At 42.7% G+C, this 144,179-nt stretch overlaps 4 protein-coding genes and 2 pseudogenes across 4 annotated transcripts; 2 read left to right on the top strand and 4 right to left on the bottom strand.

Moving 5' to 3' along the window:
* On the bottom strand, positions 10,749-11,996 carry LOC102171216 (annotated as a pseudogene).
* On the bottom strand, positions 32,836-39,549 carry LOC102168236 (GTPase IMAP family member 4). The gene is made up of 4 exons (XM_005679581.3): positions 39,296-39,549; positions 38,571-38,670; positions 37,207-37,260; positions 32,836-34,611 (listed from the first exon to the last, which is right to left on the bottom strand). The coding sequence occupies exons 3-4, from the start codon at positions 37,244-37,246 to the stop codon at positions 33,692-33,694; spliced, it is 960 nt and encodes a 319-aa protein (XP_005679638.2). The 5' UTR covers positions 37,247-37,260; positions 38,571-38,670; positions 39,296-39,549; the 3' UTR covers positions 32,836-33,691.
* On the top strand, positions 54,372-74,576 carry LOC106501766. Its single transcript, XM_018047474.1, is given in 4 exon segments — positions 54,372-55,158; positions 55,161-55,261; positions 71,487-71,535; positions 73,679-74,576. Coding segments are annotated over 4 exon segments (1,815 nt in total). The 3' UTR covers positions 74,557-74,576.
* Positions 98,401-108,179, bottom strand: LOC106503864 (annotated as a pseudogene).
* Positions 108,090-114,883, top strand: LOC102186385 (GTPase IMAP family member 6). Its single transcript, XM_018046759.1, has 3 exons — positions 108,090-108,339; positions 110,273-110,357; positions 112,692-114,883. The coding sequence occupies exons 1-3, from the start codon at positions 108,178-108,180 to the stop codon at positions 113,339-113,341; spliced, it is 897 nt and encodes a 298-aa protein (XP_017902248.1). The 5' UTR covers positions 108,090-108,177; the 3' UTR covers positions 113,342-114,883.
* LOC102186105 (GTPase IMAP family member 4-like) lies at positions 137,668-141,892 on the bottom strand. Its single transcript, XM_018046750.1, has 2 exons — positions 141,853-141,892; positions 137,668-138,581 (listed from the first exon to the last, which is right to left on the bottom strand). Exons 1-2 carry the CDS (start codon positions 141,890-141,892, stop codon positions 137,668-137,670), a joined length of 954 nt encoding a protein of 317 aa, XP_017902239.1.

Below are 144,179 nucleotides of genomic sequence, written 5' to 3'. Positions count from 1 at the left end.
TCTCAAACACCACAGTTCAAAATCATCAATTCTAAGGTGCTCAGCTTTCTTTTCTTTTTTTTTTTTTTTACTTTATTTTACTTTACAATACTGTATTGGTTTTGCCATACATTGACATGAATCCACCACGGGTGTATACAAGCTCCCAATCCTGAATCCCCCTCTCACCTCCCACACCATATCATCTCTCTGGATCATCCCCATGCACCAGCCCCAAGCATCCTCTATCCTGTATCGAACATAGACGGGCACTTCGTTTCTTACATGATAGTATACATGTTTCAATGCCATTCTCCCAAATCATCCCACCCTCTCCCTCTCCCTCAGAGCCCAAAAGTCCGTTCTATACATCTGTGTCTCTTTTGCTGTCTCGCATCCAGGGTCATCATTACCATCTTACTAAATTCCATATATATGTGTCAGTATACTGTATTGGTGGTTTTCTTTCTGGCTTACTTCACTCTGTATAATTGGCTCCAGTTTCATCCATCTCATTAGAACTGATTCAAATGTATTCTTTTTAATGGCTGAGTAATACTCCATTGTGTATATGTACCACAGCTTTCTTATCCACTCATCTGCTGATGGACTTCTAGGTTGTTTCCATGTCCTGGCTATTATAAACAGTGTTGCAATGAACATTGGGGTACATGTATCTCTTTCAATTCTGGTTTCCTTGGTGTGTATGCCCATTAGTGGGATTGCTGGGTCATAAGGCAGCTCTATTTGCAATTTTTTAAGGAATCTCCACACTGTTTTCCATAGTGGCTGTACTAGATTGCATTCCCACCAACAGTGTAAGAGGGTTCCCTTTTCTCCACATCCTCCCCAGCATTTATTGCTTGTAGACTTTTGGATTGCAGCCATTCTGACTGGTGTGAAATGGTACCTCGTTGTGGTCTTGATTTGCATTTCTCTGATAATGAGTGATGTTGAGCATCTTTCCGTGTGTTTGTTAGCCATCTGTATGTCTTCTTTGGAGAAATGCCTATTTAGTTCTTTGGCCCACTTTTTGATTGGGTCGTTTATTTTTCTGGAGTTGAGCTGCATAAGTTGCTTGTATATTTTTGAGATTAGTTGTTTGTCAGTTGCTTCATTTGCTATTGTTTTCTCCCCTTCGGAAGGCTGTCTTTTCACCTAACTTATAGTTTCCTTTGTTGTGCAGAAGCTTTTAATTTTAATTAGATCCCATTTGTTTATTTTTGCTTTTATTTCCAGTATTCTGGGAGGTGGGTCATAGAGGATCCTGCTGTGATTTATGTCAGAGAGTGTTTTGCCTATGTTCACCTCTAGGAGTTTTATAGTTTCTGGTCTTATGTTTAGATCTTTAATCCATTTTGAGTTTATTTTTGTGTATGGTGTTAGAAAGTGATCTAGTTTCATTCTTTTACAAGTGGCTGACCAGTTTTCCCAGCACCACTTGTTAAAGAGATTGTCTTTACTCCATTGTACATTCTTGCCTCCTTTGTCAAAGATAAGGTGTCCATAGGTGTGTGGATTTATCTCTGGGCTTCCTATTTTGTTCCATTGATCTATATTTCTGTCTTTGTGCTAGTACCATACTGTCTTGACGACTGTGGCTTTGTAGTAGAGCCTGAAGTCAGGCAGGTTGATTCCTCCAGTTCCATTCTTCTTTCTCAAGATTGCTTTGGCTATTTGAGTTTTTTTGTATTTCCATACAAATCTTGAAATTATTTGTTCAAGTTCTGTGAAAAATACCGCTGGTAGCTTGATAGGGATTGCATTGAATCTGTAGATTGCTTTGGGTAGTATACTCATTTTCACTAAATTGATTCTTCCAATCCATGAACATGGTATATTTCTCCATCTATTAGTGTCCTCTTTGATTTCTTTCATCAATGTTTTGTAGTTTTCGATACATAGGTCTTTAGTTTCTTTAGGTAGGAATATTCCTAAGTATTTTATTCTTTTCGTTGCAATGGTGAATGGAATTGTTTCCTTAATTTCTATTTCTACTTTCTCATTATTAGTGTACAGGGATGCAACGGATTTCTGAGTTGATTTTATATCCTGCAACTTTACTATATTCATTGATTAGCTCTAGTAATTTTCTGGTGGAGGCTTTATTTTCCTGTGTAGAGGATCATGTTATCTGCAAACAGTCAGAGTTTTACTTTTTCTTTTTCAATTTGGATTCCTTTTATTTCTTTTTCTGCTCTGATTGCTATGCCCAAAACTTCCAGAACTATGTTGAATAATAGTGGTGAAAGTGGACACCCTTGTCTTGTTCCTGACTATAGGGGAAATTCAGCTTTCTTTTAGTGCAACTCTCACATCCTTACCTGACCACTGGAAAAACCATAGCCTTTACTAGACAGACATTTGTTGGCAAAGTAATGTCTGTGCTTTTCAATATGCTGCCAAAGTAGTTCATAACTGTCCTTCAAAGAAGTAAGTGTCTTTTAATTTCATGGCTGCAATCACCATCTGCAGTGATTTTGGAGCCCAGAAGAATGACGTCAGTCACTGTTTCCACTGTTTCCCCATTTATTTGCCATGAAGTGATGGGACCAGATGCCATGATCTTAGTTTTCTGAATGGTGAGCTTTAAGCCAACTTTTTCACTCTCCTCTTTCACTTTCATCAAGAGGCTCTTTAGTTCTTCTTCACTTTCTGCTATAAGGGTGGTGTCATCTGCATATCTGAGGTTATTGATATTTCTCCCAGCAATCTTGATTCCAGATTGTGCTTCCTCCAGCCCAGCACTTCTCATGATGTACTCTGCATATAAGTTAAATAAGCAGAGTGACAATATACAGCCTTGACGAACTCCTTTTACTATTTGGAACCAGTCTGTTGTTCCATGTCCAGTTCTAACTGTTGCTTCATGACCTGCATACAGGTTTCTCAAGAGGCAGGTCAGGTGGTCTGGTATTCCCATCTCTTTCAAAATTTTCCACAATTTATTGTGATCCACACAGTCACAGGCTTTGGCATAGTCCAGAAAGCAGAAATAGGTGTTTTACTGGAACTCTCTTCCTTTTTCAATGATCCAGCACATGTTGGCAATTTGATCTTTGGTTCCACTGCATTTTCTAAAACCAGCTTGAACATCAGGAATTTTATGGTTCATGTATTGCTGAAGCCTGGCTTGGAGGATTTTGAGCATTACTTTACTAGCATGTGAGATGAGTGCAATTGTGCGGTAGTCTGAGCATTCTTTGGCATTGTCTTTCTTTGGGATTGGAGTGAAAAGTGACCTTTTCCAGTCCTGTGGCCACTGCTGAGTTTTCCAAATTTGTTGGCATATTGAGTGCAGCACTTTCACAGCATCATCTTTCAGGATTTGAAATAGCTCAACTGGAATTCCATCACCTCCACTAGCTTTGTTCATAGTGATGCTTTCCAAGGCCCACTTGACTCCACATTCCAGGATGTCTGGCTCTAGGTGAATGATGACACCATCATGATTATCTGGGTGGTGAAGACCTTTTTTGTACAGTTTTTTTTCTGTGTATTTTTGCCACTTGTTCTTAATATCTCCTGCTTCTGCTATGTCCTTACCATTTCTGTCCTTTATTCAGCTCATATTTGCATCAAATGTTCCCTTGGTATCTCTAATTTTCTTGAAGAGATCTCTAGTCTTTCCCATTCTTTTGTTTTCCTCTATTTCTTTGCATTGATCACGGAGGAAGGCTTTCTTATCTATCCTTGCTATTCTTTGGAAGTGTGCATTCGAATGGGTATATCTTTCATTTTCCCATTTGTTTTTTGCTTCCCTTCTCTTCACAGCTATTTGTAAGGCCTTCTCAGACAGCCATTTTGCTTTTTTGCATTTCTTTTTCTTGGGGATTTTCTTGATCCCTGTCTCCTGTACAATGTCATGAACCTCATTCCATAGCTCATCAGGCACTCAGTCTGTGAGATCTAGTCCCTTAAATCTATTTCTCAGTTCCACTCTATCCTCATAAAAGATTTGATTTATGTCATACCTGACTGGTCTAGTGGTTTTCTCCACTTTCTTCAATTTCCGTCTGAATTTGGCAATACGGAGTTCATGATCTGTATATTGTCACCCTGCTAATTTGACTTACATGGAGAGTACATCATGAGAAACTCTGTACTGGAAGAAACACAAGCTGGAATCAAGATTGCCAGGAGAAATATCAATAACCTCAGATATGCAGATGACACCACCCTTATGGCAGACAGTGAAGAGGAACTAAAAAGCCTCTTGATGAAAGTGAAAGAAGAGACTGAAAAAGTTGGCTTAAAGCCCAACATTCAGAAAACGAAGATCATGGCATCCGGTCCCATCACTCTATGGGAAATAGATGGGGAAACAGTGGAAACAGTGTCAGACTTTATTTTTTTGGGCTCCAAAATCACTGCAGATAGTGACTGCAGCCATGAAATTAAAAGACGCTTACTCCTTGGAAGAAAAGTTACGACCAAACTAGATAGCATATTCAAAATCAGAGACATTACTTTGCCAACAAAGGTCTGTCTAGTCAAGGCTATGGTTTTTCCAGTGGTCATGTATGGATGTGAGAGTTGGACTGTGAAGAAGGCTGAGTGCTGAAGAATTGATGCTTTTGAACTGTGGTGTTGGAGAAGACTTTTGAGAGTCCCTTGGACTGCAAGGAGATCCAACCAGTCCATTCTGAAGGAGATCAGCCCTGGGATTTCTTTGGAAGGAATGATGCTAAAGCTGAAACTCCAGTATTTGGGCCACCTCATGGGAAGAGTTGACTCATTGGAAAAAACTCTGAAGCTGGGAGGGATTGGGGGCAGAAGGAGAAGTGGACGACAGAAGATGAGATGGCTGGATGGCATCACTGACTCAATGGACGTGAGTCTGAGTGAACTCCGGGAGTTGGTGAGGAACAGGGAGGCCTGACGTGCTGCGATTTGTGGGGTCTCAAAGAGTCAGGCACGACTGAGCAACTGAACTGAACTGAACTGAGCCACAGTCAGCTCCCGATCTCATTTTTGCTGACTGTATAGAGCTTCTCCGTCTTGGCTGCAAAGAATATAATCAATCTGATTTCGGTGTTGACCATCTGGTGATGTCCATGTGTAGAGTCTTCTCTTCTGTTGTTGGAAGAGGGTGTTTGCTAGGACCAGTGCGTTGTCTTAGTAGAACTCTATTAGCCTTTGCCTTGTTTCATTCTGTATTCCAAGGCCAAATTTGCCTGTTACTCCAGGTGTTTCTTGACTTCCTACTTTTGCATTCCAGTCCCCTATAATGAAAAGGACATCTATTTTGGTTGTTAGTTCCAGAAGGTCTTGTAGGCCTTCATAGAACTGTTCATCTTCAGTTTCTCCAGTGTTACTGGTCAGGGCATAGACTTGGATTACTGTGATATTGAATGATTTGCCTTGGAATCGAACAGAGATCTTTCTGTAGTTTTTGAGATTGCATCCAAGTACTGCATTTCGGACTCTCTTGTTGACTATGATGGTTATTCCATTTCTTCTAAGGGATTCCTGCCCACAGTACTAGATATAATGGTTATCTAAGTTAAATTCACCCATTCCAGTCCATTGTAGTTCGCTGATTCCTAGAATGTTGATGTTCACTCTTGTCATCTCCTGTTTGACCACTTCCAGCTTGCCTTGATTCATGAACCTCGCATTCTAGGTTCCTATGCAATATTGCTCTTTACAGCATTGGACATTGCTTCTATCACCTGTCCCACCCACAACTGGGTGTTATTTTGCTTTGGCTCCATCCCTTCATTCTTTCTGGAGTTATTTCTCCACTGATCTCCAGTAGCATATTGGGCACCAGGTTTCCCTCATAGCTCAGTCTGTAAAGAATCTGCCTGCAATGCAAGAGGCCTGGGTTTGATTCCTGGGTCGGGAAGATCCCCTGAAGGAGGAATTGGCAATCCACTTCCGTATTCTTGCCTGGAAAATCTCATGGACAGAGGAGCCTGGTGGGCTACAGTCCAAGGGGCCGCAAGTGTCGGACAGGACTTAGTGACTAAATCAACCAACCAACCTGGGGAGTTCATCTTTCAGTGTCCTATCGTTTTTTCTTTTTCATACTGTTCATGGGGTTCTCAAGGCAAGAATACTGAAGTCGTTTGCCATTCCTTTCTCCAGTGGACCACATTCTGTCCAACTTCTCCAACTTGACCCATACATCTTGGGTGGCCCCACATGGCATAGCTTAGCTTCATTGAGTTAGACAAGGCTGTGGTCCATGTGATCAGATTGGCTAGTTGTCTGTGATCGTGTTTTCAGTCTGTCTGCCCTCTGATGCCCTCTCTCAGTGCCTACCATCTTGCTTGGTTTTCTCTTACCTTGGATGTGGGATATCTCTTCACAGTTGCTCCAGCAAAGCGCAGTTGCTGCTCTTATGTCGGACGTGGGGTAGCTCCTCCTGGCCGCTGCTCGTGAACTTGGGTGTGGGGTAGCTTCTCCTGGCCACCACCCCTTACCTCAGACGTGAGGTAGCTCTTCTCGGCTGCACTTGTGTGCCATCACAGCTGCCCTTGCTTGTTAGACTTCAGTTTTATTGTCTGTAATATAAATTTATATGATATATGAAGAGTCAGGAAAATATGGCTCATAATCAAAAGATTAAACATTAGAAGCAGAACTACAGATGACTCATTCATTGAACTTAGGACTTTAGCTATTATAAAAGTGCTAAAGGATTTATAGAAAAATAAATATAATGGGTTAAGAGTTCATTAGAGAAATAGAAATTCAAAAGTATTAATTCTAGCACTATAATCTCAATGGACCTCATAGAATATTGACATTAAAGAAAGAATCTGTGAACTTGAAGGCAGATCATGAGAAACTAAGACTAAAGCATAAAAGGAAAATATGAAAAATAGACAAGCACAGCACTAATGATCAGTGCAATAATATCAAGCCGTCTAAAGTAATTAGAACCCCAGAAAGAGAAAAACAGACTCAATGGGGAGGAAAAACAATATTTGAAGATATAAAGACCAAAATTTTTAGATTTTGATGAAAAATTTCAAGTCATAAATCCAAAAATCTGAACTTTATGTGGGAAATAGAAAGAAAAACAAAATCCTGGCACTTTGGAGTCAAATTACAGAAAACTAAGAAAAAGAAATAGAGAGACAGGAGAGAATAATTTAAAATCAACTAGAGGAGAGGGAAAGCTACATTACACACAGGGGGAAAATATAGGAAAAATGGCTACTTTCTTTTAAGAGCTCACTTGAACCAGAAAACACTGGAATAAGTTTTAGATGGCGAAGAAACATAAAAGATAGGCCCAGAAAAACTACCCATCACAAATGAAAATTGAAGAAAGACATTTTAAGATAGAAAACCAGAGAGAATTTGCATAGAACTTGAGATATAAGAAATGTTAAAGAAATTCTTCAAGATTAAAGAGAATGATACCAGATAGAACTTTGGGTCAACAGGAAAGAATAAAAGTTTATGGAAATTTTAAACATTTGGGAAACATGGAAGACTACTATTTTGATCATTGCTTAGTTTCTCAAAAAAAATGAAATTGACAAAGGCAAAACAATAATGACCTATTGTGAGTTTCTGACCCACAAAGAAGTAAAAAATGACAGTATCACAAAGTAAGGGTAGGGACTAAATGAAGTACACTTTCATAAGTTTCTTATATCTTCTTTGAAGTGGTCTACTATGAATTCAAGGTAGAGAATAATACATTAAGGATAAATATTTTAGTTTCTAGAGCAGCCACTAGAAAAAAACACCAAAAGAGGAGAGAAAATGGAATACTTTTGAAGAGATCAACACACAAGAATGAAAAAAAGAGTAACAATGAAAATATGGGGCAAACAGAAAGCAGAAGCAAGAGGGTAAAGGTAGACGTAAATCCCGCTCTCAATGCAGGGGCCTGGAGCAGTCTCTGGACAGGGAACTCGATCCCATATGCCACAATTAAGAGTTCACATGCCACAACTAAAGACCCTGGCATGCCACAATTATAGATCCCACTGCAGCCAAATAAAAAAATATTTTTTAGAAAACCTATATCTAAATCCAACCATAATGACAGTTATTTTAAATGTCATTTATCTTTGACAAAAAAGCAAAGATAATCTAATAGAAAAAACATAGTCTTTTGAAAACTTTCATTTATTTTCACTTTTAAATTAAAGTATACTTGATTTACAATATTGTATTAGTTTCAAGTGTACAGCTTAGTGAATCAGTCTTTTTTATAGATTATATTCCATTTAAGGTTATTACAAAATAATAGCTGCAATTCCCTGTGCTGTACAATATATCTTTGTTGCTTATTTATTTGCTTCATAATATTTTGTATCTTTTAATCCCATATGTAAGAGATACCCCTATTTCCTCCTTTTCTCTCTCCCCATGTATCCACTACTTTATATTTTATATCTGTGAGTCTGTCTAAAAGCATAGACTTTTCAATAAATGATGCTTGACATGCACATGCAAAAAAGAAGAAAAAAGAGCATAGTCACAGACCTCATACCTTTCACATGAATCAATTCAAAATAGATCATAGATAATAGCTGTGAAAAGAAGAGAAGCGAAAAGGAAAGGAGAAAAGGAAAGATATTCCCATTTGAATGCAAAGTTCCAAAGAATAGCAAGGAGAGATAAGAAAGCCTTCCTCAGCAATCAGTTCAAAGAAATAGAGGCAAACAAAAGAATGGGAAAGACTAGAGATCTCTTCAAGAAAATTAGAGATACCAAGGGAACATTTCATGCAAAGATGGGCTCGATAAAGGACAGAAATGGTATGGACCTAACAGAAGCAGAAGATTTTAAGAAGATGTGGGAAGAATACACAGAAGTACTGTACAAAAAAGATCTTCATGACCAAGATAATCACGATGGTGTGATCACTACCCTAGAGCCAGACATTCTGGAATGTGAAGTCACGTGGGCCTTAGGAAGCATCACTATGAACAAAGCTAGTGGAGGTGATGGAATTCCAGAGCTATTTCAAATCCTGAAAGATGATGCTGTGAAAGTGCTGCACTCAATATGCCAGCCAATTTGGAAAACTCAGCAGTTGCCACAGGACTGGAAAAGGTCAGTTTTCCTTCCAATCCCAAAGAAAGGCAATGCCAAAGAATGCTCAAACTACCGCACAATTGCACTCATCTCACACGCTAGTAAAGTCATGCTCAAAATTCTTTAAGCCAGGCTTCAGCAACACGTGAACCACGAAATTCCAGAAGTTCAAGCTGGTTTTAGAAAAGGCAGTGGAACCAGAGATCAAATTGCCAACATCTGCTGGATCATCGAAAAAGGAAGAGATTTTCAGTAAAACATCTATTTCTGCTTTTTGACTATGCCAAAGTCTGTGACTGTGTGGATCACAATAAAATGCTGAAAATTCTGAAAGAGATGGGAATACCAGACCACCTGACCTGCCTCTTGAGAAACCTATATGTAGGTCAGGAAGCTACGGTTAGAACTGGACATGGAACAACAGATTGGTTCCAAATAGGAAAAGGAGTTTCGTCAAGGCTGTATATTGTCACCCTGCTTATTTAACTTCTATGCAGAGGACATCATGAGAAACGCTGGGCTGGAAGAAACACAAGTTGGAGTCAAGATTGCCGGGAGAAATATCAATAACCTCAGATATGCAGATGACACCACCCTTATGGCAGAAAGTGAAGAGGAACTAAAAAGTCTCTTGATGAAAGTGAAAGAGGAGAGTGAAAAAATTGGCTTAAAGCTCAGCATTCAGAAAACGAAGATCATGGCATCTGGTCCCATCACTTCATGGCAAATAGATGGGGAAACAGTGGAAACTGTCAGACTTTATTTTTTGGGGCTCCAAAATCATTGCAGATGGTGATTGCAGCCATGAAATTAAAAGACACTTACTCCTTGAAAGGAAAGTTATGACTGACCTAGATAGTGCATTAAAAAGAAGAGACATTACTTTGCCAACAAAGGTCTGTCTAGTCAAGACTATGGTTTTTCCAGTGGTCATGTATGGATGTGAGAGTTGAACTGTGAAGAAAGCTAAGCGCTGAAGAATTGATGCTTTTGAACTGTGGTGTTTGCGAAGACTCTTGCGAGTCCCTTGGACTGCAAGGAGATCCAATCCGTCCATCCTAAAGGAGACTAGTCCTGGGTGTTCATTGGAAGAACTGATGCTAAACCTGAAACTCCAATACTTTGGCCACCTCATGAGAAGAGTTGACTCATTGGAAAAGACCCTGATGCTGGGAGGGATTGGGGGTAAGAGGAGAAGTGGACCACAGAGGATGAGATGGCTGAATGGCATTACCGACTCATTGAACATGAGTTTGTGGGAACTCTGGGAGTTGGTGATAGACAGGGAGGCCTGAGATGCTGCGATTCATGGGGTCACAAAGAGTCTGACAGGACTGAGCGACTAAACTGAACTGAAAGATGTACAACTGTAAAACTCTTATTAGAAGATAATATTGGAGGAAATCTAGGTGACCTTATATGTGGTGATGGCATTTTAGATACAAAACTAAAAGCATGATTTATGAAAGAAACAATTGATAAGTTGAACTCTTTTGAAATTGAAAACTTTTGCTGTGCAAAAGACATTTTAAAAAATGTGCAATAAAACAGAACACAGAAAATATGAAGTAGAAAATCAAAATTAGATTTTTGTAAAATTTGTCAAGTTAAATGTCTAAACAGGTAGATCAAACAAAAAGAAATAATATTAAATTGCCAATGTCAGAGTTCACAGAGAAATTATTACTATAGTTCCTAATCATATCAAAAGGATGATAAACTATTTTGTTTCTGCAAATAAATTCAACTGCTTAAGTCTAGTGGGAAAATTCCTTGAAAAACACAATGTATCAAAATGAGTATAAGAAGAAATAAAAAACAAAATCAGAATAGGCTTTTACATTTGATTTAAAAAGACATTATAATGTTAGTAGAATAATGTGCAAAAATTTTGAATCACTGTGTCCTACACCTGAAACTAATATAATGTTGTAAATCAGGTGTACTTCAAGAAGATCAGTTTGTTCATCTAAAGAAATATGATGGTCAACAAGGGCTGTGATGACCATGGAATCAATCCCTCCAGAAAAGAGAATTGGAACATTTGCTTTCCTATTACTAGTTTTCAAAACTTCCCTTGGTGTCAGGTTTTCATCCCTAGGTAAACACAAGACATATCTCTTGACTGTGATACTCAGAACACCAATGAATTGCTGAACTACTTCTTTCATGTGTTCATCAGTAAGAAAGACCTGATGGGTCTCTTGTCAGTGGACTCCTGGAAATGCTGCTGCAATGGGTCTCAAACGCAGCTTGTGGCAATGCCATATTTAAAGGGACAACAGATTCTTTAAGATATAGTTTGGCTTCATTTGCTGCCACCAAGACAAATGTTGGCAAGCGTGCTGAAATCTCAGTCAGGATATTAACACATTCTCTAATATCGTCTCCCCCTCGCAGAATTGTATTCCCAAGGATATAACTTTAAAACGACAGATTTGGAAATGGAAACAGACTTGAGATCAATTCTGAAAATTCCAGATGCTGGAACTTCCTGCCACTGATCCGGCCACTCCAGATGCTTGGGTGCCAACTAAAGAGAGGCAGAAACTCTTGCCCAAGTTCCTAAAATGCCAAAGCAAGCTACGATGACCAAGAAAGTCCCTACCAAACCATAAAGAATGGCTAGATGCTTGATAATAAATAAAAGGACAAGGACCTTGGACTTTTGAGAAGAGCAACAAAATATCAGATTCATTCTTACAAGATGAAAGATAATGAAACATGATTTGCATATCATTCTCTTCGGCTTGGACCTTGATCCCACTAAAGACTTCTCTATTCCACAGGAGTACATTGCCTCTTTCATCTTCCTAGGCTGGGCAGTCAACACATCTCTTAAGTGAAGGACACGGCCAGAGAATAAACACTGGTAGTTAACATTGGGCCTTGACAACTGTTTACTTCTATTGGGCCCCGTCGTTTAAGATTACACAGTAAATACTCTTTCAAATCTTTGCAAAACGCTCAACAGAAAAACTTATTGCCCAACAGATGCCACACATTGATATGTAAAATCAAGTTGGCTATTTCTTGATTTTGGTCTTCTCTGAGTTTTCTATTTCTTGATATTCTTTCCTTAGCTCATTGAATGTATTTTTGCTTTCAGAAAGCATTTCTGTTCAGTCTGCAGGAAAGAATATGTTGCTGTTCTGTTGCTGCCTATATACTTTCCTGTTCTTCTTCAGGTTAGAAAGTTCATCCACAACGACTTTTTGTTCTTTAATCTTTGTTGAGCTCTTCCTTGTGCAGGGTCGAGCTTTCAGCAAGGACCAGCCCAGCGAGGTCCTCAGGTCACTCACCCCGGCTGGGCATCTCTGGGGAGAACCAAATACTCTCCCAGCAATCTTGATTCAAGCTTGTGCTACATCCAGCCTGGCATTTCACATGATGTACTCTGAAAATAAGTTAAATAAGCAAGGTGACAATATACAGCCTTGACATACTCCTTTCCCAATTCGGAACCAGTTTTCATGTCCGGTTCTAACTGTTGCTTCTTGACCAGAATACTAATTTCTCAGGCAGCAGGTAAGGTGGTCTGGTATTCCCATCTCTTTAAGAATTTTCCACAGTTTGTTGTGATCCACACAACAGTCAAAGGCTTTAGTGTGGTCAATGAAGCAGAAGTAGATGTTTTTCTGGAATTCTCTTGCTTTTCCTGTGATCCAACAGATGTTGGCAATTTGATCACTGGTTCCTCTGCCTTTTCTAAATCCAGTTTGAACACCTGAAAGTTCTCTAATTAATGCATATTTTCACTAAACATGGGAGAGTTCTGTTTGCTTCATAGTCTCAGAAGTTTCTCAGAGTTTTCTGTATTATACTTTCAACACAATTTAAAAATTATTCTTGGGCTTTTTATTTTATTTTGTAGTTTTTAATAGAAATTTATTTATTTTAATTGAAGTCTAATTACTTTACAATATTGTATTCGTTTTTTGCCATACATCAACATGAATCCACCATGGGCGTAGATGTGTTCCCCATCCTGAACCCCCCTCCCCCCTCCCTCCCCATGCTATCCCTCTGGGTCATCACAGTGCACCAGCCCCAAGCATCCTGTAAAATGCATTGAACCTGGACTGGCAATTTGTTTCATATATGATATTATACATGTTTCAATGCCATTTCCCCAAATCATCCCACACTCTCCCTCTCCCACAGAGTCCAAAAGACTGTTCTATACATCTGTGTCTCTTTTGCTGTTTGCATACAGGGTTATCGTTACCATCTTTCTAAATTCTATATATATGCGTTAGTATACCGTATGGGTGTTTTTCTTTCTGACTTACTTCACTCTGTATAATAGGCCCCAGTTTCATCCACCTCATTAGAACTTATTCAAATGTATTCTTTTTAATGGCTGAGTAATACTCCATTGTGTATATGTACCACAGCTTTCTTATCCATTCATCTACTGATGGACTTCTAGGTTGCTTCCATGTCCTGGCTATTACAAACAGTGCTGCAATGAACATTGGGGTACACGTGTCTCTTTCAATTCTGGTTTTCCTCCGTGTATATGCCCAGCAGTGGGATTGCTGGGTCATAAGACAGTTCTATTTCCAGTTTTTAAAGGAATTTCCACACTGTTCTCCATAGTGGCTGTACTAGTTTGCATTCCTACCACCAGTGTAAGAGGGTTCCCTTTTCTCCACACCCTCTCCAGCATTTATTGCTTGTAGACTTTTGGATCGCAGCCATTCTGACTGGCATGAAATGGTACCTCATTGTGGTCTTAATTTGCATTTCTCTGATAATGAGTGATGTTGAGCATCTTTTCAAGTGTTTGTTAGCCATCCGTATGTCTTCCTTGGAGAAATGTCTGTTTAGTTCTTTGGCCCATTTTTTGATTGGGTCATTTATTTTTCTGGAATTGAGCTGCAGGAGTTGCTTGTATAGTTTTGAGATTAGTTGTTTGTCAGTTGCTTCATTTGCTATTGTTTTCTCCCATTCGGAAGGCTGTCTTTTCACCTTGCTTAGAGTTTCCTTTGTTGTGCAGAAGCTTTTAATTTTAATTAGGTTCCATTTGTTTATTTTTACTTTTATTTCCAATATTCTAGGAGGTGGGACATAGAGGATCCTGCTGTGATTTATGTCTGAGAGTGTTTTGCCTATGTTCTCCTCTAGGAGTTTTATAGTTTCTGGTCTTATGTTTAGATCTTTAATCCATTTTGAGTTTATTTTTGCGTATGGTGTTAGAAAGTGTTCTAGTTTCATTCTTTTACAAGTGGTTGACCAGTTTTCCCAGCACCACTTGTTAAAGAGATTGCCTTTTCTCCATCGTATATTCTTGCCTCCTTTGTTAAAGTTAAGGTGTCCATAGGTGTGTGGATTTATCTCTGGGCTCTCTATTTTATTCCATTGATCTATATTTCTGTCTTTGTGCTAGTACCATACTGTCCTGATGACTGTGGCTTTGCAGTAGAGCCTGAAGTCAGTTCAGTTCAGTCGCTCAGTCGTGTCCGACTCTTTGCGACCCCATGAATCGCAGCACGCCAGGCCTGCCTGTCTATCACCATCACCCAGAGTTCACTCAGACTCATGTCCATTGAGTCCGTGATGCCATCCAGCCATCTCATCCTCTGTTGTCCCTTTCTCCTACTGCCGCCAATCCCTCCCAGCATCAGAGTCTTTTCCAATGAGTCAACTCTTCGCATGAGGTGGCCAAAGTACTGGTGTTTCAGCTTCAGCATCATTCCCTCCAAAGAAATCCCAGGGTTGATCTCCTTCAGAATGGACTGGTTGGATCTCCTTGCAGTCCAAGGGACTCTCAAGAGTCATCTCCAACACCACAATTCAAAAGCATCAATTCTTCGGCACTCAGCCTTCTTCACAGTCCAACTCTGACATCCATACATGACCACAGGAAAAACCATAGCCTTGACTAGACGGACCTTAGTCAGCAAAGCAATGTCTCTGCTTTTCAATATGCTATCTAGGTTGGTCATAACTTTTCTTCCAAGGAGTAAGCGTCTTTTAATTTCACGGCTGCAGTCACAATCTATGGTGATTTTGGAGCCCAAAAAATAAAGTCTGACACTGTTTCCACTGTTTCCCCATATATTTCCCATGAAGCGATGGGACCGGATGCCATGATCTTCTTTTTCTGAATGTTGAGCTTTAGGCCAACTTTTTCACTCTCCTCTTTCACTTTCATCAAGAGGTTTTTTAGCTCCTCTTCACTTTCTGCCATAAGGGTGGTGTCATCTGCATATTGAGGTTATTGATATTTCTCCCGGCAATCTTATTTCTAGCTTGTGTTTCTTCCAGTCGAGTGCTTCTCATGATGTACTCTGCATAGAAGTTAAATAAGCAGGTGACAATATACAGCCTTGACGTACACCTTTTCCTATTTGGAACCAGTCTGTTGTTCCATGTCCAGTTCTAACTGTTGCTTCCTGACCTGCATAAGGATTTCTCAAGAGGCAGGTTAGGTGGTCTGGTATTCCCATCTCTTGAAGAATTTTCCACAGTTTATTGTGATCCACACAATCAAAGGCTTTGGCATAGTCAATAAAGCAGAAATAGATGTTTTTCTGGAACTCTCTTGCTTTTTTCCATGATCCAGCGGATGTTGGCAATTTGATCTCTGGTTCCTCTGCCTTTGCTAAAACCAGCTTGAACATCAGGGAGTTCATGGTTCACATATTGCTGAAGCCTGGCTTGGAGAATTTTGAGCATTACTTTACTAGCATGTGAGATGAGTGCAATTGTGCAGTAGTTTGAGCATTCTTTGGCATTGCCTTTCTTTGGGATTGGAATGAAAACTGACCTTTTCCAGTCCTGTGGCCACTGCTGAGTTTTCCAAATTTGTTGGCATATTGAGTGCAGCACTCTCACAGCAGCATCTTTTAGGATTTGAAACAGCTCAACTGGAATTCCATCACCTCCACTAGCTTTGTTTGTAGTGATGCTTTCTAAGGCCCACTTGACTTCGCTTTCCAGGATGTCTGGGTCTAGATGAGTGATCACATCATCATGATTATCTGGGTCGTGAAGATCTGTTTTGTACAGTTCTTCCGTGTATTCTTGCCACCTCTTCTTAATATCTTCTGCTTCTGTTAGGTCCAGACCATTTCTGTCCTTTATCGAGCCCATCTTTGCATGAAATGTTCCCTTGGTATCTCTAATTTTCTTGAAGAGATCTCTAGTCTTTCCCATTCTGTTGTTTTCCTCTATTTCTTTGCATTGATTGCTGAAGAAGGCTTTCTTATCTCTTCTTGCTATTCTTTGGAACCCTGCATTCAGATGCGTATATCTTCCCCTCCTTCACTGTGTGTGTTCTATTCGGCCTGATGTCTCAGTTGTTTTGTTTTATGTAGCCCGAGCCCCTCTGGGCTTACTCCTCCCGGGCAGGTATGAAGCCTTTTCTCCTTTGCTTTTTGCCTCTCTCCTTTCTCAGCTATTTGTAAGGCCTCCCCAGACAGCCATTTTGCTTTCTTGCATTTCTTTTCCATGGGGATGGTCTTGATCCCTGTCTCCTGTACAATGTCACGAACCTCATTCCATAGTTCATCAGGCACTCTATCTATCGGATCTAGGGCCTTAAATCTATTTCTCACTTCCACTGTATAATCATAAGGGATTTGATTTAGGTCATACCTGAATGGCCTAGCGGTTTCCCCTACTTTCTTCAATTTGAGTCTGAATTTGGTAATAAGGAGTTCATGATCTGAGCCACAGTCAGCTCCTGGTCTTGTTTTTGTTGACTGTATAGAGCGTCTCCATCTTTGGCTGCAGAGAATATAATCAATCTGATTTCAGTGTTGACCATCTGGTGATGTCCATGTGTAGAGTCTTCTCTTGTGTTGTTGGAAGAGGGTGTTTGCTATGACCAGTGTGTTTTCTTGGCAAAACTCTTATTAGTCTTTGCCTTGCTTCATTCCGCCTTCCAAGGCCAAATTTGCCTGTTACTCCAGGTGTTTCTTGACTTCCTACTTTTGTATTCCAGTCCCCTATAATGAAAAGGACATCTTTTTGTGGTGTTAGTTCTAAAAGGTCTTGTAGGTCTTCATAAAACCGTTCAACTTCAGCTTCTTCAGCATTACTGTTGGGGCATAGACTTGGATAACTGTGATATTGAACGGTTTGCCTTGGAGACGAGCAGAGTCTCCAACTCTGAAGTCAGGCAGGCTGATTCCTCCAGTTCCATTCTTCTTTCTCAAGATTGCTTTGCCTATTCGAGGTTTTTTGTATTTCCATACAAATGGTGAAATTATTTGTTCTAGCTCTGTGAAAAATACCATTGGTAGCTTGATAGGGATTACATTGAATCTTTAGATTGCTTTGGGTAGTATACTCATTTTCACTATATTGATTCTTCTGATCCATGAACACGATATATTTCTCCATCTATTAGTGTCCTCTTTGATTTCTTTCATCAGTGTTTTATAGTTTTCTATATATAGGTATTTAGTTTCTTTAGGTAGATATATTCCTAAGTATTTTGTTCTTTTTGTTGCAATGGTGAATGGAATTGTTTCCTTAATATCTCTATTTTCTCATTATTAGTGTATAGGAATGCAAGGGATTTCTGTGTGGTGGTTTTATATCCTTCAACTTTACTATATTCATTGATTAGCTCTAGTAGTTTTCTGGTGGAGTCTTTAGGGTTTTCTATGTAGAGGATCATGTCATCTGCAAACAGTGAGAGTTTTACTTCTTCTTGTCCAATTTGGATTCCTTTTATTTCTTTTTCTGCTCTGACTGCTGTGGCCAAAACTTCCAAAACTATGTTGAATAGTAGTGGTGAGAGTGGGCACCCTTGTCTTATTCCTGGCTAGGGGATTTTATTTTGTATTGCTGTTGTTTTAAAAATCACAAGTTATGTGTTCTTGGCTATTGTTTGTAAGACAGTTTTTATGATTTAAAAAAAAAATTGGCATCCATCGGTTTACTAAATTCTATTGTTTGCATAGTTTATTAGTTTATTCTCTTGATTTCTCCCAGATATATAATCAAAGCACCTACAAATAATGATAATTTCACATCCATCTTTATGTTTTTATACATGTGGCTTCTTTGTCTTTTATGGTTTCAGTATATATTTCCTCTAGAAAAAAGTTTAAAATAGTGTTAATAGTGAACATTTTAATCCCCCAAACATCCACTAAAGCTCCAAAATCTTTATTGAAATCTTTTTATTAATAGAATACACTCCCTGAAAAACCTTTTAGTACCAGCTCTTCTTAGCAGTTCCAGAGAATAAAGGTGGGAATGAAGCATTCAAGTACCCAAAGATGTTCTTGAAGGCCAGAGCATCAAAAAAAAAAAAAAAAAAAAAAAAAGAAAGAAAGAAAGAAAGAAAATCTTAGGATAAAATAAAGTGGAAAAGGTCAGAAGTGACCAGACGTGGCCAGTAACACTTAAAGGGGGAAAAGAGGAGAGGAGGAAAAGAAACAAACAAACAAACAAACAGAAAAAAAATCCATTGTGATGACCACAGCCCAGTGAGATTCAATCCCCAAGTAATGCTTCCCTCCTCACTCCTCCCTACAACACAAGACACAAGATGAAAACAGTGAATAAAGAGGCGTGAACAGCAAGATACAAGTTCTATTTAAGAAGGGAAACCCACAGACAATGGGGGCAAACAAATAAGGGCACCAGAGGAGAATGAAGCTCCAGCAAACATTAAACACAGCCCAGCTCCCAGCCAGGTAAACATAAAATCTCACACCGCAGGCCTATTCACCTTAATTCCTCGTATCTGATATTATCATGTCCGACTTTCAGCAACATTACAGGATGTGCTAAAGGCAGGAGAAAACACAGAAAGCAAACCTTAGACCCAGACTCTGATGTGACACAGATCTTGGAATGTTCAGGCACAGAATGTGTGTGGATATACCCAAGTATAGAGAGACACTTATTGTAAAGAATTGGCTGGTGAGGCTTATGGGATTATGGAGGTGACAAGTCTCAAGATCTAGGGTCGGCAAACTGGTGACTCTGGAGCCAATGGAGCAGCTGAAGGAGAAGCTGGGGGAGGAAGAGAGTCAGGGAGTATGCATCATGATGGAGAAGACAGAGGATCTCTGCAGGAAGGGGAATTCTCAAAAAGGGAGGAAATCAGTAAAAAATCACTCTGCTGGCAGCACGTTTTCTGAAAGATCTGCTGCTTTGGTTTATGCCTCTGAATTCTACTAGTCCTAATGCAGGATAAAGTAGTAACAACACTCGTGTTCCTGTTTCCCCTGTTGATGTTACTAGCGAAGTCATTCAGTTGTGTCCCAGTCTCTGCGACCCCATGGATTACAGCCTGCCAGGCTCCTCTGTCCATGGGGTTTTCCAGGTGAGAACACTGCAGGGGGTCACCACCAGGGCTGCAGACAAGTGCAGCCCACAGAACTTTCTGCGTCGGGGGTCTTCTCACAGCTGACGGCTGCACTCTCAAGGGTAGTTTTGAGTTGAGCTTCCGGATCACGTATTACAGAAAAAATATCTGCCATGTCCTCTATGTGTGTGTATATCTGGGGCACTGTCATTGATCTCCTCCATTCAGCCTGCAGTGTGTTAACTCTCAAAGGAGAAACAGAGTTCAGGAGAGCACATGGCCCCAGGAGACACAAGACATGGGCATTCCTCCTGCCCCACAGACAGCGGGGCAGTAAGTCCAAGGCCGTGGTGACTGTGCCTGTGTGTGTGAGTCTGTGTGTCTGTGTGTATTGTGCTTGAGAATGTGTTGCAGGGGTGCTGTGCATACTGTGTTTGTGTGTATATGTGTATGTATATGTGTGTGTGTTATATTTGTGTGTATGTGAATGTTGTGTGTGTCTATTTGTGTATAGATGAATATATGTGTGTTATGTTTGCTTGTATCATATGTACATTTATACGTGTGTTTGTATGTTTGTGAGTACATGCATGAATGGTGTGTGTTGTGTTTCTATGTATGAGTTGTTGTGAATATATCTGTGAGTGGTCTCTGTGTCTTATGTTTGTGTTTGTGTGCTGTGTATGTATGTTCATATGTCTGTGAGTAAATGTGTATTCATGTGTGTTGTATGTGTGTGCTATGTTTGTACTTTAGTACGTGTATGTGTGTAAGTAGTGTATGTGTTGTGTTTGTGTGTATATTTTGTTTGTATGTTTGTGAATGTGTTTCTCCTGAGAAACCTCACAAGGTAACAGATCTGCTCCATGTTGGAGACAAACACTGGCGCGTGGCCCACATGTGGTGATGCCCTGTCAGGCAGGGTCTGGGGTGAGGCGGCCAGGGGCTGGGCAGATAGCTCTCTGGGCTTGAGAGTGGATGACTGGAATTCCTGGTGGGTGACATACCTTCCTTGGCAAAAAGGACTGGGAATTGCTCTAGAAAACATCGTGAAATGTCCTGGAATCTTTCAGGGGGAGAAGATATCAGGAATATGTAGTTTGGACTCAGTATCCACATCTCCAGGGACGTGGCGGCTCTGGCAGCGTGACCACCCAAGTCAGTGGCCTGGAGCTGAGTGCCGAGGACCCGGGGCTCCTGGCAGGACTGGACCTCATGTGGAGAGGGAACCTATGCATGTCTGCCGCCCTGCTCACTGCCCAGCCTACGGCCTCTGTGGCCCTCACTGCCAGGCTCCCCCCACAGATCGTTCAGGCCCCACGAGCCCCTCACCAGCCCCTCCAGCAACGTTCTGCTCATGTCCACCCAGAACCCTGGCCACTGCTCCCAGGACAGTGTCTGTCAGGATGCATCTCTGGTCATTTCTCCCCATCACAGAATCACCACCCCCAAGTCATGAAGGGGAAAGAAGGGGAAAACAGGGTCCCTAAAGGAGGTAGTGGGTGTTTCAGACACCCCCTACCCAGTCCCATGCCAACAAACCAACACAAACAGCTTCCATGGGCAAGAGAAAGGCAAAAGTCAGGAGCCCCTGAAAGCTCGGAGGAAACATAAGTAAGACACATGATGGTTTTTTTCTGGATGGAGGAAGAAGAATTCGAAATCCCTCTCCTGGAGGAACCTGAAGAAGGCTCATTTCAAGATCTTTCTCCAGATGGGTCAGGAGGTAGAACAATTTTCTAGCAGACATGAACTTGAGAGAGGTGGGGCTGGGGCCTGAGGGGCAGGTGGTGTGCTGGGAGGGGCAGCGGGAGTCCCCCCTGTCAGAGATTTGCCCACCGGGGTGGCCATCACCAGGTGTTTGTGTTGGGCCTCCCTTCACCCCAGCCAGACAGAAGGGAAGGGCCCCTGATGGTGCTGTGGGTCACAGGGGGCAACAGACCACAGCCACTGCCCCTTTACTGAGTGTCAGGAAGGATGTGTTCGTGGGTGTGGCAGACGGCTTGCCCTAGGCCCTTGGTGGGTGTCACGCTGGCTCTACTATAAGACTCTGAGGACCACCGGGGCTGAAAAGCACTAGTGAACACATAGGATGCAATCAAGGGCCCACAGGTCTGGGCTCTGTCTTCCCAAGGGGCTCCCTCCCCCCAAAAGCTGTTTCATCAAGGTCAGAGGCTTCACTTTCATGGGCTCAACTTGACATTCCACCTGGGGAGACAGAACTTAGGAATTTAGGAATGCTGGAAATCCATCACTTTCCTGTATAAAGGAATTGATTGGCAACTTATTATGCATTTCAACGCAACTATGTTTTAGTAGACAAACTTCAGTGGCCTGGGCCATTGGGAGAAGCCCTTAATATTAAGCTGCATAGGAGAGCGACAGTCCCAGTGTTCACACCCGATTTATCCTTTTTGCATCAATCGGGGTTAAGTATTACTTTAAAATTCCTCTTCTGTGCTCAATGTATTTGGCTTTTAAGTCCAAAGGCATGGCATGAGTGTCTCCAGGCTTGCCCAGATGGGAGACCACTGTCTTCCTCTAGCTTTGCATCTGAGAGTACAGATGGACATTGCCCTTCCCTGCTTCTGCGGAACTCCCAGTCATTCACTCAGGTCACCTGGGGAAGTTGGAGGGAGCCCATATCTTCCAGTCAGAGTTGGTGGGTGGGTCAGCCCACCAAGGCAGAAAGGCAGGAGAAATATATCCCTGCTGGGCAGAGCTGGAAGAAGATGGTGCCAGTCCTGGCCTCAAGAGGCTGAGGGCTCTGCACTGAGACACAGCAATGTCTTCGCTGGGAACAGACTGGGAATGAGCTAGGGTTTGATGCTTCTCTATGTGCTGTGGGTCCTGGGACCTGCAAGGCCAGAAGGGAATTCCCTTCATGCCCTCCAGCCACAGTCATTTCTAAAATCTGGACATGGAGTCCTCAGTATTAGATGGGCATGAAACATCTACTCGCAGCTGATGGTGCTGATATTCTCCTGGGTGAGGGTGTCCAGCCCAAACTTCACCGGTGGAACTTAGGACTGTGACCCCAATGTGAGTTGTGCTGTGGAGCTGGGGGTCTGGCTGAAAGGCCCCCACCCTCACAACACTCCTTGTTGGGAAAAGTGTAGGTAATGTGACGTGTTCGATCATGGCAGGGAGAGGACAGACACAGAGGCTTGTGCTTCCAACTTCACCCTCTTCCTGGAAAGGGTCTCCAACCAGAGGTGCTCGAGGAAGCTCAGGCTCCCAGTTCATGAGGGGATGACCCCACCTGGTGGGAATAGGTGGCCTGAGAAGAAGTTTCAAAACAGAAGCATAAAAAGTGGCATTCTACCATATGATCCCACAATTCCACTTCTGGGGAATATACCCCATAGAGTTGAAACAGATGGTGAATATATGTTCACTGAGGTGCATAGTAGCATTATTCACAATAGCAAAAAGTGGAAACAACCTCCCAAATCCATATATATCTGAATATGGATTCATATATACACCTACATTCATATATACACCTACACCTACAGTGGAATATTATTCAGCCTTAAAAAGGAAGGCAATCCTGACACTTGCTCCAAAATGGATGAACCTTGCACACATTATGCAAAGTGAATAAGCCAGACACAGTAGGGCCAAAATTGCCTGATCCCAGTAATGTGAGGTCCTTAGAACAAACACATGGAGACAGAAAGAGCAGTGGATGTCTCGTGTTGGGGCAGGCAGGATGGGGAGTGTTTACTGGGGACAGGGTGTCATTCGGGAAGATGGAAAGATCTTGAGATGCCCAAGTGATGACTGCTCAAGTGTGAATATACTGAAGGCTACACCTAAATATGGTTCAAACAGTACATTTTATGTTATGTATTTTCTACCTTAATTTTCCCCAAAAAAATTCAGAAAAGAGAAAAGGAAGGAAAGCATGTGAACCTAGGGCATATCTCGGATGCAGACGCTGGGCTTCCTTTGTCCTGCCCCCACCCAAACTGTGTGCTCCCGGGTAGGCTAAAGCTGGGGACAGGCTCTAACCCCGACCCCTACCTTCTCTTGATGCTTCCAGGACTGTGGGGGTGATGAAGGGACCCTGCAGACGCTGAAGCTCATCCTGGTGGGAAAATCTGGGAGCGGGAAAAGCACCACGGGGAACAGTATCCCCAGGAGGAGAGTGTTAGAGTCCAAGCTCAGCGCTTGCCCGGAGACCCAGGCCTTCCAGCAGGGGCACTGTGCGTGGGAGGGGAGGGAGCTGCAGGTCATGACGCCCCGGACATCCTGTCCTGCTGGGTAGCGCTGTGGGGAACCACTCTGAGTGCACGCCTCTGGGGCTTCCTGCCTGTCTCCCTTGGCCTGGAGTGCACCTCCAGGCCTCTCACTTGCCTGCTGCATCCCAGGGGGTCCCTGTCCCCTCCTGTCTCCAGGGCAGCCTCTGGGAGAATCTGTAAATTCTTCAAGGGTAAGTGAAATAAAGTCATTTTGTTTCTAAGTGAATCGACCCATTACTTCATAGCCACTAAACTAACAGCTAAAGTCATTCACATGTCCTTTAAGATAAGAACATAAATATCTTTCACTTAGGTACTTTCTTTTTAACCCTGTTGGCTTAATTGATCTCATCCTAGAAAATAAAAGTATTGACCAAATGACAGGCACTGTCACTCACAAAACGTCGTCACTAAATGGCAAATGGCAATCACTTAAAACACATCTTTCATTAAAAATTCTAAAGGAATTGCTTAAAATTTTACGGAATATGCGGCTTTCTCTCCTTTATTACTAAAACTCAAGGGAAATTCCTCCTACGACATTTCAGAAGGAAGGGGAATTGTTGCTTCACACCATCACTCCCTGAGCATCAGAGAACAGGGAAGGCATTGTCGGTTTATTCTGGAAATCCCATGAAAGAAAGAGGTCCTGTGGATGAGGTCACGTGTAGGGGGAAGAGAGGGGATTGTCTTGGCCAAAGCTGTGAAAATAGTGACCTTTGGAATTCATTATTTTCAAAAAAAAAAAAACCAAAAAAAAAAAAAAAACAAACAAAAAAAACCCCTACACTGGAGCAAAGCACGGGAGAGATCTGGAGAATCCAAAGTGACCAGTGAGTCCACTGGCTGCTTGCTCCTTGGTGGGTCAAAGCAGTGGCTAAAAATTTCAGGAAAGTTTTCCAGCTCTAAATTCTCCTGTAATAACTTTCATACACTCTGTAGAAAATTAAAAAATAATGAGAGTTTTTAAACAACTGTTGGAAGACGCTGAGAGTGACCAAGTACAGGGAGAGGCTATGGGGAACTTGACACTTCTCTCAGGGGCCACGTGGCCATCACATGTAAGTGGTTCCCTGTGGGGCCCTAAATGGGAAACCTTAAAAAAGATGGGTTAGCTTTGTGGTTGAAAACTAAGATGACGACTGGCGGAAGAGATAGGGGCGTGGTCTATGTTATAGTTTTTGATTGGCTCTCTTGATTTTTGTGTATGTGGACAGTGTGTGATCACCATAGACTCTTGTTATAATGAAGGCACATGACGATTTGACCTTTAACGTGATTGGTGTAACTATGGCATATTATGATTTGACCTTTAACGAGATTGGTGTAATTATGGCACATGATGATTTGACCTTTAACATGACTGGTGTAACTATGGAAAATCTCTCGAAAAACCCCCTTGCTTGTCTATATAAACCAAGAGTTTGTGGCAGTAAAGCGGAACTGCTTAGATGGCACCCCTGTCGAGTCTGATTGTCTCTTGCTCGCAGAGGGACTGGGTTGGCGGGCAGCAGGCTCACCTCTCCTTGGGACCCTTTGGCTTTGTTGAGGGAAGTTCTGCTGCCTCTCTCTTTCTGCGGAGCGCCCCCCACAGTTTCCCCTGAGAGCAGGTCTCCATCCTGCTGATCCAGGGATGTCGCTCAAGCAGAAATTCACAGGATGGAGTTGGCAGCCAGAGAGGGTAGATATTGATGGAGAACTCCCACAGAGGGGCATGGGTGGGAGCATGAGCAATTCTGCATAAAAATTCCCTTCAAATCTTTGGACGACCCAGGAATTGTGGTCTCTAAAGGGTCCAGGGGAAACATTTTAGAAGGATGAATAAGCTGGTCAGAGATTTCAGCAGTTGCCCTCAGCAGCAAAGACAGAATTTTAGATTCTAGTCCACCAAGTATTCCACTGAAATACTAGTGGGAGTAAAGATCACCTCAGGACTAAGGGACTTGCCCTGAAAGAGCGAAACTGGAACAGCTCCTTGGTTTTGACATTAAGCCTTCCCAAGTTAAGTTCAAAGGCATCGACCAGTAATTTAAGTGCCTGCTGGAGCAAACCCAGTACTCTTCAGAAGAGCATAATAATATCCCAAGTCTCTACAACATGCTATGGAGAATATCCTGTAAACTGTTAAAAGTTCTTATTTTTAACATGAAGGTTCAGTTCAGTTCAGTTCATTCACTCAGTTGTGTCTGACTCTTTGTGACCCTATGAATCGCAGCACACCAGGCCTCCCTGTCCATCACCAACTCCCTGAGTTTACTCAAACTCATGTCCATCGAGTTGGTGATTCCATCCAGCATCTCATCCTCTCTCGTTCCCTTCTCCTCCTGCCCCCAATCCTTCCCAACATCAGGGTCTTTTCCAATGAGTCAGCTCTTCGCATGAGGTGGCCAAAGTATTGGAGTTTCAGCTTTAGCATCAGTCCTTCCAATGAACATCCAGGACTGATCTCCTTTAGAATGGACTAGTTGGATCTCCTTGTAGTCCAAGAGACTCTCAAGAGTCTTCTCCGACACCCACAGTTCAAAAGCATCAATTCTTCAGTGCTCAGCTTTCTTCACAGTCCAACTCTCACATCCATACATGACCACTGGAAAAATCATAGCCTTGGCTAGATGGACCTTTGTGGGTAAAGCAATGTCTCTGCTTTTTAATACGCTATCTAAGGTAGAAAGATTGAAAGTTATAAAACTTCCCTCTATACATGTTTATCTGCATCTCATAATGTTTTGTGTGTTCTCTTTTCGTTCTCACTCAGTTTATGATATTTTGCATATTCTTTGTGATATCTTTTATCACTCATGGATTATTAAGGAGAATGTATTTAATTTCAAAATATTTGAGGATTTTCTAGAAATTGCAGTATCCAGCATGGTAGACACTAGCAATATGTGGTTATTGAACATTTGAAATATAGCTATACCTGGGAAACTGAACTTTTATTTCATGATAATTTGTTTTAATTTAAATTTAAACACTGAAGCACTGTAAAATATTTTACTATAGAAACACACTTCACTCAAACGGTTGTATCACATATTATTGTTGTATTGCAATGTAAACCTTGGGAACATTTATCGTTTCTAGTGTCAGAACATAAGGACATCATCACTGATTTAGTCAATGTCCGAAGACATTTGTCCCTTTGAACAATCTTCCTAATGAGTGTTGTGGTACTTTTATGAATACTTTGTGTAGACAGCATGGGTAACAGTGATACAGAGCTACATTTAGTTGTTAATAAATTTAAATCCTGATGATTATTTTACCTATACTAGATTCAGATTAAGTTTTAGTTAAAAGTAAGCATGGAGAAAATTTAAGCTTCAAAATGAAGTTGATGCAGAATGAATGGAGATGACAAAGCAGGTACTAAAACTGGAACAGGAGAGAGAAAAAGCCTGGAAGATATTTTACAACATTCAGGATGAATGGTAAGTGCAGTGGGCTGCAGTGCAATGAAACCAAGAAAAAAGAAACAAAAAAAGGTGTTAGAGATCTTTTCAGTAAATACATACAGGGTTTGATAAAAGGGTTCCTCTTAGCCATCAGAAACAGACTTGACAAAACTAGTAACGGAAGCCAGAACTGAATGGCCAACAAAAAACACTCTGGATGGGTTTTAACAGACTCAGGAGTTAGAACTTGGGCCAGCTATAAAACAGCTTGGGTTACTGGGTGAAAGAAAAAGTTCAAACGGAGAGATGATGAAAAATATTATTACTCTGGTTATGGAAAGTTTTCTTGCAAATTTTAAAAGAAAAAAACTAAAAATTCTAATGTATACAAAACATGAAAGACCTTCCACCAAATAATTGCCCAGAGAGACCTTTAAAATAATATCAAAGAGCAATGGATTTAAAGTTTTAAAAATTGCAAGTCTTTTTCTTTAGAGCTACATGAGAAGTGTGACTTTAGACATGATCGATATAATCCTGTGAGTATGCCTTTATTTTTTTAAGCCTTTCTCCTCTTTATTTTAGCCATGGATGGAAATGTGTGATTTTCTCTTGAGATGAAAATATTTTCAATGCATGGTGATCTTGCCTTATGGGTTTAGTATTTTCTGCATAACTGATACAGGAACTCCTATATGATTCCCCTCCATCCTGTTTTAAAAGTCAGAAAAAAGCAGCAAACTGGGAGGGAAATAGCTTATCCTCAGAGTAGTAATGTTTGAAGGCTTTCAAAGTATGTTGGTTTTTCCCTCCTTCCAACTGCATGTCTCCATTTTCTTCTTCAGTTCAGTTCAGTTGCTCAGTCGTGTTCGACTCTTTGTGACCCTATGAATCATAGCACGCCAGGCCTCCCTGTCCATCACCAACTCCCGGAGTTCACTCAAACTCATGTCCATCCATCCATCCGTCTCATCCTCTGTCGTCCCCTTCTCCTCCTGCCCCCAGTCCCTCCCAGCATCAGGGTGTTTTCCAATGAGTCAACTCTTTGCATCAGGTAGCCAAAGTACTGGAGTTTCAGCTTTAGCATCATTCCTTCCAAAGAAATCCCAGGGATGATCTCCTTTATGATGGACTGGTTGGATTTCCTTGCAACTTTCTTCACAGTCCAATTCTCACATCCATACACGACCACTGGAAAAACCATAGCCTTGACTAGACGGACCTTTGTTGGCAAAGTAATATCTCTTCTTTTCAATATGCTATCTAGGTTGATCATAACTTTCCTTCCAAGGAGTAAGCGTCTTTTAATTTCATGGCTGCAATCACCATCTGCAGTGATTTTCTTCTCACAGCTCACAAAATGTAACGGTCTTGTTGTTGTTAAGAGTTGTTCTTTGTAGGTTTTTTTTTCCTTTCCCCAGATGAAAGTCCTATCTCTCCTTTGTTTGCTTCTCTATGCAGTATTTGACTTGCTCAGTTCTTGCCTGATTGTGTCAATGAGCTCTTTTAGCTGTGCTTAGTCGCCCAGCATTTCACATGATGTTAGCCACCCAGCATTTTGCATGATGTACCCTGCATATCAGTTAAATAAGCAGGGTGACAAGATACAGCCTTGATGTACTCCTTTCCCAATTTGGAACCAGTCTGTTGTTCCATGTCCAGTTCTAACTGTTGCTTCAAGATTGCTGGGAGCAATATCAATAACCTCAGATATGCAGATGACACTACCCTTATGGCAGAAAGTGAAGAGGAACTAAAGAGCCTCTTGATGAAAGTGAAAGAGGAGAGTTAAAAAACTTGTTTAAAACTCAACATTCAAAAAACAAAGATCATGGCATCCAGTCCCATCACTTTACAGCAAACAGATGGCGAAACAATGTGAACAGTGATGGAATTTATTTTTTGGGCTCCCAAATCACTGCAGATGGTGACTGCAGCCATGAAATTAAAAGATGCTTCCTCCTTGGAAGAAAAGCTATAACACTGGGATAACCCAGAGGGATGGTACGTGGAGGGAGGTGGGAGGGGGGTTGAGGAATGGGAACTTATGTACACCAGTGGCAGATTCATGTTAATGTATGGCAAAACCAATACAGTATTGTAAAGTAAAAAAATAAAAAATTAAAAAAACAGAAAAGTGATAACCAACCTAGACAGCATATTAAAAAGCAGATATTACTTTGCTGACAAAGGTCCATCCAGTGAAAGCTTTGGTTTTTCCAGTGGTCATGCATGGATGTGAGAGTTGGATTGTAAAGCAAGCTGAGCACTGAAGAATTGGTGCTTTTGTACTGAGGTGCTGAACAAGACCCTTGAGAGTCCCTTGGACTGCAAGGAGATCCAACCAGTCCATCCTAAAGGAGATCAGTGATAGGTGTTCATTGGAAGGTCTGATGCTGAAGCTGAAACTCCAATACCTGGCCACCTGATGTGAAGAACTGACTCACTGGAAAAGACCCTGTTGCTGGGAAAGATTGAAGGCAGGAGGAGAAGGAGATGACAGAGGATGAGACGGTTGGATGGCATCACTGACTCGATGGACATGAGTTTGAGCAAACGTCAGAGGTTGATGGTGGACAGGGAAGCCTGACAGGCTGCAGTACATGGGATTGCAAAGAGTTGGAGACGACTGAGCAAATGAACTGAAATGACCGGCTGAATGCCTAGTTTATAGTCTGGAAATGACTTACTACACAGCATCAGTAAATTGGTAAAAAAAAAAAAAAAAAAAAAAGAAAAAGTCAGACACCAGAGAGGGAGACTCTTATGCAGCATTAATTATATATATATATATATATATATATATATATATACATATACATATTTATATATGTGTGTTTGTATATATTGGAGAGGGGCATGGTCACCCACTCCAGTATTCTTGCCTGGAGAATCTTCATGGACAGAAGAGCCTGATGGGCTACGGTCTAAGGGGTCCCAAAGAGAAATCGGACATGACTGAGTGACTAAACACACATACAGGTGTGTGTGTGTGTGTGTGTGTGTGTGTGTGTGTGTGTGTGTGTATACATATATAGTTGTTCAGTTGCTCGGTCATGTCCGACTCTTTGCCACCCATGGACTACAGCATGCCAGGCTTCCCTGTCCTTCACCATCTCCTGGAGCTTGCTCAAACTCATGTCCATTGAGTTAATGATGCCATCCAAACATCTCATCCTTTGTTGTTCCTTTCTCCTCCTGCCTTCAGTCTTTCCCAGCACCAGGGTCTTTTGTAATGAGTCAGTTCTTCACAACAGGTAACCAAAGTATTGGACCTTCAGCTTCAGCATCAGTCCTTCCAAAGAATATTCAGGCTGTTTTCCTTTAGGTTTGACTGATGTGATCTCTGTGCAGTCCAAGGGTCTCTCAAGAGTCTTCTCCAACACCACAGCTCAAAAGCATCAGTTCTTCAGCAATCAGCCTTCTTTATAGTCCAACTCTCACATCCATACATGACTACTGAAAAACCCATAGCTTTCAGTATACAGACTTTTGCTGGCAAAGTGATATCTTTGCTGTTTAATACACTGTCTAGATTTGTCATACCTTTCCTTCCATGGAGCAAGCATCTTCTAATTTCATGGCTGCAGTCATCATCCACAGTAATTCTGGAGCCCAAGAAAAGAAAATGTGTCACTGTTTCTACTTTTTCCCTTTCTACTTGTGATGAAGTGATGGGACCAGATACCATGATCTTTGTTTTTTGAATGTTGAGTTTTAGGCCAGGTTTTTCACTCTCCTCTTTTACCCTCATCAAGAGGCTCTTTAGTTCCTCTTCGATTTCTGGCATAAGGGTGGCATCATCTGTGTATCTGAGGTGATTGATATTTCTCCTCGCAATCTTGATTCCAGCTTGTGCTTCATCCAGTCTGGCATTTCTCATGATGTTCTCTGCATATAAGTTAAGTAAACAGGGTGACAATATACAGCCTTGTCATACTCGTTTCCCAATTTTGAATCAGTCTGTTGTTCCATGCAAGGTTCTAACTGCTGCTTCTTGACCTGCAAACAGATTTCTCAGGAGACAGGTGAGGATGTCTGGTATTCCCAACTCTTGAAGATCACAGTTTGTTGTGATCCACACAGTCAAAGGCTTCACCATAGTCAATGAAGCAGAATTAGATGTTTTTCTTGAATTCCCTTGCTTTCTCTATGATCTAATGGATGTTGGCAATTCTATATCTGGTTCCTCTGCTTTTTGTAACCCCAGCATGGAAATTGTAAATGTTATTATATATATATATGTTTTTTAAAAGTCACATTCCTTAAGTATCAGGGAAGGGAGCCAAGTCCTTGGTAATTAGTAAAGCTAGTGGAGGTGATGGAATTTCAGCTGAACTCTTTAAAATCCTGAAAGATGATGCTGTTAAAGTGCTGCACTCAGTGTGCCAGTGTGGAAAACTCAGCAATTGCCACAGGATTGGGAAAGGTCAGTTTTCATTCTAGTCCCAAAGAAAGCCAGTGCCAAAGTATTGTGAATAATTACATTGAATACATGTCAATCCAGTCTTGGTTGTGTCTCAGGGACTTTAAAACTGCACATTCTTATAACAAAACAAGTATTCATATGCCCATGTTCAGATTATTTTGATGAAATGATTAAAGTAATGAGATGGGAAATAAATAGCAGAATGATTTTCTTTGTCTCATTTACAGCATTAACCTGGGATGCAAGAATAAGAATAATTGAAAGTATTTATACTGAAAATTACCACTGCAGCTAGCTTGTTTTTTTTTTTTTTTCATCTTAAGCCTGAATTTAATTTTCTTTGAGGAGTATATGTGCTTCTTTGGTTGAATATTTGCTTGTGGAAAGTTGTAATACAAAGCATATTAAATTCACACATAAGAATTTTGACTGAAATGCTGATGATGAAAACTATAGAGACCAAGTCCTCCCACATTCTGCAGAGTGAAATGGAATTTGTCCTCTCAGAGTGACCACCTCTGCAGGAGTCCTGTGCTTCTTTGCCAGGTGCTTCTCATATCCTTGGGCCTTTGCTAACTTCCCTGGTGGCTCCGTTGGTAAAGTGTCTGCCTACAATGTGGGAGACCTGGGTTCAATCCCTGGGTTGAGAAGATCCTCTGGAGAAGGAAATGCAACCCACTCCAGTACTCTTGCCTGGAAAATCCCATGGACGGAGAAGCGTGGTAGACTACAGTCCTTGGGGTCACAAAGAGTCGGACATGACTGAGCGACTTCACTTCACTTTAGGGACTGAACAACAACAGCAGTAGTTTCTTTCCAATAGTATGTTAGTTTCTACTGTACAGCAAAGTGAGGCAGCTATAGATAGATAGCAGCTATATTAAAGGTCCAGTCCTATATGTTTGGGGGAAATCAGGGCAAGGCACATGTCCCTGTTTTGGACAGAATGGGTTAGGGCATGAAGAAGATGATTTTAAGATGACCAAGGAAGGAGAGTTGGCATAGGTCACATGTGACCTCCAGATCATGTTGGAAGAACATGGAAATGTGCTTGGGGAAAGCCTACACATTACTAGGTGAAGAGGACCCATTGGAAGAGGAGAAAAGGGACAGAGATGTCTCTATTTTATCCATAGATTTAAAAGAATTTTTGCAGCAGGAAAGCCACAAAGGTCTCAGAAACCTTGGTTACACATAATTTCTACCAGTACATAATGATGAATCCAAGGAGAATGTAGACTGACTGACAGAGGGGTTGAAAATGTTGCTCAAACCTTCTGGGGGAAAAAGGGGAGGGGAGATGTCTGGAGGGTGGACCAAGTCTACACCAAAATCATCTTGAACTTTTACAAAAACTGAAATTCATCCCTGTGGTTTTTTTTTTTTTGACATTTTAATCTTCTTTATTTAAAAAATATATATTTTTTTAAAATTTAATTTTATTATTATTATTTTTTTTACTTTACAATATTTATCCCTGTGTTCTTAGAAGGACTAGTGGTGCTTTCCAAGAAGAAAAATAGATTCCAGTTTGGACAAATATGAGAGAACAGAAAAGTTTTATTAAAATAACAATAAGCAAATAATATATCTGCATGGGGCAGTTGTTAGTTTCACAGGAAAAGGAGAAAGAGGACTGATTATTCAGCAAGCTGGTTGTTATTGGTCAAAGCTTTCCTACAGATACATCTGAATACACCAGGCATTATTCTCTGATCTGTTGAATATCTTTTGAACCTTTTGGCATTTCAGGTAGTTGAGTTCTGAAAGATCTATTTGCCAGAGAACTCTTTGTTCATAATGGTCAGTTGATAAGGAACACTTTGAAGCCTTCAGTAAAATTATAAGTGAACAAATTTCCATTCATCTAGAAAGATGTCTATCAGTATCTACTTCTGTAAGCTTAACTAATGGGAAGAATTGATCTTTCTAATAAACTATAAGGGTAAGATGATCAGCGCCGTCTAAAGACAAAATAAGAGAAAAACCTGTAGGGGAAGATCAACCACCAATCTAGAAAGAATCTAGAGGAGAAATCTTTTCTAGGGATAAAGAGAGAAAGCTCGGGGTCATCTTCTTTGGTCTCCTGCATTCCCTGTCTTGGTGTCTCTGAGAAAGAATTCACAAATTAGGGAGCATCTTTCTGCTCCCTAATACTTTCTGCTTCGGAGTTTCACAAGTTGAGAATTTATCCCTTCCCTGTTAAATCAATCAAACATATACCAATTATCAATAGTGAACTTACTCTCTTTAGCCCTGACAGTCTCAGAGAAAAAGGAGAATGCTCTGAGTTACATGAGGAAGGACCACCCGAAAATATGTAGGAAATATAGACAGATTTTCATGAAGTTTAATCCTTAAACAGAGAGAAGACATGGGAAGCAACCTCTAACAACTTAAAGATGAATTCAAATATCTCATTCTGACTCAAAACATCATCTCTGGCTGTTTGCTGCCTTGAATCCCAGTAAGCTTCCCTTTCTGCCAATTCCCTTTCCATTTTCACCTTCCGTTTTTGCTGTTCTAGTTCATCCTTCAGCTTTCTGATTTCCTCTTCGAACTCCTGTTTTATCTGAGCTTTTGCTCTCTCAAGCTCTTCTCTGTAATTTTCTTGTAACACTTGGGTTTGCTTCTGAATCTCCTCCTCGGTCTTCTGATACCGGCTATTCGTGTAGTATCTCCCCTTGCACTTGTTCACCACATCCTGGACCAGGGCCAGCAGCTGCTCCCTCTGGTCCTCCTGCTCAGCTCCTGTGGCCTTGTTGTTGAAAACACAGTAGCGACCTCTGAACTTGCGAATCAGCTCTTGGATGGCTGTAGGAGCTTGCTTTAAGTAATCACGGAAATCCATGCCTTCTAAGTCATCTTTCCGGGTGAATAAGAGAATCATGTGTTCCCTAGCTCTCTCTCCAAACATCGTCAGGATCTTCTCTGTGGCTTTCTGGTCTTCGGGTGTGTAACGGCCCAGTGGGATGACCAGGAGCAGAGCGTGAGGCCCTGGGGAGGTCAGCACCATGCAGCGGGTAATCTCCTTGACAGTCTCAGCATCTGGGGCCTCCGTGTCAAAGAGGCCAGGTGTGTCCACGACAACAACTTCTCTCCCCTTCCAGGTGCCGCTTCCTTTCTTACAGTGCTTGGTGATGGATACAGCAGAAAAGATAGATGGAAACACTTTCTCTCCGAGGATGCTGTTTCCTGTTGCGCTTTTTCCTGCCCCAGTCTTACCCACTAAGATAAGTCTCAGCTGGGAATCTCCAGGGTTTACAAGACCTGGAACATCAGGAAACAAAAGTCTCAGTGTTAGAATCTCCCCTGCAAGGCTCTCACCCACTGAATAAATATTCAACCCTGAATATTCATTGGAAGGACTGATGCTGAAGCTGAAGCTCCAATACTTTGGCCACCTGATGCAAAGAGCAGACTCACTGGAAAAGATTCTGATGCTGGGAAAGGTTGAAGGCAAAAGGAGAAGGGGGTGGCAGAGGATAAAATGGCTAGACAGCATCACCAAACCAATGGACATGAATTTGAGCAAACTCCAGAAGAGAGTGGAGGACAGAGGAACCTGGCAAGCTGCACTCCATGGGCATGACTTAGCAACTGAACAACAATAACAACAGATATTTTTCAGGATCCCTTTCAGCTTCTTACTCTGACCTTGTGGAAGCAAACAGCTCATAGAGGAGGAAACAATGTGATTAAGAAGAGGACTCTGAGTTGCTACCAGTAGCTGTTCTTCATAAGATAGGAGGTAACACAAAATTGACTATGCATATTCGACTTCCTAGGAAAGTTGAAAGTTAATATCAGAGCAGTAGAGCACAGCAATTGAAACCTGAATTTAAACACCAAATCATCTACCAGCTCTTTCTGTGCTGGTATTCAGCAAGTCTCTGCATATCTCTGCAATGTGTCTATAAAGTCAAAGTCCTCTGGATTTGTCAGGCATAGACCCAGGACCAGAGGGAGGGCAATTGACAATCACAAGTGTAAGCCTGTTTTCTGAGAAGGCAGACCTTGCTGGGTGACCCTTGAGCTTAAGGGTCTGATTCCTGCATCAGGAATCCTATGTTATATCTACCCATTTCTGCTTTGAGACAATGCCTACATTATCCCACATACAACATCATAGACAATGTTACCAACTCCAGTTTATTTTCAGAGCTATCACCATTCACCCAGGTCCTCAGACTAGAAAGCTAGGAGTCACCCTTGACTCCCTTCTTTCCCCACTTTCCAGATCCAACCCATCAGCATATTCTCTTGGCCCCAGATCTGTTCGCCTGTCTCTGTTTTGAAGATTATCATTCCAGTCCAGATTCCATCACCACCCCTGCCTCAGCAGTCTCCTAACAGGTGTCTCCACTTCTTCTTTGTCCCTTTCAGTCTATTCTGTGAGGTGGGCTAATCTTTAAAAAATATCAATCAAACAGAACCAGGAACTTGCAGAAACCCCTCCTATGATGTCCATAAAATCTGTGGACACAGATTTATCACCCACACACTTTCTGGTGAAGTGTTTGCTGATCCCTGAATCCCTAAGGCAGAGTTTTCCCCATTTGAGAACTGGAATCCCAGGATAAAAAAAGTAAATTTCCCAGTGCTACAAATACTGGATATGGGATGGCTAAGATTTATCTAAGAAAAAATGTACATAAGAATTCAGAGTATTCTTAATAGTTGGCCTCACAATAGAAGCTCCAACCTAAGGAGGTCCCAGGGCATTGGCTGACTTTAGAGACAGGCTGTAGGAAATTCATGGCCCAGCAGTAAAAGGGCACCAAGGCCAGTGCCAACAAAGCAACTATTGACTAATGCTGATAACGAATGGATGGCTTCCTCTGAAGATGGCAGCCATAGACATGAAGGAGTCCATCTCTGCACTTGTGCCTCTTGGGAAGGTGGATTCTCAGCTCCTCTCATCAGGATGCTGAGTCTGTTTCTCCAACCCTTCAGTCTGACTGGGCCATGTGACTTGTTTTGGATCATAGGATCATGGAAACATGGTTAAGCAGAGAATCCAAAAAGACGGACGTATTATGCTTTGCCTTCTCTTTCTGATTTTTGGAACCCTACACCTGCCCTGGACTAGCCTACTTGATGAGGGACACAAGGCCCTGTCACCCTGTCTGCCTGGTTGACCCAGAGCTTGCTGACCACCAGACGCGTCTGTGAGGCCACCCAAGATTATTGTGTTGCATCCTGAACCACCAGCCGAGCACCCACACATGAGTCAGTCTGGCTGAGATTAGCCAGGTTGGTCCAGACCCAGGCATGGCCCAAATGAGTGACCCTCAAAATTAAGAGCCACGTAAATCGTTGCTGTTTCAAGTTCCTAAATTGTGGGATGATTTGCTAAACCAGCAAAAGCTCAAATGATAGAATCTATTCCTAGGATAAAGAGGTAGAGGGAGGGTTAGATGAGAAATGGAGTGATCAGTCTGTTGACTTTGTTGGTTAGAGTGAGGCCCCTGGGAGCAGGGAAATTAGGGGCCTGAATGAGGCATTGATCACCCCCATGTTCCTCCTTCCCAGTACTCTCGGGCTGAAGAGAGGGGCAGAGAAACCACCTGGGAGTCCACAACCCCTGATCTAGTGTGCCCACATGGTAGGAAGTAACAAAGAAGAAATCTCATCAAGCCCGGGAGCAGTCAGGGTATTGGAACTCTCCTTCTGCTCGCTGTTAAGCTATATCACAAGGAGGATGCAGAGAGGGTGGAGAGAATGAGAGAGCAGAGCAAATGAAGGGAAACTGAGAAATGTGGTTGAAGACGTTTTGCTCTTGTACATGTTGGCTGGATGACAGGGCAGGAGAGTCCCAGCCCTCCCTCGAAGCCTGGCTGCCCTCCTCAAGCAGCCTCTCACCGTGGCTGGTCCTGGGTGCGCTGAGGTACTGGGCTGCCATTGTGGTTTGGATTCCTGGGAATAGACAGGCAGAACTATGTTATGTCAGGGAAATGCAGAACAAACCAGGAACATCGACCTCCTGTAAACAACACTTTCCCTTTCTTCATAAACTTGCTACTTGATCTCTCCTCTCTTTCTCAATACTTCTTAATTCTGATTTCAGTCTCATTTTCAGACTGCCAAACTTCTTTACACAGATGTTAGTGCTTTAAGTGCTTTCTTGGCACTGGTTCTGGGTGCCCTTTTCTCCTCTATTCAGTGAATTATTGCTCTGAATGCCATTTATATGTAGTCTGCAGCCTGGACCCTTCCCACAGTTCCAACCTTTTCTATCCCATTCAAATTCTCCATTTGGCAATTTTATGGGCATCTCAAACTGATTTGGACAAAATGAAACCCTGACCTCCATCTCCAGCCTTGTTCGCATTTCAGTAAATGACATCATGAAATGGCTCATGCAGAATCTTGGGGTCATCTCTAAAACACTTCTTTCCTCACTCACAGTCCATCACCAAATCCTATAGATTTTTGTTCCCCAAATGAAAAATTATCCATTTCTCCCCATCTCCATGTGAATCCAATCCTATCGTTTGATTGCAATGTATTAGGCTCCCAGATGATACTGTATCTTCAATCCCTCCTCAACTCAATAGTCAGATGCCTTTATAAAATTTATAATTGAAGGATAATTGCTTTACAGTATTGTGTTTGTTTCTACCAAACATCAACATGAATCAGTCTTAGGTTTACCCATGCTCGCTCGAACTTGAACATCTCTCCCACCTCCCTCTGCATCCCGTCCCTCTAGGTTGTTACTGAGTCCCGGTTTGAGGTCCCTGAGTCGTACAGCAAAGTCCCACTGGCTTCCTATTTTACATATGGTAATGTATATTTCCATGTTACTCTCTCTGTACGTAGTCATATGCCTTTTTGATATTTGTTTTTTTTCCTCTTGTTTAGATCTTCTAATGAATTGCTTTGTTTTTGATTTTTCAAATAGTTGAAAGCCCTTGGAATTGTCCCAAAGGCCTTGTACAATCAATTTCTCCCTCTCTTTCAAAAAGTTTTCATCATACTGGCCTCCTCAGTGTTTCCCGAATCCTCTAAGCTCCCTCCAGCTCCTAGACCTTTGAGGAGCACTTCCCCCTCTCTGGAGCACTCCCACCCCCACCCAATGGCCAACTGGTTTCTGTTCAGCCCTGAGGCCTCAGTGTTTTGTTATTTCTCCAGAGGGGTCTCTCCACCCACATCACCAACCAAGAAGACAGGTTTGGTGTGGAGTTTGTTCTAACCATACCCAAGAGTTTCTATAGAATACATACCAAGATAGGAAGTTGTTTGATTTTTTTTTTTCACTCTATCCTTGTAGACTGCTAGCTTTGTGATGGTGAACCTTCTGTGTCTTGCATATGCCCTTATTCCCTAGGAAAAAAGCACAGTATCCGACAAAGCATGGATCTCAAAAAATATTTGTTCAATAAATGAATTGATTAAAACCCCCCCACTGTTTCTTGCCTCCTCTGTGACTAAGCTTTATGTCTTGCTTGCTTCTGGCTGTGAAAAAATTTATCTTTTCCTTAGTAACAACACATTGCTCTTGAAACATGGCATTACATTTCAGATGTTTTCTTCCATCACTACATACTAAGGTTGGGCAACGGAGAAAGCCATTTGAAGAATTCTTAGCAGAGCAGATTTTAACTAGAGCAGGCTGAAAATGCTATTTGTTAAAGACAGAGTCGTCTGATAGGAATGCATCAAATACAAAAATTGAAACACTTTCTTTTGAAAGTCGATTAGGAATAAGAGTAGGAAATAGCTTCTTATAAACTGGGAAGTGAAATCACAGAATTCTAAAGAATAAGCTTTGTTCGCAAAGTTGATGTTGGTTGTGAGCATTAGGAGAAGGAGTAAGATACCAGAAAAAGTAGCACACAAGGTTTGGGTTATGTCTTAAAGTCTACAGTCCAGTCTGTGGACTCTGTCTTCAGCATTCTTAAATGCTGTTCTGTTTATCCAAATTCAGATATAAAACCAGAGGACTGACCTTCTCTACACACTGACACTGGATGGCTGAATTCTCCTCCTACTGTAAGGAACAAGCATCAGTTGGTCCCCTGCTTTTCCTGAATGGTAGACAGTAACATGGGTTGGTGTCTTCCTCCTCCTGTCTTCTAAAAGCTTCTTGTCATGATCGGCTCAACAAGCAGTGTTTCAGAAAGTGTGATATGGCGAGAGAATGAGAAACGAGACACAAGAATTCAGAGAAAAGTGAGGATCAAAGGACCAACACGGCTCCAAGGTGAAGGTGCCGAACTGAATCCAAGCCAGCTTAATTATACTTTCAGACGTGAATGAAAGAATATGTGGGGAGTTAAACTGTAACTCATGTGGCCTTCAGGGCCAAAGAACAAAATGATCATTAACCACTGAGTAGTTAGGAAACAGTAAGCAATAACAACTATGGATGGAGGTTCGTGACATTGAACTGGAGACAGGAATCAAGACCATCACCAAGATAAAGAAATTCAGAAGAGCAAAATGGCTGTCTGAGGAGGCCTTACAAATAGCTATGAAAAGAAGCTAAGCAAAAAGCAAAGGTGAAAAGGAAAGATATACCCATTTGAAAGCAGAGTTCCAAAGAATTGCAAGGAGAGATAAGAAAGTCTTCCTCAGTGATCAATGTAAAGAAATAGAGGAAAACAATAGAATGGGAAAGACTAGAGATCTCTTCAAGAAAATTCTAGATACCAAGGGAAGATTTCACGCAAAGATGGCCTCAATAAAGAACAGAAATGGTAGGGACCTAAAAGAATCAGGAGATATTAAGAAGAGGTGGAAAGAATACACAGAAGAACTACAAAAAAGATCTTCACCGCCCAGATAATCATGATGGTGTGATCACTCACCTAGAGCCAGACATCCAGAATGTGAAGTCAAATGGGCCTTAGGAAGCATCACTGAGAACAAAGCTAGTGGAGGTGATGGAATTCCAGTTGAGCTATTTCAAATCCTGGAAAATGATGCTGTTAAAGTGCTGTACTCAATATGCCAGCAAATTTGGAAAACTCAGCAGTGGCCATATGTCAGGGGATGTTTAACTTTAAGGAGTCCAATATGTTACACTTTTCTTCCTTTGTGTGCCAGGATTCTCTTGTTTCTTATCAGTTTCTATTCTGGGAATGAGTAGAGCTGCACACAGTTCTCAGGACTGAGATCATGGGAAAGGGTACCTGCTTGGATTCCTTTCAGTAGCTCCCTTCAGTGACTCTTTTCAGTGTCAGAAACCTTGTATGTATTAGACTATCCATTTTGTTGCAATTGATGGAATTGCATCCTTTGTAATGGCTGAGTAATCACTTTACTAAAGATATATAGTCCTTCATTTCTGCTAATAAAATACTCTTGCTCCACTAGAGACTTGGGTCCCCCATGTCCTTCTTTCTGTCTTCATTCTCTTTGGAGCATGGAAATCTGCCAAGCTCACTCTCTTATCTGGGCTTTCAAGACTTCCTTGAGAGGACTCACTGTGCCTTCGTGAGTGGTACAAATCCTGTGCATAGGCTTTATTGGTTTTCCACGTAACCCTGGAGATACTGCTCTCACTCTCTCTCCTTTTCCCTCTTTCTTTTCATTGACTCTGGTGCACCAGGCTCCAGTCTGTAAACAAGACCACAGCCACAGGACTGGAAAAGGTCACTTTTCATTTCAATCCCAAAGAAACACAATGCCAGAGAATGCTCAAACTACCGCACAGTTGCATTCATCTCACAAACTAGTAAAGTAATGCTCAATTTTCTCCAAGCCAGGCTTCAGCAATACGTGAACCGTGAAATTCCAGATGTTCAAGCTGGTTTTAGAAAAGGGAGAGGAACAAGAGATCAAATTGCCAACATCTGCTGGATCATCAAAAAAGCAAAGGTGTTCCAGAAAAACATCGATTTCTGCTTTATTGACTATGCCAAAGCCTTTGACTGTGAGGATCACAATAAACTGTGGAAAAGTCTGAAAGAGATGGGAATACCAGACCACCTGACCTGGAAAGTGAAGAAAATCCAGCACAGGGGAAGGCCCATCATGCTGGAAACCGGGACTGCTGCTGCTAAGTCACTTCAGTCGTGCCCGACTCTGTGCGACCCCATAGATGGCAGCCCACCAGGCTCCCCCATCCCTGGGATTCTCCAGGCAAGAATACTGGAGTGGGTTGCCATTTCCTTCTCCAATGCATGAAAGTGAAAAGTGAAAGTGAAGGTTTCTCAAGTGCCCCTTGAGAAACCTTTATGCAGTTCAGGAAGCAACAGTCAGAACTGGACATGGAACAACAGACTGGTTTCAAATAGGAAAAGCAGTATTTCAGGGCTGTATATTGTCACCCTACTTATTTAACGTCTATGCAGACTACATCATGAGATATGCTGGGCTGGAGGAAGCACAAGCTGGAATCAAGATTGCTTGGAGAAATATCAATAACCTCAGACATGCAGATGACACCACCCTTATGGCAGAAAGTGAAGAACTAAATAGCCTCTTGATGGAAGTGAAAGACAAGAGTGAAAAAGTTGGGTTAAAGCTCAACATTCAGAAAATGAAGATCATGGCATCTGGTCCCATCACTTCATGGCAAATAGATGGGGAAACAGTGGAAACCATGGCTGACTTTATTTTTCTGGGCTCCAAAATCACTGCAGATGGTGATTACAGCCATGAAATTAAAGATGCTTACTCCTTGGAAGGAAAGTTATGACCAACCTAGACATTATATTCAAAAGCAGAGACATTACTTTTCCACGAAGGTCTGTTTAGTCAAGGCTATGGTTTTTCCAGTGGTCATGTATGGATATGATAGTTGGTCTATAAAGAAAGCTGAGTGCAGAAGAATTGATGCTTTTGAAGAGTGGTGTTGGAGAAGACTCTTGAGAGTCCCTTGGCCTGCAAGGAGACCCAACCAGTCCATCTTAAAGGAGATCAGTCCTGGGTGTTCATTGGTACGACTGATGTTGAAGCTGAAACTCCAATACTTTGGCCACCTGATGGAAATAACTGACTCATTTGAAAATATTCTGATGCTGGGAAAGATTGAGGGCAGGAATAGAAAGGGACGACAGAGGATGAATTGATTGGATAGCATCACCGACTCAATGGACATGGGTTTCGGTGGACTCTGGGAGTTGGTGATGGACAGGGAGGCCTGGCATGGTGTGGTTCATGGGGTTGCAAGGAGTGGGACACTACTGAGTGACAGAACTGAACTAAAGACTAACATTCTTATCTATAGATTTTCCACCAGACACGTAAAAGATGTGACTCTGAGACAGCAGTTGGGAAACAGTCTGGGGTCGATTTTCCAACCCCAGGATCATATCATGTTTTCAAGATTATGAACTATTCCCTCTGGATTGTTCCAAGAGTCATGCCTTATAGCATCCAGTTTATCAATAATTATAAATTTCTCTTATGGCCCTTGCCAGGGCCTGCTTTGCTTTTGTTCTTCCCATCTCCTGCATCTCCCCCTTTATGATTTTGCACGTGGCGAGAAATGGCGAGGGATGCTAGTTGCTGTTGTTGGCTTCGCTGTCTCTTGATCATTCTTCTCCAGACTATACAGAAACACAAACACGTAATTAATAGCACTCCCATAACCAGAGCAATTCTGTATCCAAATGTCTTGATCTGTTTTAAGGGATTAAGAGAAGAAAGATTATCAGCAACAGTATCAAGAAAATCTAATCCAGAAATTACATCAAGATGTTTATTAAAAGCTTTTAGTTTATCTTGTAGATCTTGAATATCTACAGAAATATTACCTTGGTTCAATAGGTGTTGCTTAACTTTATCCCAGTTGAATTGTGTCTTATTATATTTGAAAGCCATTACACAAAAGGAAGTATAGTTCCAATCACATCTTAATCTCACCTGTTTTTGTAAACTGATGAATTGACCTGCTAATAAAATAACAGATTGTTAAAGGTTGGCCACTTGGGAGGCTGACTTTCCATCAATTTTTTCTTGAGTGGTCCAAAGGACATGGGCATCTTTATGCCATTTTTGTACAAAATGAACTGTTTGTACAGATTTATGAAGAGCCATTCTGGCAATGGCTGCCATAGTGGTAATAGCGATAATGCTTAAGATGGCAGCAATGAGCAACCCCAAAACACGTTTAACACATTTAAGATTATTCAATATTACTTCAATAACATATAATGTAGGGCTTTCCTGCCAAGGTCATTGTAAATCAACTGGAACTCATATGCCAGTTCTGGTTTTAAGAATGTAAATACTCTGCCAACTTTCATCAAAAGAAACGGTATTATTTACACATGTATAAAATGAACAGTTAATACATGCTCCGTTCAGTTCAGTTCAGTCGCTCAGTCGTGTCCGACTCTTTGCGACCCCATGAATCGCAGCACGCCAGGCCTCCCTGTCCATCAACAACTCCCAAAGTTCACTCAGACTCACGTCCATAGAGTCAGTGATGCCATCCAGCCACCTCATCCTCTGTCGTCCCCTTCTCCCCCTGCCCCCAATCCCTCCCAGCATCAGAGTCTTTTCCAATGAGTCAACGCTTCGCATGAGGTGGCCAAAGTACTGGAGTTTCAGCTTTAGCATCATTCCTTCCAAAGAAATCCCAGGGCTGATCTCCTTCAGAATGGACTGGTTGGATCTCCTTGCAGTCCAAGGGACTCTCAAGAGTCTTCTCCAACACCACAGTTCAAAAGCATCAATTCTTCGGTGCTCAGCTTTCTTCAGAGTCCAACTCTCACATCCATACATGACCACAGGAAAAACCATAGCCTTGACTAGAAGGACCTTAGTTGGCAAAGCAATGTCTCTGCTTGTGAATATGCTATCTAGTTTGATCATAACTTTTCTTCCAAGGAGTAAGCATCTTTTAATTTCATGGCTGCAGTCACCATCCACAGTGATTCTGGAGCCCCCACAAATAAAGTCTGACACTGTTTCCACTGTTTTCCCATTTATTTGCCATGAAGTGATGGGACCGGATGCCATTATCTTTGTTTTCTGAATGTTGAGCTATACGCCAACTTTTTCACTCTCCTCCACTTTCACTTTCATCAAGAGGCTTTTTAGTTCCTTTTCACTTTCTGCCATAAGGGTGGTGCCATCTGCATATCTGAGGTTATTGATATTTCTCCCGGCAATCTTGATTCCAGCTTGTGTTTCTTCCAGTCCAGCATTTCTCATGATGTACTCTGCATAGAAGTTAAATAAGGAGGGTGACAATATACAGCCTTGACGAACTCCTTTTTTTATTTGGAACCAGTCTGTTGTTCCATGTCCAGTTCCAACTGTTGCTTCCTGACCTGCATACAGATTTCTCAAGAGGCAGGTCAGGTGATCTGGTATTCCCATCTCTTTCAGAATTTTCCACAGTTTATTGTGATCCACACACTAACCCAAAATTGGGATCATATTTTGCTGGTCCAATCATGCAAACAAAAGGAATTCTTACATAAGTCTGAATAGTGTGGGTAGAGCTTTTTGTAAAATTAAAGGTAGCTTTTGGGTCATTTAAAATATATTCAGTATATTGTCCCTTCCAAGTGATTAGTTCTTTTAATGCCATGGGCATTTTCCATATTTCATCATAAATAGGACAATGATCTAAACGAGGCTCAGGGGAAGCTAATCCTATAGCATGCCATATGAGGGGTTGACTACCATAAGTACTAATTGCCTTATCATTATTTACCCACGGGTAAGACACTTTAGATTCTATAAGTTTAGGAGTTCCTTGGGGTCCCCAATCGATAATGGAGCCTTCTGCAACATTTAATAATAAGTGACCTTCTGCAACACATCCAGGAACCTCAGGTGGATTCATCATGCTGGAAGTTTCCCCTTTTTCTGAAAACATAAGAGCAGTTACCAGAGGAGGGAAGTGTTATCCTCATTTGATTCTTTGAGAACTGACAACCATTTTTGATATCCTGTTTTAAGACATATACTTCCAAGACCGATACAAATAGGAGTGGCAATCAGAGCCTATGGTATACATATCAATTGACTACCTTCTTCCTTTACAGTCTATTTTAATCTGTCCTGATTTTCCACATTACTGACATCTTATATCTGTCTTTTTATTAGTTTTAGACAATGCTTGAGATAGAAGTTGCATTTTATATGGTTCTGACCCAATATCCTGGCAAACTTTAAGATATTCTTCTACAGGGTCACCTTGTGCTTTGAGAGGCTGAATCACATTTTTGCATTCTGAGTTAGCATTGTCATAAGCAAGAACTTGCATCAGCAAATCTCTCCAACCAGGTTGTGAAACTGTTTTATGTAAATTTTGACGTAACCTGGCAATAAAATCTACATAAGTTTCCCCATTTGATTGTTTAATTTGGGTAAATGAAATTGAGGCTTGTCCGGGTGGGTTTATTCTCTCCCAGGATTTTAAGCATATCATTCTCACTTGAGTGAGTAATTGATGATCAAATTGTAACTGAGCTTGAATGCCAAAATGTGCCTTGCTACCCATTAATTGATCAAGTGTTGTATCAACTGGCGGGTTGGTTGTCACATTTCTGTGAGCTTGTTGATTTGCTTCATCTTGCCAACAGGTCCTAAATTGTAAAAATTCTGAGGTGGATACCAAGTTCTGGCTATCATTTCCCAATCATAAGGAATTAACTGTTCAGCTTGTGAAAGTCCCTGAATTAGTCCCATGGTATAAGGAGGATTGGTTCCATATTGGGTACATGCCTGTTTCATCTCCTCTATGGTTTTAAAAGGTATGGCATTATAACCACAGCGCATTCCTCCTCGGGAGAATTGAGGATCTGGTGGGATTTGAGTTACAGCCACAGGAAGAAACAGGGTCTTCATCCCCCTGCAACTGTGCCATAGAACTCCGTTTTGTACAGTCATCATTTTATTATGACACACAATTATCTGTGGTTTAAAAGCAAATCCATCATCCCAAGAGCTTTCAGGATTGAAGGCGGGGCGGGGTGGGGGGAGGGTGTCGACCATAGTAGCAGTTGGTTAAGTGAGAAAGATCTGTTCTTGACTTCTATCATCTTTTTGGCTCTTGTTTTCCATTTTTATTGGTTGTTTCTCTTCCTCATCACCTATGTTTTCATATAAATTCATTTCCTCCATTTGTTCTTGTATTGTTCTCCAGAATCCCCTGAATCTGAGGTTTCAGATTGCAGGGGTCCTAAAGCTGTGCTAAGATTCCCTACTGGCCATAGGCATAGGAATCTTTTCGCCACTTCGGTAGGCAAGGCTCAGGCAACACGTAACTTCTTGCCATTCCTCATGCCTCAAAGTCCCTTTATCTGGATCTAGCCAGTAGCAATATTTTTCAATGGCAGAAAACAATTGTTTAAAAGAGGTGTGAGATATCTCAACCCCCAAACCTTTTAACAAAGTTTTTAACACTTGCATATAGTCACTATGCTTAGAAGGATTTTGCTCCACTGTTACCCGTTCAGAGAAAAGCAAGGATCAGGGGACCAACACCACTCCAAGGTGGAGGTGCCGAAACTGAATCCAAGCCAGCTTTATTAGACTTTTAGCCGTGAATGAAAGAATATGAAGGGAGTTAAACTGTAACTCATGTGGCCTTCAGGGCCAAAGAACAAAGTGATCATTAACCATGGAGCAATTAGGAAACCATAATCAATAACAGATCAGTAACTAAGACTAATATTCTTATCTAGATTTTCTTCCAGACATGTAAAACATGCGACTCTGAGACGCCAGTTGGGAAACAGTCTTGGGTCGGTTTTCCAACCCCAGGATCATATCTTGTTTTCAAGATTATGAACCGTTCCCTCTGGACTTGTTCCAAGAGTCTCATGCCTTATAGCACCCAGTTCAGTTCAGTTCAGTTCAGTTCAGTCGCTCAGTCGTGTCTGACTCTTTGCGACTCCATAGACCACAGCACGCCAGGCCTCACCATCCATCAGCAAATCCCAGAGTCCACCAAACCCATGTGCATTGGGTCGGTGATGCCATCCAACCATCTCATCCTCTTTCGTCCTCTTCTCCTCCTGCCCTCAATCTTTCCCGGCATCAGGGTCTTTTCAAATGAATCAGCCCTTCACATCAGGTGGCCAAAGTGTTGGAGTTTCAGCTTCAACATCAGTCCTTCTAGTGAACCTCTACGACTGATCTCCTTTAGGATGGACTTGTTGGATCTCCTTGCAGTCCAAGGGACTCTCAAGAGTCTTCTCCAACACCACTCTTCAAAAGCATCAATTCTTTCATGCTCAGCTTTCTTTATAGTGCAATTCTCACATCCATGCATGACCACTGGAAAAACCATAGCCTTGACTAGACAGACCTTTTCCCAAAGTAATGTCTCTGCTTTTTAATATGCTGTTTAGGTTGGTCATAACTTTCCTTCCAAGGAGTAAGCATCTTTTAACTTCTTGGCTGTAATCACCATCTGCAGTGATTTTGGAGCCCAGAAAAATAAAGTCCGTCATGGTTTCCACTGTTTCCCCATCTATTTGCCCATGAAGTGATGGGACCAGATGCTATGATCTTAGTTTTCTGAATGTTGAGCTTTAAGCCAACCTTTTCAGTCTCCTCTTTCACTTTCATCAAGAGGCTCTTTAGTTCTTCTTCACTTTCTGCCATAAGGGTGGTGCCATCTGCATATCTGAGGTTATTGATATTTCTCCCAGCAATCTTGATTCCAGCTTGTGCTTCCTTCAGCCCAGTGTTTTTCATGATGTAGTGTGCATATAAGTTAAATTAGCAGGGTGACAATATACAGCCTTGACGTACTCCTTTTCCTATTTGGAACCAGTCTGTTGTTGCATGTTCAGTTCTGACTTTTGCTTCCTGACCTGCCTACAGATTTCTCAGGATGCAGATCAGGTGGTCTGATATTGCCATCTCTTTAAGAATTTTCTGCAGTTTATTGTGATCTGCACAGTCAAAGGCTTTGGCATAGTCAATAAAGCAGAAATAGATGTTTTTCTGTAACTCTCTTGGTTTTTCAATGATCCAGCAAGTCAATCCTAAAGGAAATCAATTCTGAATAGTCATGAGGGGAACTGATACTGAGATTGAAGTTCAGATACTTTGGCCACCTAATGCAAAGAGCTAACTCATTGAGAAAGACCCTAATGTTGAGAAAGGTTGAAATCAGGAGGAGAAGGGGAAGAGAGAGGATGAGATGGTCGGATGCCATCACAAACTCAATGGAAATGAGTTTGAGCAAGCTCTGGGAATTGGTGATGGACAGGGAAGCCTGGCATGCTGCAATCCATAGGGTTGCAAAGGGTCAGACACCTTTAACGACTGAACAAGAACAACATTTTAAAAAGTTAAAAGTATTTATGAAAAGCAAAACTCATGAGCAGAGCATCTGTTGGAGTGAGATACATAAAAATTTTTTTTTATATTTTGCATTGTAGTATAGCTGATTAAGGAGTGGGAAAGATTTTAAAATATCTTTCTTGTTGGCTCCATAAATCGCAAGTGTTGCTTTTCTTTTGGGAGAGCTCTGCCCATCATGAAAAATGCCTTTCTTTTATTAAAAGAAAGCTGTTTCTCATGAGCTAGATCTGTTATTGAAGTGATTGACATCATGATTATATGTCATAGTGTCCTGAGTGTTGACATCCTTTTAGAACTTAAGTCTAGAAATTCAGAAATGTTAGGTGCTGTTTGTATTTGTCTTTCGTTCATTGTTTGTGGCCAATATTTGCTCTTTCTTTTCAGTCTTATGAATAGTAAAATTTTAAAAAAGCAAACTAAATCTAATAATATGTTCAGTCAGTTAAGTTTAGTCACTCAGTCATGTCCAACTCTTTGCAACCCCATGAATTGCAGCACACCATGCCTCCCTGTCCATCCCCAACTCCTGGAGTTCACTCAAACTCACGTCCATCGAGTCAGTGATGCCATCCAGCCATCTCATCCTCTGTCGTCCCCTCTCCTCCTGCCCCCAATCCCTCCCAGCATCAGAGTCTTTTCCAATGAGTCAACTCTTCCCATGAGGTGGCCAGAATTCTGGAGTTTCAGCTTTAGCATCATTCCTTCCAAAGAACACTCAGGACTGAACTCCTTCAGAATGGACTGGTTGGATCTCCTTGCAGTCCAAGGGACTCTCAAGAGTCTTCTCCAACACCACAGTTCAAAAACATCAATTCTTCGGCGCTCAGCTTTCTTCACAGTCCAACTCCCACATCCATACATGACCACAGGAAAAACCATAGCCTTGGCTAGACGGACCTTTGTTGGTTAAGTAATGTCTCTGCTTGTGAATATGCTATCTAGGTTGGTCATAATTTTCCTTCCAAGGAGTAAGCGTCTTTTAATTTTGGAGCCCCCCAAAATAAAGTCTGACAGTTTCCACTGTTTCCCCATCTATTTTCCATGAAGTGATGGGACCAGATGCCATGATCTTAGTTTTGTGAATGTTGAGCTTTAAGCCAACTTTATCACTCTCCTATTTCACTTTCATCACGAGGCTTTTTAGTTCCCCTTCACTTTCTGCCATAAGGGTGGTGTCATCTGCATATCTGAGGTTATTGATATTTCTCTAGATATTTCTCAAGCAATCTCTTTTTTGTTTTTAAACCAACAGTGCACTTTTAATTAAGGAACCCTAGCTGTGCAGGGGGTGGCAGGGGGTGGTGGTGAGGGGGTTGAATGGAGGGGGGGCTGTTTCCACACAGGAAAGTGTCTCCATGATGGACATGGGGGTCTCTAAAAATAGCCATGCTGACAGCCTAATGGCCCTCAGCATAATCGCTGATGTCGGGAGGTGGTGTCTTGGCATCTGCTCTCTGGCTGAGTGGGAGGCCCTGGAGCCAGGTCAGGAGGATGATCCTGCTGGCAGGGCCAGGGGCAGGTGAGGGCCAGCAGTGTGGGAGGAAGTGAGGCCAGGAGGTTGGGGAGCAGTTCTTAAGGACTTAGAGAAAAGGTGGCCGAAGGGACCAGAAGCTGGGGCAGAACAGCCTTGCAGACAGCAGGAGTCAAGCAATCTTGATTCCAGCTTGTGCTCCTTCCAGCCCAGCGTTTCTCATGATGTACTCTGCATATAAGTTAAATAAGCAGGGTGACAATATACAGCCTTGACGAACTCCTTTTCCTATTTGGAACCAGTCTGTTGTTCCATGTCCAGTTCTAGCTGTTACTTCCTGCCCTGCATATAGGTTTCTCAGGAGGCAGGTCAGGTGGTCTGGTATTCCCATCTCTTTCAGAATTTTCCCCACGCCCAGGGGCAGGGGCAGCGGCCAAGAGGAGCAACTCCACGTCCATGGAGCCGTGGCTGTGTGGGTGCAGGAGGGTCAAGAGGAGCTACTCCACTTTCAAGGTCAGGAGGGGTGGTGGTGAAGAGATACCCCTCGTCCAAAGTAAGGAGCAGTGGCTGTGCTTTACTGGAGCAGCTGTGAAGAGAAACCTGGCATCCAAGGTAAGAGAAACCCAACTAAGATGGTACATGTTGTGAGAGGGCATCAGAGGGCAGACACACTGAAACCAGAATCACAGAAAACTAGTCAATCTAATCACACAGACCACAGCCTTGTCTAACTCAATGAAACCAAGCCATGCCATGTGGGGCCACCAAGATGGGTGGGTCATGGTGGAGAGGTCTGACAGAATGTGGTCCACTGGAGAAGGGAATGGCAAACCACTCAGTATTCTTGCCTTGAGAACCCCATGAATAGTATGAAAAGGCAAAATGATAGGATACTGAAAGAGGAACTCCCCAGGTTGGTAGGTGCCCAATATGCTACTGGAGATCAGTGGAGAAATAACTCCAGAAAGAATGAAGGGATGGAGCCAAAGCAAAAGCAATACCCAGTTGTGGATGTGACTGGTGATAGAAGGAAGGTCCGATGCTGTAAGAGCAATATTGCATAGGAGCCTGGACTGTCAGGTCCATGAATCAAGGTAAACTGGAAGTGGTCAAACAGGAGATGGCAAGAGTGAACATTGACATTCTGGGAATCAGTGAACTAAAATGGACTGGAATTGGTGAATTTAACTCAGATGACCATTATATCTACTGCTGTGGGCAGGAATCCCTTAGAAGAAATGGAGTAGCCATTATGGTCAACAAAAGAGTCCAAAATGCAGTACTTGGATGCAATCTCAAAGACGACAGAATGATCTCTGTTTGTTTCCAAGGGAAACCATTCAATAACACAGTAATCCAAGGCTATGCCCCAACCAGTAATGCTGAAGAAGCTGAAGTTGATCGGTTCTATGAAGACCTACAAGACCTTTTGGTACTAACACCGAAAAAAATGTGTCCTTTTCATCATAGGGGACTGGAAAGCTAAAGTAGAAAGTCAAGAAACACCTGGATTAACAGGCAAATTTGGCCTTGGAATGCAGAATGAACCAGGACAAAGGCTAATAGAGTTTTGCCAAGAGAACGCACTGGTCCTAGCAAACACCCTCTTCCAACAACACAAGAGAAGACTCTACACATGGACATCATCAGATGGTCAATACCAAAATCAGATTGATTATATTCTTTGTGGCCAAAGATGGAGAAGCTCTATACAGTCGGCAAAAATAAGACCAGGAGCTGACTGTGGCTCAGATCATGAACTCTTTATTGCCAAATTCAGACTTAAATTGAAGAAAGTAGGGAAAACCGCTAGACCATTCAGGTATGACCTAAATCAAATCCCTTATGATTATGCAGTGGAAGTGAGAAATAGATTTAAGGGCCTAGATCTGATAGACAAAGTGCCTGATGAACTATGGACTGAGGTTTGTGACATTGTACAGGAGACAGGGATCAAGATCATTCCTATGGAAAAGAAATGCAAAAAAGCAAAATGGCTGTCTGAGGAGTCCTTACAAATAGCTGTGAAAAGAAGAGAAGTGAAAAGCAAAGGAGAAAAGGAAAGATATAGGCATCTGAATGCAGAGTTCCAAAGAATAGCAAGGAGAGATAAGAAAGGTTTCCTCAGTGATCAATGCAAAGAAATAGAGCAAAACAACAGAATGGGAAAGACTAGGGATCTCTTCAAGAAAATTAGAGATACCAAGGAAACATTTCTTGCAAAGATAGGCTCAATAAAGGACAGAAGTGGTATGGACCTAACAGAAGCAGAAGATATTAAGAAGAGGTGCAAGAATACATGGAAGAACTGTACTAAAAAATCTTTAGGACCAAGATAATCATGATGGTGTGATCACTCACCTAGAGTGATCCTGGAATGTGAAGTCAAGTTGACCTTAGAAAGCATCACTATGAACAAAGCTAGTGGAGGTGATGGAATTCCAGGTGACCTATTTAAAATCCTGGATGATGATGGTGTGAAAGTGCTGCACTCAATATGCCAGCCAATTTGGAAAACTCAGCAGTGGCCACAGGACTGGAAAAAGTCAGTTTTCATTCTAATTCCAAAGAAAGGCAATGCCAAAGAATGCTCAAACTACTGCATAATTGAACTTATCTCACACGATAGTAAAGTAGTGCTTAAAATTCTCCTAGCCAGGCTTCAACAATATGTGAACCATGAACTTCCAGATATTTAAGCTGGTTTTAGAAAAGGCAGTGGAACCAGAGATCAAATTGCCAACATCCGCTGAATCATCGAAAAAGCAACAGAGTTCCAGAAAAACATCTATTTGTGCTTTATTGACTATGCCAAAGCCTTTGACTGTGTGGATCACAAGAAACTGTGGAAAATTCTGAAAGAGATGGGAATACCAGACCACCTGACCTGCCTCCTGAGAAACCTATATGCAGGTCAGGAAGCAACAGCTAGAAGTGGACATGGACCAACAGACAGGTTCCAAATAGGAAATGGAGTACGTCAAGGCTGTATATTGTCACCCTGCTTATTTTACTTCTATGCAGAGTACATCATGAGAAACGCTGGGATGGAGGAAGCACAAGCTGAAATCAAGATTGTTGGGAGAAATATCAATAACCTCAGACATGCAGATGACACCACCCTTATGGCAGAAAGTGAAGAGGAAGTAAAAAGCCTCTTGTTGAAAGTGAAAGAGGAGAGTGAAAAAGTTGGTTTAAAGTTCAATGTTCAGAAAATGAAGATCATGGCATCCGGTTCCATCACTTCATGGGAAATAGATGGGGAAACAGTGGAAACAGTGTCAGACTTTATTTTTTGGGGCTCCAAAATCACTGCAGATGGTGATTGCAGCCATGAAATTAAAAGACGCTTACTCCTTGGAAGAAAAGTTATGACCAACCTAGATAGTGTATTCAAAAGCAGAGATATTACTTTGCCAACAAAGTAATAGTCAAGTCTATGGTTTCGTCTAGTCAAGGCTATGGTTTATTCAGTAGTCATATATGGATGTGAGAGTTGGACTGTGAAGAAAGCTAAGTGCTGAAGAATTGATGGTTTTGAACTGTGGTGTTGGAGAAGACTCTTGAGAGTCCCTTGGATTGCAAGGAGATCCAACCAGTCCATCCTAAAGGAGATCTGTCTTGGGTGTTCTTTGGAAGGACTGACGCTAAAGCTGAAACTCCAAACTTGGCCACCTCATGCGAAGAGTTGACTCATTGGAGAAGACTCTGACTCTGGGAGGGGTTGGGGGCAGGAGGAGAGGGGACGACAGAGGATGAGATGGCTGGATGGCATCACCGACTCGATGGACCTGAGTTTGAGTGAACTCTGGGAGTTGGGGATGAACTGGGAGGCCTGGTGTGCTGCCATTTATGGGATCGCAAAGAGTTGGACACGACTGAGTGACTGAACTGAACTGAATGGCCTGTATTACAAAGGGGCATCTTCTAGAGAAACGTTCAGCAGCTGCTGGTGCACCGGTGCACGTGTGAAGGCAAAGACGGGAGAAATAGACGGGTAGTGACCCCCTTGGAGTGCCCAAATCTCACACCAGGTCTCAATAAAGTTAAAGTGAAAGTCGCTCAGTCATATCAGACTCTGCGACCCCATGGACGATGCACTCCATGGAATTCTCCAGGCCAGAATTTTTGGAGTGGGCAGCCTTTCCCTTTTCCAGGAGATCTTTCCAACCCAGGGATAGAACCCATGTCTCCCACACTGCAGGTAGATTCTTTACCAGCTGAGCCACAAGGGAATCCAGTAATGGTTTGGCCCCAAACACAACTGTGGAAGCGCTCTGTTCTCCTTTGCTCGCAAGGCGTCCAAGAGACCCGAAATCGGGACATGTTGCTCTCAGGTTCCGAAGCTTACAGACCACTCGTGTCCAGAGGTTTCCAGGAGTTCGGGTCCGCCCTGCAGGAGCGCAGGCTGCGCCTCCTCCTGGCCGGGAGGTCAGGGACCGGGAAGAGCGCCACGGGCAACAGCATCCTCCAGCGGAAGCACTTCCTCTCCAGGCTCGCGGCCACGGCGGTGACCAGGGCCTGCGCCACGGGGAGCTGCCGCTGGGCCTCGGGGGACGTGGAAGTCCTCGACACCCCCGACCTCTTCAGCCCCGAGGTCGCCCAGGCAGACCCGGGCTTCGAGGAGAGAGGCCGCTGCTACCTGCTGTCGGCCCCTGGGCCCCACGCCGTGCTCCTGGTGACCCAGCTCGGCCGCTTCACCGCCCAGGACCTGCGGGCCTGGCGCGGGGTGAAGGCGCTCTTCGGGGCGGGCATCGCGGCGCGCACCATCGTGGTCTTCACCCGCAGGGAGGACCTGGCGGGGGGCTCGCTGCAGCAGTACGTGCGCGACACCGACAACCGCGCGCTCCGGGAGCTGGTGGCCGAGTGCGGGGGCCGCTGCTGCGCCTTCGATAACCGAGCGGCCGACGGGGAGCGGGAGGCGCAGGTCCGGGAGCTGATGGGGCTGGTGGAGGAGCTGGTGAGGGACCAGGGCGGCGCCCCCTACACCAACGACGTGTACCGCCTGGCGCAGACCCTGGGCGGGCTGAGCCGCGAGGAGAGGCTGCGCAGGGTGGCGGAGCGACTGGCTGCCCACGCGCTGAGGTAGCGGGAGCTTTGGCCACTGGCCGGTTTCCCAAGGCGGCTCCACGGACCCTGTGTAAGCTGGGCCTGGCCGCCCTGCTGGGCCCTCTGTTGCTGCTGTGCCTTCTCTGCAGGCACCTGCCCGAGGCGGTGACTGTGTGACCTTCAGTCTTGCAGGTCAGTTGGCAAGAAAGGACCTGGACGCTTGGATCTGAAGGGAGATTTCAAAGGAATCAGTTTTCAGAAATGTCATGTTTACTCCAGCACATAGTTTTAAAATAAAGTTGTACCACTTGAAAACGTCCTTAAAATGTGTTATCTTGATGTACTGGTCATCTGTGAGAAATGGTAAAATCACTGGCAGTTTTCAGTAGAAAATGGATTCCTAGCAAAGGGAAAACCCACTCTTTTTATTTTGAGCTTGTGTGTGTCTGTTTGCTGGTTTGTTTGTTTAGACACTGCCTTTCTCTCTTTGGACTGCTATTTTAAACAGAAAGAGAGAGAATCTGGGTGGCTTAAAAACGACATTTATTCCTCACAGTTCTGGAGGCTGGAAGTCCAAGATCATGGTTGGGTTTGGAGGAGAGTCCTCTCTGAGACTGCAGAAGGCCAACTTCTGACTGTGATCTCACACTCAATTAGAACAAGGGACTAATTCCAATCATGAGGAATATACCCTTCTGACCTAAGACCCTCCCAATGACACCACCTCCTAACACCCTCCTCTCCAGACTAGGTTTTCAACCTGTGAATGTTGAGGGGGGGAGGGGGCGGACACAAACATTCAGACCATAACCTATACAGACTCTTCTTGGTATTTTCTAGTTCCTATAGGTAGTTTTCTCCCTTCAGTGTTCTTGCAGATTTTTATTATCATCAAGGAAAGAGAAGTCACAGTCAAACATGCTAATGTTTAATTCCAGGTGACACTGAAAATCGCTCAGTCCTGTCCAACTCTTTCCAACCCCAGGGACTATACAGTCCATGGAATTCTCCAGGCCAGAAGTTTTGGAGTGGGCAGCCTTTCCCTTCTCCAGGGGAACTTCCCAACCTAGGGATCGAAACCCAGATCTCCCGCATAGCAGGCAGATTCTTTACCAGCTGAGCCACAAAAAGAATCCACCTAGCAATGCAGGAGATTCACGAGCTGGGTAATTGATCCCTGGGTCAGGAAGATACCCTGGAGCAGAGAATGGCAACCCACTCCAGTATTGTTGCCATGCACAGAGGAGCCTGGTGGGCTACAGTCCATGGGGTTGCAAGGAGTTGGACAGGACTGAGCACACACACATACATCAGTTTATTTACCAGTGCAATGACTTAGAACCAAGAAGTTAAATGTGACTATACTGAAAATAACACAATTTCAACCCACCTAAGTCCTTGAACCCCATCGTTACATTGTGTAAACAATCGTTATCTCGTTATCATTTCCTTATTTCTGAAACAACATTTTAAAGGGAAGCCTTTCTGTCAGCCACACCCTAGTTAGGAGGTGTGGATGTGGGAGGACACAGATTGCCCAAGACTATCAAGGCTCAAGTGTGCTAAGGGGGAGGCTGATGTGCGGGGGACCTGGAGCAGGCCAGAGGGATAATGGAGGGCAGGGGGAAAGTGAAGTTGTGCTCAGACACCCTAGGGCCATCCCAGTTCCATGGAGCAGGAGCATATGCACATGCGCTTCAATGCCACCTCAGAGTAAAGTTCTGGGGACTTGGGATGGACTCTGGCTTTAAGGCTACCTGCAGTTGGGGGGCCTGAGGGCAGTGACTTAGACTCAGTGAAGTTGAGTTGGAAAAAAAAATTATTATCAATTCCTTCTTTAGCTGCCTGCTGGGCCCATGCAGGGACTCTCAGCCAGAGAGAAAATCCGTCTACAACCTGAGGCACCCAGGAAAGGGCTGATGTAGCGGGGACCGCCAAGTTTGCAACTTTCCCATCCAGGGCCACGTGTGAACGAGCACGGACTGTGGGCCAAAACTGCTTACCACAGGACTGAATTTAACCTGCTGTCCTTTCAGTTTTTCGTTTTCTCACATCCGAATGTACATCTATACCCTCCAATTTCTATCATTACTTATTATTTGTCTTGTTTGTAAATGTTAATATGATTTTTTAAGACAAATATGAGTGTTAGTTGGTCAGTTGTGTGCGACTCTTTGCGACCTGATGGACTGCAGCCTGCCAGCCTCCTCTGTCCATGGAATTCTCCTGGTGAGAATACTGGAGTGGGTTGTAGTCCCTTCTCTAGGGGATCTTCCTGACCCAGGGATTGAACTCGAGTATCCTGCATTGCAGGCAGATTCTTTACCATCTAAGCTATCAGGGAAGCACCAAACATGAGTGTTAGTGTTATCAAATTCTCATGCAAACTGTAGCATCTAGAAATATATAGGATCAGAAGAAGGCTTCACATTGTGGGTAAAATGCCCTGTTTGAAGTATCAGTGGGACCATTGTGGGGTACAACAGAAAGAGCAGGAGATGTGAGGAGGGCTTGTGTACCAAAACTCATCCCTATGAATTTGCTCAGAGACTTTGTGGCCAAGGGGCTTCATCTTTTCTTGAGATGTATATATTAAAATTAATCTTAATATGTATGATGAATTAATGCAAGAGAAAGCACTTTGTAGGTTAAATTCCATAAGAATATGACACAGAAATGAAAAGTATAGCGGAAACATCATCATAATAATCCTCATAAATAAATTTCATACTCATAAATACATAAATTTCACACTCGTGAATACTCCACATTTAGTATTTTTATTTTTATTTATTATTATTATTATTTTTTTTTAAAACAAACAAGTTTAATAACATGTGTCCCTCCTGTGTACAAGGGAGATGCCCAGGAAACCTGAGCAAGTCTTGGAAACAGCCCAAGCCTCCATCTTTTTTTTTTTTTTTTTTAAATTTTAAAATCTTTAATTCTTACATGCGTTCCCAAACATGAACCCCCCTCCCACCTCCCTCCCCATAACATCTCTCTGGGTCATCCCCATGCACCAGCCCCAAGCGTGCTGTATCCTGCATCAGACATAGACTGGCGATTCAATTCTTACATGATAGTATACATGTTAGAATGCCATTCTCCCAAATCATCCCACCCTCTCCCTCTGAGTCCAAAAGTCCGTTATACACATCTGTGTCTTTTTTGCTGTCTTGCATACAGGGTCGTCATTGCCATCTTCCTAAATTCCATATATATGTGTTAGTATACTGTATTGGTGCTTTTCTTTCTGGCTTACTTCACTCTGTATAATTGGCTCCAGTTTCATCCATCTCATCAGAACTGATTCAAATGAATTCTTTTTAACAGCTGAGTAATACTCCATTGTGTATATGTACCACAGCTTTCTTATCCATTCATCTGCTGATGGACATCTAGGTTGTTTCCATGTCCTGGCTATTATAAACAGTGCTGCGATGAACATTGGGGTACATGTATCTCTTTCAATTCTGGTTTCCTCGGTGTGTATGCCCAGCAGTGGGATTGCTGGGTCATAAGGTAGTTCTTTTGCAATTTTTTAAGGAATCTCCACACTGTTCTCCATAGTGGCTGTACTAGTTTGCATTCCCACCAACAGTGTAGGAGGGTTCCCTTTTCTCCACACCCTCTCCAGCATTTATTGCTTGCAGATTTTTGGATCGCAGCCATTCTGACTGGTGTGAAGTGGTACCTCATTGTGGTTTTGATTTGCATTTCTCTAATAATGAGCGATGTTGAGCATCTTTTCATGTGTTTGTTAGCCATCCGTATGTCTTCTTTGGAGAAGTGTCTATTTAGTTCTTTGGCCCATTTTTTGATTGGGTCATTTATTTTTCTGGAATTGAGCTGCATGAGTTGCTTGTATATTTTTGAGATTAGTTGTTTGTTAGTTGCTTTAATTGCTATTATTTTCTCCCATTCAGAAGGCTGTCTTTTCACCTTGCTTATATTTTCCTTTGTTGTGCAGAAGCTTTTAATTTTAATTAGATCCCATTTGTTTATTTTTGCTTTTATTTCCAGAATTCTGGGAGGTGGATCATAGAGGATCCTGCTGTGATTTATGTCTGAGAGTGTTTTGCCTATGTTCTCCTCTAGGAGTTTTATAGTTTCTGATCTTACATTTAGATCTTTAATCCATTTTGAGTTTATTTTTGTGTGCGGTGTTAGAAAGTGATCTAGTTTCATTCTTTTACACGTGGCTGACCAGTTTTCCCAGCACCACTTGTTAAAGAGATTGTCTTTTCTCCATTGTATATTTTTGCCTCCTTTGTCAAAGATAAGGTGTTGATAGGTGCATGGATTTATCTCTGGGCTTTCTATTTTGTTCCATTGATCTATATTTCTGTCTTTGTGCCAGTACCATACTGTCTTGATGACTGTGGCTTTGTAGTAGAGCCTGAAGTCAGGCAAGTTGATTCCTCCAGTTCCATTCTTCTTTCTCAAGATTGCTTTGGCTATTCGAGGTTTTTTGTATTTCCATACAAATCTTGAAATTATTTGTTCTAGTTCTGTGAAAAATGTGGCTGGTAGCTTGATAGGGATTGCATTGAATTTGTAAATTGCTTTGGGTAGTATACTCATTTTCACTATATTGATTCTTCCGATCCATGAGCATGGTATATTTCTCCATCTATTAGTGTCCTCTTTGATTTCTTTCATCAGCGTTTTATAGTTTTCTATATATAGGTCTTTAGTTTCTTTAGGTAGATATATTCCTAAGTATTTTATTCTTTTCGTTGCAATGGTGAATGGAATTGTTTCCTTAATTTCTTTTTCTACTTTCTCATTATTCGTGTATAGGAATGCAAGGGATTTCTGTGTGTTGATTTTATATCCTGCAACTTTACTATATTCATTGATTAGCTCTAGTAATTTTCTGGTGGAGTCTTTAGGGTTTTCCATGTAGAGGATCATGTCATCTGCAAACAGTCAGAGTTTTACTTCTTCTTGTCCAATTTGGATTCCTTTTATTTCTTTTTCTGCTCTGATTGCTGTGGCCAAAACTTCCAGAACTATGTTGAATAGTAGCGGTGAAAGTGGACACCCTTGTCTTGTTCCTGACTTTAGGGGAAATGCTTTCAATTTTTCACCATTGAGGATAATGTTTGCTGTGGGTTTGTCATATATAGCTTTTATTATGTTGAGGTATGTTCCTTCTATTCCTGCTTTCTGGAGAGTTTTTATCATAAACGGATGTTGAATTTTGTCAAAGGCCTTCTCTGCATCTATTGAGATAATCATATGGTTTTTATTTTTCAATTTGTTAATGTGGTGAATTACATTGATTGATTTGCGGATATTGAAGAATCCTTGCATCCCTGGGATAAAGCCCACTTGGTCATGGTGTATGATTTTTTAATGTGTTGTTGGATTCTGATTGCTAGAATTTTGTTGAGGATTTTTGCATCTATGTTCATCAGTGATATTGGCCTGTAGTTTTCTTTTTTTGTGACATCTTTGTCAGGTTTTGGTATTAGGGTGATGGTGGCCTCATAGAATGAGTTTGGAAGTTGACCTTCCTCTGCAATTTTATGGAAGAGTTTGAGTAGGATAGGTGTTAGCTCTTCTCGAAATTTTTGGTAGAATTCAGCTGTGAAGCCGTCTGGACCTGGGCTTTTGTTTGCTGGAAGATTTCTGATTACAGTTTCAATTTCCGTGCTTGTGATGGGTCTGTTAAGATTTTCTATTTCTTCCTGGTTCAGTTTTGGAAAATTGTACTTTTCTAAGAATTTGTCCATTTCTTCCACGTTGTCCATTTTATTGGCATACAACTGCTGATAGTAGTCTCTTATGATCCTTTGTATTTCTGTGTTGTCTGTTGGGATCTCTCCATTTTCATTTCTAATTTTATTGATTTGATTTTTCTCTCTTTGCTTCTTGATGAGTCTGGCTAATGGTTTGTCAATTTTATTTATCCTTTCAAAGAACCAGCTTTTGGCTTTGTTGATTTTTGCTATGGTCTCTTTTGTTTCTTTTGCATTTATTTCCGCCCTAATTTTTAAGATTTCTTTCCTTCTACTAACTCTGGGGTTCTCCAATTCTTCCTTTTCTAGTTGCTTTAGTTGTAGAGTTAGGTTATTTATTTGACTTTTTTCTTGTTTCTTGAGGTATGCCTGTATTGCTATGAACTTTCCTCTTAGCACTGCTTTTATAGTGTCCCACAGGTTTTGGGTTGTTGTGTTTTCATTTTCATTAGTTTCTATGCATATTTTGATTTCTTTTTTGATTTCTTTTGTGATTTATTGGTTATTCAGAAGTGTGTTGTTCAACCTCCATATGTTGGAATTTTCAATAGTTTTTCTCCTGTAATTGAGATCTAATCTTAATGCATTATGGTCAGAAAAGATGCTTGGAATGATTTCGATTTTTTTGAATTTATCAAGCTTAGATTTATGGCCCAGGATGTGATCTATCCTGGAGAAGGTTCCATGAGCACTTGAAAAAAAGGTGAAATTCATTGTTTTGGGGTGAAATGTCCTATAGATATCAATTAGGTCTAACTGATCTAATGTATCATTTAAAGTTTGCGTTTCTTTGTTAATTTTCTGTTTAGTTGATCTATCCACAGGTGTTAGTGGGGTATTAAAGTCTCCCACTATTATTGTGTTATTGTTGATTTCCCCTTTCATACTTGTTAGCATTTGTCTTACATATTGCGGTGCTCCTATATTGGGTGCATATATATTTATAATTGTTATATCTTCTTCTTGGATTGTTCCTTTGATCATTATGTAGTGGCCTTCTTTGTCTCTTTTCACAGCCTTTGTTTTAAAGTCTATTTTATCGGATATGAGTATTGCTACTCCTGCTTTCTTTTGGTCTCTATTTGCGTGGAATATCTTTTTCCAGCCCTTCACTTTTTTTTCCAGCCCTTCACTTTAGTATTTTTAATAATAACCATTCCACATTATTCTATTCCACAGAGTTGGGTGCTAGTAGTAATAAAAGGTCCGTATGATTAGTCATCAAATATATTTACAAAGTACAAAGTTATACTTATTCTTTAAAATATTGCTAGTTTCTAATTCTTAGATTTAAAACTATATAGACTCATAAGCGGGACATCACTGGTGGCTCAGACAGTAAAGAATCTGCCTGAAATGCAGGAGACCTGGGTTCGACCCTTGGGTTGGGAAGATCCCCTGGAGCAGGGCTCACAAACCCACTCCATATTCTTGCCTGGAGAATCCTCATGGACAGAGGAACCTGGCAGGATACAGTCCATGGAGTTGCAGAGTCAGAGAAGACTGAACGACTAAGCATGGCACAGACTCATAAGTAAATGGAAGACACAATTTTTAGTTTTTTAAGTGTAATAATTTAAGAACTTCCCTGGCATCTCAGAGGTTAAGACTCCCTGTTTCCACTGCAGGGGGCATGGGTTCAATCCCTAGTCTGGGAACTAACATCTCACATGCTACACAGCACAGCCAAAAAGCGTTTAAATATATATATATATATAATTTAATAATACGCATGTAAAAGAGGAGAGCGAAAAAGTTGGTTTAAAGCTCAACATTCAGAAAACGAAGATCATGGCATCTGGTCCCATCACTTCATGGGAAATAGATGCGAAACAGTAGAAACAGTGTCAGACTTTATTTTTTTGGGCTCCAAAATAACTGCAGATGGCGACTGCAGCCATGAAATTAAAAGACGCTTACTCCTTGGAAGAAAAGTTATGACCAACTTAGATAGTATATTCAAAAGCAGAGACATTACTTTGCCGACTAAGGTCCATCTAGTCAAGGCTATGGTTTTTCCTGTGGTCATGTATGTATGTGAGAGTTGGACTGTGAAGAAGGCTGAGTGCCGAAGAATTGATGCTTTTGCACTGTGGTGTTGGAGAAGACTCTTGAGAGTCTCTTGGACTGCAAGGGCATCCAACCAGTCCATTCTGAAGGAGATCAACCCTGGGATTTCTTTGGAAGGAATGATGCTAAAGCTGAAACTCCAGTACTTTTGCCACCTCATGTGAAGAGTTGACTCATTGGAAAAGTCTCTGATGCTGGGAGGGACTGGGGGCAGGAGGAGAAGGGGACGACTGAGAATGAGATGGCTGGATGGCATCACTGACTCAATGGACGTGGGTCTGAGTGAACTCTGGGAGATGGTGATGAACAGGGAGGCCTGGTGTGCTGCGATTCATGGGGTGGCAAAGAGTCAGACACGACTGAGCAACTGAACTGAACTGAACTGAATACAAAATAGATAGTAAAGCAAAATAATGCAGGATTGATCATAAAATAGAAAACATAATTGTAGAGAAAATACTATAAAAATTTAATGCTTAATATTGTATGATGAAAACTACCTCATGAAGTATGAAGGATAATTATCATTAAGAACCGTTTATTTGCAGAGGAAAGTAATCTACTGAGAATCAGGTGATTTTCTAAAGGCAAAAAGTGGCAAATCAGAACCTGAAATTATCATTCCTTACTGTCATATAAAAAGAGCTTCCTTAACCAGACACAGGATCAAAACACTATAGCTTCTCAAAAATGCTCTAAGTGAATGTATATTCATATCATTTACATGGATCTCTTCTCACCTTTTATCTCTTCACGCATAAAAATTCCTTGTTCTTGTGTTGATAAGTTTCTTTCCTATTTTCATGCCCTATTGCCTGGATCAGCTGTCATTTTACACAGAGAGGTTCACCTTTGGCTTACTTCTGAGAGTTGTTTTTGGCCATGATGAGGTTTTTGAGGGGATTTCAAACAATGCATACCCTCTTACCTAGTCTTGTACCATATTCAGTGTTGTACAATATTCAACAATTATGCACAATAACCAGTATTCATCAGCCTGGCTGGACAGATGCTACTACTCCTTCAGAGAATACCATGTGGACTGAATTCCCTAGAAGAGGAGTTCTTATAAGTCCTTAGGGAAGCCAGAGCTAGAGTATGACCCAAGACTTTTTTTTTCCTGCCCTGGAGCCTTCATCTGATAGTGATATACCTTTTCTTATGGAACTGGATTTTGCTTGCTTATTTCAGCAACAAATATTTTGATTTTTTTTTCTAAATTTGTCTTTTAGTTTTTCTTTTAAAGTAGTTATCTTCCAAAATAATGTAGTGTTTTGTTGTATTTTTATATCTTATGAAAGTGAAAGTCGCTCAGTTGTGTCCTGTGATTTGTGATCCCATGGACTAGTCCATGAGATCCTCCAGGCCAAAATACTAGAATGGGTAACTTTTCCCTTCTCCAGGGGATCTTTCCGACCCAGGGATCTGTTGGGAGTGTGTAATTTCCTCTGTTCTGTCTCATCACAACAAAAATTTGAAGTACTAGATGTTAAAGTCCTTTAACAGACCGCGTCTCAGCTCTCAGAGAGACTGTGTTACAGCTCTCGGACAGATCAGTGTCACAGCTCCGTGTTACAGCTCAGTTTTATTTAGAAAATAAAGGAAAATACATCCTCATGAGGGCATGCCAACCCAAAAAACAATAAAGAGGAGAGAGCACGAGCGAGAGAGCAAGAGAGAGAGAGAGAGGAAGGGAGAGACAATCCCCCCCCACCCCCACACCCCCCACCGCACTGTGGCTCCTCTTATGTTTTTCCCTCCCCTGGGCCTGCTATGTAAACTGGGCTAGCCAGGGGTGCTGTTTGTTCTGCCTGAGGTCCTCACTCCAGTCCTCAGACCTTCCTTTGTTCTTTTTTTCTCAGGCTTTTCCCTTCCTGGTCTTTTAGCCACCACCATTCTGGACTCCTTTTTCCTATTCCAACTACCTAACAGATCGAACCCAGGTCTTGCACATTGCAGGCAGATTCTTTACCAGCTGAGCCACAAGAGAAGCCCCAGTATAGTCCATGTGGTACCCACTAGAGTGGGTAGCCTATCCCTTCTCCAGTGTATCTTCTCAACCCAGGAATCCAACCAGGGGTCTCCTGCATTGAGGGTGGATTCTTTACCAACTGACCTATGTGGGAATATCTTATATTCAACCTCATTCTTGGCCCAATTCTTATTTTGTGTTTCCTTCCACTCTTTATCCCCATTAAGTTTCAGTTCAATTCAGTTCAGTTGCTCAGTCGTGTCAATTCTTTGTGACCCCATGAACTGCAGCATGGCAGGCCTCCCTGTCCATCACCAACTCCCGGAGCTTGCTCAAACTCATGCCTATTGAGTTGGTGATGCCATCCAATCATCTCATCCTCTGTTGTCCCCTTCTCCTCCTGCCCCCAATCCCTCCCAGCATCAGAGTATTTTCCAATGACTGAACTCTTAACATCAAATGGCCAAAGTATAGGAGCTTCAGCTTTAGCATCAGTCCTTCCAACGAATATTTAGGGTTGATTTCCTTTAGGATTAACTGGTTTGATCTCCTTGGTGTCCAAGGGACTCTCAAGAGTCTTCTGCAGCACCACAATTTAAAAGCATCAGTTCTTTAGTGCTCAGCCTTCTTTACAGTCAAACTCTCACATCCATACATGACTACGGGAAAAACCATGGCTTTGACTATATGAACCTTTAATGACAAAGTGATGTCTCTGCTTTTTAATATGCTGTCTGGGTTTGTCATGGCTTTCCTTCCAAGGAGGAAGCATCCTTTAATTTTGTGGCTGAAGTGATATTTTGTGCCCCCCCAAAATAATATCTATCACTGCTTCTACTTTTTCCCATTATATTTGCCATGAAGTGATGGGACCAGATGCCATGATCTTAGTTTTTTGAATGCTGAGTTTTAGGCCAGACTTTTGACTCTCCTCTTTCATCCTCATCAAGAGGCTCTTTAGTTCCTCTTGGCTTTGTGCCATTAGAGTGGTATCATCTGCATATCTAAGGCTGTTGATATTCCTCTTGGCAATCTTGATTCCAGCTTGTGATTCATCCAACCCAGCATTTCACATGATGTATTCTGCTTATTGGAGAAGGCAATGGCAACCCACTCCAGTACTCTTGCCTGGAAAATCCCATGGATGGAGGAGTCTGGTAGACTGCAGTCCATGGGGTCGCTAAGAGTCAGATACGACTGAGCGTCTTCACTTTCACTTTTCACTTTCATGCATTGGAGAAGGAAATGGCAATCCACTCCAGTGTTCTTGCCTGGAGAATCCCAGGGACGGGGGAGCCTGGTGGGCTGCCGTCTCTGGGGTCGCACAGAGTCGGACACGACTGAAGCGACTTAGCAGCAGCAGCAGCATTCTGCTTATAGAACTTCCCAGGTAGCTCAGCTAGTAAAGAATCTGCCAGCAATGCAGGAGAAAGTGAAAGTGAAGTTGCTCAGTCATGTCTGACTTTTTTCGATGCTGTGGACTGTAGTCTGCCAGGCTCCTCTATCCATGGGATTTTCCAGGCAAGAACACTGGAGTGGATTGCCATTCCTTTCTTCTGGGGATCTTTCCAACCCAGGGATTGAACTCAGGTCTCCCACATTGCAGGCACACTCTTTACCATGGCAACCCAGGAGACACCAGTTCAATTCCTGGCTGAGGAAGTTCCCCTGGAGAAGGGATAGGTTGCCCATGCCAGTATCCTTGGGCTTCCCTGGTGGTTCAGATGGTAAAGAATCCACCTGCAATGAGGGAGAACTGGGCTCAGTCCCTGGGTTGGGACAATCCCCTGGAGGAGGGCTTGACAACCCACTCCAGTATTCCTGCCTGGAAATCCCCATGGGCAGAAGGGCCTGGTGGGCTTCAGTCCATGGGGTTGCAAAGAGTCAGACAGGACAGAGCAACTAAGCAAAGTGCAGCACATTCTGCATATAAGTTAAATAAGCAGGGTGACAATATGCAGCCTTGAGGTACTCCTTTCCCGATTTTGAACCAGTCAGTTGTTTCATGTCCAGTTTTAACTGTTGACCCACATACCAGCACTACAGTTCAAAAACATCAGTTTTCAGGAGACAAATAAGTTGGTCTGATATTCTCATCTCTTGAAAAATTTTCCAGAGTTTGTTGTGACCCACATAGTCAAAAAGAACTGCCTACCACTCCTCAAAAATTACATACACTCTCTCTCTCTAAGAACAGACAGACTCTAACCCAAAAAACAAAAGACAAGGACAGTGGCTCTCTGCCTCCCAGTTCTGCGGAGTTTCTGGAAAGGAAGAGGGTTCCATTCCATCCTGTTCTGCACCTTGCTCCAGCTTTGCAGAGAAGGTAAAGAAGTTCTCCGCGAAAACCCAACACTCCCACAGAGGCAACCAGTGGGCTTTAGCAACGAGGGGGTGAGGGACGGGGACTTGGGGGGGGTCCATATTTTTCTCTCTCACAATCCAAACATCACTTCTTTTCTTCTCTCACGTCTTAAAGAGGAAATGAGAGGGGGGCGAGGCGCTCGGGGTCTTCGACAGGAAGCATCCCTGAGTGCGGCGGGGGTTGGGGGTGGAGGTTCGGGGCCGGGGTTGGCGCGCGCACGCCTAGAACCCAGTGCTCTCGGTTTCGGCCGCAGCAGTTTCTCGGCGCCCGGAGGGGACAAGGGGCGCCCTCCGTCAGCCCCACCTTCCTCTACAGTCGTGCCCTGCAACCTTCGGCCGCGCGCTCCCGCTGACCTGCCCGCATCCAGCCCGCAGCGCCGTGCCTGGTAAGGGGACCCTGGCGGGGATCCCGGGGTTCTGGGGAGGCGGCGGTGGCTGGTGGGGGGGGGGGCGGAGGGCGGCGGCGAGAAGAAAGCAGGAGGGGAGCTGGGGCTGGGGAGGGCGTTTGGAGCCAGCAGTTGAGTCAGGGCTACTGACTTGTGGTGCGACCTCACACCGGTTCCATGCCTCTGGGCTTCCCCGTCAATGAAACCCGGTGCCGATGGAGAGCGTTATGGACAACAGCGGGTTCCCAGTGCGACTGAAGCGGGTTTGGGAACCGCTCACTCCGCGTTCACAGCCCATCGCTTTCCACAGGGCTGCGATCTTTTCCGTGTTGTGGCTTACTTCTTAGCTCCTTTGATTTTCATAAGCTTCACAGGGTTTCATTGAGCTTCACTAATAGTCACTAACAGCACCACATCCCAGAGACGGCAGGGTGCAGGAATCCATTCCTAGGGCTCCACAGGATGAGTACCCTCACTGAGTCACGTGTTCCCAATGAAACCTTTAAGTGGATATTGTTCCAAGACCTTGATCTTCTGAAAGCCACCCCATTCTCCCCCAGAGACACCACACATTTCCTGCGACATGATGTAGAACTCGATTCTATGGCAGAGAGACCCCAGAGTGTACAGGAACCATCCCTTGGTCTGCTGTCAACCCCCTTTGAGCGCCGTGTTATGAAATTATGATGCTTAACTGTGAAACCAGCGATGCTGGGAAACAGAGGGACAGGGGCACACCGGGAAGGAGAGACTCATAAATGAGGAAAATGAAAAATATTTTTACCTTTCCAAAAACAGCATACATGAGAGAGCCTGCTTTCCCATGGTTTGATAGAATAATGTATTGTCAAGATAACATCAGGTGCGTCCAATTTAAAGATCAGAAGGTACACGATGTTCATTTGCTTCGATCCTCCTGCTGTTCCTGTCAGATACCTGTATAATCTCTGCTCACACACCATCTCTCTCATGATTCCTGATCCTGTTTGGGGAGGATTAGGATTTTCTTTGTGGAGAAGAAATCCGCCTTCATTCTTCATTCTCCCACTTTTGTTTACACTGCGATTGACACATTGCTCAGGGTTTACAATGCTTCCAGATCTCTTCCTAGGCTTGATTCAGTCCTTTTAATATCCTGTCATTTTGGCATCGCCGTCAATATCCTTTCTGACTAGTCTCTGGACACTTTGGTGTTTGTTAATATCCACCCCCCAAAATCCGTTCTTCACAGGCTGTGTCTCCCTGGCGGCCTGACCCTCTCAGAAGATGGTTCAGGAGAACGGTGCTGCACCTCTGCTCACCAACTGGAAATTTGATGGCGTTGTGGCAGCCACAGAGCTCCATTTGGGTCACACTGATCATCAAGCCACAGAAAAACACCAGATTGTTTAAAACTGAAATCCTTCCATTCTGAGCAACTTCTGTCCCCTGCAGTTTTATGTTTGAATTAAAAAACAAAAAATGCACCCAAAATTTCGCAATGCACTTCTCTTTGTTGGTTTTAGGGCAAGCTTCCAGCCTGCTGGCTTCAGTTTTGTCTTGACCAGGGATGGCAACATAGTATGTGATGTTCCAAGAGACTGGTTGACTTTATAATCACTTTTCTGCCCTGATGAATCTAGGAGAATATGCAGGCAAAATGTGCCATTTTTCACTCTTAGCCCCATGGCAGTTGTGTGATCATGGGCAGAGCAGTTAAGGTTCAGTTTCCCAATATTTTAATAGAAATTTTAATACCTATCTTGGTCACATCATGGGGAATTTTGAAGAACAATTAAAAGAATGAACATGAAAGAAACTTTAAAATTTAAAATAAATGCACAGAGGATTATTATGATGGTAATGATCAACATTGTCACCACTATCTTCATCATCTTTACCACACTGATATGCTGATTCAAATATATAGAAAATCTCATCTGAGGTAGAAACGATGTCAGAGAATTTGCAGTTTTAGCAAAAGCTGGAGTATAATTTATCAGAGGCAAGGACAGCATGTGGGAAAAGGTGGTGAGGAAAATGCTCTTCTGGGGGTGAAGGAAGGGAAAGGGGTGTGGGAGAAAAAGGAAACAAAAGAAGTTATCTTAATATATTCTGACAGTGTGACAAGGGATGTTTTCCCTAATGGGGACCATTTCTATGCAACCCGACGGAGTGAATAGAAAAATGTAGAAAAGGTAGGAATACCAGAATCAAGCTAAATAAGCAGATCAGTTATGAAAACCATTATGAATTCAATGTTAATCAATAAAATGCAAGTTTAAACCAATTAAGACATAAGACATTTTAATGTATGCTCCAAAGGGTAACCAAAAAATTAAAAATCTAGTATTACTAAGTGTAAGTGAAGATATAAGGGATGCTTACATGTGGCTGCTGCCAGCATGATAGCAGATGTGTCCTGGAGTGGGACTTGGCAACATCTAGTAGGGTGGAAGCTGTCCATGCTAGAGATTGTCATATGCACAAGATGTGTGCAGGACTCTTCTGCAGCACTTTTGGTAGTAGCAAGGATGTATTTGGAACTCCAAATGTTTGTTAAGAAAGAATTAGATAAAATGTTACATAAATAATGTCACTTCCATAAAAGATTAAAATACCAAAAAGTACTATATCTTAACTATAGACCGATGTGTGTACAAGTGTAAATACACAATTGAGAAAGAGACATAAACATCTCAGAATACTGATTACCTCTGAAAGGAAGAGTGAGAATGAGACTGGGAAATGGAGGAGTTAAAAAATAAAGAAATGGAGCTATATGTGTAATGTTCTTTTAATGTTTTCAGTCCAACAGAATAGCAGCAATAACAATGCCAAAATACTGAGATTTGCTCATTGCAAATAGTGGGCATTCATTTCATTCTACTGTGTATTTCTCTCCTTAAAATGTTTGTTTCATGACTGCATAATCTTTAAAATTGACGAAGTAAAATACAGGCTCAAAGTTCATCTTAATTATAGTTGCACATTGCAGGCTTGCCTTTTCTAATGGACGCTTATCTTTTCTAGCACCAAGAAGAATGACACAATAGCATGCCTCAGCTGAATGAAACCTTTATCTCCACAGTTTTGCCAATTTCTGGTGACATTGACTGGGATTTTTTAAAGTGGCTATTGATTTAAAGACATTTGATTTAAAACTGAGCAGGCAATGACTTTATCCTGAATTTGTCCCGAATGTTTCTGCTGTCTCTCAGTCAGGGCACCAGTTTCTCTTCCTCCAGCTGCTCAGAGGGGAGGAGGTGGTGACCATGTTCAGGCCTCTTCCCCTTCTCCCTCTCATGTCCATCCTCAAAGGAGCCCTGGACCCCAATTCCACACTCCCACTGGAAGGTGCATTGTACTTTCCTCTTTGCCACTGGAATATTCATCTGATACAAAGAGTTTCTGGGACTGGAAATGCCTGGTACTTCAACAAAGCACTATTCATTTACAGTAAGGCAACTTTTATTCTCTAGTCTAGCAAGTTTGCCTACTCTGATTCTAATAATAATGATAATAAAATAATAAAAAGCCCGGCTTCTCATTCCTAGAGGAAGGCTTTCTATATTTCACACCTTTTCAGCTTGAAGGGAGATAATCAACTGATGTGTATTCAAACATTTCTTGCTTTCCTGTAGAATGAGAAAAAAGCAAGAGTTCACTGTGTTAACATAACCTAGCATCACCCGCCTTGCTTAAAGTTATATATGGATATTTGAAAGCAAAGTATAAGTTAGAAAGTTAGCAATGGAAATGACTCATGTAAGGATAATTATTTTGGCTGTCTAAATTGGAGGTGTTCTCAGGCCTTACCAACTCCTATAAGGACACTTGCTTTTATTCCTTTCTTCCTTTTATTCCAGAAGCGAATGGAAGGACTTCAGAGGAGCAGATACGGAACCATGGCTGAAGGTAAGAAACCCTCCAAATTCTCAAACTTTCTGGGCACCAGGGGAAAATCACTGTCTTCCCTCCTCCACTCCCTGACCTCAAATATTAAGACAGAAGAGAAACCCAATTATTTTAAACTGCAGAAGAAAAAGGTAGCTATCGTGTTCTTTGGGCTTCCCTGGTGGTTCAGCTGGTAAAGAATCCACCTGCAATGAGGGAGAGCTTGGTTCGATCCCTGGGTTGGGAAGATCCACTGGAGAAAGGAATAGCTAGCCACTCCATTTTTCTGGCCTGGAGAATTCCATGGACTGTATAGTAAACATGTAGAGTAAACATGGAGTTTACTGTAGAGTAAACATGGAGTAAAAGGAGTAAAATAACAGATTTTAGGAGCCTAGAATGAATTTAATTCATTTGAGCTTATAAGAACTCCAGAAATCCTTGCATTCTCACTCTCTTCATCCCTAGAAGACTTAGCTCTTGGTACAGAGTGACCTCACCAACACCACTTTTGTTATAATTTCTTATAATTCTATCAGCCACAGCAATGATCTTTCCAAAATATGTATTTCTAACATTCTTATCATTTCTTCTTCAGCCACCCATCCAGGGTCATCTGTCAGACTCTGTCCCTGACATTAACCACAAGCCTTCCCAATATTCAAATCCCTACCCTAAGAGCAGAAACCCAGGGACATTCAGCTGGTCCTCAGTGGGAGGTCACTGAGACTCTAACATCTGAGACTTCCTTTACTCCCAGGGTTCAGATGACTGTGATGAGCAGTCTGTGTGCCTGGGAACTGGTGGGTGAAAAGCAGATGATAATATTTTCTCGTTTATGATTTATCCTCATCTCCTTGTAATTTCACCTGAGATTAGCATGAAACTGGCCTAAGTAACATCATGGGAAAAGCAAAGGATCACTTTTCTTTCTGAAAACCTGTATTTTCGTTGGTCCTGAAGAAGTCCTTGGAGCATCCTTCATAGTGTAGCCATTCTGGCTCTTGGCTATGGGTCCAAGCTTGGGCTCCCAATGTGGGCTTCCTACCAGTCAAGAGCCACCCAAAATTGTATGCAGACATCTGTACGATTTTCATGTCACTGTTTGGCAGTGAGAGGTCCATAGCTTTCATGAGATACCAGGAAAAGTCAGTGACAGAAAAATCTTATGAATCACTAACTTTACCAACAGAGACCTACTGTATGGCACAGAGAACTCTGCTCAATATTCTAAATAATCTAAATAAGAAAAGAATTTGAAAAAGAAAAGATACACACATAGGAATGACTGACTCACTCTGCTGCACACCTGGAACTGAAACAACAGTGCTCATCATCTTGTTGCTCAGTCGCTCAGTCATGTCCTCCTCTGAGACCCCATGGACTGTAGCACACCAAGCTTCCCTGTCCTTCACCATCTCCCAGACTTTACTCAGACTCACGTCCACTGAGTCCATGATGTCATCCAACCATCTCATCCTTTGTTGTCCTCTTCTCCTCCTGCCTCCAGTCTTTCCCAGCATCAGGGTCTTTTCTACTGAGTCAGCTCTTCTTTGTTTCGGGTGGCCAAAGTATTGGAGTTTCAGCTTCAGTATCAGTCCCTCCAGTGAATATTCAGAGTTGATTTCTTTAAAGATTGACTGGTTTGATTTCCTTGCAGTCCAAAGGACTCTCAAAAGTCTTCTCCAACACAGTTGGAGAGAATAGTTCAAAAACATCAATTCTTTGGTGCTCAAACTTCTTTATGGTCCAACTCTCACATCTATACAGGACTACTGGAAAAACCATAGTTTTGACTAAACAGATCTTTGTTGGCATAGTGATGTCTCTGCTTTTTAATACACAGTCTAGGTTTGCTATAACTTTTCTTCCAAGGAGCAAACATCTTTTAATTTCATGTCTGAAGTCACCATCTGCAGTGCTTTTGGAGCCCAAGAAAATAAACTCTCTCACTGTTTCCATTGTTTCCCCATCAATTTGCCATGAAATGTTGGGACTGGTGCCATGATCTTAGTTTTCTGAATATTGAGTTTTCAGCCAGCTTGTTATCTGCTCCAAGAGTAAGTAAAAATTTAAAATTTAAAAAAAAAAAAAAAGAATCACTAGTATGGTAAAACAAGACAATTTTCTCTCTCTCTCTCTCTCTCTTTTTTTTCTTTTACAGAACATCAGGGCTTTGAACCCTCCTCCTCATTGAGGATCATCCTGGTAGGAAAAACAGGCAGCGGGAGAAGTGCCACTGGGAACAGCATCCTCTGCCAGCCCGTCTTTGAGTCCAAGCTGGGGGCCCAGTCGGTGACCAGGAAGTGTCAGAGGGCAACAGGCAGGTGGAATGGGAGGAGCATCCTGGTGGTGGACACGCCCCCCATCTTTGAGGCCGGGGCCCAGGATCAAGAGGTGTACCAGAACATTGGGTCCTGCTATCTGCTGTCAGTGCCAGGGCCCCACGTGCTGCTGCTGGTGACCCAGCTGGGACGCTTCACCGAGCAGGATGCGGTGGCCGTGACCAGGGTGAAGGAGGTCTTTGGGGCAGGAGCCGAGAGATACATGGTTATCCTCTTCACCCACAAGGAGGACTTGGCGGGGGCATCCTTGGATGAGTACGTGGCAAACACAGATAACCTCAGGCTGAGGAGCCTGGTCCGGGAGGTCGGGCGGAGGTACTGTGCCTTCAACAATCGGGCCTCTGGGGACGAGCAGAGAGAGCAGCTGGCCCAGCTGATGGCCGTGATCGAGGAGCTGGAGCGGGAGCACCAGGGCGCCTTCCTCACCAACGATCTCTTCTTTGATGCACAGATGCTCCAGCAGATGGGGGGTGGCGCCTGTGGGGAAGATCAGAGGCGCTACCTGGACAAGGTACGGCTGCAGGTAGCAAAGCAAAAGCAAGACATGAAAGAGGCTGAGAGAAACTGTGTCTTCAAGGCACTCCTCCGACTCAAAGCCTGGATCGTTTCTCATACCAAAATATTTGTTCTTCTTGTCCTATGCCTTTTGATTTTTCTTGCCATTGTAATTATTTTGTGTAGTATCCATCAAGGCTGAGCACTTTCAGATATCACCTGCCATCAGCTTCCATTTTTTTCAGTCAGTATATCACCGACTCAATGGACATGGGTTTGGGTGGACTCTGGGAGTTGGTGATGGACAGGGAGGCCTGGCATGCTGCGGTTCATGGGGTCACAGAGTCGGACACGACTGAGCGACTGAACTAAACTGATATCTATCTATGTTGATCAGGAACTTTATTTGCTTTTTACATAATTTCACTTTCAATTTCACTTCCTTGCATCAGACACGCCATCCCTTTTCTTCAGTTGCTTTTTAGGTAAATAAAATGCAAAGGAGAAAAAATTCCCATTTCTGTTGTGTTAAAAATGGTGAAGGCAAATAATAAACTAAATGCACACCATCAAGAAATATCAAGGAGTTTGCATAAAGGAAAATGAGTGGACTGACATGCTGTGTGAGCGAGCATCTTACCGGGGACCTACTTTTTACAGTTGAAATTGCTTATTTTATATGAAACATACTCTGACTTCCTTGTAGGTTGTACAAAAAAAAAAAAAAAATTATACACTCCACAGGAGAGAACGACTAGGATGTTCTGGGACATCTCTGGGGTGTGAAGAGGCTGGGGGAGAAAGGAAGAAGGCCCTGGAGACAGGGTGGAGAGGAAGATCTCCCATAGTCAGCCACTGGGAAATTAAAGAACCGGAAATCCTTAGAGCAAGGCTGGATAAGAGCCAGATGGTGAGTGTAGGAATGCAGGCTTACCCGGACATCTGGTCTCCTTCAACACTCAACCATCCTCTTGAGCATGAAAGCCACCCTGGGCAAGAAGGAAGTGACCTGCAAAGCTGCATTCCCTACAAGTTTAGAAATTTGAATTGCATGAACTTTTCCTATGTGGCGATGAAACATTCTGCTTCTTTTTATTTATTTACCCTTTAAAAAAATGTAAAAGCCCTCCTCAGCTCACAGGTTATACAGAACCGGCCTCAGCCTGGATTTGCTCTGCAGGCTGTGGTTTGCCTACTCCCGTCTTAGAGGAGATTTTCCATCATGGGTTGAGCTGGGATGTAGTGGAACATCTTGAACCCCAAAGTCAGCAAAATCGTGTGTGTTACCTGTAGAAATTTGGAGAAAGGGTGGCATTGCACATTTCAGTGGTAGAAAAGTGAAGTGGGCAGACACTGGGGTGATGTCTGAGTGGTGGTCACCAAATCAGTGGAAAGAGGAAATCAGATGAGGAAGGGGCTGGGTGACCCCTTCCCAACTTCTTCTATGGAATAGCTGCCTGTCCCTTCATACCCTGTCGGGGAGACCCACAGTCGCACAGCCTGTGACTGGGTGGGTAAGTGATGAACTCTCTGTGATGCCCAAGCTCACTGTCCAAGTCCCTGCTGGTGATAAAGGTGCGGTTGATCTCGACATTGCTATCCCATAAACAATTCCAATCTTGTGCAAGGGGTATTATGTGTGAGCTCCTCAAACCCTTGAAACACCAAGCAACTCGGAGTTCTCAGACCAAGGACCTCCTCCTCAATGTGGTCTTCCCACACTGTCTGATCCAAGTTGGCCTCTCCCTTCCTTGACTTCATCCTGTCCCGCTCCACCCACACATAGCTGAGTGCTGAGTGTTGGGGTCTCTGCTGGGCACCAGGGATCTGACAGAAGTAAGGCCAAAGGCACCTGTGCAGTAGAGGGAGGAAGGCATATAAAAATGAGGGTGAGCCAGAAGTGAGCATCCACACAGGGAAGCCAGAGTAGCCCTTGTTGGTCATGACTGGAGAAAGCCTGAGCAGCAATGAAAACCCAGTGCGGCCAATGAACAAAATAAAGTAAAAATGGGTGTGAGAAAAATTTGTTCATGGTGGGATGTCAACCAGAAGGAGAGTGAGGGCTCGGGGGCAGAGGCGCCCTGGCCAGGGTGGGGCTGGGGCTTCTAGAAACTTGCTGGCCCCTCCCTCCAGGACTGACTTCAGGCAGAGGGAGCAGGCAAGCCATTCAGCCCCACAGTAATTGAAGTCTGTGCCCCAACTGGTAATGCTGGGTCAGGCAGGAGATTGAGAATCACTGGAGGAGCAGCTGAGGGACCAGGCTGGGAGATGGGCCTTGGGCGGGTTCAAGGCTTTTCTCCACAAGGTTTTTAAGCAGGTTAGGAATTTCAGGAAGATCACACTGCAGGAATGTGGCAGTTGGACCAAGTAAGTGTGAGCCTGGGAACATGGCATCACATTCAGAAGAAAAGAATTCCATCTCAGCCATCCACTGGGGCCTGAGCTATAATGGGAGGTGTGGGGATGGAGAGGACAGGACAGGAATGGGGACACAGGGGGTAAATTGACACGGAGTGGCACTAATATCAAGGTTCGGAAGGAGCCAGCTTTCTGTCTTGGTCTCCCGGGGGCCCTGGCTCCCTCCACTGCTCAAGGCCCTCAGAGGAGACTAGGCTGAGCAGAGGAAGGCGGAGACTTCATATCTGGTGGAGTAGACCTTGAACCTCTGTGATGGGTGGTCTCCCCCTCCCTCCAGGGAAGGCACTGGACCAGGGAAACTCACTAAAGAAAGTATTTGGGAGCAGGGCTGCCGGAGGATGTCCTCCCTCCAGGGATGCAGATGGTCAGTTCCCAGGCCTCCCCACAATGAGAAAGCATCTCTCGCCCAAGGAGCAGCATTTCTCAGTGAGCCAGATGGCATTCCACCTTTGCTGACTTCCTAGGGGAGTAAAGCTGGAGGGTGAACCCCAGAATATTTTGCAGTAGAGGAGGAGACAGGGTCGTGCTCCACCTTGACTCACACATGGATGTTCCCCAATGTCATCTCTTGGAAAGTGTTCAAACATGAGCACTGATTCTCCCTCAAAAGGGAAAGGAAGCACAGAAAAAAACCACCTGGGGGCCATCCCATTTCCTCTGACCCTCCTTTTGTCATTTTCAGGATAATTCATTCCAGGGGTTTTTCATTCTTGGGATGCAGTGAATTTCCATTTCTTGAAGTGGGAACTTTAGATATAGGCAGAGGTCCTCCCTGTCACCTGATAAAAGAGAAATTCATTTATTTATTCTCGATTCACTTTTTTGGCAGGAAGCATGAAAACACAGGTGTTCTGATAAATCTCAGGATTTATTTTAAAGAGATATGAAGAACTCTTTATTAGTTCAAATGTTTTCAAATGCAGGTAAAAGATACCCCAAACTCCAATGGCTTAAGTAATAAGGGAATATATTGGCTGGCATAATCCTTGGAAGAAAAGTTATGGCCAACCTAGATAGCATATTCAAAATCAGAGACATTACTTTGCCGACTAACGTCCGTCTAGTCAAGGCTATGGTTTTTCCAGTAGTCATGTATGGATGTGAGAGTTGGACTGTGAAGAAGGCTGAGCACCAAAGAATTGATGCTTTTGAACTGTGGTGTTGGAGAAGCCTCTTGAGAGTTCCTTGGACTGCAAGGAGATCCAATCAGTCCATTCTGAAGGAGATCAACTCTGGGATTTCTTTGGAGGAATGATGCTAAAGCTGAAACTCCAGTACTTTGGCCACCTCATGCGAAGAGTTGACTCATTGGAAAAGACTTTGATGCTGGGAGGGATTGGGAGCAGGAGAAGAAGGGGACGACCAAGGACGAGATGGCTGGATGGCATCACTGACTTGATGGACGTGAGTCTGAGTGAACTCCGGGAGTTGGTGATGGACAAGGAAGCCTGGCGTGCTGCGATTCATGGGGTGGCAGAGAGTCGGACACGACTGAGCAACTTAACTAACTAACTAACTAAATCAGAAATCAGAGATGGGGTGGGCTTCAGGGCTGGTTGATTCAGGAGCTATGGTTGATTCCATTACTCTGCTCGGCTTTGAAGTGTTGGGTAAGTTGGCCGTGGAGAAAAAGAAAGTAAGCCAGGCATTCAGGCAGAAAAAGATTCATTATAGGAAGAAAGAAAGAAAGAAAGAAAGAAAGAAAGAAAGAAAGAAAGAAAGAGAAAACTGGCTTTAGAGAAAAACCAGTGCCCTCCCTTTACAGACAACCCATCTTATACTTTTTGATGGGTAATCATGCCTCGAAGGGAGGGGGCTTCAGTTTATTTTTAGCCTGCAGCTGAGGTCTTTTGGTCATGTAGTTGAAGGGATCTCACAGTTAGGTGGTCACATAGTCTTGAGAAACTGGCACCAGCAGGGAGAAACAGGATATTGCCTTCAGGGAAAACAGGATGCCCACCAGGGCAATGTGGCCACTGTGACTTCATCTCTTGTTTGTCAGGGCACCACAATGAGCCATCTTTTAACTATATGCCATGAGCCCATTGTGAACCCTAACGTTGCAGCCTTTTTGATATAGGGTAAGGGCTGAAGGTCAGGCTTCTGTATCTGCTTTGTGCTGGTTTTGTCACAGGAAGCACACTGATTGAAACCACACACCCTGGCCAGGCACCATAGTAAACATTTGCATGAGTTATTTTACAACGGGTCCTAGTAAGGAACATGGAACTAATAAGCCTCCACCAACCAGAAGAGTTCAGAAAGGTCAAAAGGAGACACTACATTTCCAACCACCTCCCAGAATCCTTCTCTCTGGCATCTGTCTTGGCTGAACAAGACATGCACCACCAGGAAGGACTCTGAGTCAGAAGGATTGGCTAAAGACAACCCAGAAACTAATCCCATCATTATAAAACCCAAGACGGCAAGCCATGTGGCAGAGCTGTTCTCCTGGGTTCCCTTACCCTGTTGCTCTCCACCCGGGTACCCTTTCCAATAAAACCTCTTGCTTTGTCAGCACGTCTCTCCTCGGAAAATCATTTCTGAGTGTTAGACAAGAGCCCAGTTTTGGGCCCTGGACGGGGTCCCCCTCCTGCAACAGTTTGGGGCGTTGTCATGCGGTAAGATAAGAATAGGCTGGAATGTGGTTTAAGGGAAGTCAGAGTGGGCTCGAGGCTTGTGATAATTGGAGCAAGTTAGAAGTAGCTCATGAACAGTCTGGCTGGTAAAGGCTCATAGGCAACCCTACAGGAACTTTGAGAAAAGACACATTAGACAGGGGCCAAAAGTCAGAATAAGGGTTAATATGAGAAGGGGGCCCAGTACAGGTAGGACCCATGGCATCCAATCCCAATTGCTTAAGCAGTTTTCCCATGATTTACTAAGGTGTTGATGTATTCTTGAGGCCCTATTTGTCAGATTTCTTGCTGCCTGTTTTGCAACACCCTATTTATTGGAGTAGAAGCACCAGCAGGCTTCATCTAGAAAAAGACAAAGGCTTCCCTTTTCTGCTGTGAGATGGTCTAATCCTCTTCTGGTTGGAAGGACCACATCTGTCAGGGAATCTAGTTGGCCTTGGAGAGTGATAAGGCCAACAGCTACTTCTAGGCTCTCAGTAAGATTCTTAGAGAGGCTGTGATGGTTTAAAGAGGTAATAAGCCCTGCAGTCCCTGTTCCAATCCCCACCACTCTTCCTAAGCTTATCAACAAGAGAATGAATTGAATTGCTTGTTTGGATCGGTTGTGGATTAGTGCTTTTCAGAAGTTTTGGTTGTTAAGAGGAATAGAGATATCAAGTAGGATCCAGGTTATTGAAAGGGGCAGAAGAGATATGAGAGAAATGAGGTATCAAGTCTTCTAATGTCTCATTGCAAGTGTTAATTGGAGGCTCCAAAAAATTAGAGATGAAATTTCAGTCTGAATTAGGCAATAAGGAGTTCATGATCTGAGCCACAGTCAGCTCCCTTTCTTGTTTTTGCTGATTGTATAGAGCTTTTCCATCTTTGACTGCAAAAAATATAATCATTCTGATTTTGGTGTCAACCATCTGGTGATATCTACGTGTAGTCTTCTCTTGTGTTGTTGGAAGAGGGTGTTTGCTATGACCAGTGCATTCTCTTGGCAGAATTCTATTAGCCTTTGCCGTGCTTCATTCTGTACTCTAAGGCCAAATTTGCCTGTTACTCCAGGTGTTTCTTGACCTCCTGCTTTTGCCTTCCATTCCCCTATAATGAAAAGGACATCTTTTGGGGGTGTTAGTTCTAGAAGGTCTTGTAGGTCTTCATAGAACTGTTCAACTTCAGCTTCTTCAGTGTTTCTGGTTGGGTCATAGACTTGGATTACCATGATATTGAATGGTTGGCCTTGGAAACGAATGGAGATCATTCTGTCATGTATGAGATTGCATCCAAGTACTGCATTTTAGACTCTTTCATTGACTATGATGGCTACTCCATTTCTTCTAAGAGATTCCTACCCACAATAGTAGATATAATGGTCATTTGAGTTAAATTCACCCATTCCAGTCCATCTTAGTTTGCTGATTCCTAGAATGTCGATGTTCACTCTTGTCATCTCCTGTTTGACCACTTCCAATTTGCCTTGATTCATGGACCTAACATTCCAGGTTCCTATGCAATATTGCTCTTTACAGCATCGAACCTTGCTTCTATCACCAGTCCCATTCACAACTGGGTGTTGTTTTTGCTTTGGCTCCATCCCTTCATTCCTTCTGGAGGTATTTCTCCACTGATCACCAGTAGCATATTGGGCACCTACCAGCCTGGGGAGTTCCTCTTTCAGTGTCCTATTTTTTGCCTTTTCATACTGTTGATGGGGTTCTTAAGGTAAGAATACTGAAGTGGTTTGCCATTCCCTTCTCCAGTGGACAGCATTCTGTCAGACCTCTCCACCCTGACCCATCCATCTTGGGTGGCCCCATACAGCATGACTTAGTTTCATTGAGTTAGACAAGGCTGTGGTCCGTGTGATCAGATTGGCTAGTTGTCTGTGATCTGGTTTCAGTCTGTCTGCCCTTTGATGCCCTCTCTCAGTGCCTACCGTCTTACTTGGTTTTCTCTTACCTTGGATGTGGGGTATCGCTTCATGGCTGCTCCAGCAAAGCACAGCTGCTGCTTCGTACCTTGGACATGGAGTAGCTCCTCCCGCCCATGACCTCGGGCGTAGGGTAGCTCCTCCTGGCCGCCACCCCTGACCTCGGGCGTGGGGTTGCTCCACTTGGTCGTGCTTGTGCGCTGTCACAGCCGCTGGTGCTTGATAGACTTCAGTTTTATTGTCTGTAATATAAATTTATATGATATATGAAGAGTCAGGAAAATATGGCTCATAATCAAAAGATAAAACAGTAGAAGCAGAACTACAGATGGCTCATTCGTTGGAACTTAGGACTTTAGCTATTATAAAAGTGCTAAAGGATTCATAGAAAAATAAATATAATGGGCTAAGAGTTCATGAGAGAAATATAAACTCAAAAGCATTAATTCTAGCACTATAATCTCTATGGATCTCATAGAATATTGACATTGAAGAAAGAATCTGTCAATTTGAAGACAGATCATGAGAAACTGAGACTAAAGCATAAAAGAAAAATATGAAAAATAGATAAGCACAGCACTAGTGATCAATGGGATAATATCAAGCCGTCTAATGTAATTAGAACCCCAGAAAGAGAAGAACAGACTCAACTGGGAGGAAAAACAATATTTGAAGATATAAAGACCAAAATTTTTAAATTTTGATGAAAAATTTCAAGTCATAAATCCCAAAATCTTAACTTTATGTGGGAAATAGAAAGAAAAACAAAATCCTGGCACTTTGGAGTCAAATTACAGAAAACTAAGAAAAAGAAATAGAGACAGGAGAGAATAATTTAAAATCAACTAGAGGAGGGGGAAAGCTACATTACACACAGGGGGACAATATAAGAAAAATGGCTACTTTCTTATAAGAGCTCACATGAGCCAGAAAGCACTGGAGTAAGTTTTAGATGGTGAAGAAACATAAAAGATAGGCCCAGAAAAACTACCCATCACAAATGAAGATTGAAGAAAGACATTTTAAGATAGAAAACCAGTAGAATTTGTCCCCCCCCCCCACCTCCCTTCTCTCCCCCAGTAGGACTTGAGATATAAGAAATGTTAAAGAAATTCTTCAGGATTAAAGAGAATGATACCAGATAGAACTCTGGGTCAACAGGAAAGAATAAAAGTTTCTGGAAATTTTAAAGACGTGAGAAGCATGAGAAGACTACTATTTTGATCATTGCTTAGTTTCTTAAAAAAATGGAACTGACTAAGGCAAAAACAATAATGACCTGTTGTGAGTTTCTGACCCACAAAGAAGCAAAACATGACGGTGACAAAGGAAGGGTAGGGGCTAAATGGAAGTACACGTTCATAAGGTTCTTATATCTTCTTTGAAGTGGTCCACTATGAATTCAAGGTAGAGAATAATACATTAAGGATAAATACTTCAGTTTCTAGAGCAGCCACTAGGAGAAAATACCAAAAGAGGAGAGAAAATGGAATACTTTTGAAGAGATCAACACACAAGAATGAAAAAAAGAGTAACAGTGAAAATATGGGGCAAACAGAGAGCAGAAGCAAGAGGGTAAAGGTAGACGTAAATCCCGCTCTCAATGCAGGGGCCTGGACGCAGTCTCTGGACAGGGAACTCGATCCCACATGCCACAACTAAGAGTTCGCATGCCACAACTAAGATCCTGCATGCCTGCATGACCCAATTATAGATCCCAGTGCAGCCAAATAAATAAATATTAAAAAAACTATATCTAAATCCAAACATAATGATAGTTATTTTAAATGTAATTTATCTTTGACAAAAACCCAAAGATAATCTGATAGAAAAACCATGGTCTTTTCAAAACTTTTATTCATTTTTGCCTTTTAAATTGAAGTATACTTGATTTACAATATTATATTAGTTTCGAGTATACAGCATAATGAATCAGTATTTTTTTTTAATTTTTATTTTTTAAAATTTTAAAATCTTTAATTCTTACATGCATTCCCAAACATGAAACCCCCTCCCACCTCCCTCCCCCTAACATCTCTCTGGGTCTTTTTTTATAGATTATATTCCATTTAAGGTTATTACAAAATAATGGCTGTAATTCCCTGTGCTGTACAATATATCTTTATTGCTTATTTATTTGCTTCATAATATTTTGTATCTTTTAATCCCATATGTAAGAGATACCCCTCTTTCCCCCTTCTTCTCTCTCTCCCCATGTATCCACTACTTTATATTTTATATCTGTGAGTCTGTCTAAAAGCATAGACTTTTCCATAAATGATGCTTGACATGCACATGCAATAAAGAAGAGAAAACAGCATAGTCATAGTCACAGACCTTGTACCTTTCACATGAATCAATTCAAAATAGATCATAGATAAAGATGTACAACTGTAAAACTCTTAGAAGATAATATTGGAGGAAATCTAGGTGACTTTGGATTTGGTGATGGTATTTTAGATACAAAACTAAGAGCATGATTTATGAAAGAAACAATTGATGTTGAACTCTTTTGAAATTAAAAACTTTCGCTGTGCAAAAGGCATTTTTAAAAATGTGCAATAAAACAGAACATAGAAAATACGAAGTAGAAAATCAAAATTAGATTTTTCTAAAATTTGTCAAGTTAAATCTCTAGCCAGGTTGATCAAACAAAAAGAAATAATAATAAACAGCCAATATCAGAATTCAAAGAGGAATTATTACTATAGTTCCTAATCATATCAAAGGGATGATAAACTGTTTTGTTTCTGCAAATAAATCCAACTACTCAAGTCTAGTGGGGAAATTCCTTGAAAAACACAATGTTCCAAAATGAGTATAAGAAGAAATCAGAAACAAAATCAGAATAGACTTTTACATTTTATTTTAAAAGACTTTATAATGTTAGTAGAATAATGTGTAAAAATTTTGAATCACTGTGTCCTACACCTGAAACTAATATAATGTTGTAAATCAAGTGTGCTTCAACTTTAAAATAGAAGAAAAGAAAAAGAAAAGAGGTTTGGTGGAGGGTGGAGGGCTGTTCATTGGGGGTCAAAGTGTGTGGGGTGAGTTGGTAAAGGAGGGAAGGAAAGAAGGAAGCCTGAATTCCATAGTTTCACTGAAATTATGGGTGCAAAGCAAAACAAAGCAAAACTCAGTGAACAAAGAATGCTCAGAGTTGTAAGAAAGGTCAGTCTCATGGAATAACTGCAAAAGCTTACTAGCTAAAATTTTAATTCAGCTCAGTTCAGTTCAGTCTCTCAGTCATGTCCAACTCTTCGTGACCCCATGGAATGCAGCATGCCAGTCTTCCCTGTCCATCACCAATTCCCACAGCTTGCTCGAACTCATGTCCATTGTCGAGTGGGTGATGCCATCCAACCACCTCATCCTCTGTTGTCCCCTTTTCCTCCCTCCTTCAATCTTTCCCAGCATCAGGGTCTTTTCCAGTGAGTCAGTTCTTCACATCAGGTGGCCAAAGTATTGGAGTTTCAGCTTCAGCATCAGTCCTTCCAATGAACATTCAGGACTGATTTCCTTTAGGATGGACTGGTTGGATCTCCTTGTAGTCAACGGGACTCTCAAGAGTCTTCTCCAACACCACAGTTCCAATGCATCAATTCTTCGGCGCTCAGCTCTCTTTCTAGTTCAACTCTCATATCCAAACATGACCGCTGGAAAAACCATAGCTTTGACTAGACTGACCTTTGTTGACAAAGTAATGTCTCTGCTTTTTAATATGCTGTCTAAGTTGGTCATAGCTTTTCTTCCAAGGAGCAAGCATCTTTTAATTTCATGGCTGCAGTCACCATCTGCAGTGATTTTGGAGACCAAGAAAAGAAAGTCTCTCACTGTTTTCATTGTTTCCCCATCTACTTTCCATGACGTGATGGGTCCAGATGCCACGATCTTTGTTTTATGAATGTTGAGTTTTAAGCCAGATTCTTCCCTCGCCTTTTTCACTTTCATCAAGAGGCTCTCTAGTTCTTGTTTGCTTTCTGCCATTATGGTGGTGTCATCTGCATATCTGAGGTTATTGATTTTTCTCCTGGCAATCTTGATTCCAGCTTATGCTTCATCCAACCTGACATTTCACATGATGTACTCTGCATATAAGTTAAATAAGCAGGGTGATAGTGTACAGCCTTGATGTACTCCTTTCCTGATTTGGAGCCAGTCTGTTGTTCCATGTTCAGTTCTAACTGTTGCTTCTTGACCAGCATACAGATTTCTCAGAAGGCAGGCCAGGTGGTCTGGTATTTCCATCTCTTGAGGAATTGTCCACAATTTGTTGTGATGAACACAGTCAAAAGATTTGACATAGTCAGTGGTGCAGAAGTAGGTGTTTTTCTGGAACTCTTTTGCTTTTTCTATGATCCAATGGATGTTGGCAATTTGATCTCTGGTTTCTCTGCCTTTTCTAAATCCAGCTTGAACATCTAGAAGTTCATGGTTCATGTACTGTTGAAGCCTGGCTTGAAGAATTTTGAGCATAACTTTGCTAGCATGTGAGATGAGTGCAATTGTGCAGTAGTTTGAACATTCTTTGGCATCGCTTTTCTTTGGAACTGGAATGAAAACTGATCTTTTGCAGTCCTGTGGCCACTGCTGAGTTTTCCAAACCTGCTGGCATATTGAGTACAGCACTTTCACTGCATCATCTTTCAGGGTTTGAAATAGCTCAACTGGAATTCCATCACCTCCACTAGCTTTGTTTGTAGTGATGCTTCCTAAGGCCCACTTGACTCCACATTCCAGGGTGCCTGGCTCTAGGTGAGTGATCACACCATCATGATTATCTGGGTCATGAAGATCTTTTCTGTATCATTTTTCTGTGTATTCTTGCTACCTGGTCTTAATATCTTCTGCTTCTGTTAGGTCCATACCATTTCTGTCCTTTATTGTGCCCGTCTTTGTGTGAAATGTTCCTTTGGTATCTCTTTAATTTTCTTCAAAAGATGTCTATAGTCTTTCCCATTCAAGTATTTTCCTCTATTACTATGCATTGATCACTGAGGAAGGCTTTCTTATCTCTCCTTGCTATTCTTTGGAATTCTGCATTCAGATGGATATATCTTTCCTTTTCTCCTTTGCCGTTAGCTTTTCTTCTTTTCTCAGCTATTTGTAAGGCCTCCTCAGACAATCATTTTGCCTGTTTTCATTTCTTTTTCTTGGGGATGGTCTTGATCACTGCAGCCTGTACAAAGTCAGGAACTTCTGTCCATAGTTCTTCAGGCACTCTATCAGATCTAATCCCTTGAATCTATTTCTCAGTTCCACTGTATCCTCATAAGGGATTTGATTCAGGTCATACCTGAATGGTCTAGTGGTTCTCCTTACTTTTTTCAATTTAAGTCTGAATTTGGCAATAAGGAGTTCATGATCTGAGCCAGCTCCTGCTCTTGTTTTTGCTAACTGTATAGAGCTTCTCCATCTTTGCTGCAAGGAATATAATCAATCTGATTTCAGTGTTGATTATCTGGTGATGTACATGTGTAGAGTCTTCTCTTGTGTTGTTGGAAGAGGGTGTTTGCTATGACCAGTGTGTTCTCTTGGCAAAACTCTGTTAGCCTTTGTCCTGCTTTATTTTGTACTCCAAGACCAAATTTTCCTGTTACTCCAGATATTTAAAAATTTTAATTAAAAAGTTTAAAAAGCATTTCGCATCAAACAAAGGACATCAACAGAAGCATTCCACTAAGATGCAGCTACCAACAAGGTTACATTATTACAAGAGGGGGGCATATCAGCAAGTGAGGGAAGAGAGGAACTCCACTTTGAGTTTTCTTACATCACATTGCTTTGTCTATGGTTTCAGATGATGGCTCACAATCATCTCCTTCAGGAGCATCCAGAGCATGATGTGGCGATAGCTGTCAGCTCCTCGGAATTGGACATGGGCATACCTCACAACCCACTCCGGTACTCTTGCCTGGAAAATCCCATGGATGGAGGAGGCTGGTAGGCTGTAGTCCATGGGGTCGCTAAAGTTGGACACGACTGAGTGACTTCACTTTCCCTTTTCACTTTCATGCATTGGAGAAGGAAATGGCAACCCACTCCAGTGTTCTTGTCTGGAGAATCCCAGGGATGGGGGAGCCTGGTGGGCTGCCGTCTCTGGGGTTGCACAGAGTCGGACACGACTGAAGCAACTTAGCAGCAGCAGCAGCAGCAGCATACTTCAATGTGGTCTCTTCTAACCAGCCCTTCACCAGTTCATTCCCACATGTCATCCTCACTCTGTAGCCTCAGTGAGTGCTCTTTGATCTGCATTCTCGTTCAGTGGACAAAGCTGACCAATAATCCCTTTAAATTCCTTTGACTTTACACTATTATGGTGACTTAGGGAATCAAAACCACCAGGGTAAATTACTATCACTTTGGTGATGGAGCAAAGAGGCCATCTGGAACATTTCAGCCCCAGCAGATGCAACAGGGAGAGGAACCAATGAACACAGTTGACCACCAGGGAGGCACAGAGGTGTGGCGCTAGGCCAGTGTCCCAGCTTTGCAGCCATTTAAGCCACCAAGTGAAGCCCCAGTCTGCAAGGAGCAGAGGCAAGTGACACCTTCTGTGCTCTGCTTGATGTACAAGCAGACATGTAAGATCATGAGCAAAACTTGCTTTTTGCCACTGTTTTGGAGTGATTTGTTATTTAGCAATAGATTATTGGACCACCTGGATAGATTCTTAGACATGGAATTGCTACACGATTGGTGGATGCATTTATAATTTTGATAGACATTATTGGAGTGTCCACAATAAAAATTTTAACCAAACTAATTATATCAGCATTTTGTCAATTTCCCCATATGCTTGTTAATGATTTTATTTGCCAACCTGATCAATGAAAAATTGTGTTCCTGTCTTTTTTATACACATTACTCAATATGAATGTAGTCAAATTATTTTTCATATGTTAAAGAACTGTGTCTTTTTAATTGGTATCTAGGGTTTCCCAGGTGGCTCTAGTGGTAAAGAACCCACCTGCCAATGCAGGAGACATAAGAGTCTCAGGTTGGATCCCTAGGTGGGGAAGATCCCTTGGAGGAAGGCATGGCAACCCATTCTAGTATTCTTGCCTGGAGAATTCTGTGGACAGAGGAGCCTGGTGGGCTACAGTCCATAGGGTTGTAAGTAGTCAGACATGACTGAAGTGACTTAACATGCAGATATTTGTTGGGGCTTCCTTGGTGGCTTAGATGGTAAAGAATCTGCCTGCCAATGTGGGAGACCCTGGTTTGATCCCTGGGTTGGAAGAATCCCCTAGAGGAGGAAATGACAACCCACTCCAGTCCATATGATTTAAAGTGTTGTATTTGTTACTCACATTTAAATTCTGTTTCTAACTGGTTTGATATTGATTTGTAGAAGTTCTTTATGCAGCCAAAAATGATCATTTTCCCTCCTCCCCTTGGATTCTTTAAAAAAAACAAAACGTATATATGTGTTCACTGCTAATACATTGTGGCTAGTATCTAGAAGAATGTTCAACAATCCCAATTTGGTAGCCCTCCTTGTTTCTGACTTTTGTGACAGAATCTAAATGCTTCCACTTAAATAAAGTGCAGGCTTTGATGCTGAGATGTAAATTTTTATTTTTGGTAAAAAGGTAACCAATTATTAGATGCTGAATTTGTACTACATTACCTTCCAACAGATATGGCCATGATTGGTTATGTTGCTCCATAGCTTTATAACACCTTAAATTATGTGAAAATATTTCCTGATATATGGGCTTCCTGGGTGGCTAAGCAGTAAAGAATCCATCTGCCAATGCAGGAGGCACTGGCTTGATCCTGGGTCTGGAAGACCTGGGGAAGGAAATGGCAACCAACTCCAGTGTTCTTGCCTGGGAAATCCCATGGACGGAGGAGCCGGGTGGGCTATGGTCCATGGGGTTGCAGAAGAGTTGGATATGCCTTAGTGACTAAGCAACATTTCCTGATAGTCAACCTTCTTCGTATACTTGGGGCAAATCTTTATCATCTATGATTTGCTGGATTCTATTTGATAATAAAAAATTGAAAAATTTTGCATTTCTTCAAGAATGATCTTATTCAATTCTAAAACAAAGAAATTCTTTTCCTTTTGATTGCTCTGTTTCTGTCTGTATCTGGTTTTGGGATCTCATTTTCCTTCCAAACATATCAACCATGGTGTTTTTCTTGAATAGCTACTTGCATTCCAGAGGAATTCTGGTTCTATCTTTTAAGAAAATAAAATTTTTACCATCACCACCTTTCCCCATCACCTCTTCGTTTCCTAGGCAAGCCTGGCATTAGGCAAAGAGTACAGCATAGGAAATGTTATTAAGGAAATTGTCAGAGTGTAAAATGTAAAAAGTCTAATGTAAGCTGATGGGAGAGGGTAGTCCCGAAGGACTTCTGAGAAAAAGTAACATTGTTTGAGCTGAAGTTGATAAGTGAGACACGGGGATTGGAGGTGTTTCCAGGAAGAAGTAGCAGCATATTTCAAGGCAAGTAACTACATGGAGCTCTCAGGTATTTAAAGGAAGCAAGGCTGGCTAGAAACCAGAAGGACAGATTGTGTAGAATGAGGCTGGAGATCAAGACAGGAATTTGTCAAGTTTGCATCCTGAGTGTAGTTTTGCAAAACATTAAAAACTTACTCACTAACAGATGTGAGACTGTAGCGTTGCAGCCCCAGTTTTGTGAGTTGTGTGAAGAATGCTTTCGAAAGCCCTGTCCTTTATCCTGGGTGGAGCCAGAAAGTGGGAATGCTTTGAGGACAACTGCCCTAGGGCAGGGTCATCATATACATTGTTGAAGATGGGTTGCCGTCTTGTGCCCTGGACACAACTATGAACAGAAGTAGGAGGTCTATCTTTGAAGCATCTTCAGTTTCTGGCTTTCTTCCTATATAGCACAGTAGGACATTTCCTGATTGCCCAAAGTACTACTACATTTTCTTTCTTTGAAGTTCATCCTAGATGAGAGGGTCCAGTGCTGACTTTCTCAACCAAAGCCTTTTACATTTCACTTGCACTTTGTCTGTCTCCTTTAGGATTTCCAGGTAGCTGATTTAATCCGAGGTGGAAGGACCTTCTAAAGAATGTGCCTGAGCCCTGTGGTGCTCAGATTTTTACCTTGCATCAGACTCATTTGGAAGGTTTCTGAAAACACAGATAGCTGCATTCTATTCCCAGAGTTTCTGGTAAGTTTGGGATGGAGCTCAAAACTTTGCATTTCTAATGAGTTTCGAGTTCATGCTGAGGCTCCTGATCCAAGGCCCGCACATTGAGAAACACTGGTCTAGTACACAGGAAGTCTGCAAAGTAGCTGATGGTAACAGTTTCCATGACTCTGGGAACCATCGGAGTAGGTAGCCATTCACATAACCTATGAATAGATTCTGATGTCTCTGATGTCCCTCTAATGTGTTAGAGGATGATGTAATGGAAAAAAGAAGAAACCAATCTGGGTTCACTTCTATAGGTGTCCTCATATATTGATGAGGAGGCAAGAACCGACATGAGTTTGGGTAAACTCTGGGAGTTGGTGATGGACAGGGAGGCCTGACGTGCTGTGGTCCATGGGGTCACAAAAAGTCAGACATGACTGAGTGAACTGAACTGAAACAGATAGGAGGAAATGGTATGAATGATGGTTTGAAGGTAGAAGCATTGCACAGGTGAGAAAAAGAGCACAAGTGAACTAGGTGAAACAGACACCAGTGCAATGTATTTTCTTTGGGCTAAGCACTGTGCTTTGGTCTTCCCAGGTGGCACAGTGGTAAAGAATCTGCTTGCCAATGCAGGAGATGCAAGTTTGATCCCTGGATCAAGAAGATCCCTTGGAGAAGGAAAAGGCAGCCCACTCCAGTATTCTAATCCTATGGACAGAGCAGCCTGGTGGGCTACAGTCCATGGGTCTCAAAGAGTTGGGCACGACTTAGCAAATGAGCAGAAGCAGGAGCAAATGCGTGTCTTATAGCTTCTTCTCACTTAGCCATACTGGGAAGAAGAGATTATTATCTCCAAATCTAAATAAGTAAAAACAATCAGAAAAGTGAATAACTTGAACAACTTAGAGAATGAATGTGGGGCCAGAGCCTGGAAGGGGACTTTCAGGACCCCAGGCCTATCACTGGATGTTTTACAAGGGAGCCAAATGGAAGGAATTGGGGCTGTGAAGAAAGTTTGCAGACTGATGTAAATCTGTCAATTCCAGCCGAAAAGTATGACCTGAGACATATAGTGGGGGATCTTGAGCAATAGACATGGGATAAAACTGAGCTGCATAATCTTGATTTGGTAAGTGGAGATTAAAGAAGCAAAATGGGGATAAGTGGGAAGTTACCATCTATCACATAAACTCCTGTTTCTCTCTCCCTTCCCCATATTTTCTCTTATTCTGCCCATTCCTGGGTTACCCAGTGTCAGTCGGGCCTCTCTTCCACTTTCTCTCCTCGCTTTCTTGCACAATGTCTTAAAAAAAAACAAACAAACCTGAAGTATAGCTGATTTACAATGTTATCTAGTTTCAAGTGGATGTGCTGCAAAGTGAGTTAGTTGATTCTTTTCCATTATAGGCTATTACAAGAAGCAGAATGTAGTTTCTTGTGCTACACAGTCTATTTTATTATGGTAATGTATCTTACATACACTGGTGTGTATCTGTTCACACCAAATTTCCAATTTATCCTCCCCCCCCTTTCCTTTCGGTAGCAATGTTTGTTTCTGTGTCTGTGAATCTTCTGCTTTGCAAATGAGCACATTTGTATTTTTTGTGTGTGTAGATTCCACATATAAGCAATATCATATAATACTTGGCTTTCTCTCTCTGACTTACTTCACTTAGTATGATAATCACTAGGTCTATCCGTGTTGCTCAAAATGGCAGTATTTCATTCTTTTTTATGATTGAATAGTATTCCTTTGTATACATGTACCACAACTATATTCTGCATCTTGTAATAACCTATAATGGAAAAGAATCAACTGAATCACTCTGCTGTGCATCTGAAACTAGGACAACACTGTAAATCAACTATACTTCAGTTTTTTTTTTTTTTTAAGACATTGTGCCACAAAGATAGGAGAGAAAGTGGAAGAGAGGCCCAGATTGATACTGGGTAACACAAGTTTGGGCAATTCAGTTCAGTTCAGTTGCTCAGTCATGTCCAACTCTTTGTGACCCCACGGACTGCAGCACCCCAGGGTTCCCAATTCATTACTAACTCCTGGAGCTTGCTCAAACTCAAGTCCATTGAGTCAATGACACCATCCAACCATCTCATCCTCTGTCAGCCCCTTTTCTTCCCTCCTTTAACCTTTTCCAGCATCAGGGTCTTTTCCAATGGGTCAGTTCTTCACATCAGGTGGCCAAAGTACTGGAGTTTCATCTTTAGCATCAGTCCATCCAATGAATATTCAGGACTGTTTCCTTTAGGATGGACTGGTTGGATCTCCCTGCAGTCTAAGGGACTCTCAAGAGTCTTCTCCAACACAACAGTTCAAAATCATCAATTCTTCTCTGCTCAGCTTTCTTTATAGTCCAACTCTCACATCCATATATGACTACTGGAAAGCCATAACTTTGACTAGATGGACTTTTGTTGGCAAAGTAATATCTCTGCTTTTTAATATGCTGTCTACTCTTGCCTGGAAAAACCCATGGATGGAGGAGCCTGGTAGGCTGCAATCCATGTGGTCATTAAGAGTCAGACATGACTGAGCAACTTCACTTTCCCTTTTCACTTTCATGTATTGGAGAAGGAAATGGCAACCCACTCCTATGTTATTGCCTGGATAATCCTAAGGACAGGGTAGACTGGCGGCTTGCTGTCTATAGGATAGCACAGAGTTGGACACGTCTGAAGCGAAATAGCAGCAGCAGCAGGTTGGTCATAGCTTTTCTTGGATAACTGTGATATTGAATGGTTTGCCTTGGAAATGAACAGAGATCATTCTGTCGTTCTTGAGATTGCAACCAAGTATTGCATTTTGAACTCTTTTTTTAACTATGAGGGCTACTCCATTTCTTCTAAGGGATTCTTCCCCACAGTAGTAGATATAATGGTTATCTGAGTTAACTTCACCCATTCCAGTCCATTTTATTTCACTGATTGCTAGAATTTCAATGTTCACTCTCGTCATCTCCTGTTTGACCACTTTCAATTTGCTCTGATTCATGGGCCTAACATTCCAGGTTCCTATGCAATATTGCTCTTTACAGCATCGGACTTTACTTCCACCACCAGTCACATCCAAAACTGGATGTTGTTTTCACTTTGGCTCTTCATTCTTTCTGTAGTTGTTTCCCCACTCTTCTCCAGTAGCACATTGGGCACCTACTGACCCGGGGACTTTATCTTTCTGTGTCATATATTTTGCCTTTTCATACTGTTCCTGTGGTTGTCAAAGTAAGAATCCTTATGTGGTTTGCCATTCCCTTCTCAAGTGGATCATGTTTTGTCAGAACTCTCCACCATGACCTGTCCGTCTTGGGTGGCCCTACACAGCATGGCTCATAGTTTCATTGAGTTAGACAAGTCTTTGGTCCATGTGATCAATTTGATTAGTTTTCTGTGATTGTGGTTTTCATTTTGTCTGCCCTCTGAAAGATAAGGATAAGAGCTTATGGAAGCTTCCTAATGGGAGAGACTGACTTTGGGGGAAACTGAGTCTTGTTCTGATGGACAGGGCATTGCTCAGTAAATCTTTACTGAACAAGGGAAGAGGAGTGGGCAGAGTAAGGAAAAATAATGGGGAAGTGAGAGAAAAGCAGTTTATGTGGATAGATGGTAAGTTCCCTCTTATCCCTGTTTTGCTTCTTTAATCACCACTTACCAAATCAAGATTATGCAACTTAGCTTTATTCCATGTCTGTTGCTCAAGAGACTCCCACTATATGTCACAGATCATACTTCTTGGCTGGAATTGACAGATTTATCCATTCACCTGTTGATGGATATTTAGGTTCATACTATGTCTTTTTTTAACACTCTTGACTTCAGTTCCTTGCCTCACTACATCAGGGAGTCTGAAATACCCAACCCTATGAGAATACTGTTTCCTTCGGTTCTGGTTTTGGGTCCCAACAGATTCCAGAACTGATGAATCTGAGGGTCCCAAAGAGTCGAGCAGAGGCACTAGCTTTCGGGATAGGGCATTGCAAACTGCCTGCTATCACTCTGTGATGAGAACACCCGTATCTTGATCTGTGACCAGAAAAAGCAGTGGATGAGCTCTCTAGAACATCTGACTTATCTTCTCATCCTCCTGTGTGAGATTCTATTCCCGAGGGCAAGGCCTCATCTCCCAGTCTTCACCCCTGCAAACCCAGAGCTCACAAGCTCCCTTTTGCTGTCTTGGTTCCCAAAGAGACAGGGTGTGGAAACCATTGTTGGTGTCTTCTTGGCACACCTCAGTTAGCCCTTCTAGATGATCTGGCTCTGGAAGATAGAGGGAGCCTGGTCAGGAGGTCCTGCAGCTTTGGTCAGAAAAACCTGGATGTCTAGGACAAGAAGGGACCTTAATGCATCACTCAAACCTCAGCTCAAGAAGCCCTGGGGACCTGAAGCAATCAGAAGAGTGGGGGTCAGGGGGATGTTTGTCGGGGAAGGGGTCCTGGTTAGACTGTAAGGTGGGAGGGATGGGGGGTGGGTGCAGTGGGGGCAGCCCAAAGAACAGGATCCATGCTCAAGACCCACATTTCTCACATTTTTTTGCCCGTGGCTACTCTTTGTCAGCAAGTTTATATCTCATAAGGGACATGGAGGGCATGGTGTCTGCACCAGAGTCCTCATGAGCAAGGGGCTCCCTGCAGGAGCTGGTGGAAAGTCCCGCCTCTGCTCATGGACTGGACAGGCTCTGTCCATCCCACCCTTCCCTCGCCTTTCCATTTTGTTCCATTTTATCGCATTCCTTCACACCAGTATTCACTGCACACCTTCTATGTGGTCAGCTCTGGGCAGTAGTATTTATAAGAGGAGAGCTCAGCCTAGTTGGGAGGAGAATCTCATCCACAGGACATAAATAGAGGGTAAAATAAACCAGCAATTTGTGTGGGACCCAGAATGAATGAAACAGAAGTCAGGGGCTAGGGGAGAAGAGCCAGCAGGAAGCCGGCCTGTGTCATGGGGACCGATGAGGTGAAAAGGCAGTTGATAGTTCTTCAGAGAGTAGGACCCTGCTGAGGGTTCTGAGAATCTCAGACTTGAATCCCACCTCACCCTCTCTTTTCTGCTTCTCTGCACATCACCCTGCCCTGGTCCTGCAGGGAAGGCTGAAGGAAGACCACCCAGTTAGAACAGGTGTGAAGTTCAAGTCAGTGCCGTGTGTGGATAAACCAGGGCTCCCACACCATTCTGTGCCTGCCCCCCTTCATCCCCTGTGTATGTCCTTAAACTACCTTTATATCTCCTGCTCACTGATACACTTCTCACTGAAATTTTAAAGATATAAGTGAAAATGGAGTAGAGGGAGTGCATGTTTTATTAGAAATCAGAGCAGTTTGTATGTAATTCCCTTAGTGAATACAACTACATGGAGAACTGAATAACAATGAAATAAAACTTTTGGACTAAGCTACAGACAGTGTGTTAAAAAGCAAAGATATCTCTTTGCTGATAAGGATCTGTATAGTTAAGGCTGTGGTCTTTCCAGTAGTCATGTACAGCTGTGAGAGTTGGACCATAAAGAAGGCAGAGTGCCGAATAATTGATACTTTTGAACTGTGGTGTTGGAGAAGACTCTTGAGAGTCCTTTGGAAACAAGAAATTCAAGTCACTCAATCCTAAGGGAAATCAATTCTGAATACTCTTTGGAAGGATTGATGCTAAAGCTGAAGCTCAATACTTTGGCCACCTGGTGTGAACAGCCAACTCATTGGAAAAGACCCAGATGCTATGAAAGACTGAGGCAGAAGCAGAAGACGGCAACAGAGGATGAGATGGTTGGATGGCATCCCCGACACCATGGTTGTGAACTTGGGCAAACTCTGAGTGATGGTGAGGGACAGGGAAGCCTGGCATGCTCCTGTCCGTGGGGATTCAAAGAGTCAGACATGAGTTGGCAACTCAACAACAAAAACAGCAATATTTAGATGAAAATTCATAATCTTCAATATGTATACATGAATATGCAATTAAAAAGAAGAGCAGAGTAAAACCAATGAGCTCAGAAGAAAGGATATAATAAAGAAAGGAACAGAAATTAATGAAATATGAGACAGCATAAACAAGCATATCAAAATTTGAAAACTAAAGTTAATTCTTTGGAACGACTGACAAAGTTCTGCTAATACTGATTGAAATAAAAAGGACAGTGAACATAATAAAAATAATAAGCATCATAAAAATGATTACAGCTATATAGTCAAAGGAGATTTAAACATTTTTAAAGAGAATTCTGTGCCATAAATTTTTATGGAAATAAATCTGAAAATAAACAAGCTATAGAATTTCAGGTAGCAAAGAAAGCAATGGGATTATTAATTGCATGGGAAGAAATACTTTCTTGATATTTCCCAAATTGTATCTTTAAAATATCTGATTATTTTAAATTTTTCTGGAAATCTAGACAAACTAATGGTAAACAAGACCAATGTGTTAAGAAACATACTAGAGATTATGCATGCATTTGCAACAATTATTTTTTTTAAAGCAAGGCTTTCTTTTGTTTTTGTCAAATTATTACCATCCCTCAAACTTGTCCCCTTTGAGCTATAGCCTGTGTTCTAACCGTCTTTCCAATTCTCACAACACATTGGAAACTTTTCCAGAAACATTGACTTTAGAGGTAGGGATCCTAAAAGAGAATTAGTCTTTTTATTTTATGGCTACCTCTTACAGCTTTGAGATGGCTCGATGGCATCACCAACGCGATGGACATGAGTTTGGGTGAACTCTGGGAGTTGGTGATGGACTGGGAGGCCTGGCATGCTGAAATTCATGGGGTTGCAAAGAGTCAGACATGACTGAGTGACTGAACTAAAATGAACTAAACTTACAGCTTTACCATTGACCCTAACCAGGTTGGGCATTTTTGAAAATTAAAATTAATTCTCAGGTCAAGCTGTGATCCCTGTAAATAGTCAGGAGTTTTGCTGCAGACACACCACAGGCTTGGCAGGACAGGACTCCTACACAGGTGTATTTTGCTGGTCAGACCTGAGAGCCCCCAATGCCTGTGGCTGGACCTTTGGTTGGAGGTGACAGCTGGTCAGATAGGACTGGGCAGAGAGGGATCCAGGAGACAAATGTCCTCATCTCATTTTCTGGCTCCCATGGATCCTCTGTTGGCCTCCTCACTGGTGGTGTCTGAGAGAGAGTCAGAGAACATTGCACCCCAGGATGTGGTTCCTGGCAGGGCCAAAGGACCGAAAAGGGAAGAGATTGGATCTGCAGGGGGAAATGGAACATTCTGGCACAGGGCGATCTGAATTTATAGGCAGAAGAACTTTAAGCCAGCACCTAGAAAAGGAAAGCAGAGACAAATAAGACAACTGTTTTTGAAATGGGCCTTTGGAATTATTGTTTATTTGCGGCTATTACAAATGTTATTTATCTTTTTGTTCATTTGTTGGAAAAAAATATGCTGAAATAAATCAAAGGGTCTATAGTAAAAAGTAAGTTTCCTCCCACCCCTGATTCCTGGAATCTGAAATTCATTTCCCCAGTGGCGAGCAGAGTGGCCAATATTTAAACAAATATTTTGTATATATGCATAAACATACATTATGTCTTGTACTTGTTATCTACTGCTGTGTAACAAATTACCCAAAACTTAGTGGCTAAAAACAACAAACATTTATCATCTCATCTCTCAGGAACCAGAGAACACTGCTGCTGGGGGGAGACTGGAAGCTTTGCTGATATTTACACAATATTCACAAGGGGCCTGTGTAATGTGTTTCACAGGTAGTGTTAATGCTCAATGCAAAATGCATTTCAGCCTTGTAATTCCTTTCATTTGAGTCTTTGAACCATGTCCAATGAACCAGAACTCAAACTAAGAAATTTTGTAGTTGGTATTTGTTGGAGGGGAGGGAGGCATTGAGAGCAATAGGGAGTGAGCTGGAGAGATGCTTTGCTAACCATAGTAAACTTTGAAAAAAATTGTTACTTCTTGAACAAAGGAAATATTCTTGAAAGCAGCTTCATAATTTCATCAAATACATAGCTAAATATATTGTCTTGAGCCTCCTTCCTAATGTTTCCTAGTTTCTCTTCATATTTCATCTTTGGTAATTTAATTTTCCCCTATTTTTCCTGTATAATCTTCTTGCATACTTGAGCACACTCCTTTTCCACTTTTTGGATTTCTATTTCTAATTGATCAGCATATCTTTTATTCAAGACTTCTTCCAGCTTTCTCAGGCTTTCCAATGTGCCCTTGTATCTGGGGTCAGAAAAGTAAGCCCCTTGGTTGTTCTGCACCATCTTGTCTATCAGCTCCACCAGCTCCTGCACCTGAGCTTCCTTCTCAGCCTGCTCTGTGTTTCTGCTGTTACTGATGGCATAGCAGCGGTGTCCACACTCCTGGAGGAGGCTTCATAGGTTTACATCTACATCCTTCAAAAAGTCGCTCAGGCTCTGGTCCCCCAGTTCATCTCTGCAAGTGAATAAGATGATCATATACTTCATGGCTGCTTTCCCAAATAGATTCTTGACCAACACCACAGTTTCCTGCTCTTCCTGTGTGTAGCGGCCCAGCCTCAGGACCAAGACGATGGAGTGAGGCCCAGGACAGGAGGCGAGGACACATTGGCTGATTTCCTTGCAGGTGGCCATTTGGGTCTTCTGGGTGTCGAAGAGCCCTGGAGTGTCAACAACCAGAAGGTCTCTCCCCTTCCATCCCTTCCATTTCCGGGATGCTTTCTGACAAGTTTTGGTAACAGCTTCAGCAGAAATCCTAGAGTCAAATACTTTTTCCCTGAGGATGGTGTTGGCAGTCACACTTTTTCCACTTGTGGTCTTCTCAACCAGCATGATCCTCAGACTGATATCCTGAACAGCAGTGGTGTCCACATCAGAGGCTGTGGAGAGTAGGCAAGTCAGCTATAGTTTACAAAGGAAAGAAAAATAATGTTCAGATTAAGTTGAAACCATTCCCAACCCGGATTTCTTACTCTACTGAATATATAAATCAAGTCTTCTAAGCCAGGTGAAGTATTTTCACAGAGGATTTGTTCTTTGATATCTTCTATTTATTATTCTAATTCCCACTAAATGCCTCTCCTGTGTTGCTGTGAAGAAAGTAGCGTTTACATGTTTAAATGTTTTTTACTGTAATTTTTTTTTCCATTTAACAAAATAATATATCCATTTTGTTTTTGAAAAAGTTCAGGTTTAAAAATCAAATCTGAGGAATCCTGGTGGCAGTAGTTAGCATCCTATGCCATGAAAGAGTGCTCATTAAAAAGCACTAACAATCCAGACTCAAACAGAAAGAAAGTATGGATGGAGGAGAGACAATAGTCCCACATGGAGACTCTCAATATGGAAGGAAAACAACCACATGGTGAGACATGTGAAAACTGTCCTGAAATTTGCACATGCCACATAGAACTAACCTAGTCTTATTTGTCAAGTTGCATGAAGGAAGAAAAATTTGATGTTCTTATTGTAAAAGTACTCTAATATTTAGAAGCAATAATGGGTGCCTTATGATTTATCATAAAATAAAATGTTTGAAGTGGGTCTGATGGTCATCTGGCTACATAGTTGAGACAATAATCCTGCAGTGACTGAGAAAACAGATCTGCTATTGTTGAAATTTTAAATTACATACACCTATTGTGGATAAATAGAGCTTATCAATATTGCCCCTCACCAGATGGTCAATACTGAAATCAGATTGATTATATCCCTTACAGCTGAAGACGGACAAGCTTTATACAGTCAGGAAAAATAAGACCTGAAGCTCACTGTGGTCATGAGCTCCTTATTGCAAAATTCAGGCTTAAATTGAAGAAATTAGGGAACACCACTAGATCATTCAGGTTTGACCTAAATTAAATCCCTTTATGATTAAACAGAGGAGGTGAAGGATAGATTCAAGGGAGTAGGTTCCGTACACAGAGTGCCTGAAGAACTATGGACAGAGGTTTGTAACAGTGTACATGAGGTGATAACTGAAACCATCCCAAGGAAAAAGAAATGTAAGCAGGCAAAGTGGTTGTCTGAGGAGGCCATACAAATAAATAAGAAAAGTAGAGCACCAAAAGGCAAAGGACAAACAAAATATATACCCAACTGAATGCAGAGTTCCAGAGAATAGCAAGGAGAAAGAAGAAAGCCTTCTTTAGTGAACAATGCAAAGAACTAGAGGAAAACAATAGAATGGGAAAGAATAGAGAACTTTTTAAGACAACTGGGCTTCCCTGGTGGCTCAGACAGTAAAGAACCTGCCTGCAATTCAGGAGACCAAGATTTAATCCCTGGGTCAGGAAGATTCCCTGGAAATAGAAATGGCTACCCACTCTAATATTCTTGCCTGGAGAATTCTATGAGCAGAGGAGCCTGGTGGGTTACAGTGGACTACAGTCCTGGGGTTGCAAAGAGTTGGACATGACTGAACAACTTTTACTCACAAGGGAATATTTCATGCAAAGACGGGCAAAATAGAGGGAAGATATGGCAAGGATCTAACAGAAGCAGAAGAGATTAAGAAAAGGTGACAAGAATACACAGAAGAACTATACAAAAAAGGTCTTAATGACCCAGATAATCACATGGGGTCAGTCACCTAGAGCCAGATATCCTGGAGTGTGAACTCAAGTGGGCCTTAGGAAGAATTATTATGAGCAAAGCTAGTGGAGGTGATGGGATTTCAGCTGAACTATTTAAAATTCTAAAAGATGATGCTGTTAAAGTCCTGCACTCAGTATGCTGGCAAATTTGGGAAACTCAGCAGTGGCCACAGGAGTGGAAAAATTTTCATTCCAATCCCAAAGAAAGGTAACACCAAAGAATGTTCAAACTACTGTACGATTGTGCTCATTTCACATGCTAGCAAGGTAATGCTCAAAATCCTTCAAGCTAGGCTTCAACAGTACATGAAGCAAAAACTTCCAGATGTACAAGCTGGATTTAGAAAAGGCAGAGAAACCAGGGATCAAACTGCCAACAACACTGGATTAAGAGAATTCCAGAAAAACATCTCCTGCTGCTTCTTTGACTAGAGTAAAGCCTTTGAATGTGGATCACAACAAACTGGAAAACTCTTATTAAAGAGATAGGAATACAAGGCCACCTTACATGTCTCTGGTTCTAACTGGTCAAGAGGCAACAATTAGAATCAGACATGGAAAAATGGACTGGTTCAAAACCGGGAAAGGAGTACCTCAAGGCTATACATTGCCACTCTGCTTATTTAACTTCAACGTAGAGTACATCATGTGAAATGCTGGGCTGAAGGAATCACAAGCTGCAATCAAGATTTCTGACAGAAACACCAACAACCTCAGGTATACAGATGATGCCACTTTAATCGCAGAAAGTGAAGATGAACTAAAGAGCCTCTTGATGAGGGTGAAAGAGGAGAGTGAAAAAGTTGTCTTAAAGCTCAACATTCAGAAAACTAAGATCATGGCATCTGGTCCCATCACTTCATGGCAAATAGATGGGGAAAAAGTGGAAACTGCCAGATTTTATTTTGGTGGGCTCCAAAATCACTGTGGATATTGACTGAAGCCACAAAATTAAAAGACACTTGCTCCTTGAAAGAAAAGCTATGACACACCTAGACAGCATATTAAAAAGCAGAAACATCACCTTGCTGACAAAAGTCTATATAGTCAAAGTTGTGGTTTCTCCAGTAGTCATGTATGGATGTGAGAGTTGGATCATAAATAAGGCTGAGCACTGAAGAACTGATGCTTTTGAACTGTGGTGATGGGGAAGACTTGAGAGTCCCTTGGCCAGCAAGGAGATTTAACCAGTCAATCCTAAAGGAAATCAACTCTGAATATTCACTGGAAGGACTAATACTGAAGCTGAAGCTCCAATACATTGGCCACTGATGCTGAAGCTGATGCTCTAGTACTTTGGACTAGTACTTTGTGAAGAGCCAACTCATTGGAAAAGACCCTGATGCTGGGAAAGATTGAGGGCAAGAAGGTGGTGACAGAGGATGAGATGGTTGGTGGCATCACCAGCTTAGTGGACATGAGTTTGAGGAAACTCTGGGAGATAGTAAAGGACAAGGAAGCCTGGCAGGCTGCAGTTCATAGGTTCACAAAGAGGTGGACACAACTTAGCAAGTGAAAAACACAACAGAGACATAACACTGAAGTAGAACAGGATTCCTGGAAGGAAGAATAGAGAAAGTAGTGGAAAACTCCTCGCAAGATAGCATCAACTCTCACATGGTTTCACAGGAGAATTCCATGAAACCGTTAGCAATCATGGGCACTTGATTCCTGAGAATCCCAATTTTTCTTAAATTATTCCAGAATATAGGAAAATAAAGTAAACCTTAAAATTCTAAGAAGTAAATGTATCTTTGAGCCACAAAGTTGACAAAGATTTTATCAAACAGAAAGCTACAGTTGAATCTCATGTATGAATATCAATACAAAATCCTAATCATGTATTAATGAAAACAGAATCTGACATTTAAAAAATTATTTTAAATATTTATTTATCTATTTGGCCACACCAGCACATGGATCTTCAATCTTCATTGTGACATCTTTTTTAAATGCAGCTTGTAGGATCTTTAGTTGTTGCAATTGAACTCTTAATTGTGACATGTGAGATATATTTCCCTCACCAAAATGAATCTGGGGCCTGTACATTGGGAGGGTGGACTACCAGGGACATCCTCAGAATCTGACATTTTAAAAAGGGCTACATCATAACTGCATGGGATTTTCTCTGGAACACTAGAGTGAGGGGCGCAGGTTCAATAAGAGGAAAATCACTGATATTAAGATAGCCTTTTATAGTAAAAACACTTCATAAAATATGAATTGACACATACTTTCTTATCTATTTCTCTACTCATCCCAAAAGCCAGCAACTTACTCAATGGAGAAATACTTTCTCACTAAAACTATAATCATTCCACCTCACTTTCCAATGGTATTTGCGATATCCATCAATGCAAATAGAAAAGAAAGTGATTATAGGAATGAGAATTAGAAAAAGAAAAAAGGAGAGGCCGGATAGTAAATAACATCATAAAGCCTCTTAGAGAACTGGTGCACAAATAGGCCAGTAGGGGGGAAAAAAAAAACAACAGAAAATCTCTACAAATGCTCATTTGCATAGGGAAATTTAGTATATAATAAAGGCAACATTCCATATCAATGGAGAGAAGATGGACATTGTAATGAGAAGTATTGAAATAATTGAATAACCATTTGAAAAAGTATAAAATTGGATTCAGTCTTCATATCAATGTAAGAAGTATCCCAAATTCATCAAGTATTTGTTAAAAACTATATGCTATTGGAAGAAAGCAAACAAATTCTTTCAAAACACGAGAGTGAGGAAAACATTTCTAAACTGAGCCCAAAATACAGATATAATATGGAATCCAATTGATAAATCTGACTTTAAGTTTCTGGTTACATGTCAGAAGCTTGGAAGTCACTACTCCATCCTAAGAATAAGTGAAAGTTGAATGGACTGAAAAATCAACTTTTCTCGAATACTTCAGAGGTTGCTTTGAGGAGACAGGGCAAGGTGCTGCCCCCAAGACAAGAGAACAGACAGGGAAATACAGGGAGCCATGGCTCAGGAGAGCAGAGACTCAGCGTGGGCACCAGTGCTGGGGCAGCAAGACTGGGATTGACCATTTGCTTGATGGTCAGTGTGGAGTTAAAATTCCAGGAGGATCCTGTCGTTGAACGACCCACACTTTTGTGAGTTTTACTTCTGCGAGCCCCACCAGGTTCTGATAGTAAATATCCAAAAAATCCCCTAGTGCTTCCTGCTGCTGCTGCTGCTGCTAAGTCGCTTCAGTTGTGTCTGACTCTATGCGACCCCACAGATGGCAGCCCATCAGGCTCCCCCGTCCCTGAAATTCTCCAGGCAAAAACACTGGAGTGGGTTGCCATTTCCTTCTCCAATGCATGAAAGTGGAAAGTGAAAGTGAAGTCACTCAGTCACGTCTGACTCTTCGCGACCCCATGGACTGCAGCCTACCAGGCTCCTCCCTCCATGGGATTTTCCAGGTGAGAGTACTGGAGTGGGCTGCCATTGCCTTCTCCCTGCAGGGGAGGGGAAAAGAAATCATTTTGAAATGGGGCAAAGCATCTTGTTCTTCTCAACAAGGCCTGCCCTCAGAGGAAAGCAGTTAACCAGAGCCTGACCTGCTGGGGTTTTATCAAAGCCTAACTCACTTAGAGAAAGAGAAATATACTACTACAGTCAGTTCTAAGCCATTCATATAGGAAAAGGGAAATAGCCACCTCCAGTCCACTCAAATGCTCGAACCTGGGGTGGGGGAGAAAAATGCTTGTGAGGCTCACAGTCCAGAGGCAAAGGCTCACTAGAACTGTGATGTGCTCATAGACAATAGACTATGTCCCCTCCCTCACCCCAGCACCACAGTACTAAAGGCTCCTTTACAATTGCAGTTTTGTTTACCCAGGTCATCGTGTCCAGCTGGTGAGAAAAATGAGCAGACATACTAAAGAGCAAAAAATATAATTTGAAAAGACAGACCAAGCATCAGTACTAGACATGGCAGGCGTCAACTGAACAAAAACTCACAACCTAAAAGTTGAGAATGGTATTGTATTTGAGGAAGTACTGAAGACTATAGCTTGGGAGACACTCTCAAATGGCTCTGAGGAACTGTTCCAAAGAGGTAGTGGAGGAGACAGGATATATAGGAATCTTTGTTGAAAACAAAACAAAAGAAAACAAAATGTATGGTCAAGCATCAAAAGATTACTTCTAACCACAAAAAGCCAGACACTCAAATTAATGATTATAGTGCTTTTCTACATATGGGAAGATGCAAGAGTCTGGGCTCATTGAAACCATTCCTTTGATATGCATCTTAGCTATTTAGGGCCAGTATCCTGTTTTTCTCCAATCTGAATTCCCCTCAGGGCACACTGTCTGGGGCTGAAATGCTGATGACTTGATAATGGGCAACATTCATTACTTATTGAAATGGCAGGCAAGATTTATTTGTCTACCCAGGGATCTTGGAATGATTAGACCAGGAATTTAAAACAACTAAGATGAACATCCTAGGGCTCTAATGTAAGAATAGACGGGCCATGTAAGCAGAGACATGAAATCCTAAGAATCAAAAATAAATGTTCGAGATCAAAAATAGTGTAACAGAAAAGAAGAATGCCTTGGAAGAGCTAATTAGACCAGCCCAGATTATAGTCTTCAGGATCAGTTTCTGTGCAAATAATCCAGGCTCTCTTGGAGAAATGACTGATTTAAAATCTGAGGCAGGAAATGCATAAAATGAACTTGGATCATTTTACTGGACTTTTTATTTTTTATTTTTTGCATCCTGCTGCAAGCAAAGTAAACTATAAATAAATTATGAGATAATCCATGAAATCTAATGAAAGGATATGTGACAAAATTAAAAATTTATACTACCTTTGATATTGTGGTTATATTTTTTAGAATATAGTCTTTCTTCTTTAGATATGCATCTTAAAATATTTGCAGCCACCTTCTAGTGAAGTGTGGGAATCTAGATGAGAAGTCAGTAGGCAAGGTTCTAATCTTTTCTTGTCAACCTCTTTGAGCCTTGCAGAGTCACCAGTTCTCTGGTATTTGGTTCTCTTTTCAGTGAATAAAGAGAATTAGAGTAGGTTTAATGGAATGCTGTCCAAATGGCTTTCCAGTTCTGAAGGTCTGCCTTGGAGTCACTAACCTGTATTGAAGGAAAACAACAGGTTTCCAGGTAATATTATCACAACATACACTGGCTAAAAAGTATACTATGAAGACAAGCTCAGCCCCACCTAATGAAAGAGTAAGTGTATATTACCTATGTTCCAGCCTCTAGCAACCACCATTCCACTCACTGATTCTACAACTTTGACTATTTTGTATATAAATGGAATCACACAGTATCTGTCTTTCTGTGACTGCCTTGTTTCATTTAGTATACTGTTCTCATATTTTATTTGTATTGTCTCATATGGTATGATTTTTCTTTTTTAAGGTTGAATAATATTCCACTGTATGCTTTTCTTTTAATCCACTCATCTGTTGATGGATATTCAGGCTGTTTCCACCTCTTGAATATTGGGAATAGTGCTCTAATAAATGTAGAAATGCTAGTGTTTCTTTAAGATTCTGATTTCAATTTTTTGAATCAATGCCCAGAAGTAAAATTGCAGGATCATTTAGTACCTCTGTTTTTCATTTTTTGAGACGCCTCCAGACTGTTTTATGGTTAGATCTCATCTTAAGTGTTCTTATCATAATAAAATAAAGTTAAAAAATTAAAACTATGAGTAATGTGGTAGTTATAGCAATGAGTATAGGACCATTGGACTGAGAGGGGGAACAGATCACAATATTATATTATTAGAAAACAGATGGAGAAGGCAATGACAACCCACTCTAGTACTCTTGCCTGGAAAATCCCATGGAGGGAGGAGCCTGGTAGGCTGCAGTCCATGGGGTCGCTGGGAGTCTGACATGACTGAGGGACTTCACTTTCACTTTTCACGTCCATGCATTGGAGAAGGAAATGGCAACCTACTCCAGTGTTCTTGCCTGGAGAATCACAGGGACGGCGGAGCCTGGTGGGCTGCCGTCTCTGGGGTAGCATAGAGTTGGACACGACTGAAGCAACTTAGTAGTAGCAGCAGCAGAAAACAGAGAGTTATCAAAGTAAATTAAAAAAAAAAAAACCCAATGCATCAGCTGAGCAAACACCACTTAAAAAATGAAAAAGGAAGAAGTTAAACAAAAATGTTTCTGCACTATTTCTCTACACATAAATGAATATGATACATAAAAATGGAATCAAATCATAAGAGAACGTAACCCAATGTAAAGAATATTTCCTCATGTGCTTTAGACTATGAAACACTATAATAAGAATACAAACTCAAAAACAAAATTCCCAAGAGGAGATGTTAGAAGGAAGAATGAGAAGAAAATGCAGGCTCAGAGAAACAAAGTGAAGATAAAAAGTGTAATCATTTCAGGACCCATGAATGAGTTAGAAGCAAAGAGGTAGGAAAAGATATAATTCAAAAGTAAATGTCTTATTAATAGGAAAGCCTTTCACAACAAATGAAAATCTCAAACACGAGAAGGTTCAACAGTTAGAGAACGACTAACATGTGAGTAGGAACAACCACAAATCTTACTTAAAAAGGATTGATGTTGCTGAAGTTGACAAATCAATAAATAAAACCGAGGAAGCATAATCCAGTAGTTTCTCTGAAATGGGAAAAATAACCCCCTCAAAAATCTAACTCTTTAGGAAAAAGAAGAGCACATTTCATTCCTGGAAACTTGATGTAAGATATTTAATACTGAATTCAGTGTTAAACATTTTCCGAGAGATCTGCTGTTTTGGTTTAAGCCTCTGAGTTCCACTTGTCCTAATGCAGGATCAAAGTAATAACGTTCGTGTTCCTGTTTCCCCTGTTGACGTTACCAGTGAAGTCACTCTGTCGTATCCCACTCTCTGCGCCCGCATGGACTGCAGCCTGCCAGGCTCCTCTGTCCATGGGGTTTTCCAGCTGAGAACACTGCAGGGGGGTGCCACCAGGGCCACAGACAAGCGCAGCCGGCAGAGCTTTCTGCGTGGGGGGCGGGGGTGGGCCTGGCCGGAGGGCTCCGCCCACTCCCTCTTCCCTCTTCTCACAGCTGACAGCTGCACTCTCAAGGGCAGTTCTGGAGCTGAGCTTCCGGATCACGTAATACTGAAAACTATCCGTCATGTCCTCTATGCGTGTGTACGTCTGGGGCACTGTCTCTGATCTCCTCCATTCAGCCTGCAGTGTGTTAGCTCTCAAAGGAGACACAGAGAGTTCAGGAGAGCACACGGCCCCAGGAGACGCAAGACATGGGCATTCCTCCTGCCCCACGGACAGCAGGGCGGTAAGTCCAAGGCCGTGGTGACCCTGCCTGTGTGTGAGTCTGTGTGTGTGTGTGTGTGTTGTGCTTGAGAGTGTGTTGTGGGGGTGCGGTGCATAGTGTGTTTGGTGTATACATGTGTGTGTTATGTTGGTGTGATATATGTGTTTTGTGTGTGTCTATTTGTGTATGAATGAGTATATGTGTGTTTTCCGTGTGTGTTATGTTTGCATGTGTTGCATGTATGTTTATATGTTTGTTTGTATGTTTGTGTGTGTGAGTGGAATGTTGTGTGTGTGTATATTTGTATGTCTATGTTGTGAATATATGTATGTGAGTGGTCTCTGTGTCGCATGTTTGTGTTTGTGTGCCATGTATGTATGTTCATATGTTTGTGAGTACATGTGTGTTCATGTGTGTTGTATGTGTGTGCTATGTTTGTACTTTTGTACGTGTATGTGTGTAAGTAGTGTATGTGTTGTGTTTGTGTGTATCTTTTGTTTGTATGTTTGTGAGTGTGTGTGAGTCTGTGTGTGTGTGTGTATTGTGCTTGAGAATGTGTTGCAGGGGTGCTGTGCATAGTGTGTTTGTGTGTATATGTGTATGTATATGTGTGTGTGTTATGTTTGTGTGTATGTGAATGGTGTGTGTCAATTGTGTATAGATGAATATATGTGTGTTTTCCATGTGTGTTATGTTTGTGTCATATGTATGTTTATATGTGTGTTTGTATGTTTGTGAGCATATGCATCAATGGTGTGTGTTGTGTTTCTATGTATGGGTTGTTGTGAATACGTGTGTGTGAGTGGTCTCTGTGTCTTATGTTTGTGTTTGTGTGCTATGTATGTATGTTCATATGTTTGTGAGTAACTGTGTGTTCATGTGTGTCGTATGTGTGTGTTATGTTTGTACTTTTGTACGTGTATGTGTGTAAGTAGTGTATGTGCTGTGTTTGTGTGTATCTTTTGCTTGTATGTTTGTGAGTGTGTGTTTGTGAGAGGTGAGAGTGTCTGTGTGTGTGCACCTGTTTCAGGAGCAATGGGAGGAGCCAGGGGAGTCAGGACCTCGCAGCCTTTGGGCTGTGCCTGGTGCTCCCCGCTTACCCTTGGGCAGGACGCTCTGTGAGTCTCACTTTTCTCCTGTGAAACCTCACAAGGTGACAGATCTGCTCCATGTTGGAGACAAACACTGGCGCGTGGCCCACGTGTGGTGATGCCCTGTCCGGCAGGGTCTGGGGTGAGGCGGCCGGGGGCTGGGCAGACAGCTCTCTGGGCTTGAGAGTGGATGACAGGAGTTCCTGGTGGGCGACAATGCCCACCTTGGCAAAGAGGACTGGGAATTGCTCTAGAAAATATTGTGCAATGTCCTGGAATCTTCTAGGGGGACAAGATCTCAGGAATGTGTAGTTTGGACTCAGCATCCACATCTCCGGGGACACGGAGGCCCTGGCAGCACGACCACCCGAGTCGGTGGCCTGGAGCTGAGTGCCGAGGACCCGAGGCTCCTGGCAGGAGTGGACCCCACAGGGAGAGGAAGCCTGTGCTTGTCTGCCGCCCTCCTCACCACCCAGCACTCGGCCTCTGTGGCCCTCACTGCCAGGCTTCCCCCACAGATCGTCCTGGCCCCATGAGCCCCTCACCAGCCCCTCCAGTAACGTCCTCCTCACATCCACCCGGCACACTGGCCACTGCTCCCAGGACAGTGTCTGTCAGGATGAGTCTCTGGTCATTTCTCCCCATCACAGAATCCACCCCACCCAAGTGGAGACCATGTGCAGGGGAAGGAATGGGGAATCAGGGTCCCTAAAGGAAGTAGCGGGTGTCTCAGATGCCCTCTCACCCCATCCCATGCCAACAAACCAACACAAACAGCTTCCATGGGCAAGAGAAAGGCAAAATCAGGAGCCCCTGAAAGCTCGGAGGAAACCTCAGTAAGACACATGATGAGTTTTTTCTAGATGGAGGAAGAAGAATTTGAAATCCTTCTCCTGGAGGAACCTGAAGAAGGCGCATCCCAGGATCCTTCTCCAGATGGGTCAGGAGGTAAAATAACTTTCTAGCAGACATGAACTTGAGAGAGGCAGGGTTGGGGCCTGAAGGGCAGGTGGTGTGCTGGGGGGGCAGCCGGAGTCCCCGCTGTCAGAGATTTGCCCACTGGGGTGGCCATCACTGGGCGTTTGGATTGGGCCTTCCTTTACCCCACCCAGCCAGAGGGGAGGGCCCCTGATGGTGCCGTGGGTCAAAGAGGGTGACAGACCACAGCCACTGCCCCTTCACTGAGTGTCAGGAAGGATGTGTTCGTGGGTGTGACAGACGGCTCGCCCCCGGCCCCTGGTGGGTGTCGCGCTGGCTCTGCTGTGAGACTCTCAGGACCACGGGGGCTGCAAAGCACTAGTGAACACATAGGATGCAATCAAGGGCCCACAGGTATGGGCTCTGTCTTCCCAAGGGGCTCCCTCTCCCCAAAAGCTGTTTCATCAGAGTCAGGGGCTTCACTTTCATGGGTTCAACTTGACATCTAACCTGGGGAGACAGAACTTAGGAATTTAGGAAAGCTGGAAATCCATTACTTTCCTGGATAAAGGAATTGATTGGCAATTTATTATGCAGTTCCGTGCACCTATGTTTTTATTAGAAGAACTTCAGTGGCCTGAGCCATTGGGGAAAACCCATAATATTAAGCTGGATAAGAAAGCCACAGTCCCAGTGTTCACGCCTGATTTATCCTTTTTGCAGCAATCGGGGTTAAGTATTACTTTAAAATTCCTCTTCTGTGCTCGATGTATTTGGCTTTTAAGTCCAAAGATGTGGCATCAGGGTCTTCAGGCTTGCCCAGATGGGAAGCCACTGTCTTCCTCCAGCTTTGCATTTGAGTACAGATGGACATTGCCCTTCCCTGCTTCTGTGGAACTCCCAGTCATTCACTCAGGTCACCTGCAGAAGTTGGAGGGAGCCCATATCTTCCAGTCGGAGTTGGTGGGTGGGTCAGCCCACCAAGGCAGAAAGGCAGGAGAAACACACCCCTGCTGGGCAGAGCTGGAAGAAGATGGTGCCAGTCCTGGCCTCAAGAGGCTGAGGGCTCTGCACTGAGACACAGCAATGTCTTCGCTGGGAACAGACTGGGAATCAGTTAGGGTTTGATGCTTCTCTATGTGCTGTGGGTCCTGGGACCTGCAAGGCCAGGAGAAGGGAACTCCCTTCATGCCTTCCAGCCACAGTCATTTCTAAAATCTGGACTTGGGATCCTCAGTATTAGATGGGCATGAAACATCTACTCGCAGCTGATGGTTCTGATATTCTCCTGGGTGAGGGTGTCCAGCCCAAACTTCAAAGGTGGAGCTTAGGACTGTGACCCCAGTGTGAGTTGTGCTGTGGAGCTGGGAGTCTGGCTGAAAGGTCCCCACCGTCACAACACTCCTTGTTGGGAAAATTGAAGGTAATGTGGTGTGTTCGATCATGGCAGGGAGAGGACAGACACAGAGGCTTGTGCTTCCAACTTCACCCTCTTCCTGGAAAGGGTCTCCAACCAGAGGTGCTCGAGGAAGCTCAGGCTCCCAGTTCATGAGGGGATGATCCCACCTGGTGGGAAGAGGTGGCCCGAGAAGAAGTTTCAAAACAGAAGCATGAAACGTGTCATTCTACCATATGATCCCACAATTCCACTTCTGGGGAATATACCCCATAGAGTTGAAACAGATGGTGAATATATGTGCACTGAGGTACATAGTAGCATTATTCACAATAGCAAAAAGTGGAAACAGTCCCCCAACTCCATATATATCTGAATATGGATTCACATATACACCTACATTCATATATACACCTACACCTACAGTGGAATATTATTCAGCCTTAAAAAGGAAGGCAATCCTGACACTTGCTCCAACATGGATGAAGCTTGCACACATTGTGCAAAGTGAATAAGCCAGACACAGTAGGGCCAAAATTGCCTGATCCCAGTAATGTGAGGTCCTTAGAACAGTCAAACACATGGAGACAGAAAGAGCAGTGGACATCGCGTGTTGGGGGAGGCAGGATGGAGAGTGAGTGTTTACTGGGGACAGGGTGTCATTCGGAAAGATGGAAAGATCTTGAGATGCCCAAGTGATGACTGCCCAGCAATGTGAATGTACCAAAGGCTACACATAAACAGGGTTCAAACAGTACATTATATGTTATTTATTTTCTACCGTAATGTTTTCCCCAAAAGTGAAAAAAGGAGAAAAGAAAGGAAAGCGTGTGAACCTAGGGCATATCTCGGATGCAGACGCTGGGCTTCCTTTGTCCTGCCCACACCCGGACCTTCTGCCCCCCGGGGAGGCTAAAGCGGGGGAGGGGCTCTAACCTCGGCCCCCCACCTTCTCTTGATGCTTCCAGGGCTGCGGGGGGATGAAGGGATCCCACAGACGCTGAGGCTCATCCTGGTGGGAAAATCCGGGAGCGGGAAAAGCGCCACGGGAAACAGCATCCTCGGGAGGAGAGTGTTCGAGTCCAAGCTCAGCGCTCGCCCGGTGACCCAGGCCTTCCAGGAGGGGCGCCGCGCGTGGGCGGGGAGGGTGCTGCAGGTCATCGACACCCCCGACATCTTGTCCCGCTGGGAGGCGCCGCGGGGGACCGCTCAGGGCATTGGCAAGGCTGGCGCCCGTTCTTGGCCAGGGCCGCACGCGGTGCTCCTGGTGACTCAGCTCGGTCGCTTCACCGAGGAGGACCAGCGGGTGGCCAGGCGCCTCGAGGAGGTGTTCGGGGAGGGCATCCTGGCCCGCACCGTCCTGGTGTTCACGTGGAAGGAAGACCTGGATGGTGGCTCCTTGGAAAGGTACCTGCGGGAGACCGACAACCAGGCGCTGGCCAAGCTGGACGTGGTCTGCTCAAGGCGACACTGCGGCTTCAACAACAAAGGGGACGGAGCCGAGCAGGAGGCCCAGCTGAGGGAGCTCATGCGGCACGTCGAAGGGGTCCTGTGGGAGAACGACGGCCGCGCCTACAGCCCCCCGGCTGCCCCTCACCTCTGTGCCAGCACCCCATGAGAGCTGAGGCCTCCAGTGGCTGGGCGCCAAGGAAGGGCACAGGGACCAGGCTTGGCTGCGGGGCCTGCGCCACATCCTGAAGGAGCCTGAGCAAGTGCGCCCATCTGAGGTGCAGGCTTCCGTGACTTCCGGCCTGTCTTCCTAGGCCTGGAGTCCGGCTCCCAGGCCCCTCCACTTGCCCGCTCCATCCCAGAGGTCCCTGGCCCCCGCTGTGTCCAGAGCAGCCTCTGGTCAGGTGAGAAGAGGTGGCTGGGCTCCTGAGTTCTCAGGTCGGTCATCACACCTTCCAGAACACAGAGGGCCTCCTGCTCTGCACCCCCAGCCCATCCTCACTTGTCTCTGGCAGTCCCTCTCAACAGAACTCTGAGAAGCCAAGCCTCCTGAGGAGGGCCTGTGCTCCCTTCTGCCGTGGAACCCCGGCAACATCCCAGCCACTGGAGTCTTGGCTTAAAACTTGATGCAGCAGATCAGCATGGAATGTCGACCAGGCAACTCTGCATCTTTCGGAGAGTTGTGTCCTTGCCCATTAAGATGGCAGACACGATGGCTTTTAAGGCCCAGCGCCATGTGGGGCAGGACAGTCTCTGGGCTGGGGAAGAGAAGGCAGATAGAGGCAGGGGAGGGCCTCAAGAAGCTGCTCTTGATTCACTTTTGAAAGAGGCCACAACCCGCAGCAAAGGAGCCCCATGGGAAGGAGCAGAGCAGGGCAGGGGTATCCTGGGCCCAGGTCTGCTCAGGAAATGCGGCCTAGACCTGGCTTCAGGACACAGACCCACCCCGGAGGTCCAAGTGGACTTGGGCAGTGGAGGAGCTCTTCCCCGGGAGGCTTGGACAAGGGAGGTCACACACCTGGCACTGCACCCCATGATGCCCACCCTTCCGCATGGAGAGCAGAAGAGACTTCCAGCCCCGCCTCTGCCTGACCTGCAACCCCTTCCCTTCTCCTCTGTGAGAGGGGAGAAAGCGAGGGGCATCTGGGCCTGTAGGCGGGTTCCCCAGCCAGGTGTTTGGGGGTGTAGAATGGAGGGAGGAAGGAAGAAAGGGAAGCTGCAAAGAAAGAAGCAGGAGACCATGTGAACGTCCTCGGGAGCAGCCTACGGGCCTCGGAGAGTCCTGCACCTCGGGGTGTCATCTCGTCCTCACCCAGAGGACCCCTGAGAAAGCTGGGGCAGGTCTTTAGCTAAAAGGGTCTCAAGTCAGAACAGAGACATATTGGAATATGCTTAAGGTAGCCTTTGTGCCAAACCATTTACTAAGTAGGTGATCCATCTCCTGCTGAACTGAAACAGCAGTTATCATATGGTAAATTTTCATATTCCCTATGATTTCTGTGAGAATTTTTGCCTCTTTTCTTGTCTTCCGTCTTCTCAACTCCCATATGAATAAAATATTGACTTGATTCCTGTGGCTTTGATTGTAATGTGAACTCTCCCCTCCACCCCCAATTTCCTCCCTAGTCACCATTTTTTTATTTCTTTTGTTATTTTCAGGCATCATTTCTTCTGTGTGAAAATTAAAATTACTTGTTGAATTTTCTAAAAAGAACATTGTTGGTATTCCAGTTGTAGTTGTCTTATGTATATGTATTGAATTTGGGAGAATTGGAAGCAAGATAAGTCAGACAGAGAAGGACAAGTACTGCGTAATATGTGGAGTCGAAAAAGTCAAGCCTGTTTAAAAAAGGAAGAGAATAGTGGTTAACAATAAGTGGGGGCACAGGGGATAAGATTGATGGTGTTTTAGGCACAGACTTGTCACAAGCACTGAAAAACCATAGAGGTCTAAAGTACAGTATACTGAATGTAGGCAATAATATTGTAGTATAAGTATGTGATGTGCTGAAGATTGTTAAAATGGCAACTGTACTATGATACACCAGTCTACCAAAGTAACACTCAGCACACCTTAAATTTACACAATGTGAAAACAAATTTAAAGTCTCATTAAAAAATCTGAAACATTAAAAAAAAAAACTGGGAGACTTTGTAAATGCTTCAAGGATAAGTGAAGTAAGCTCATTTGGTTTCTAAGTGAATAGACCCATTACTTCATAGCCACTGAATTAACAGGTAAAATCATTCACATTTCCTTTAAGATAAGAAGATAAATATCCTTAACTAAGGTGCTTTCATTTTAACCCTGTTGGCTTAATTGATCTCTTCCTAGAAAATACAAGTATTGACCAAATGACAGGCACTGTCACTCACAAAACGTCAAGTCACTAAACGGCAAATGGCAAGTCACATCATTCATTAAAAATTCTAAAGGAATTGCTTAAAATTTTACAGAATATGGGGTTTTCTCTCCTTTATTTCTAAAAATCAAGGAAAATCCCTCCCATGACATTTCAGAAGGAAGGGGAGTTGTTGCTTCACACCATCACTTCTTGAGCATCAGAGAACAGGGAAGGCATTGTCAGTTTATTCTGGAAATCTCATGGTCTGTGTACCAGAAAGAGCTTTTGTGGATGAGGTCATGGGTAGGGGGAGGAGAGGGGTTTGTCTTGGCCAAAGCTGTGAAAATAGTGACCTTTGGAATTCATTATTCTCAAAAAAACCCCTACGCTGGAACAAAGCATGAAAGAGAGAGATCTGGAGAGTCCAAAGTGACCAGTTGAGTCCACGGGCTGCTTCCTCCTTGGTGGGTCAAAGCAGTGGCTAAAAATCTCAGGGAAGTGTTCCAGCTCTGAATTCTCCTGTAATAACTTTCATACATTCTGTAGAAAATTCAAAATAATGAGAGTTTTTAAACAACTGTTGGAAGACACTGAGAGTGACCAAGTACAGGGAGAGGCTATGGGGAACTTGACACTTCACTCAGGGGCCACGTGGCCGTCACATATATGTGGTTCCCCCCGAGAGCACGTCTCCAACCTGCTGATCCAAGGATGTCACTCAAGCAGAAATTCACAGGGACCTGAGAGTAAGAGGATGGAGTTTGGGAGCAGCCAGAGAGGGTAGATATTGATGGAGATGCCCACAGAGGGCATGGGTGGGAGCATGAGAAATTCTGCATAAAAACTCCCTTCAAATCTTTGGATGACCCAGGAATTGTGATCTCTAAAGGGTCCAGGGGAAATAACTTAGAAGGATGAATAAGCTGGTCAGAGATTTCAGAGTTGCCCTTAACAGCAAAGACAGAATTTTAGATTCTAGTCCACAAGCGTTCCACTGAAATACTAGTGGGAGTAAAGATTATCTCAGGACTAAGGGGCCTGCCCTGAAAGAGCAAAACCAGAACAGCTCCTTGCTAACGAAGACTCTTGAGATTCCCTTGGACTGCAAGGGGGTCCAACCAGTCCATCCTAAAGGGGATCAGTGGAAGGAGTGATGCTAAAGCTGAAATTCCAATACTTTGGCCACCTCATGAGAGGAGTTGACTCATTGGAAAAGACCCTGATGCTGGGAGGGATTGGGGGAAGGATGAGAAGGGGATGACAGAGGATGAGATGCCTGGATGGCATCACCGACTTAATGGATGTGAGTTTCAGTAGACTCCGGAGTTGGTGATGGACAGGGAGGCCTGGCGTGCTGCGATTCATGGGGTCACAAAGACTGAGTGACTGAACTGAGCCGAACTGAACTGAACTGAACTGAACTGAGCTGAACTGAACGATATTAAGCCTTCCAAAGTTAAGTTCAAAGGCATGGGCCAGTAATTTCAGTGCCTGCTGGAGCAAACCCAGGATCTTTCAGAAGAGCATAGTAATATCCCGAGTCTCTACAACATGCTATGGAGAATATCTGGTAAACTACTAAAAATTCTTTTTTTCTAACATGAAGGTAGAAAGTTATAAAGCTTCCCTCAACACATGTTTATCTGCATCTCATAATGTTTTGTGTGTTCTCTTTTCACTATCACTCAGTTTATATTTTGCATTTTCTTTGTGATATCTCTTTTCACTCATGGAGAATGTATTTAATTTCCAAATATTTGAGTATTCTCTCAAAATTGCACTATGCAATATGGTAGACACTAACCATATGTGGTTATTGAGCATTTTCAAATATAGCTATACCTGGAAAACTGAACTTTTATTTCATGATAATTTGTTTTAATTTAAATTTAAACACTGAAGCACTGTAAAATATTTTACTATGAAACACAGTTCAGTTGTTTGGGTAGAAATACACTTCACTCTAACTATTTTATCACATATTATTGTTGTATTGCAATGTAAACCTTGGGAACATTTATTGTTTCTAGTGTCAGAACATAAGCACATCATCACTGATTTAGTCGCTGTCCGAAGACTGATTCCCTTTGAACAATCTTCCTAATGAGTGTTGTGGTACTTTTATGAATACTTTGTCTAGACAGCATGGATGACAGTGATACAGAGCTACATTTAGTTAGTTATTAAATTTCAATCCTGGTGATTATTTTACTTATAATAGATTCAGATTAAGTTTTAGTTAAAAGTAAGCATGGAGAAAATTTAAGCTTCAAAATGAAGGCATGATATTGATGCAGAATGAATGGAGATGACAAAGCAGGTACTAAAACTGGAACAAAAGAGAGAAAAAGCCTGGAAAATGTTTTACAACATTCAGGATGAATGGTAATTGCAGTGGGCTGCAGTGCAATGAAACCAAGAAAAAAGAAACAAAAAAGGTGTTAGAGATCTTTTCAGTAAGTACATACAGGGTTTGATAAAATGTTTCCTCTTAGCTATCAAAAACAGACTTGACAAAACTAGTAATGGAAGCCAGAATTGAATGGACAACAAAAAACACTCTGGACATCTTTAACAGACTCAGGACGTGCAACTTTGGCCAGCTATAAAACAGCTTGGATTACTGGATTTAAAAAAAAATTCAATTGGAGAGATGATGACAATATTATTACTTTGGTTATGGAAAGTTTTCTTGTAAATGTTTAAAGAAAAAACTAAAAATTCTAATGTATACTAAACGTGAAAAACCTTCTACCAAATAATTGCCCAGAGGAGAAAAGACTTTTAAAATAATACCAAAGATTAATGGACTTAAAGTTTAAAAAATTGCAATTCTTTTTCTTGAGACCTAATGAGAATTGTGACTTTAGACACAATCGACATAACACTTTGAGTATGTCTTTATTTTTTAAAGCCTTTCCCCTCCTTATTTTAGCAATGGGTGGAAATGTGTGATTTTCTCTTGACATGAAAATATTTTCAATGTATGGTGATCTTGCCTGATGGGTTTAATATTTTCTGCATAACTGATACATGAACTCCTATAAGGCTATCCTCCATCCTGTTTTAAAAGTCAGAAAAAAGCAGCAAACTGGGAGGGAAATAGTTTATCCCCAGAGTAGTAATGTTTGAAGGGTTTCAAAGTATGTTGCTTTTCCCCTCCTTCCAACTGCGTGTCTCTCTCTATTTTCTTCTTACAGCTCACAAAATGTAAGGGTCTTGTTGTTGTTAAGAGTAGTTCTTTGTAGGTTCTTTTTTTTCTTCTTTCCCCAGATGAAAGTCCAATCTCTCCTTAGTTTGCTTCTCTGTGCAGTATTTGACTTGCTCAGTTCTTGCCTGATTGCATCAATGAGCTCTTCTTTTAGCTTGTGCTTAGTTCCCAGCATTTCGCATGATGTACTCTGCATATAGGTTAAATAGGCAGCCTTGATGTACTCCTTTCCCAATTTGGAACCAGTCTGTAGTTCTATGTCCAGTTCTAACTGTTGCTTCAAGATTGCCGGGGGAAATATCAATAACCTCAGATATGCAGATGACACCAACCTAAAGGCAGAAAGCGAAGAACTGAAGAGCCTCTTGATGAAAGTGAAAGAGGAGAGTGAAAAAGTTGGCTTAAAGCTCAACATTCAGAAAACTAAGATCATGGCATCTGGTCCCATGACTTCAAGGCAAATAGATGGGGAAACAGTAGAAACAGTGACAGACTTTATTTTTGGGGGCTCCAAAATTACTGCAGATGGTGACTGCAGCCATGAAATTAAAAGACGCTTACTCTTTGGAAGAAAAGTTATGACCAACCTAGATAGGACATTGAAAAGGAGAAATATTACTTTGCCAACAAAGGTCCATCTAGTCAAAGCTATGGTTTTTCCAGTGGTCATGTATGGATGTGAGAGTTGGCCCATGAAGAAAGCTGAGCACCAAAGAATTGATGCTTTTGAACTGTGGTGTTGGAGAAGACTCTTGAGAGCCCCTTGGACTGCAAGGAGATCCAACCAGTCCATCCTAAAGGAGATCAGTCCTAGGTGTTCATTGGAAGGGCTGATCCTGAAGCTGAAACTCCAACATTTTGGCCACCTGATGTGAAGAACTGACTCATTGGAAAAGAGCCTGAAGCTGGGAAAGATTGAAGGCAGGAGGAGAAGGGGATGACAGAAGATGAGATGGTTGGATGGCATCACGGACTTAATGGACATGAGTTTGAGCAAACTCTGGATATTGGTGATGGACAGGGATGCCTGGTGTGCTGCAGTCCATGGGGTTGCAAAGAGCTGGACATGACTGAGTGACAGAACTGAACTGGACGGGGCTCTCTTCCATTTCCAGGAGAAGGAGGACTCCTAACTGTGGTTTCTGGTCCCTGTTATGTCTTCACTTCATCTTTACTAGGGAGTCCTAGCATACTGTTAACAATATGATGGTTTGCTTTATTAGATTCAATTGTCTGTGTGTATACTTTTCCTTCAGAATCCTGGAAAGGAGAAGGGTTTTTGGCACTCTGGATCTAGCTGGTAATACTTGGAGCAGAGGAAATGCCTTGAAAAATTTGAAGCCACTATCCTTTTCTTTGTCAAACACAGGATATTTGCTCCAGTGTAATCACTGTCAAATCACTGTCTAGGACCAGCCACATTGGCAATGCCAGGGAACTGTTAGGAGTGCAAATTCTCAGATCTACTCACTCAGTAACTTTGCATGTTAACAAGTCTTCCAGGTGACTCTGATGCAAGCTAATGCTTCACAAAATATGGGAAAATCTGAATAGTCAGATTCCAATATTTTAAAAAATATTAAGAGATTTTTTTCAAAAGATGACAGCCTTGTCAACCAATGGATTGTCCATATCCTATCACTTCTCCAATTTTCAGAAAAAGAGTTAGTCACTAGACAATAACATTTTACACAGTAGTAGTCCAGCTAATTAGAGTTGAGAACAGTCTTTCCTCTCCTAGGCGAAGGGAAACAAGAAGGCAGAAGAATAAAGCAATCACATATGGTCCTAAATTTTTCTCTCCAGGTTCAGGAAACAAGAGGTATATTAGATAGCGAAGTTCTGGTCACTTCTTGCGTTTTGGTTTGGGGAGTGCCCTCTGGAAAAAATCCTTTCAAACATGGATGTCACTTTATGTGGTCCTTGTTTCAAGGATGGAAATATTTTCCGTTTCTATCTGCTTTGGTGGCTCCCCAGTACTTTCTAGTATTTGTTCTTTGTAGTTTATTCCAAAGTTTATCTGTAGGATATTTAATATCTTATAAGACTGTTAGGTAGGTAGAACAGGGAAAAGGAGTCCAAAATGGCGGTGGCTACAAGACAAGGAAGGGAAAAGCCCGTGAAAATGGAACAAAAGAAGGTCAGAGGACTGGAGTGAGGACCTCAGGTAAAACAAACAACACTCCTGGCTGGCCCAGTTTACATAGGACAGGCCCAGGGAGAGATAAACATATAAATAGAGGAGCCAAAGCTAGCTCTCTCTCTCTCCCGCGTGCTGGGGCACTCTTTTCCTTGTGTCTTTAGATCGATGTGCCCTCACGGCTCAAAGATGGATTTTCCTGCTATCTTCTAAATAAAATAGAGCTGTAACACTGAGCTGTAACACTGATTTGTCTAAGAGCTAGAACATGGTCCATTGGAGACCTGAGAGCTATAACATAGTCTATCCAAGACCTGAGAGCTGTGACATGCCAAAGGGGCTTTAATGTCCGTCACTCCAAATCATTGTTGTGATAAGACAAAGAATCGAGGAACATACACTTGCGTGACAAGACTCTGTTCTTTTTTGGAACCAGACTCGAGCACTGAGGTTCTATTTTCTTGTCCTTTCCTTGGTTCATGTGTAGAATGAGCAAGAGTTTAGGAGTGTAGAAAAGTTTGGTTGGGAATTGTCTAAAGAATTCACCATACTGTTGAAAATGAGGTCTCTCTAGAGTGAGAAGTGTGCAGCAAATTCATCCCAGCTCATATGGCAGGTGCAGCTGGACATCAGCTCACTAGCATTTGTCCCTTCCTCATTACTAACAAAACTATAGTTTTGCTTACCACAGCAATGGAACCATGTGAAATACTGAATTGTACTCAGTAAGAATTGTTTCTTGTAGGCGAGGTAAACATATGATCAAGAGGTGGTAGAAGAAGCCCTGTGGGTTGCCTTTGCTTTTGCAATAGAAGTGCCATCTTGTCTTCCTTCTTGTGTCTGTTCTTTCTGCCTGCAATTCTGACATGAGGCAGAAGCTGAAGTGGCCATCTTTCCATTCTGGGGAAAAAAGATACCAGAACCGGTGGAAGAAAAAATCAAGTTCTTTGGGTAGTTACGTCAGCTCTGGAGTACCAGCTATAAACTCCTTATATTAAAATTGAAACCTTTGTTAAGCTACTTTGGTGAAGTTGTATTTCCTGCAACCACGTGAAAGATCACCCTCTAGCTGATATTCCAGGGCTGAATGAGAGCCACTGCCTGGCCAGCCACAGAGAACGTAGACCATCTGAAGCTGTGGTCAAGTCAATTGAGGAGCCCCTGAAAGGGCACTTCCTGGATCAGAAATCAACTCACTCGGTGCCTTTACACCAGCTTGTCGACTTTCTTGTTGGGGATAGCAGGCCTTCAGAGGCTTGACAGACATGAGACATCACCCAGCAAGGAGGGGAGACAGAGGCTGAGGCTGGAGACCCCATGTGTACGGCATGTGTGCGTGCCTAGTTGTGTCAGACTCTTTGTGACTCTGTGGACTGTAGCCCTCCGTCCATGGAATTTTCCAGGTAAGAATACTAGAGTGGGTTTCCATTTCCTTCTTCAGGGGATCTTCCCAACCCAGGGATCGAATCTGTGTCTCCTGCATTGACAGGCAGATTCTTTAACACCGGCACCACCTGGGAAGCCTGGAGAACGCCATCTTTCTCCACAAACCAGTGTCCTGTAAGGCATCCAAAGTCCATGGGAGGAAATAAATACAATGGTTGCAGAAAGTGTCTGAGTCACCTACATGCAGACTGAACACTATCTAAAGTGGCTCTTTTTTTCCCGCCTAAGTCTTTACTGAATTTGTTACAGTATCGTTTTTCATTTATGTTTTAATTTTTTGGCTGCAAGTCATGTGGGATCTTTAGGCCGCGGCTAGGGATCAAACCAGCACCACCTGCATTGGAAGGCAAAGTCTTATCAACTGGACCACCAGGGAAGTCCCTAATGGGGCTCTTTAACACATCAGATTGGACTGGTTTTTACATGAGAGCAGACATTTAATTCTGAGTTTTCTCTGGAAATAATGGATAAGACCTAGGAAAGATTATGAAATTTTAGACAATGTAAACATATACCTTTTCTCTCTATTCCCTAAATGTAGTACATGTTTAATTTTGGCACAGATGGCATTTCCAGTGGATTCGAAATTGTTCTGGAGGGCATGACTGACTTATAGTCTCAGAGGACTCATTTCCGTACACTTGTTCAAAACTTTAGGTCTGTAAAGGTAACTATTACCTCAAGAGGAATTAAATATAAACAACATTTTCTCATATCATTATCTTTTCTCACAAATCCTATATCAACAATACAAAGCTTAAGAAAAGTTCATTTCAGTTCAGTTGCTCAGTCGTGTCCAACTCTTTGTGACCCCATGGACTGTAGCATGCCAGGCTTCCCTGTCCATCAATAACTCCTGAAGTTTGCTCAAACTCATGTCCATCGAGTTGATGATGCCATCCAACCATCTCATTCTCTGTCATCCCCTTCTCCTCCCACCTTCAATTTTTCCCACCATCAGGGTCTTTCAAACGAGTCAATTCTTTGCATCAAGTGGTCAAAGTATTGGCATTTCAGCTTCAGCACCAGTCCTTCCAATGAATATTCAGGACTGATTTTCTTTAGGACTGACTGGTTTGATCTCCTTGTAATTGAAGAGACTCTCAAGAGTCTTCTCCAACACCACAGTTCAAAAGCATCAATTCTTTGGCACTCAGCTTTCTTTATAGTCCAAATCTCACATCCATACATGACTACTGGAAAAACCATAGCTTTGATTAGATGGACCTTTGTTGGCAAAGTAATGTCTCTGCTTTTTAATACACTCTCTAGATTGGTCATAACCTTTCTTCCAAGGACCAAGTGTCTCTTAATTTCATGGCTGCAGTCACCATCTGCAGTGATTTTGAAGCCCCTAAAAATAATGTCTGTCACTGTTTCCCCACCTATTTGCCATGAAGTAATGGGACTGGTTGCCATGATCTTAGTTTTTAGAAGGTTAAGATTTAAGCCAACCTTTTTCCTTTCCTCTTTCACTTTTCATCAAGAGGCTCTTTAGTTCTTCTTTATTTTCTGGTCATAATGAGATAAAACCAGAAATTACTTCTGGGAAAATGTGCTTCCGTCTGGAAACTGAAATGGCGCATTGTATTAAGCAACTCTGGTTGAAAACAAAAATACAAACTGAGTCTTTAGAGTTTCTTAAAGATCATAATAATGAAAACATTAAATATCAGAAGCTGTAGGCTTCATTGAAAGTAGTGACCAGAGTAAAATGCATTGTGCCAAAATCTTTTTCAATAAAAGTGAAAGAAAGTGGCTCAGCTCGTAAAGAATCTGCATGCAATGTTGGGAGACCTGGGTTCAATCCCGGGGTTGGGAAGATGCCCTGGAGAAGGGAAAGGCTACTCACTTCAGTATTCTGGCCTGGAGAATTCCATGGGCTATGCAGTCCATGGGGTTGGAAACAGTTGGATATGAGTGAGCTACTTTCACTTTTACTTTCACAAGAAGGAAAATAAATCTCACTAAAAAAAAAAAAAACCACTGGAAAAAGTGAAGTAAGGTAAATTAAAAGCAAGTACAAGTACAAAGTTATGATCAACCTAGATAGCATATTGAAAAGCAGAGACATTACTTTGCCAACAAAGGTCCATCTAGTCAAGACTATGGTTTTTCCAGTAGTCATGTAGTGATGTGAGAGTTAGACTGTGAAGAAAGCTGAGCACTGAAGAATTGATGGTTTTGAACTATGGTATTGGAGAAGACTCTTGAGAGTCCCTTGGACTGCAAGGAGATCCAACTAGTCCATTCTAAAGGAGATCAGTCCTGGGTGTTCATTGGAAGGAGTGATGCTAAAGCTGAAACTCCAGTACTTTGGCCACCTCATGTGAAGAGTTGACTCATTAGGGCAGGAGGAGAAGGGGATGACAGAGGATGAGATGGCTAGATGGTATCACCGACTCAATGGATGTGACTTTGAGTAAACTCTGGGAGTTGGTGATGGACAGGGAGGCCTGGTGTGCTGCAATTCATGGGGTCGCAAAGTGTCGGATACGACTGAGTGACTGAACTGAACTGAACTGAACTGAACTGAACAAGTACAAAAGACAAAACTTTATGTATTAGCAAATAGGTGCCAACACTACCATTAAGAATGTGATACTTCATGACCAAGAGGGATAGAAAACAAAGAGGTTGGTTGAATATTGGGAAATCTGTTAATGTCATTCATTCAACTATTTTGATGGATGATTTTTTAAGTTCTTAATGAAATTTAATAGCCATTCAAGATAAAACCCCCAAGAAAATAGTGATTGGGGTATACTTGCTTAATATGATTACACACCACATTCATTCATTCAGTTGCTCAGTCGTGTCCGAATCTTTGTGACCCCATGAATAGCAGCAGGCCAGGACTCCCTGTTCATCACCATCTCCCAGAGTTCACTCAGACTCATGTCCATCGAGTCAGTGAGGCCATCCAGGCATCTCATCCTTGGTCATACCCTTCTTCTCCTGTCCCCAATCCCCCCCAGCATCAGAGTCTTTTCCAATGAGTCCATTCTTCGCATGAGGTGGCCAAAGTACTGGAGTTTCAGCTTCAGCATCATTCCTTCCAAAAAATTCCCAGGGTTGATCTCCTTTACAATGGACTGGTTGGATCTCCTTGCAGTCCAAGGGACTCTCAAGAGTCTTCTCCAACACCACAGTTCAAAAGCATCAATTCTTTGGTGTTCAGCCTTCATCACAGTCCAACTCTCACATCCATATGTGACCATAGGAAAAACCATAGCCTTGACTAGATGGACCTTAGTCAGCAGAGTAATGTCTCTGCTTTTGAATATACTATCTAGGTTGGTCAAAACTTTTCTTCCAAGGAGTAAGTGTCTTTTAATTTCAAGGCTGCAGTCACCATCTGCAGTGATTTTGGACCCCCCAAAAATAAAGTCTGACACTGTTTCTACTGTTTCCCCATCTATTTCCCATGAAGTGATGGGACCGGATGCCATGATCTTCGTTTTCTGAATGTTGAGCTTTAAGCCAACATTTTCACTCTCCTCTTTCAATTTCATCAAGAGGCTTTTTAGCTCCTCTTCACTCTCTGCCATAAGGGTGGTGTCATCTGCATATCTGAGGTTATTGATATTTCTCCCAGAAAGCTTGACTCCAGCTTGTGTTTCTTCCAGTCCACTGTTTCTCATGATGTACTCTGCATAGAAGTTAAATAAGCTCGGTGACAATATACAGCCTTGACATACTCCTTTTCCTATTTGGAACCAGTCTGTTGTTCCATGTCCAGTTCTAACTGTTGCTTCCTCACTGGCATACAGATTTCTCAAGAGGCAGGTTAGGTGGTCTGGTATTCCCATCTCTTTCAGAATTTTCCACAGTTTCTTGTGATCCACACAGTCAAAGGCTTTGGCATAGTCAATAAAGCAGAAATAGATGTTTTTCTGGAACTCTCTTGCTTTTTCCATGATCCAGTGGATGTTGGCAATTTGGTCTCTGGTTCCTCTGCCTTTTCTAAAACCAGCTTGAACGTCAGGGAGTTCACGGTTCACGTATTGCTGAAGCCTGGCTTGGGAAATTTTGAGCATTACTTTACTAGCATGTGAGATGAGTGCAATTGTGCAGTAGTTTGAGCATTCTTTGGCATTGCCTTTCTTTGGGATTGGAATGAAACCTGACCTTTTCCAGTCCTGTGGCCACTGCTGAGTTTTCCAAATTTGCTGGCATATTGAGTGCAGCACTTTCACAGCATCATCTTTCAGGATTTGAAACAGCTCAACTGGAATTCCATCACCTCCATTAGCTTTGTTCGTAGTGATGCTTGCTAAGGCCCACTTGACTTCACATTCCAAGATGTCTGGCTCTAGATTAGTGATCACATCATCATGATTATCTGGGTCGTGAAGATCTTTTTTGTACAGTTCTTCTGTGTATTCTTGCCACCTCTTCTTAATATCTTCTGCTTCTGTTAGGTCCATACCATTTCTGTCCTTTATCGAGCCCATCTTTGCATGAAATGTTCCCTTGGTATCTCTAATTTTCTTGAAGAGATCTCTAGTCTTTCCCATTCTGTTGTTTTCCTCTATTTCTTTTCATTGATCGCTGAAGAAGGCTTTCTTATCTGTTTTTGCTATTCTTTGGAACTCTGCATTCAGATGTTTATATCTTTCTTTTTCTCCTTTGCTTTTCGCCTCTCTTCTTTTCACAGCTATTTGTAAGGCCTCCCCAGACAGCCATTTTGCTTTTTTGCATTTCTTTTCCATGGGGATGATCTTGATCCCTGTCTCCTGTACAATGTCACGAACCTCATTCCATAGTTCATCAGACACTCTTTCAGATCTAGGCCCTTAAATCTATTTCTCACTTCCACTGTAAAATCATAAGGGATTTGATTGAGGTCATACCTGAATGGTCTATCAGTTTTCCCTACTTTCTTCAATTTAAGTCTGAATTTGGTAATAAGGAGTTCATGATCTGAGCCACAGTCAGCTCCCGGTCTTGTTTTTGTTGACTGTATGGAGCTTCTCCATCTTTGGCTGCATAGAAGATAATCTGGTTATGGTGTTGACCATCATGTGTAGAGTCTTCTGTTGTGTTGTTGGAACTGGGTGTTTGCTATGACCAGTGCATTTTCTTGGCAAAACTCTATTAGTCTTTGCTCTGCTTCATTCCACATCCCAAGGCCATATTTGCCTGTTACTCCAGGTGTTTCTTGACTTCCTACTTTAGCATTCCAGTCCCCTATAATGAAAAGGACATCTTTTTTGGGTGTTAGTTCTACAAGGTCTTGTAGGTCTTCATAAAACCATTCAACTTCAGCTTCTTCAGTGTTACTGGTTGGGGCATAGACTTGGATAACTGTGGTACTGAATAGTTTGCCTTGGAGACGAACAGAGATCATTCTGTTGTTTTTGAGATTGCATCCAAGTACTGCATCTCGGACTCTTTTTTTGACCATGATGGCTACTCCATTTCTTCTGAGGGATTCCTGCCAGCAGTAGTAGATATAATGGTCATCTGAGTTAAATTCACCCATTCCAGTCCATTTTAGTTTGCTGATTCCTAGAATGTCGATGTTCACCCTTGCCATCTCTTGTTTGACCACTTCCAGTTTGCCTTGATTCATGGATCTGACATTCCAGGTTCCTATGCAATATTGCTCTTTACAGCATCGGATCTTGCTTCTATCACCAGTCACATCCACAACTGGGTATTGTTTTTGCTTTGGCTCCATCCCTTCATTCTTTCTGGAGTTATTTCTCCACTGATCTCCAGTAGCATATTGGGCACCTACTGACCTGGGGAGTTCCTCTTTCAGTATTCTATCATTTTGCCTTTTCATACTATTCATGGGGTTCTCAAGGCAAGAATACTGAAGTGGCTTGCCATTCCTTTCTCCAGTGGACCACGTTCTGTCAGACCTCTCCACCATGACCACCTGGTCTTGGTTTGCCCCGCAGGCATGGTTTGGTTTCCTTGAGTTAGACAAAGCTGTGGTCCTAGTGTGATTAGATTGACTAGTTTTCTGTGATTATGGTTTCCATGTGTCTGCCCTCTGATACCCTCTTGCAACATCTACCATCTTATTTGGGTTTCTCTTACCTTGTGCGTGGGGTATCTCTTCACGGCTGCTCCAGCAAAGCACAGCTGCTGCTCCTTACCTTGGATGAGGGGTATCTCCCCACCGCCACCGTTCCTGACCTTCAACATGGGATAGCTCCTCTAGGCCCTTCTGCACCTGCGCAGCCACCGCTCTTCAGGTTGCTCCTCCTGGCCGCTGGCTCTGGCTCGGGCATGGGCGGCTTCTTCCAGCTGCTGCCCCTAGCCTCGGGCTCATGGTGACTTCTCAGGGTCACCACCCCTGACCTCAGACATGGGGTGTCTCCTCCCGGCCGCCCCTAACCTCGGACGGGGGATAGCTCTTCCCATCCGCTGCCCTGACCTTGGACGCGGAGTAGCTCCTCTCGGCCTTTCCTGCGCCATCACAGCCTGGCACTCTAGGCCGCTGCCCCGACCTTGGACGTGGGGTAGCTCCTCTCGGCCGTGCGTAGCGTGCCGGCCGGCTCTCACACCACACACACACACACACACACACACACGCACGCACGCACACACATACTTGAAATACCCTGCTGTAGTTCAGCTGCTATCTTACTTGTCTAAGTGGGAAACACTCAGGGTGGGTTCAATCCCTTGGTCGGGAAGATCCTTTGGAGTAGAAAATGACAACCCACAAAAATGTGCTTGCCTGGAAAACTCCATGGACAGAGGAGCCTGGTAGGCTGCAGTCCATAGGGTTTCAAAGAGTCTGTCTTGATTGAGTGGACATGCATGCATGCACAAATGAAGATATTTCCAGGAAGAAAGCAAGCATTCCCACCCACTACTATTCAACACTATAATGGAGGTTTTAGCAAACAAAAAGCAATCAATTAGGGGCATAAGAATACATGGAGGCATGCATGGCCCTGTGGGGCTCCTGGGCCCAAGGCCTTTGTGTCCCCTCTTTCTCTGATGACAGGAAACAGCCTTCACTCAGCCTCCATGACCTTCCTTGAGCTCCAAAGGGCAGATTCAAGCGGCTGTTAATTAGTGAAGGAAGGAATTGGGAAACCAGAGAAACAGTCAAGAGGAGCATTGGGGTTAGGTCTTGCTTCCCCATCAAAGGATACACACAATAAGCCTTTGTGCTTGTTTACAGATACTGAAACCCCTCCTGGTGGCAGAAGTTAACGATTAACCATGGTATGCTGCCCACAGCGTGTAGACCCTAGACCAGTTGGACCTGAAGGTTGATGATGCTGACTCCTGCTAACCTCACCAGCAACCCATCAGAAGATTGTCCAAGAGCTGATCACGCCCTCTTTGGACAATAAAACTTCTCACTGTCTTCCCCAAGTGGGGATAGAGGGCTTTGAGGGCATGAGCCTGCTGTGTCCCCTTTTGCCTGGCAAAGCAATGAAACACTCCTTTTCTACCCAAAACTCTGTCTCCAAGATTTGACTCAGCCCTGGTGTACAGAGAAGCTGAGCCTTCTGTGGTGACCCAAGGACAACAGAGCAGATAAAACCAAGGCGGGTCTTGGAATGCAGGAACAGAAAAACCAGACCCTTATTATCCTTCCCTCCCCTGTGTTGTAACTATTAATGGATTTGGGACAGCAGTCCCCAAAACCTGTCTCCCCTCCTACCCCATGGGGAGAAGACATTTGCCTTACTCTTCCCCCCCACCCAGTATACCTGACTCATCCAGTCAGCAAATGACCCACAAGACCCCTATTCCACCCCTTGCACTCTGGGTATAAAAGCAAACTAAGGACCTCTGTTTAACATCAGTTCTCCCTCGAGCTGGCCTGCTGTTCTAACAGTGTCTCCCACTCTAATAAACTTTATTTCCCTCTCATTCTTTCTCATGTCTGGAAATTCTTTTCCATTCCACACCCGGACCATGGCACCTTCTACATCATAAATGAAGGAGAAGTGAGAAGCTGGGATACATCCGTAAGATGGAATACTACTCAGCAATAAAGGAGAACAAGCTGTTGGCACATACAACTTGAATGATTCCCAAATCATTATGCTAAGAGAATGACATCAGTCTCAAAAGGGAGTTTGTTTTCCTTATCTCTAGATTCTCAGTGTCTGGTATAAAACCTACCAGCCAGTGCAAACAACAAATCAATGTCAATAAATAGATGAACAGGCACAAACTTCCAAAACTCTTGAGAGAAGGAATAAGCTTCATTCTTCTATTGTACTAATCACAGTGCATAGTATTAATCTGTCTGCCTTCTACCCTGGGAGGCAATGGGCAATACTGCTCTCAGCATATGTTACATGGGCTCCTCTTCTCCGTGATGCTCAAGAGCAGAACCAGTTGTCTTACAAGAAATTTAAGAATTGGAATTTGAGGATTTGGGAGGCAGTTCTTCCTGGGTTACTAGATCAGCTTTGCAAAATTTCCTAATTGTCTTATCTTGGGCAAGTTATTTAAGCTTTCTATGTTTTGATATTCCCTTCTATATTAGAAGTAAATGATCATAAATAATTTCTGGGAAGTTGGGAGAATTAGTAAAGGCACTTAAAGTATTCAGGACAGTGTAGGGCACACAGCAAGCAGCTGGAAGTTGATAGCTGTGATGATCACCAGTTCATTTTACAGAGGAGGGATCAGAAATCCAGATGTGGTTAAGGACTTGCCAGAGGTTAAAGTAAGAGGGGCAGAACCAACCGTGCTTGTGCAAGTCATGACTGCTTTAAGCCTCTGTCACTTGAGCTGCAAAATGAGGTGGTTGGACAACATCTTCTCTAGAGAGCTTCCAGTTCTACAGTTCTTGTTCTACTAACTGACATCCTGGGACTTAAAGAACTTATTTATCTGCCTGAATGGTCTCTAGTGGTTTTCCCTACTTTCTTCAATTTAAGCCTGAATTTGCCAATAAGGAGTTCATGATCTGAGCCACAGTCAGCTCCCAGTCTTGTTTTTGCTGACTATATAAAGTTTCTCCATCTTTGGCTGCAAAGAATATAATCAATCTGATTTCAGTATTGACCATTTGATGACGTCCATGTGTAGAGTCTTCTCTTGTGTTGTTGGAAGAGGGTGTTTGCTATGACCAGTGTGTACTCTTGGAACAACTCTGTTAGCCTTTACCTGCTTCATTTTGTATTCCAAGGCCAAATTTGCCTGTTACTCCAAGTATCTTTTGACTTACTACTTTTGCATTCCAGTCCCCTATAATGAAAATGACATCTTTCTGGGGTGTTAATTCTAGAAGGTCTTGGAGGTCTTCATAGAACTATTCAACTTCAGCTTCTTCAGTGTTACTGTTCGGAGCATAGACTTGGATTACTGTGATATTGAATGGTTTGTTAAGGAAACAAACAGATAGTTCTGTCATTTTTGAGATGGCATCCAAGTACTGCATTTTGGACTCTTTTTTTTTTTTTTTTTTGGCTATGATGGCTACTCCATTTCTTCTAGGGATTCTTGTCCACATTAGTAGTTATAATGGTCATCTGAGTTAAATCCACCCATTCCAGGCCATTTTGGTTCAGTGATTCCTAAAATGTCGATGTTCTCTGTTGCAATCTCCTGTTTGACCACTTCTAATATTTCTTGATTCATGGATCTAACATCCCACGTTCCTATGAAATATTGCTCTTTACAGCATCGGACTTTACTTCCATCACTAGTCACATCTACAATTATGTGTTTTTGCTTTGGAGGTGATGGGATTTAGTTGAGCTATTTCATATCCTAAAAGATGATGCTTTGAAAGTGCTGCACTCAATATGCCAGCAAATTTGGAAAACTCAGCAGTGGTCACAGGATGGAAAAAGTCGATTTTCATCCCAATCCCAAAGAGAGGTGATGCCAAAGAATGTTCACAGTACTGCACTATTGCACTCATCTCACATGCTAGTAAAGTAATGCTCAAAATCCTCCAAGTGAGGCTTCAACAGTATGCAAACTGTGAACTTCCAGATGTTCAAGCTAGCTTTAGAAAAGGCAGAGGAACAAGAGACCAAATTGCCAACATCCATCAGATCATCAAAAGAGCAAGAGGGTTCCAGAAAAACATCTACTTCTACCCTATTGACCACACCAAAGCCTTTGATTGTGTGGATCAGAACAAACTGTGGAAAATTCTCCAAGAAATGGGAATACCAGACCACCTAACCTGCCTCTTGAAATCTAGAACTGGACATGGAACAATAGACTGGTTCCAAATAGGAAAAGAAGTACCTCAAGGATGTATACTGTCACTGCGCTTATTTAACTTCTATGCAGAGTACATCATGAGAAATTCTGGGCTGGATGAAGCACAAGCTGGAATCAAGATTGCTGGGAGAAATATCAATAACTTCAGATATGCAGATGACACCACATTTATGGCCCAAAGTGAAGAACTAAAGAGCCTCTTGATGAAAGTAAAAGAGGAGAGTGAAAAAGTTGGCCTAAACTTACCATTCAGAAAACTAAGATCATCGCATCCAGTCCCATCATTTCAGGCAAATAGATGGGGAAACAATGGAAACAGTGACAGACTTTATTTTGGGGCTCCAAAATCATTGCAGATGGTGACCGTAGCCATGAAATTAAGAGATGCTTACTCCTTGGAAGAAAAGTTATGACCAACCTGGATGGCATATTAAAAAGCAGAGACATTACTTTGCCAACAAATGTCCATCTAGTGAAAGCTTTGGTTTTTCAAGCAGTCATGTATGGATGTGAGAGTTGGACTGTAAAGAAAGCTGAGTGCTGAAGAATTGATGTTTTTGAACTGTGGTGTTGGAGAAGTCTCTTGAGAGTCTCTTGGACTGCAAGGAGATCCAACGAGTCCAACCTAAAGGAAATCAGTCCTGAATATTCATTGGAACACCTGACGCTAAAGCTGAAACTCGAATACTTTGGCCACCTGAGTCAGTGAAGAACTGACTCATTGGAAAAGACCCTGTTGCTGGGAAAGATTTAAGGCAGAAGGAGAAGAAGACGACAGAGGATGAGATGGTTGGATGGCATTACCGACTCTATGGACATGAGTTTGGGCAAACTTCAGAGGTTGGTGATGAACAGGGAAACTTGACATGCTGCAGTCCATGGGATTGCAAATAGTTGGAGATGGCTGAGCAACTGAACTGAGCTGACCAGGTTGAATGACTTCTTTATATTCTGGAAATGACTTACTACAGAACATCAGTAAATTGGTAAAACAAAACAAAACAAAAAACCAGACACTTGAGAGAGACTCTTTTGCAGCATTAATAATATACATATTATTATATTTATATTTATGTATTTATATATGTGTGTTTGTATATATTGAAGAGGGCCATGGCCACCCACTCTAGTATTCTTGCCAGAAAAATCTTCATGGACAGAGGAGCTGATGGGCTATAGGGTCCCAAGGAGTCAGACATGACTGAGCAACTAAGCACATGTGTGTGTGTGTGTGTGTGTGTGTGTGTGTGTGTGTGTATGTGTGTGTATTTAGTTGTTCAGTCACTCAATCATGTCCAACTCTTTGCCACCCCATGGACTGCAGCATGCCAGGCTTCCCTGTCCTTCACCTTCTCCTAGAGCTTGCTCAAACTCATGTCCATTGAGTGAGTGATGCCATCCAACCATCTCATTCTTTGTTGTTCCCTTCTCCTCCTGCCTTCAAACTTTCCCAGCATCAGGGTCTTTTCTAATGAGTCAGATCTTCACAACAGGTGGCCAAATTATTGGCCTTCAGCTTCAGCATCAGTCCTTCCGAAGAATATTCAGGCTGTTTTCCTTTAGGTTTGACTGATGTGATCTCTGTGTAGCCCAAGGGTCTCTCAAGAGTCTTCTCTAACACCATAGTTCAAAAGCATCAATTCTTCAGTGATCAGCCTTCTTTATAGTCCAACTCTCACATCCACACATGATTACTGGAAAACCCATAGCTTTCAGTATACAGACCTTTGTTGGCAAAGCAATATCTTTGCTGTTTAATACACTGTCTAGAGTTCTCATACCTTTCCTTCCATGGAGCAAGCATCTTCTAATTTCATGGCTGCAGTCATCATCCACAGTAATTTTGGAGCCCAAGAAAAGAAAATCTGTCACTGTTTCTACTTTTTCCCTTTCTGCTTGCAATGAAGTGATGGAACCAGATGCCATGACCTTTGTTTTTGAATGTTGAATTTTAAGCCAGGTTTTTCACTCTCCTCTTTTACCCTCATCAAGAGGCTCTTTAGTTCTGCTTTGATTTCTGGCAAAAGGGTGGCATCATCTGTGTATCTGAGGTGATTGATATTTTCCTGGCAGTCTTGATTCCAGCTTCATCCAGCCTGGCATTTCTCATGATATACTCTGCATATAAGTTAAGTAAACAAGGTGACAATATACAGCCTTGTCGTACTCCTTTTCCAATTTTGAACCAGTCTATTATTCCATGCAAGGTTCTAACTGCTGCTTCTTGACCCGCAAACAGATTTCTCAGGAGACAGGTGAGGACATCTGATATTCCCATCTCTTGAAGATCATAGTTTGTTATGATCCACACAGTCAAAGGCTTCACCATAGTCAATGAAGCAGAATTAGATGTTTTTCTTGAATTCCCTTGCTTTCTCTATGATCCAACGGAGGTTGGCCATTTGATATCTGGTTTCTCTGCTTTTTGTAAACCCAGCATGGAAAACGGTAAATATTATTATATATATATTATATATGTCTATATATATATCATGCATATCTTTTTTTAAAGTCACATTCTTTAAGTATCAGGGAAGGGAGCCAAGTCCCTGGTAATTAGTAAAGCTAGTGAAGGGGATGGAATTCCAGCGGAACTCTTTAAAATCCTGAAAGATGATGCTGTTAAAGTGCTGCACTCAGTGGGCCAGCAAATCTGGAAAACTCAGCAATCGCCACAGGATTGGGAAAGGTCAGTTTTCATTCCAATCCCAAAGACAGCCAGTGCCAAATATGGTGAATAATTACATTGAATACATGTCAATCCATTCTTGGATGCGTCTCAGAGACTTTTAAACTGCACATTCTTATAACAAACCAAGTATTCATGTACCCATGTTTAGATTATTTTCATGAAATGATTAAAGTAATGAGATGGGAAATAAATAGCAGAATGATTTTCTTTGTCTCATCTACAGCATTAACCTAGGATGCAAGAATAAGAATAATTGAATGTATTTATACTGAAAATTACCACTGCAGCTAGCTTGTTTCTTTTTTTTTTTCATCTTAAGCATGAATTTAATTTTCTTTGAAGGGTATATGTGGTTCTTTGGTTGAATATTTGCTTGTGTTGTAATACAATACATCACAAGTTGTAACACAATAAATACAATATTATATAATTAATTTACAATTATTATAATTTACATTATAATATTGCATTATGAATAATGCAGTATTGTATCTATTGTAATACAATAAATTATAATACAATAGCATGTTAAATTCATACCTAAGAATTTTGACTGAGACGCTGATGATGAAAACCGTAGAGACCAAGTCCTCCCACATTCTGCAGAGTGAAACCGAATCTGTCTGCTCAGGTGATCACCTCTGCTGGAGTCCTGTGCTTCTTTGCCAGGTGCTTCTCATATTCTTGAGCCTTGGCTAACTTCCCTGGTGGCTCAGATGGTAAAGTGTCTGCCTACAATGTGGGAGTCCTGGGTTTGATCCCTGGGTCGAGAAGATCCTCTGGAGAAGGAAATGGCAACCCATTCCAGTACTCTTGCCTGGAAAATCCCATGGACAGAGGAGTGTGGTAGGCTACAGTCCATGCGGTCGCAAAGAGTTGGACATGACTGAACGAATTCACTTTCACTTTTTTGCGACCCCATGGACTGTAGCCTATCAGGCTTCTCTGTCCATGGGATTTTTCAGGCAAGAGTGCTGGAATGGATTGTCATTTCCTTCTCCACGGGATCTTCCTGACCCAGGAATCAAACCTGCGTCTCCCGCATTGCAGGCAGACTCTTTACCATCTGAACCACGTGAGTCAGCTATAAATAGATAGCAGCTGTGTTAAAGGTACAGTCCTGTGTTTTTGGGGGAAATCAGGGCAAAGCATATATCCTCTTTCGGACAGAATGGGTTAGGGCCTGGAGAAGATGATTTTAAGATGACCAAGCAAGGATAGTTGGCATAGGTCACATGTGACCTCCAGACCATGTTGGAAGAACATGGGAATGTGCTTGGGGAAAGCCTACACATTACTAGGTGAAGAGGACCCATTAAAAGAGGAGAAAATGGACAGGGATGTCTCTATTTTCATCCATAGATTTTTACAGAATTTTTGCAGCAGGAAAGCCACAAAGGTCTCAGAAACCTCAGTTACACATAATTTCTACCAGTACATAATGATGAATCCCAAGAGAATGTAGACTTTGACTGACAGAGGGGTTGAGAATGTGGCTCAAACCTTCCGGGGGAAAAAGGGAATGGGAGATGTCTAGACGGTGGACCAAGTCTACACCAAAATCATCTTGAACTTTTTCAAAAAACTGAAATTCATCCCTGTGTTCTTAGAAGGAGTAGTGGTGCTTTCCAAGCTGGGGGGGGGGGGGGGGAATAACAGATTCCAATTTGCACAAATATGAGAAAACAGAAAAGTTTTATTAAAATATCAATAAACAAACAATTCATCTGCATGGGGCAGCTGTTAGTTTCACAGGAAAAGGAGAGAGAGAACTGGTTTTTCAGCAAACTGGTTGTTACTGGTCAAAGATTTCCTACAGATACATCTGAATTCACCGAGCATTATTCTCTTATCTGTTGAATATCTTTTGAACCTTTTGGCATTTCAGGTAGTTGAGTTCTGAAAGATCTATTTGTCACAGAACTCTTTGTTCGTAATGGTCAGTTGATAAGAAACAATTTGAGGCCTTCAGTAAAATTATAAGTGAACAAATTTCCATTCATCTAGAAAGATTTCTATCAGTATCTCCTGTAAGCTTAACTAATGGAAACAATTGATCTTTCTAATAAACTATAAGGGTAAGATGATCAGTGCCATCTAAAGACAAAATAAGTGAGAAAAAACTGTAGGGGAAGATCACCCACCAATCTAGAAAGAATCTAGAGGGGAAATCTTTTCTAGGGATAAAGAGAGAAAGCTCAGGGTCATCTTCTTTGGTCTCCTGCATTCCCTGTCTTGGTGTCTCTGAGAAAGAATTCACAAATTAGGGAGCATCGTTCTGCTCCCTAATACTTTCTGCTTTGGAGTTTCACAAGTTGAGAATTTATCCCTTCCCTGTTAAGTCAATCAACCATATACCAATTATCAATAGTGAACTTACTCTCTTTAGCCCTGACAGTCTCAGAGAAAAAGGAGAACGCTCTGAGTTACATGGGGCAGGACCACCCCAAAATATGCAGGGAATATAGACAGATTCTCATGACGTTTAATCCTTAAACAGAGAGAAGACAAAGGAAGCAGCCTCTAACAAGATGAAGATGATTTCAAGTATCTTATTCTGACTCAAAACATCATCCCTGGCTGTTTGCTGCCTTGAAACCCGGTGAGCCTCCATTTCTGCCAATCGCCTTTCCATTTCCGCCTTCCGCTTTTGCTGTTCTAGTTCATCCTTCAGCTTTCTGATTTCCTCTTTGAACTCCTGTTTTATCTGAGCTTTTGCTCTTTCGAGCTCTTCTCTGTAATTTTCTTGTAACGCTTGGGTTTGTTCCTGAATCTCCTCCTTGGTCTTCTGATACTGGCTATTCGTGTAGTATCTCCCCTTGCACTTGTTCACCACATCCTGGGCCAGGGCCAGCAGCTGCTCCCTCTGGTTTTCCTGCTCAGCTCCTGTGGCCTTGTTGTTGACAACACAGTAGCGATCTCTGAACTCGCGAATCAGCTCTTGGATGGTTGTAGCAGCATGCTTTAAGTAATCATGGAAATCCATGCCGGCTAAGTCATCTTTGAATAAGGCAATCATGTGTTCCTTAGCTCTCTCTCCAAACATTGTCAGGATCTTCTCTGTGGCTTTCTGGTCTTCAGGCATGTAGCGGACGAGTGGGATGACCAGGAGCAGAGCGTGAAGCCCCGGGGAGGTCGGCACCATGCAGCGGGTAATCTCCTTGCGAGTCTCAGGATCTGAGACCTTCATGTCAAAGAGGCCAGGTGAGTCCACGATGAAAACTTCTCTCCCCTTCCAAGTGCTGCTTCCTTTGTTACAGTGCTTGGTGATGGATACAGCTGAAAAGCTAGACAGAAACACTTTCTCTTTGAGGAAGCTGTTTGCTGTTGCGCTTTTTCCTGCCCCAGTCTTACCCACTAAGACAAGTCTCAGCTGGGAATCTCTGGGGTTTGCAAGCCCTGGAACATCAGGAAATAGAAGACCCAGTGTTAGAATGAACTTCAGCTGTCTTCCCTGCAATGCTCCCACCCACTGAATAAGTATTCAACCCTGAATGTTCATTGGAAGGACTGATGCTGAGGCTGAAGCTCCAATACTTTGGCCACCTTGATGCAAAGAGCAGACTCACTGGAAAAGATTCTGATGCTGGGAAAGGTTGAAGGCAAAAGAAGGGGGTGGCAGAGGATAAAATGGCTAGACAGCATCACACATCAGTTCAGTTCAGTTCAGTTGCTCAGTCGTGTCCGACTCTTTGTGACCCCATGAATCGCAGCACGTCAGGCCTCCCTGTCCATCACCAACTCCCGGAGTTCATTCAGACTCACATCCATTGAGTCAGTGATGCCATCCAGCCATCTCATCCTCTGTCGTCCCCTTCTCCTCCTGCCCCCAATCCCTCCCAGCATCAGAGTCTTTTCCAATGAGTCAACTCTTCACATGAGTTGGCCAAAGTACTGGAGTTTCAGCTTTAGCATCATTTCTTCCAAAGAAATCCCAGGGCTGATCTCCTTCAGAATGGACTGGTTGGATCTCCTTGCAGTCCAAGGGACTCTCAAGAGTCTTCTCCAACACCACAGGTCAAAAGCATCAATTCTTCAATGGGCATGAATTTGCATAAACTCCAGGAGAGAGTGGAGGACAGAGGAACCTGGCAAGCTGCACTCCATGGGCATGACTTAGCAACTGAACAACAATAACAACAGATATTTTTCAGGATCCCTTTCAGCTTCTTACTCTGACCTTGTGGAAGCAAACAGCTCATAGAGGAGGAAACAATGTGATTAAGAAGAGGACTCTGAGTTGCTACCAGAAGCTGTTCTTCATAAGATAGGAGGTATCACAAAATTGACTGTGCATATTCGACTTCCTAGGAAAGTTGAAAGTTAATATCAGAGCAGTAGAGCACAGCAATTGAAACCTGAATTTAAACACCAAATCATCTACCAGCTCTTTCTGTGCTGGTATTCTGCAAGTCTCTGCATATCTCTGCAATGTGTCTATAAAGTCAAAGTCCTCTGGATTTGTCAGGCATAGACCCAGGACCAGAGGGAAGGCAATTGACAATCACAAGTGTAAGCCTGTTTTCTGAGAAGGCAGACCTTACTGGGTGACCCTTGAGCTTAAGGGTCTGATTCCTGCATCAGGAATCCTATGTTATATCTACCCATTTCTGCTTTGAGACAATGCCTACATTATCCCACGTACAACATCATAGACACTGTTACCAACTCCAGGTTATTTTCAGAGCCATCACCATTCACCCAGGTCCTCAGACTAGAAAGCTAGGAGTCGCCCTTGACTCCTCTCTTTCCCCACTTTCCAGATCCAACCCATCAGCATATTCTCTTGGCTCCAAATCTGTTCACCTGTCTCTGTTTTGAAGATCATCATTCCAGTCCAGATTCCATCACCACCCCTGCCTCAGCAGTCTCCTAACAGGTGTCTCCACTTCTTCTTTGTCCCTTTCAGTCTATTCTGTGAGGTGGGCTAATCTTTAAAAAATATCAATCAAACAGAACCATGAACTTGCAGAAACCCCTCCTATGATGTCCATAAAATCTGTAGTTATCCTCCATCTACCACACACTTTCTGGTGAAGTGTTTGCTGATACCTGAATCCCTGAGGCAGAGTTTTCCTCATTTGAGAACTAGAATCCCAGGATAAAAGAAATAAATTTCCCAGTGCTACAAATACTGGATATGGGATGGCTAAGATTTATCTAAGAAAAAATATACATAAGAATTCAGAGTATTCTTAATAGTTGGCCTCACAATAGAAGCTCCAACCTAAGGAGATCCCAGGGCATTGGTTGGCCTTAGAGACAGGCTGTAGGAAATTCATGGCCCAGCAGTAAAAAGGCACCAAGGCCAGTGCCAACACAGCAACTATTGGCCAATGCTGATAACGAATGGATGGCAACCTCTGAAGATGGCAGCCATAGACATGAAGGAGTCCATCTCTGCACTCTTGCCTCTTGGGAAGGTGGATTCTCAGCTCCTCTCATCAAGATGCTGGGTCTGTTTCTCCAACCCTTCCGTCTGACTGGGCCATGTGACTTGCTTTGGATCATAGGGTCATGAAAACTTGGTTAAACAGAGAATCCAAAAGGACTGACACATTGTTCTTTGCCTTCTCGGATTTTTGGAACCCTACACCTGCCCTGGACTAGCCTACTTGAGGGACACAAGGCCCTGTTACCCTGTCTGCCTGGTGGACCCAGAGCTTGCTGACCATCAGGCATGTCTGTGAGGCCACCCAAGATTATTGTGTTGCATCCTGAACCACCAGCCGAGCACCCACACATGAGTCAGTCTGGCTGAGATTAGCCAGGTTGGTCCAGACCCAGGCACGGCCCAAGTGAGTGACCCTCAAAATTAAGAGCCACCTAAATGGTTGCTGTTTTAGGTTCCTAAATTGTGGGGTGTTTTGCTAAACCAGCAAAAGCTCAAATGATAGAATCTATTCCTAGGATAAAGGGGTCGAGGGAGGGTTATATGGGAAACGGAGTGATCAATCTGTTGAGTGTATTGCTTAGAGTGAGGGCACTGGGAGCAGGGAAATTAGGGGCCTGAATGAGGCATTGATCACCCCCATGTTCCTCCTTTCCAGTCCTTTCGGGCTGAAAAGACAGGCAGAGAAACTACCTGGGAGGCCACAACCCCTGATCCGGTGTGCCCACATGTTGTTGCTGCTGCTGCTGCTAAGTTGCTTCAGTTGTGTCTGACTCTGTGCGACCCCATAGATGGCAGCCTACCAGGCTTCACCATCCCTGAGATTCTCCAGGCAAGAACACTGGAGTGGATTGCCATTTCCTTCTCCAATGCATGAACGTGAGAAGTGAACGTGAAGTTGCTTAGTCGTGTCTGACTCTTCGCGACCCCATGGGCTGCAGCCTACCAGGCTCCTCCGTCCATGGGATTTTCCAGGCAAGAGTACTGGAGTGGGTTGCCATTGCCTTCTCTGGCCCACATGTTAGGAAGTAGCAAAGAAGAAACCTCATCAAGCCCGGGAGCAGTCAGGGTACTGGAACTCTCCTCCTGCTCGCTGTTAAGCTGTATCACAAGGAGGATGCAGAGAGGCTGGAGAGAATGAGAGAGCAGAGCAAATGAAGGGAAACTGAGAAATGTGGTTGAAGATGTTTTGCTCTTGTACAGGTTGGCTGGATGACAGGGCAGGAGAGTCCCAGGCCTCCCCCCAAGCCTGGCTGCCCTCCCCAAGCAGCCTCTCACTGTGTCTGGTCCTGGGTTTGCTGAGGTACTGGGCAGCCATTGTGGTTTGGATTCCTGAGAATAAAGAGACAGAACTATGTTATTACAGGGACATGCAGAATAAACTGGAAACATTGTCCTCCTGTAAACAACACTTTCCCTTTCTTCATAAACTTGCTACCTGATCTCTCCTCTCTTTCTCAATAGTTCTTAATTCTGCTCTCAGTCTCATTTTCAGGCTGTCAGTTTTCTTTACACAGATGTAAGTGCTTCAAGTGATTCCTTGGCACTGGTTCTGGGTGCCCTTCCCGCCTCTATTCAGTGAATTATTGCTTTGAATGCCATTTATATGTAGTCTGCAGCCTGGACCATTCTCAGAGTTCCAACCTGTTCTATCCCACTCAGATTCTCCAACTGGCAATTTTGTGGGCATCTCAAACTCATTTGGACAAAATGAAACCCTGACAACCATTCCAGCCTGCTTCTCATTTCAGTAAATGACATCATGAAACGGCTCATGGAGAATCTTGGGGTCATCTCTAAAACACTTCTGCCTCACTTGTTCTCAGTCCATTACTAAATAGTATAGATTTTAGTTTCCCAAATGAAAAATTATCCATTTCTCCCCATCTCCATGTGAATCCAAACCACTATCATTTCATTGCAATGTAGTAGGCTCCCAAATGATACTGTATATTCAATCATTCCTCTCCTCAAGAGTCAGATGCTTTTATAAAATTTATACTTCAAGGATAATTACTTCACAGTATTCTATTGGTTTCTATCAAACATCAACATGAATAAGTCATAGGTACCCCATGTTCACTCCCACTTGAACACCTGCCCACCTCCCTCCTGTTTTCAAGAACAAGAACCGTTCCCTCTGGACTTGTTCCAAGAGTCTCATGCCTTATAGTATCCAGTTTACCAATAATTATAAATTTCTCTTGCGGCCCTTGCCAGGGCCTGCTTTTCTTTTACTCTCCCTGGCTCCTACATCGCGCCCTTTCTGATTTTGCACGTGATGAGAAATGGTGAGAAATGCTAGCTGCTGTTGTTGGCTTCGTTGTCTCTTGACCATTCTTCTCCAGACTATAGAGAAGCACAAACGCAAAATTAATAGCACTCCCACAACCAGAGCAATTCTGTACCCAAATGTCTTGATCTGTTTTAAGGGATTAAGAGAAGAAAGATGATCAGCAACAGTATCAAGAAAGTCTGATCCAGAAATTACATCAAGATGTTTATTAAAACCTTTCAGTATATCTGGTGGGATTTGAGTTACAGCCACAGGAAGAAACAGGGTCTTCATCCCCTGCAACTCTACCATGGAACTCCCTTTTGTACAGGCGTCGTTTTATTAGGCACAGGTATCTGTGGTTTAAAAGCAACTCCATCATCCCAAGGGCTTTCAGGATTGAAAGGAGGGGGCTCGACCAAGGGTGCAGTTGGTTGAGTGAGAAAGATCCGTTCTTGACTTCCATCATCCTTTTGGCTCTTGTTTTTCATTTTTATTGATTGTTTCTCTTCCTCATCACCTATTGTTTTCATATAAATTCATTTCCTCCATTTGTTCTTGAATTTGTTCTCCAGAACCCCCGGAATCCGAGGTTTCAGATTGCAGGGGTCCTAAAGCTGTGTTAATAAGATTCCCTACTGGCCATAGGCATAGGAATCTCTTCGCTGCTTTGGTAGGCAAGGCGCAGGCAACATGTAACTTCTTGCCATTCCTCATGCCTCAAAGTCCCTTTATCTGGATCTAGCCAGTAGCAATATTTTTCAATGGCAGAAAACAATTCTTTAAAAGAGGTGTGAGATATCTCAACTCCCAAACCTTCTAACTAAGTTTTCAACACTTGCATGTAGTCACTGTGCTTAGAAGGAGTTTGCCCCATTGTTACCCATTCAGAGAAAAGCGAGGATCAGGGGACCAAGACTGCTGCAAGGTGAAGGTGCCGAAACTGAATCCAAGCCAGGTTTATTAGACTTTCAGCCATAAATGAAGGAATATGTGGGGAGTTAAACTGTAACTCATGTGGCCTTCAGGGCCAAAGAACAAAATGATCATTAACCGTGGAGTAATTAGGAAACAGTAATCAATAACAAATCAGTAACTAGGACTAATATTCTTATCTATAGATTTTGCACCAGACACAAAAAACATGTGACTCTGAGACGCCAGTTGGGAAACCATCTGGGGTCAGTTTTCCGACCCACGGATCATATCTTGTTCTCAAGAACATGAACCGTTCCCTCTGGACTTGTTCCAAGAGTCTCATGCCTTATAGTATCCAGTTTATCAATAATTATAAATTTCTCTTGCGGCCCTTGCCAGGGCCTGCTTTTCT

This window comes from Capra hircus, chromosome 4 (genome assembly GCF_001704415.2).
Source record: "Capra hircus breed San Clemente chromosome 4, ASM170441v1, whole genome shotgun sequence".
Taxonomy (NCBI): Eukaryota; Metazoa; Chordata; class Mammalia; order Artiodactyla; family Bovidae; genus Capra; species Capra hircus.
Note: the sequence above shows the minus strand (reverse complement) of the source record. Positions and strands in the feature narration are given on the sequence as shown.

Excerpts from the sequence above, each read along its gene's own strand:
- LOC102168236 (XM_005679581.3), bottom strand. The coding sequence starts at position 37,246 with ATGGCAGCCCAGTACCTCAGCGCACCCAGGACCAGCCACG. Across the intron at positions 34,612-37,206 it reads CGCACCCAGGACCAGCCACG|GTCTTGTAAACCCTGGAGAT; the intron begins GTGAGAGGCTGC and ends CTGATGTTCCAG.
- LOC102186385 (XM_018046759.1), top strand. The coding sequence starts at position 108,178 with ATGTCCTCTATGCGTGTGTACGTCTGGGGCACTGTCTCTGATCTCCTC. Across the intron at positions 108,340-110,272 it reads GCCCCACGGACAGCAGGGCG|ATGGAGGAAGAAGAATTTGA; the intron begins GTAAGTCCAAGG and ends AGTTTTTTCTAG. Across the intron at positions 110,358-112,691 it reads TTCTCCAGATGGGTCAGGAG|GGCTGCGGGGGGATGAAGGG; the intron begins GTAAAATAACTT and ends TGATGCTTCCAG.
- LOC102186105 (XM_018046750.1), bottom strand. The coding sequence starts at position 141,892 with ATGGCTGCCCAGTACCTCAGCAAACCCAGGACCAGACACA. Across the intron at positions 138,582-141,852 it reads CAAACCCAGGACCAGACACA|GGCTTGCAAACCCCAGAGAT; the intron begins GTGAGAGGCTGC and ends CTGATGTTCCAG.